This window comes from Melitaea cinxia, chromosome 27, assembly GCF_905220565.1.
Source record: "Melitaea cinxia chromosome 27, ilMelCinx1.1, whole genome shotgun sequence".
Classification (NCBI taxonomy): Eukaryota; Metazoa; Arthropoda; class Insecta; order Lepidoptera; family Nymphalidae; genus Melitaea; species Melitaea cinxia.
Genome location: NC_059420.1, coordinates 4,081,980 through 4,213,286, shown reverse-complemented (window position 1 = coordinate 4,213,286; position 131,307 = coordinate 4,081,980). Strand labels below are relative to the sequence as shown.

The 131,307-nt window shown below is 37.6% G+C and overlaps 5 protein-coding genes and 1 long non-coding RNA gene across 7 annotated transcripts; 5 read left to right on the top strand and 1 right to left on the bottom strand.

Annotated features, from left to right (window-relative positions):
- The first annotated feature begins 18,818 nt into the window (after positions 1-18,818).
- Positions 18,819-19,381, top strand: LOC123666801. Its single transcript, XR_006745341.1, has 2 exons — positions 18,819-19,011; positions 19,100-19,381. It is a non-coding gene; the product is annotated as an uncharacterized LOC123666801 (long non-coding RNA).
- A 158-nt stretch (positions 19,382-19,539) lies between these two features.
- Positions 19,540-21,382, top strand: LOC123666771. The gene is made up of 2 exons (XM_045600825.1): positions 19,540-19,788; positions 20,122-21,382. Exons 1-2 carry the CDS (start codon positions 19,656-19,658, stop codon positions 20,997-20,999), a joined length of 1,011 nt encoding a protein of 336 aa, XP_045456781.1. The 5' UTR covers positions 19,540-19,655; the 3' UTR covers positions 21,000-21,382.
- A 1,903-nt stretch (positions 21,383-23,285) lies between these two features.
- Positions 23,286-25,106, top strand: LOC123667308 (piggyBac transposable element-derived protein 4-like). The gene has a single exon (XM_045601260.1). The coding sequence runs from the start codon at positions 23,286-23,288 to the stop codon at positions 25,104-25,106; it is 1,821 nt and encodes a 606-aa protein (XP_045457216.1).
- A 370-nt stretch (positions 25,107-25,476) lies between these two features.
- LOC123666768 lies at positions 25,477-27,992 on the top strand. Of its 2 annotated transcripts, XM_045600823.1 has the most exons (3): positions 25,477-25,691; positions 27,006-27,584; positions 27,645-27,992. In XM_045600823.1, exons 1-3 carry the CDS (start codon positions 25,541-25,543, stop codon positions 27,893-27,895), a joined length of 981 nt encoding a protein of 326 aa, XP_045456779.1. In that variant the 5' UTR covers positions 25,477-25,540; the 3' UTR covers positions 27,896-27,992. The 2 variants fall into 2 exon arrangements, with proteins under 2 accessions (XP_045456779.1, XP_045456778.1); XM_045600822.1 differs by having other exon boundaries at positions 25,480-25,691; positions 27,006-27,992.
- Positions 27,993-35,080: 7,088 nt separating this feature from the next.
- Positions 35,081-79,234, top strand: LOC123666765 (protein mahjong). Its single transcript, XM_045600818.1, has 33 exons — positions 35,081-35,214; positions 39,604-39,754; positions 41,034-41,171; positions 42,297-42,421; positions 45,073-45,148; positions 48,145-48,253; positions 49,203-49,298; positions 50,300-50,446; positions 52,042-52,127; positions 52,355-52,522; positions 53,476-53,609; positions 54,731-54,842; positions 55,126-55,262; positions 56,596-56,680; positions 57,259-57,419; positions 58,042-58,172; positions 59,549-59,640; positions 59,990-60,112; positions 61,004-61,157; positions 61,380-61,525; positions 61,888-62,088; positions 62,473-62,600; positions 62,892-63,324; positions 65,192-65,311; positions 67,050-67,141; positions 68,309-68,505; positions 69,169-69,266; positions 70,595-70,672; positions 71,729-71,849; positions 72,925-73,082; positions 77,019-77,110; positions 77,860-77,962; positions 79,133-79,234. Exons 1-33 carry the CDS (start codon positions 35,117-35,119, stop codon positions 79,208-79,210), a joined length of 4,368 nt encoding a protein of 1,455 aa, XP_045456774.1. The 5' UTR covers positions 35,081-35,116; the 3' UTR covers positions 79,211-79,234.
- Positions 79,235-86,331: 7,097 nt separating this feature from the next.
- Positions 86,332-126,111, bottom strand: LOC123666766 (ATP-citrate synthase). The gene is made up of 23 exons (XM_045600819.1): positions 126,062-126,111; positions 117,651-117,756; positions 116,637-116,822; positions 116,006-116,119; positions 110,968-111,047; positions 107,157-107,415; positions 106,289-106,501; positions 105,216-105,373; positions 103,578-103,740; positions 102,878-103,042; positions 101,635-101,758; positions 101,259-101,356; positions 100,676-100,774; positions 99,883-99,998; positions 94,195-94,335; positions 93,479-93,618; positions 92,140-92,288; positions 90,654-90,743; positions 90,356-90,498; positions 89,663-89,825; positions 88,727-88,860; positions 87,738-87,944; positions 86,332-87,133 (listed from the first exon to the last, which is right to left on the bottom strand). The coding sequence occupies exons 1-23, from the start codon at positions 126,109-126,111 to the stop codon at positions 86,971-86,973; spliced, it is 3,261 nt and encodes a 1,086-aa protein (XP_045456775.1). The 3' UTR covers positions 86,332-86,970.
- Positions 126,112-131,307: the final 5,196 nt, after the last annotated feature.

Here is a 131,307-nt window from a genome sequence, read left to right as displayed (position 1 = left end):
TCGTAAATAGTTGGGGCTGGATGAGTGCGGATAGTGTAGAAGAATTGTGATCTCTACCTCCTCGAGCGACGGCTGTAAATAATATCGACGTGCTTCAGAATGCAATACTACCGACAATCCGTAATGTTTACCCGGAGACCGAAGTACAACAATTTGATTTTGGGTTGTCGAGTAAACATGTTCTTAATAAAAATAAACAAAAAAAAAAAAATCAATATTTCAAAGTTTTAAGTGAAAAAAGTGAGGTTACTTGCAAATGCCAGTTTGCCCTTGACCTATTTGATATATGATAATCGTAAAAAATTATTTCATGATTTCTGGAATATAGGAAATTATAACGAACAGCAGATTTACCTAAAAAATCTTATACGAATTTGTTTAATAAGCAGAAGGAGATATGGAAATTATAATGATGCAACCAAAAGCAGGCAACAACGTACATTCAACTACTATCTTATAATTGGAGGCATTTCGGAAATTCAGGTGTATAAAAAGACATTTTGCGAAACTTTTGGCATCAGTCAAAGCCGTGTGTAAATAAAAAAATTAATAGTAACGATGGATCTGTAAAAGATGGATGTGGTGGAAAAAAAAACAGACGCGAGCCTCAATGGAAAGAAAAGATTATGGAGTACATAAAGTTAAAATCGGCTCAAGAAAACCATTATAGTCGAAATAACGCCCCTAATAGGATATATCTCCTAACAAAACTTAGTGTGGTCAAATTATACAGTTTTTAGAAAAGCACCGTGACGGATCTACTAAGCCACCAGATGAACCTGATGTAATGAAATATTTTTGACCGAGTTTAATTTTTTGTTCAAGCCTCCGCGAGTTGATACTTGCGCGACATGTGACACTTCTAAAATCGAAATAGATTTTTTTTAATCAATTATTTAACGAAATAATAGCACAATAAATGTATAACAATATACGTCAAACATTTAAATCACTGTTACATACACTTTATGAGGCTAACAATCACTTATCAAAGTTTATAAAAAGTTTACTGTTACTCGTAACAACATAAAATACTAAATATAGACCTGTGAAAAAATATAGACTCAAACATATTTATTACTGTTTTCAGTTATTTACAAATGTATAACGTAAAATGAGCGCGATTGATTTGTGTGCATATGTAGGTTTGTTTATTGCGACCTTAACGCCGGAACGCCGCTCATTGGTCTAGAGCGGGACGGATTAAACTGTGAATATTTATAAACTCAGTCGCATGCAAGACCTTTGAAATGCAAGGTGTGTTTTGTGTATCACTGTTTTCGGAAGCTAAAATCAAGACGTACAATTTAATATTATTGGTCTATCTGTCCAGTTCGTTTTTGTAATTTAATATGCCTCGTGGTAAGACATTGAGTTCATTCGAAAAACAACAGATTATTGACTTGAGAAGCTGCGGCAAAACACAAAGAGAAATAGCAGACAATATCGGTAGATAAAGGGTGTCCAGCGGGAATTTTTCAACTTTAAATCAACGTTACTCATTTGTAAGCGGGGTTAGGGCCGCGGAGGGGGTGGCGTTAGAAGCGACGTTTCTGCGGATTTGTCAGTCGCCATGAGTCATTGGTCGGGCGCGCACCGCGCGTACGCGGTGGAACAATATTTGATGAACGGTAATTCGCCTATTCGAGCGCGTCGTGCTTTTTGTTTGCATTACAACATTCGGCGATTAAGCGATGGTCCGAGTACGCAGCTTATCAGAACGTGGGTGCAAAGATTTCGAGAAGAAGGGACAATGATCAATAGGCCGCCACCAGGACCGTCTACGTCGGCAGCAACACCAGAACGAGTGACACAGGTGCGTCAAGAAATTCTTAGAAATCCAAGGAAATCAGTAAGAAAGATTGCCGCCTCTACAGGCATTAAGAAGTCAACTGTGCACACGATTTTGAAAAAAAAACTAAAGCTTCATCCCTATAAAATGCAAATTGTCCAAAAATTGAATGAGAACGATTATGTTTCAAGGGAAAGGTACGCCAGAACGGCTTTGGAACGATTTCGAACCCCCAGAACACTTGGAAACATATTGTTCAGCGATGAGGCACATTTTCACATCGGGGGTTACGTAAACAAGCAAAATATGCGTTACTGGAATCCCAACAACCCAAAAGAACGTCATCAGAAAAGTTTGCACTGCCCTAAAACCACAGTATGGTGCGCCATCTCAGCTCAAGGAATAATCGGACCGTATTTTTTTAATGAGGGGGAAACTGTGAATTCCTCTGTATACTGCCGCATGATTGATGAGTTTTTGGTGCCGCAATTGCAAGTTTTTCCAGGGCGCAACAATAGGACACATTTTCAGCAAGATGGGGCAACCCCGCACACTTCCAGGGTGTCCATGTCGAAGTTAAGGGACATTTTCCCTGGAAAATTAATAAGCAAGTACGGAGACATAGCCTGGCCACCACGATCGCCTGACTTGACGCCCTGTGATTTTTTCTTGTGGGGATACCTCAAGTCTAAAGTGTACTGTAATAATCCCCGCACCATATCTGCACTGCAAGAAAATATCCGGCGTGAAATTGATGCAATCCCCCAAGCACTGTGTTGGCGCGTATTCGCCAATATGAGGGTTCGCTTACAAGAGTGTGTTGCGAGAAATGGACGTCACTTGGAGGACATTATTTTTAAAAAATAAAATCCGCAGAAACGTGCTTTGTTTTAAAAATATAATAAATATTTTGAGTTTATTAATATGTTTTTTATTTAAGTTTATAAAACAAAATTTTCCGCTGGACACCCTTTATCAGAGTGTAGTAAAATTTTTTTTTAAAGTTAGGAATCGAAAATAATGGCAAAAAGAAGCGTTCAGGACGTCCTTGTCGATTTTCCTCAACCGTAAAACGCGCCGTTTTAAGAGAATTATCGGCTACCGGGGCATCATCATCATTACTGGTACGCAGATATAATTTGAATTGTGATCCAAGCTTAGTAAGGAAGTGGGCAACTGAATCCAAACTCTTTAAATACCAAAAATGTCAGTAAACCAGTCTTGAAAACGCAACATAAAGTAAATCGACTTAAGTTCGCAGAAAAATATGTAACAAAGGGTGACTTTTGGCAACATGTCATATTTAGTGATGAGAAAAAATTTAACCTTGACGGTCCCGATGGATGTAAGTATTATTGGCATGATTTGAGGTTTGATAAAAAAAAATTATGTCTCGACGGGTTAAAGGAGGAGGTTCAGTCATGGTCTGGGCCGGTATATATGGGCACCGAAAGACTAGTTAGCATTTATTGATGGACGTACGACTGCTGTTCGTTATCACGCAATGTTACATGATTACCTTCTACCCTTCATTACGCTGACTGAAGACGAAAACATAATTTTTCAACAGGACAATACACCCATTCACGTAGCTGCAACTACAAAACAGTGGTTTCAGGATTTCGGTATACAGGTATTAGAATGGCCGGCCCTTAGTCCTGACTTAACTCCGATGGAGAATGTCTGGGGATATCAACCCTTATCCACCTACCTCTGGTCTCAGAGACCGCAACGAATTTTAAAATTCAAATATTTTGATGTGTGCGTGTCGCGCGGCGGAGTACGTCCACAAACCTTTTCTAAACATCGAACAGTACCACGCTTGCGATCGGCGAGAGTGCACGTACGCGCGTTTAGCCTAGGTAAGTAAAACATTTTTGCGAGCGTTAGCGAGGTTGCGTGATTATTTAGTATTTGATCATTTTTGTTGTTTTAGTCACAAAATGAATAAAAACGACGACAATATTGTAAAATGGCTAGAACAAGAGATGTCACAGGAAGAAAATTTGCCGGACGAGGACTATAGCGATGTGGAACCCGATGTGACTGAGGAAGATGTGCAGGTACAAAATTGTGAATCTGATTCTGAAATTGAGGGTGGTGAAGATGCCTCATAAAATAGCTCGATTCGACCAGGACCGACCGTCTCTTTAAGATCTCAGTCTCTCTCCAGATCCCCCTCCAAGCAACCGACCGAGCATGACTCTTCCGACGACGATATTCAGCTTTCGCGCTTACACTCTAGAAGCAGGCCCCGAAAAGAGAATTATTTTGGAGCCAATCGTTTTCGCTGGGCATCTGCGCCGAATATCGCTCGTTCGAGGACACCGCAGCATAACATCATATAGCAAACACCAGGTATAAAACCAGCATTTCGTAGTATTCTCAATAATTCTACGACACCACTTGATATTTGGTCTCTTCTGTTTTCTGATGAAATGCTAGATAAAATAGTGCTGCATACTAATGAGAAGATACGAAAAATCAGACCGGAATATAAAAAGCAGACTTGTGTTCAAGATTTGGACCTAACAGAGCTAAAGTCTTTTATTGGATTATTATTTTATACAGCTATATTCAAGGAAAATCACGAACACTATACTTCTTGGTACAGCACTGATGGCACTGGAAGGGAAATATATAGTTGCATCATGACTAAAAATAGGCTGGAAGTTCTACTAAATACTATTCGGTTTGATGATGCTGTTAAAGGGTGTTTTTTTAAGCCCGATAGAACTTGAAATTATAAAAAATAACACAAAAAATTAAATTGTAATCAAAATTTTTTTTTTATTCGAAAGATCAATACGTGACATTAACATTTGAAAATGATTTCGGGCATATGGGCACCGCGGCTGTTCTTGACGAAGCGCATTCTGGACGTCCAATTTTGGGCCACTTTTTCGAGCACTGCTGGCCGTATGTCACGAATAACACGAACAATGCTGGCCTCCAAGGCGTCAATTGTTGCTGGTTTATCAGCATAAACCAGTGACTTCACGTAGCCCCACAGGAAATAATCGAGAGGTGTCAAATCGCACGACCTTGGAGGCCAATTGACAGGTCCATTTCTCGAAATCAACTTATCGCCAAATTTTGATTTCAATAAGTCGATGGTTGCGTTCGCCGTATGGCACGTAGCGCCATCCTGTTGAAACCACATCTCCTCCGGATCAATGTCATCCATATTTTCAAACAAAAAATCATTGATCATGGTGCGGTAACGATCTCCATTGACCGTAACGCGAGCTCCGGCCTCATTTTTGAAGAAATAAGGTCCGATGATGCCACCAGCGTGAAAACCGCACCAAACGGTGCATTTTTCTGGATGTAATGGAGTCTGTAGGGTCTCTTGTGGATTGGTCTCGCTCCATATGTGGCAATTTTGCTTATTAACAAACCCGTTAAGCCAAAAATGCGCCTCATCGCTGAACACAATTTTGCGATAAAACAACGGGTCAGTTGCCAACTGCTCTAGAGCCCAATCGGCGAAAGAACGACGCATATAATGGTCTCGTGGCTTCAATTCCTGCACCAGCTGGATCTTATACGGGTGTAGGCCGAGATCTTTGCGCAAAATTTTCCACGTAGTGGACGGACAGAGCCCCAATTCCTGCGACCGACGACGAATCGATAAATTTGGATCTTCTTCCACACTTTCGTTTACAGCGGCGATATTCTCTTCAGTACGCACATTCCTTCGACGTGTTGGTGTTATTGCATCCTCTAGAGAGTATGTGGTACGAAATCTATCCACAGTTCGACGAATGGCTTGTTCAGATGGACGATTATGTACGCCATAAAAATGACGAAGTCGTCTATAAGTTGCGCGAATCGACGACTGATTTTCAAAGTAAATTTGGATAATTTCGTAGCGTTGTTCAAGCGTGAGTCTATTCATGATGATTTGTCAGAGTATACTGAAACGATAAAAAAAATATTTCATCAAAATTTAATTTTTTGTGTTACTTTTTACAATTTAAAGTTCTATCTAGCTTAAAAAAACACCCGTTACTAGAGAAGAACGACGAGAGCTTGATTTGTCTGCTCCGATTTCAAAACTTTATCAGTCTTATATAAACAACTGTCAAGATGTTTACTCGGTAGGACCTTGTGCTTGTGTTGACGAGATGCTGGTGGCTTTCCGTGGGCGTTGTTAGTTCAAAATGTTTATGCCGAAAAAACCAGCAAAGTACGGTCTAAAAATTATGTGCATTACCGATGCAACTAATAGCTACCTTCTCAATGCTTACATATACCTCGGCAAAGATTCTGACGGACAAACATTGGCTCAAGAACAAAGGCGATTATCTAAACCGACTCAGGCTGTTTTGCGCCTTATTTCCCCAATTGAGAACACCAATAGGAACGTGACGGCTGACAATTGGTTTTCTTCTATAGAACTTGTCAACATTCTAAGAGAAGCGACTTACATATGTAGGTACTTTGAAAAGAACAAACGAGAGATACCACCTGAGTTCCAACCATCAAGAGAGCGGCCAACAGAATCCTCGATATTTGGTTTTACTAAATATATTACCTTATCCTCCTACGTACCAAAGAAAAATAAAGCAGTGGTTATGGTCTCAAGCATGCATCACACTGCAAGTATCGACGAACGTACAAAGAAACCTGAAATAATATTATATTATAACCATACAAAAATAGGAGTTGGTTTACTTGACCAAAGATGCTCAAACTACTCGACAGCTCGTCGTACCCGACGATGGCCTCTTGTCATATTTTATAGACTGCTGGACATCTCTGCGTCGAATGCTTATGTCATCAGCTGCAGCAACCAAGCTCAGAAGACAGAAAGTCGATTCAAATTTATGAAGAAATTGGCAGAACAGCTTACAAGACCGCACATGGAACGTCCCGAGAAGAATGATTTTATTCAAAGGGACATCAAAACCTCTATCCGACGTATTCTGCAGATCAGAGAAGATTTACTGGTCATTTCTGATGAAGAAAAACTTCAAGTTCGCAAAACATGTTTCACTTGTGACCCAAAAAAGAAACGCAAGACAGCTTACTTATGTTTCATGTGTAAGGTACCAATTTGTTTAGAATGTTCTAAAAAAATGTGCTGTCACTGCCGCGAAAAATTGTGAATGTTTAGGCTTTGCGATTTTGTTTAATTTATTGCTTAATTTTTGATTTTTTATTTTATTTTATAGATAGTTCTATTAATTTTTAATAATAAATATAAAGAAGTTGATATTTTATGTTCCTAAAGCTAAAGATCTGATTTACTTAGAATAGTTATTTTTGTGCCTGAATTGTTATGTTTCTAAATGTTTTTCTATTAGATCCTTATGTAAGTTTAATTTTAAATGAGTCTTAAATAAAGCTATAATGTCCAAACATATATTTATTTCAAACAAATCTTCTGTAGCTACCTTAAAAATCAAATTAAACATACTAATCTATGAGAGAGTCTCTGAGACCGCACGTAGGTGGTTAACGGACTGAAATAAGGGGTAGGTGGTAGGGGGTTAACAAGGAAAGTGTATAATCAGGAAAAGCCAATAATAAAAAATGTTAAAGAACTCAAACAAAGATTGAGATCGACATGGGCCGAAATTTCAACTAATATAGATAAAGAGTTGATTGATAGCATGCCTAAAAGATTAATAGAAGTTATAAAAAATAAGAGTACTTGGACAAAATATTGACTCAACAAGAAGTAAATATAGAGACTGGGTTTATAATTAGTCACAGTATAATGTAGAGATGTTAGACTATTTGACATTTTTACCTTTATTATATAAATAATAAAAAAAACAATAACTACATATTGACATTTTTATTTACATAAACTACTAACCTACGTAAACTATATTCAGAAATATCCAACTGGTTTTAAACGAAACCTTTGTATGAGTATGAGTCTATATTTTTTCACAGGTCTGTATGACAAGATAAATACACATATGTTTTATTGCGATCTATTAATAGTAGAATCACTTTTGACAAGAAGGTACATTAAAAATTAAAGAAAATATCAAACAGGTAACTGCATAATAGTAGGCGATCTTATCGACCAGTGTGATTTACGCGACTGCTATTGGATGGCAGAAACAATAAGATATGTGGCAAACGATACGTGCCGTATTTTTCGATATAAGGCAAATCTGATATTTTTGTTTTATATATGTTTGAAATTAATAAATTCTTATGATTCTGAATTTTATGGTAAAACAATGATGCGTCAAGTTGGCCGGTATATCCAATAAAAACAACTTGCCTATGAAATGAAACCTTATATCATACAGCTTCAATTTTTATTATGGACAGAACACGGTAAACTACCGGAGAAAAAAAATATCACACCTGACATCATAGGACTGCCTATGGACTTAAACCACATCAGTACGAACGCTATTCTCAAAAAATGCCTTCGCTGACGTCATAAATCTTTTTGTCCGTACGCCCATTGTTATACAAAAATGATTACATATAAATATACAACTCATGGAAGTGGCCCGCCAAAATGGCCAAAATGTACTTGGTATGCGCTCAGATTTACGCGAAGTACTCCCGGACTACCAAACCGGTTGAACTTTTAATTAAATAACAAGGGGGAGTGTTAGTAGACAACAATGCTCGGTACGACTTTCTGAGAAGGAAACGGAAATTACTACTTGCTTTTATGTCAAATAATTAATTATTAATGTTCGGTTGATTCTTTCTTATTGTGTCAATTCCTGTTGCTTACAAATTATAATAAAATGTTAGTTCATTATTTCTCCATTATTATTTCCATATTAGATACATAACACATTCCAAAAGTAATTTCCGATTATATTGCACATGTCAGCAACATCGTCACTCAGACTGGCATTGAAGTTAAACTCAATCTTCCAGCTCTTGCCATACCTCGAGGTCCAGATGGAGATATACCCTCCGGGTCATACGGTCCTGTGAACGCACAAACACATAATGTGTATGAGGCTTACCCGTGCCCTTTAGTTACTGCGAACCGTGTTATTGCGAGCCAGCAAAACAACGCTAATTACGATCCTCTTCCGGCCGCATTAATTCCTCCGAATCTCGTTCCAACTCAGAATCTCCTAGATTTGGGCCTTAGACGTAACTTTCCTTGGAATTTTGTCGTAGCTAATGTAACCAAAGCAATTATAGGTGTTGATTTTTTAAGACACTATAATTTGATTGTAGATGTGCGCAACCATCGGTTAATAGATAATGTTACTTTCCTTTGTACGGTTGCTGTTGTAGATAATGATGTTAGCTCGCAATTATCGGTCAAAGTCGTGACAGGCGATTCGCGATATCACGAAATTTTAAGTAATTACCCCGACATCACTCGCCCATCTGGTATACCACGCATTATACGACACAACACAGTGCACTACATTCGCACCACTCCAGGTCCCCCTGTCTTTTGTACTCCTCGCAGACTAGCTCAAGAATAATGTCAATGACAATGGAAAATTAACAAACCATACAACTACAAGTCAGGAAATACTAAATAATAATACAAAAGTAACCGAAGAACCTACAATTTTACTAGATAATATAAACGATAGCTTTGAAAAAATAGAACCAAGGGAAAAAAAATGCTTCAGAAGAGCATGAAAAAAATTCAAAAAAATTCTTCAAAAAATGCTTTCTGTGGCATCAACCCAAGAAGCAAATGAAAAACCCCACAAAAAGAAAGCACTCTAAAGAAAATCAAAGAGTCCTTAATAAGAAGAAAAGAATGGAAGGCCAGAAATATGTAGGGTTTCGTAAACCAAGAGGGCAAAAAAATACATTTAATGATACAGAAAGAAGCGAAAGAAAATTATTACCGAGATGTAATTGCAGCAAAAAGACACTAAAGTCACAAATTTGACGAAGAAATGTTATGAGATAACCGAAGCAGATCGACAGGAAATATTTACAAATCTACGGTCTAAAATGAACTGGGATCAAAGAAAAGTTTTCGTGTCTAACACCGTCTTCAACCGTGAAGCTAAACGTAAGACTACTGAAGGAAATAGCAGACGTAGTCATTCTTTAGCTTACCATTTGCAAATAAGGAATAATTTATTAGTTGTTTGTAAAACCATGTACTTAAACCATCTTGTCATCAGTAGTGCGTTAGCATTGGTGCACTGTAGACGTAATAATCGCTGTTTTGGGGTTCATCAGACCCCAGGGTAGGAATAAAGTAATATTTTTTCTATTCTGCTGCTTGTACATTAATTTATGCTGTTGTTTTAGATTAAAAAATAAAAAGGTAAGTTAGATTTAATGATGTTTGTAACTAAAGTAATAGTATTAGTTCACTTTACATACATAGATATAACGCCATTTTGCAGCTTTTTTTGACAGTTTATTTATTAAATTTTTATTATATTATATTGAATTTGATGTTATTGTTTTAGCTAAAACATAAGAATGGATGCTCAGATTACTCGATGGTTGCACGAAGATCACTCTGACGAGGAAGAGGCAGGGGATGTTGTGGTTCCTGACCTTGAAAGTGATGTTGAAGAAGACGGAATTATTGAAGACTTTCTGACAGAACCAGCCTCTGATAGTTCTGATGACTCTTCATCAGAAGATGCCTTCCTTTGTCTAATTTCGCTTCAGGTAATTTTCTTCATGTTTTACCAGTCCCTAAGAATCTGAAGGGTAAGGACGGCTTTAGATGGACAGGTGAAAAACCGTCAAGATCTAGTACTCCTCGGAGAAACATTGTGCTTCATCCTCCTGGGCCTAAAGCTGCAGCTCGAGAAATAAAAACAGAGTTAGAAGCATGGAGTCTTTTCTTCTCTGATGAAAAGCTAGAACAAATTGCCAAAAATACGAATTTTGAGTGAGATTAATAAGCAACGAGAAAAATATAAGAGACAGAGCTGTATCAAACACCGAAGATGAAAACGCAGACGCTTCGAGTTCTATAAAAGTACGCCCAACTTTTGCTAAGGATGTAAATTTGGTGGAATTGAAGGCTTTATTTGGTCTTTACTATTTAGAAGGGGTTTTCAACATGAACCATGTCACTACGAAGGACTTGTTTGATAAAAACTCAGAAGTCGGTTATTTCCGTGCCACTATGACCCAAGCTAGATTTGAGTTCCTGACAAACTGTTTACGCTTTGATGACCGCTCTTCTCGAGAAGAACGACGTCAAAATGACAGATTAACACCAATAAGAGACATTTTTGATAACGTTATCAATGTGTCAAGTAAATTATACAGCCCTTCAGATTGCTGTACGTTAGACGAAATGTTATTGAGTTTTAGGGGTAGATGTATGTTTAATATGTACACTCCTAGCAAACCAGGCAAGTATGGTATCAAAATTTTGATGACCTGCGACCCCAAAACAGTCTATATGTTAGATGCTTATGTATATTTGGGCAAAGGTTCATGTCCTACGAATGTACCCTCTGCTCATTTCTTTACTTTGAAATTGACCGAAACAATTCATGGCACAAACCGTAACCTTACTTGTGGTAATTGGTTCACTTCGATCCCAGTTGCCAAAGAATTGTTGCAAAAGCAAGTTACACTTGTAGGTACCCTACGTAGAAACAAAAGAGAAATACCTCCTTCTTTACTTGAGGTCAAAGACCGCGATCGCAACACTGCAAAGTTTGCCTATTCAGAGGAACTTATCCTTTTATCTTATTGTCCGCCAAAATCCAAACGAAAAAAAAAATAGTCCCCATGTTATCAACTACGCATGCAACAACAGATTGTGATGCAAAAAATCGACTACCGGAGATAGTGGAGTTCTACAATGTAACGTTATACGTACATTATTTATACTAGTAAATTAAAATATGCTTAAAGAACATGGAACAAAACGTACCCACCTTGTAGCAAATTTAAATTGGTACCATTAGAAAGGTCTTTAAAAATATATATATTTGTTGTATGGGGGCAATTTTGTAGCTTGCGGGGGAAAAAAGATATTCAATTTTGAAAATATCGATAATCCTTAGTAAAATCCCCACGCAGATTTGACGTTTGTGTGATTTTATCCGTTAGGTACTTTGATCTAATATGCGCTAGCATCGGTGTGTCCTATTTAGCATTTACTATATAACCGTATAGCCACAATCATCGAATGAGTAGTACAGTAGAGCCGACGTACACATAAGTGCGAGTGAAACAGAAAGCGTGTAGTCGCCGACGCCGCGCCACGCCGCCTCGATAGTTAGTACCTGTTTGGAACTGTCTTTGAGCGCACGCATTTATCATCTTAGTTTATTTTATTCATCTACAACCTCGGCCTTCACAACGGAATTCAGTGTATTGCTTAGCGATTGGATTAAATATTACTAATTATTATATATTACTAATTTACTGGTTGCAAATACGGCGCGTCACTGTTTATTCCGCGGGTGCATCAATCAAGAACTTCATAGAGTGTCCAGGTTTATAAAAGTATTTTTATTGGTTAACCATAGCGTGTATGTTCCTGAAAATGTACGCATTTGTACAACACACATCAACACAAGTGATTGGAGCTCCCTGTATGATAATGGAGAAACAATATTCACACCAGACCATCTCAAAGATATAATCGATACGTTACGAGATGCATATAAAGATAAGAATAATATCGATTTTGACAATATAAACAACATTTCACCTGAGGATCTACATTACCTAACTGGCTTAACACACCAACAATTCGAGATCGTTTTGAATGAAACACCGTCTCTTTTAGATCAATGTAGAAGGCCAAAAACTGCACTGGGGGTCTATTTATTAAAACAAAGGTCTGGTGAACCAAATACACGTATAGCCTCTCAAATAGGTGTATCGCGTAAAACGATCGGTATTTTACTTGAAACTGCAAGAAACTGCTTGGCCCAAGACTTTGTTGTTGACTTTGTTGTTCGCCATTTAGGTTTCAACCATATAAGCCGTGATGAAATTATAGCTCATAGCCTTGCAGTGCCGGCATCAATATATTCCAACCCTACAAACCCCGTAGCTATAGCTATTTGTGATGGTTCGTATATATACGTACAGAAAAGCAAAAACTTTTTATTCCAAAAAAGGACTTACAGCTTACACAAGTATAAAAACTTGTTAAAACCCTTTTTAATTACTTGCCCAGACGGCTATATTATAGATATATGTGGACCATACGCTGCAACAAAAACCGATGCTCAAATCATGAGTGAGATAATCAATGATCAAACGTCCCCAGTGCATATAATATTACAAACAGATGACGTTTTTATATTAGATCGAGGTTTTAGAGACTCTATACCAGATATAGAAAGTGCTGGTTATGTTGCCCATATGCCGCCAAGCAAAGATAGGCACGCCACACAGCTCACAGATATTCAAGCAAATAAATCTCGACAAATCACAATGGTGCGATGGGTCATTGAAGTCATAAACGGATGGTTCAAAAGGGACTACAAGATATTCAGACATACAGTTATTAACAAAACACTCCCTCACATATTTGAAGACTTTCGCATTGCGGGAGCCCTTATAAATGCATTTAGGCAGCGTCTGACAGACAACGAGCATGCCCACGCTTTTATCAATATAATAGCTCAAAGAATTACCGAACCTAATAGACTGGGCAATTATGTAGTCGCAGAAAACATGAATAGACAACGGGCGGTGTTCTCTTCAATGACGGCTACATCAATACCATTTCCACAATTGACAAAAGAAGACATCATTTTATTCAGTTTGGGAACATACCACTTAAAGCTCGCCAGATCATATGTTGCCGAACATTTGCGAGGTCGAGATGGTATATATAATATTGAACTATCTTCTAGCCCTAGCCCTAGTATGTCGCAGTATGGGCTAGTAACTGAAAACTGCTCGTTAGTAAGAGGCCGCATATTATCGAGGCACGTATCGAATAAAATATATTACACGTATATTTTGATCAAATTGAATGTCCAGGGCAGACAAGCCATCGAGGCCTATTATTGCTCTTGCATGACGGGCATGAGAACTCTAGGTGCTTGTGCCCACACTGTTAGTATACTATGGTATTTAGGTGTTGGCAGACACCAAGATAACTTCATAGGTCCGGCAAGTGCCTGGGATGATATAATCATTGAGAGTGACAACACAATTTAAAAATGATGTTGCTGTGTTTTAAAATAAAACTGCTTTTTAAGATTGATGTTTTTTTTATTATTCTTCTGTATCGAAAACGAATGCTAGGAAGGAAGCTAAGTCGGTTTCTCCTTAAACAGAAAAGCCGACCGGTGTTTTATCTGGTCTACAGAACGGAAAAAGGTGCCATTGTTATAACCATTGGAAATTAAAATGTGTATGATAACTTCGGTCTCCCATTCATTCATTCAGTCATTCTTTCATTTTTGAGTTAGTCAATTAAGCTTCTTCTAAATGACACCTAGTCTAAGATGCTACAACGTGGGTACGGGTTCCATACAAAATTACCCATTGTTCTTTAATATTTTAAATACGTGAAATGATTTTTCTTTAAAAAAAACATTAATTTATTATAATTAAATCTTGCATGAAAATCTACAGTAATTTATAAAACACAATTTTATCATAAATTATTTTTTTTTTCTACAAACAAATAATATAAATTCATCAACCGGCATTTATATATTCGCGCGGGCAACATTTTATCTTTTCAAAAATTCAAATGAATCTCTTGTCTCGGGTTATAAAAACGGCAGTACTGGTCGCCGCCGGTCATTCATTTTTTGAATTTTGTCTCGAGAAAGTAGATAACGCACATCACATTTTTTATTACGGTCTCTAATACGGTATCGAATAATATTTATAGCATATATATAAATATATAATATATATTTAAGCATCGTAACCGTACTTTATAAAATTATTGTGATCCTTGCTTAGCGTTGTCTCGATTCAACAAATATATAATTATAGTGTCAGTGTTTATCGCCCCCAAACTGGGTAAGTGGTATTTTTATATCGCAGGCAATTTATGTAGTTGTAATGCAAGTAAATCATGCCTAATGTAAAGTATAATATTTGTATTCAGTAGCATAAATCTCATTTAAATTATGTTCTTAGATTTCATCATCTTTCAAATTCTACCCAGGGTTCGACGTTTGGGTCACCAATTTCGACGTTTGGGTCACCAATTTTGGAAGTTTCCATCTAACCCTTTAACCCCAACGACGAGAGTGCACTCCGCCAGGTTTTGAACTACCCGTTCCTGCCGCCCCCGGTCGATAGCGGAATCTTGCCACGCGACTCCCGGGATTATCACTTGCACGGCGAGACAGGAGAGTACCTGAGCCGGACTGCATTAGAGCTTGTGTGCATTGAGTGCTCGACCCTGCCCATATACATACATTTTTTATCTACCTCACCGGGTTAATTAATATAATAATTTTTTTTTAATTCATGGTACCCTGGTTTCATTTACATCTTTAATAGACCAGGGGAACCATGACAACAATAAGACGAAAATCGGCGTCGATTTGATGGACCAGTTATGTCACAAATAAAGTGCATCTAGGAGGACTAAGAGATGGCCAATGGCACTTTTTTTTGGCCTTATGAATATAGTAGGTGTTAATTCATATGTGCTACTAAAAATGGCCACAAAAAAAGCTAAATAGACGTCTTTTTAAAAAAAAAACTCGCCTTGGACTTGATCACCCTCAAATAGAGGAAAGATTAACATGGCCTTCTTTGCCCACAAAGCTCCAAGACCTCCTAAGAGGAATTTTACAAAAAAAGCGTCCTTTAGTCGACGCAAATCCTGCTCCCATGGCAAAAAAAAGATGTGCTTTCTGCCCAAGGGGTAAGGACCGTAAAACGAAGGTTTTCTGTGGCATGTGCCGTAAACCTGTCTGCGGTGAACATACCGCACCAAGATGTGAGGAATCTGTGACCCAAAAAAAAAATAAACGTTTCGTTATAATGCTAGTTAAGCTTTCTTTTTAAATAAATAGTATTTTCGGTGAATTTGTGTTTAATTTTTTTAGTATTAATGAATTAAATAAATGGGGTCTATGAAACCCCTGGGTCGGATTAATGTTTCTCCTAGGATGGGTAGGGTTTAAGGGTTAAAAATCCTTTTTGAAGATCTTATTATGTGATTACCATCAGAAGCTTTCATAATATTGTTTCCAATGGAAAAGCGTCATTACCCATAAAAAAAGCTCGGAGACGGAGAACAACACTGAAATAATGTTTATATGTAGTTGTAATCCCGGAATCACAAAGACCACGACAAATTGGAAAAAGTAAGACCCCTGTTAGATTATCTCAACAGGACTTTTCAAGAAAATGCCACTAACTCCGAATCCCAATCGGTGGATGAAAGTATGATAAAATTTAAAGGGCGCGACACTAAAAAACAGTAGGGGGGATACACAATGAAACGGACGCGTTATGCAACGGACACTATCGATATCTTTAAAATATCTGAACGAAACCATTTATGTTTTTTGGTTGTTGGCAACACTGGTGTCCATAGATAAACCCACAGTGATGACAGGTTCCGGCGGCCATTACTCTGTCTGCTATTTCACATGTTGCTGAAGAGCACGTATGGAGTAAAAAAACTGTTATTTGCGAACTGATTTACATTTTGATCATATCAAAAGATGCAATTTTGATTGTTGTATATGTTGCTACATAAAGTCAAAAAGATACGGAATGGTGAGTTATAATTTCAACATTACTTGAAGTATTTTGTTTTGGGCATAATACTTGTAGGTTATGTTTGCAATGAATCGGACAAGTAACGACGCGTTGAAACGGACGTCCGATTCAATGCGTCGATGCCTGTCCGATTCATTACTCCTGCATGCTGTAGTTTCTCAAAAGTTGTTTTATTTGTTTTTTTTTTTTTTCATATAGATGCCGCCATTGAAAAGAATTCGTCCAGAAAAAGCTGCAATAGAATCTGCGGTAGAAGAGGTGTTAAAAAAAGGACAGTCTATTCGTTCTGTTGCGACAGCATATAAAATATCAAAATCATATTTAGCAGATATCGATAAGAAAGTTAAAGAGCCTTTAAGTACGTATACTCATGATCCCAATATTGGCAATAGACGAATTTTTAGCCAAGAACAAGAGGCCCAACTTACAGATTATTTAAAAAGATCGTCGAAGATGTGCTACGGACTCACAACAACCCAGGTTAAAGAGCTCGCTTACCAATTTGCAGCTGCGAATCATGTCGCACCTGAAAAGTGGATTGAGCAACAAAAGGCTACAAAGGATTGGTTTCGAGGGTTCATGAAAAGAAATCCATCATTATCGGTACGCAAACCAGAAAATACGTCTTTATCCAGGGCTACATCTTTTAACCAAGAAAATGTTGGTAAGATTTACGAAAATCTAGCAAACGTATTAAATAAAAAGAAAATTGAACCCCATATGATATGGAACCTTGACGAAACTGGATGTTTAACAGTGACTAACCCGCCAAAAGTAATTGCAACTAGAGGGTATAAACAAGTTGGACAGGTGACATCGACAGAGAGAGGACAGTTAGTCACTATGCTTGGATTCATTAATGCTTCTGGTGGCACTGTTCCTCCTGTGTTCGTGTTTCCTAGAGTCCATTTCAAGGAATTCATGCTACAAGGTTGTCCAAAAGGAGCATTAGGTTTAGCCAATCCAAGTGGTTGGATAACTGAAGAGTTTCTACAGGAGCAGGTCATACTTTATGGGCATGCTGAGCTAATTAATGATGAGCGATTAATCATCGTGACCACAGACTATAAACTATCGATATTTTGTATAAAACTTAATTCAAAATTAATTTATCATTTAATTGAAAAAAAATAACATTATTGAATATTTAAACAAAAAATAACATTATTTACAATGGTAAATAAAATCTAAATTCTAACCTACTCGTAATATTCCTTCCGACAACTTTGGGGTTCGAGAGAAGTTTGGTCGCGGCGTCTCTTCTTCAAAAAGATGGCGCCAACGCACCGCCATATTGTTTGATATGACCCATTCGGCCATTCTCCTCAGTACGAGTGCTAACGCCTTGTATACGCAACGTATTTTCCGTTCTCATCACTTTGTTTTTGTTACTATTGCTGTTAATTTGTTAACTTTAGTTATTTTTGTTAGTTTCTTTGTTGTTATTATTTGTTTTGGTGGAGGTTTGTTGGCATAATGCCAAAGAGAACGAAGAAAACTGTTTTGAACAGTCAAAGTCGTGAGCTTGTGATTCGCTTGCGTGAATATTTTGAGCGTGAAAACCAAAATGGTGGACCGCTATTACCCATGGCAAAAGTTTGTGACAGAGTTGCAGATGCTCTTGGCATTGGACTTGCGACAGTAATTCGCATCAGTAAAGAAAAATATGGCGAATCTTCAACCGCAGTATTGATTGAAGACGAGGGAAAAAAGCTTTCAACGCCAAATAAAAAAAGAAGAAAGGCTGCTCCTGTCACAAAAATTGACGACTTTGACGCCGTTGCGATTCGCAATCATGTATATGGTTATTATACACGGGGCGAATTACCTACATTAAAAAAACTGGCGGTGTCCCTAAAAGACGCAGACTTGTTTAAAGGAAGCTTGCCGTCACTATCGAAGATTTTGAAAAATATTGGATTTTCCTGTAAAAAAAGTGACAAAAGAAAAATTATAATGGAACGAACCGACATTGCTCTTGCTCGAGTGAATTTTCTCCGGAAAGTCAAAAAAATTACAAATTGGGACAAAGTTGTCTTTCTAGACGAGACATGGCTAAACGCCAATCAACCGTATTGACCGATACCGCTTGGACCGATGATACGACACAATCGACCACCAAAGTACCCGAAGGCAAAGGTCAAAGACTAATAATAACTCATTCTGGGACGTCATCTAGTTTTGTGCCTAATTGCCTATTGGCATTCAAATCTACGAAGACCAATGAATACCATGAAGAAATGAATTTTGAAAAATTTAGAGAGTGGTTTTTAAAATTATTAGATAATTTGAAGGAGCCACATTATATAATTATGGATAACGCCCCATATCACTCGGTCCAAAAGCACAAACCACCAACTTCGGCAAACAGGAAGTTAGAAATAATTGCATGGCTTCAAGAAAAAGTAATAGAGGCCAATGAAACAATGCTTAAAAACGAATTATTGAGACTCGTTGGTCTGTACAAACCCAGCGCACCAACGTGTGTCTTAGATGACATAGCCCAAGAAAAGGGTCATAACGTCATAAGACTGCCTCCATATCACTGCCAGTACTGCCGATCGAGCTTATCTGGACCCAAGTAAAAGGTTTGTTTGCTCGAATTTCAGTTAGACAGGTTCTATATGTATTAACTCCTGTATAATTTATGATGTTAAAATATGATTTTCTTTTAAGGTTACGCTGCTAGATCTAACACAACACCACCTTTAACGGCAAATAAAATGCTGCAGTTACTAAACACTGCGGTTGAAAATGTATCTGCAGAAGATTGGAAAAAGGTAGTTACCAAATGCAGAAAATTAATGGAAGAAGATTGGGAGCGGGACGTTCGATTTGATAATATTTGCGACCAAGAGTTCATTATAAATTTAAAAGATTGCTCTAGCGATTTTGAAAGTGATTCGGAAATTGATTTGGGATGTACTCCTTTGGAATAAATAAATGTATGTTTTAAAATATTTGTTTCATTTTATTAAGTACCCATTATAATTATGGCATCGATAAGTAAGAAACGCCGAAAATTACTATCGATATTTTTTTCTGTATCATAACAACCCTAGGAATGTCAGTTTAACAAATGTCGCAGAGATCAAGCTATTGTCCGTTCATCGTAACTTGACGCGTGACTAATTGGTAGCACTGTTTCCTCAGTCGCCATCTTACTTTCAGTTTGATAGCTTGCTGTTTGTGTGCTCTTTTGGTTTATAATAAGTTAATCTGAGTGTTAAAAATGCCGAAGGTGGTAAAAAGTGTTAAAAGACAAACTATTCTTCAAGTTTACGCATTTTGTGAGAAAGAAAAGACTGAGAACAAGCTGATTATTCCATTGCAACAAGTTCGTGCCCGAGTTGCCGCCATGACCGGTATGTTTTATAGGGTTACCAGTTAAAAAGATAATTAGCCCATAGTGGCGAGACATTTTTTTTATTAATTTCTTTAATCTCATTTCATAGATGATACTAAAATTAACAATAATATAATAACCTAACCTATTTGTACCTATTTAAGGAAGTAATTTACCAACTTGAATCGAGGCTCATTTAAGTTTGTCGTGATCTGCATTTTAAGCATATTTGATTACTCGTAAGTAATCAAATATGCTTAAAACGTCGCTTTACTAAAATATTCTAATTTTATAAACTAAGTATCTAGTAAAATAAAATTGCATTATTATTTATTTTTTTTGATGATTACAGATGTATCCGAATCTACTGTGACCAGGATTTTGAGACAAGAAAGAGAGTCCAGTTCTGTTTCGGGTGTGCCTGGTCCGTCAAAAGTAACGACACCAGGAAAGACGCGACCAAATCGCGATAAGAAGATCAAGATTGATGACTTCGATGCTAGTGCAATTCGACAAAAAATTATGTCATTTTACGCTGTAAGAAAAGAAATCCCTACATTAAACAAATTACTTGTCGAATTACGAGAGGAAATAAATTTTGAAGGTGGGCGTACTACACTATGGAAAATATTAAAACAACTTGGATATAAATATAAAAAGTGTCAATCAAAACGAAAAATGTTAGTGGAGCGAACAGATATAGCTACCTGGCGATTTAATTATTTAAGTGAAATTAAAAAATACCGAGAAGAGGGGCGGACTATAGTTTATTTAGACGAAACTTTTATACATTCGTCATATAGTGTGCAAAAATGTTGGCAGTCAGAGTCTGAAGAAGGTGCATTGGTCAGAGATTATGGTATGGGTAGGCGATGGATAATTGCACACGCAGGAACTACAGATGGCTTCATTAATAAAGCATTACTGCTATTCAAATCGCAAACAAAATCATCCGACTACCATGACGACATGAATAGCGATAACTTTATAAAATGGCTGGAAAAACAAGTTTTACCAAACCTGCCACCTAAATGTGTGATTGTGATGGACAATGCCCCATATCATACTGTGCAAACAAATAAAAGCCCTAATATGACAAGCCTCAAAGCAGATATGGTAGAGTGGCTTCAAAACAAGGGGCTGTTGTTTTCACCAAATTTGACAAAAAATGTTTTGTATGAATTAATTAAAAAAAATAAACCAGAGCCTATATATAAGCCGACGAATTAATAAAATTACATGGTCATGATGTTTTACGACTGCCCCCATATCATGCAGATTTAAATCCGATCGAATTAGTATGGAGTGTAATGAAGAGACGGTTTGCAGAAAAAAATGTGGGCCAGAGGGATGATCAAGTGGAATCACTTATACGAGAATCATTTGGCTCAATAAGCAATGATATTTGGAAAAAAGAGTGCTCTCATGTAATAAAAATTGAAGATGATTACATACTTAAAGATAAAATAATAGACGAAGGAAGCGATCGCTTTTTATTGTGGGTTGGTAGTGAAGAAAGTGATAGTGACAGTGAGCATTCAAGCAACATTGAAGAAGATATGATTCCTTTACACCTTATTGATCATAATTATTATTAAAGTGGTTATTTTTTACCCTGTTTTGTTTAATTTATCCTGAATGCTCCTAGTGATGTATGAATAATTTTAAAGAGTACACTATCACCGAGTTGTGGGAAAAATCCATAAATTTAAGTAGAGGTTAAACTAATAAAATAGCAAGAATTGTAAATAAGAAATGAAATCTTGTGAATAAATTAGTTTAATCACTACTTAAATTTTTAATTATGTTTCACACACTTAATAAGTCTTGTGTATACTTAAAAGTACGTCAGTAGTAATCGTAGTAACAGTGAATTACGAAATTAATGCCCTTACTTGTAGATATATGTACATGCTATTCCGGTTCTTTAGACTTGTCCCTACATTTCGGGATCGCTTTTCGTATAAACACATGCAACACTGCAAATTTCAGTGCTACCAATCAGATTACGCGTCAAGTTACGATGAACGGATAATATGTTTTATAAGGTATAATGGCCCCATATAAAAAAAAATTGAATTGATTTTTCCTATACCAGATTACCAGAGAGAGAGAAAAGAAAATTAAGCACTTGGAGAACATAGTACAGCCAGAGGAATATATCTATTGAAGTCTATAAAAATTATGGGACTGCTATCCATTTTGATAATGTTATGGACTGGAAATCAGCTTTAAATGATGTAATACGTCCTCCAGCAAATTGGCATTTTCAATTCGTTCAAATAAAAAAGTTTTTCTTGAGGAGAAATAGCAGCAATTCTGTCTTTGTACAAGGTGAACCAAATTATACTGTTGAAAGAGGCTCTTAAAGTCACTTTTAGGAGTCAGACCCAATCAAATAAATAAACGTAATGTATTAGTCAAACAAGCAAAACTGCATGACGTGGATAATTTATTGACAAAACACTATGGTTCAGGTGATGACAAGATCAGTTGAAATAAGAACTGAAGTTATTGAAGAATATGAGGAAGTTAACGTTTTTGCTAACCTTACCACCATAATGACGTCACACTAGTCAAATGCAGAACTGACACTGTCCAAACCTTTAGATGCATACTTACCACAGTCCATTACTATGATGCAAAGTCGCCACTGTCCGAATGATTTAGTTTTGTTTGCGTTGAAATGCTGTGTCTAGGTGTAAATTACATTGCAGGATAAGAAATAAAATACATTAAGTAAAGCAAAATAAGTACAGATATATTGTTAATTTACAAACCCGAAATGCAACTAACAATTCTTTATTTGACCCACTGCTACGCCATGGACAGTTGTGCCTTTGCTTTTATACCCCTCAATTATTAAAAATTAATGTTTAGTTAATATATTTAAATGGTTTCATAAGGCACATCCATGCCATGTACTTGTTATGGTTTAACAATCACTGTTTTTTTTTTGGGGATTATAATAAATACTTGTGCTATTTATTAAAAAATATTATATACCTACTGTTCGTTTCCATGAAAATAAATAAATAAATAACGCCCCCTTTCTGAAAATATAAACATATCTGAAAATATAATAATGGCCCTTTTCTGTAGTCAGATAGATTATGTTTTTTTTTTTTTTTTTTATTCATGTCATGTTTTTCACTTCATTATATTTTATTTATTTATTATTTATTGTCATATAAAATGAACTAAAATATTGAGTATTTTTCGTTTATAACAGTAAATAAATAAAAATAAAATATATTTAATTAACCCTTAACCACTGACGTACGTCTGAGAGACGTGAGTGCGCAATTAAAGCGGTCATATCTTTTTACACCAAACGCGCACGGACTTGTCATTTCCTGTACCTTCCTAAGACCCAGTGACGCGCGCGCAGGGGGTGTGAGCAGTCGTGCGGTGCGCTTTGATTAAGTAAGTATAGCCGTCCTAACGTCTGTGGGACGTAGCGTCAGAGTAAATGTAAGTTTATTCTTTTTTTATTATTTTTGTTTTAGTGTTAAAATGGCTTCAAATAAACGTCATTTGGATACTCAACGCCCGACTTCGAGTAAACAGCCTCGAATCAACGTGACTGATCAACAGTTTGAGAGTTTGGTCATGGAAACCCTTGCCTTTTCGGAGTCTGATGATTCTTCAGCTGATGAGGATGACATCCTGCCACAGGAGGCTGAAGTAGACTCCTCATCGGATAGCGATGACAATATCCCCTTAGCAGAACTACAGAGTGAAACGGGTATAGAAGAAGCCGTTCCTTACTCAGACTCTGATGAACCTACGACATCACAGGAATCCACAAGAAAATATTATTACGGAAAACGAAGATGTATGAAGTGGGCAAAAGACCCTCCGTCTAGAAATCGGCGTACTCCCGCTCATAACATCGTAATACCAATGGCTAGTGTGAACGTCCCGGCAGAAAGTGAACCAGTAAGTTTATTCAATTTGTTTCTTAGTCCAAATATAAAGAACAAAATTATACTCCACACAAACGAAAGACTCGAGATATTGAGGCAGAAATACAAAAGGACAAACAAACCTGAATTGAGAGATATAGATGAGATTGAATTTGATGCTTTTTTAGGTATGTTGTTGTTCAGTGCAGCTTTCAAATCAAATGATGAAGATGTGAATGCCATATTTGCAACTGATGGTACAGGAAGAGACATTTTTAGAGCAGTAATGTCTAAGGATAGATTTCAAATGATTTTGATCGCTCTTCGGTTCGATGACTTTTCAACTAGAGATGAAAGAAAATTGGCTAACGTAGCTGCTGCTGTATCCGAAATATTTGAAATATTCGTTTCCAACTGTCAAAAATATTATAGGTTGGGTGATAATACAACAATTGACGAAATGCTTGTATCATTTAGAGGACGTTGTCGTTGGAAGAAATATATGCCAAACAAACCATGCAAGTACGGGTTAGAGATAAAATGTTTGACTGACGGAAGAACAGGATATTTGTATAATGCTTACTTATATACTGGAATGAACAGTGATGGCTTGGGTCTCTCTGAAACGGAAAAGAAATTGCTTTTACCGAGTCAATGTGTTGTGCGTTTGTCGAAACCGATCCAGAATACCAATCGTAACATTACTGCAGATAACTATTTCTCATCTATTGAGATTTGTTGTGAACTGAAAAAAGTCGGGCTTACTTACGTGGGTACTGTAAAAAAAAACAAACGAGAAATCCCGTTAGAGTTTCTCCAAAAGAATCGCACTGTCAAGTCAACTATGTACGGCTTTACTAAGGACATAACTTTACTGTCGTATGTACCTAAAAGAAATAAAACAGTAATCATGGTGTCTACTATGCATCATGATCAGGCCATGGATGTTCAAAAAGAAATTCCGGAGATCATTTCATTTTACAACACTTCAAAAGGCGGCATAGATTCGTTGGATGAAAAATGCGCTAAATATTCTTGCTCCAGGCGCACCAGACGTTGGCCAATGGTTATTTTCTACAGAATAGTAGACATTGCTGCAGTAAATGCCTTCATTCTGTCAAACTACAAAGCAGAAGACCGACTAATTTTCATGAAAAATGCTGCAAAAAGTTTAGTTCGTGGGCAACTAGAAAGGCGCATAATAATTCCACAACTTTCCTTGGAACTCAAAGGGTTACTCACACGCATTTTGGGTACAGCTGCGATACCTCGAACAGAGGAAGAATCTGAAAATTGTCGGCTGAACGTTCGTAAGAACTGTCATTTATGTTATAAACAAAAACATAGAAAAACCTCGGTCGTATGTCATGTTTGTAAGAAACCCGTATGTTTGCAGTGCTCAAAACCGGCTTGTAACACATGTCGTTAAAAAGTGTTAAGTTCCTAATAATATGCCATTTATTTGTTTTCTAATTATTAAATACTATCTAGATGATAAGATACTATCAGCTCTGTGATCATTTTAAGGCCTATTCAAACCTGAGCGATATTCGCTGCCACTGTGGGTAGAGGTACATACCGCGCGGGTTTCGCTCAGGTATTTAGTATTAAGTACCGCGGCTAGAGCGACCTGAGCGATATTCGCTGCCGCTGTGGGTAGAGGTACATACCGCGCGGGTTTCGCTCAGGATTTGGTATCAAGTACCGCGGCTAGAGCGACCTGAGCGATATTCGCTGCCGCTGTGGGTAGAGGTACATACTGCGCGGGAGTAGCGGCATGCATATCGCCCCTCACTCCGCAAGCGGGGTTAACATGACAACAGTTACGCACGATATTCCTTAGCGAAAGGACGCGTTTGCAACATGGCGTCATCGAAACGAACGAATAACGATTCATTTATTGAGATGGTGAAGTGCAATCCAGTTTTGTATGATATGTCACTTACGGATTATAAAAATATATTTATGAAAAATAAAATATGGGATGAGATAGGAGAAAAATGTAACATAAGTGGTAAGTTTTTATCTTTTATTATATTATTATATTATCTTTCAATTCTGTACTAAATACGACTACCGCCATTAAAGAAGTTGACAAATTGTGTACGTACCCTATCGCCTGAAAGTTGCAAAGTTTCAAAATTTTGATATTCATTGTTCATTGCATTATTTTGTTGAGTAGTAAAATACATATTTTGCAAGTACGGGGTATTGCAAGTTTTAGAGCGTAAATAATTATGGAGTACACATGTTGCTTTTATCACTTTTTTAGCTGAAGACACTTTTAGGTGCATGGGTTTGAAATATATTCGCCATTTTTGAGCCAGTAATCCAAATGCATTTTCAACAACGCGTCTAGCTCGGCATAGGCGCTTATTGTATTCTTCCTTTCTTCTATCAACCCTAGAAACTCTTTGATTGAATGGTTTCATTACATGTGCTTGCAATCGGAATGCCTCATCTCCTATTAACACATGAGGTGTGACGTCATTAGTTCTTGGCAATAGTTTAGGCCTTGGAACATTCATAGTCCCATTATTAAACCTCCTTCCCATGACAGAGTTTTCGAAAATTCCACCGTCGCTATTTTTTCCAAAACCTCCAACATCGATACATAAAAAATTATAGTGTGGTCCTACTATTGCCATAAGGACGACAGAAAATTTTTTGAGGTAGCAAAAATAATTGCTGCCTGAATTAGGCGGACAAACGATAGTGACATGTTTTCCATCAATACTGCCGAGGCAATTGGGGAATTGCCACATATTATAAAACTCTTCAGATGTTAAGTTCCACATTTCTTCTGTAGGAGGCTTCATGTATATGGGTTGTAATGTAGTCCAAATAACATCACAAACTTCATCAACAATTTCTGCGACAGTTGAGCAACCTACTCTATAACTGTTTGCAATACAGCGAAATGAATCTCCACTTGCTAAAAATCTGCAAAAAAAATAATATTTAATAAGCTTTTTTACTCAAGGTCTAAGGGCGTGGACCCGCCATCCATTGCCCCTTTCAGTCGATATTTCGCTGTTGATTCGATCGAATGAGGGGCAATGGACGGCGCACCGTTCGCGGTACCGTGGTGCGGCACGGCGTCGCGCCGTCCGCCGGTGGCGATGCCATACCGTTGCACGGCGAACGGCGCCGCTCCGTAGACATGGGTCCACGCCCTAAGCCATTTTTATTAAAAATTTGGTTTTTAAGATTCCTCAGTATTTATCACCTTACTAACCTAAACAAATTCAGGGTTTTAAACTGGTCTAAGTATAACTAATGAATAAAAGTAATTGAATAGATTATAAATAAACTATATTTTTTACAGGCGATGAAGCCAAAATGAAATGGAAAAATCTACGGGACACTTATGGTAAATATTTAAAAACTACAAAAACCACTACAGGCCAAAGTGCGTTTAAATCTTACAGTCGTTACAGCAAATGGCAGTGGGCATCTTCAATGGAATTTTTAAAAGATCACATAGGATTTGCTCCAACTGATACTAATGTGGCAAGAGAAGAAGAAAGCGTATCTGATACCCAAAATATTACTGAACCCGAATCTTATAATGAAAATTCAACACAACGGTCAAGTTCAGTAGCATCATCCGAACGTTATACTTCACGTTCGGGTTCCAGGAAAAGGACTTCTGTTAACGAACATCCTGTTGATAAAGTGATTACGTACTTGAATACAAAATCAGATAAATTATCGTCGATTGAACATGTTATGCTTGGATATGCAAAAACAATAGACAGGTTTTCTGAGCGACGTAAAATTATAACAAAAATGAAAATAGCTCAAGTTATGATGGAAGCGGAATTGGAAGAAGAGCAAGAACGTAGTCTACAACGAGAAACAACACTGCGATCTTACTACACCACTGAGCCTAACACAAGCCAAAATGATCGTTGTATGTCTCAACAATCATGTTATTCTCGTAGTGAGCCTAACACAAGCCAAAATGATCGTTGTATGTCTCAACAATCATGTTATTCTCGTAGTGAGCCTAACACAAGCCAAAATGATCGTTGTATGTCTCAACAATCATGTTATTCTCGTAGTCCCCAGTCTACTAATGATTCTGAACTGCAGTCTGCTCTGCGTTGTATTCAAGATAATGCTCTATCACCTCTAGCACCTTCACTGACTGGAGAAGGTCTCGATTACGAACACGAAATAGATTACGATCAACAGAAACACTCAGAAATCTAATAAGAAGGTTTTAGGTTAAGATAAAAGTTGTGTTAATATTGTAAAAAATCAAAGTTCCTTCCTAGTTATCTAAAATAAAGATTTTCGTCAATTAATATTCAAATTTGTTTTCCTTACCTCAACGTTATTGCTAAGCGTTCTTCAGGGCATATGGGTTCTCGATATTTAGTGAATGATTTGCTGATATTTTCCTTTATTATATTTAATATTTCATCAAAGTTCTCAGTCGTCATTCTGAATGCATTAAAAAACCGATCTTCATCCAATCTTAATCTTGGATATAAAGTGTGGAATTCCCCATGAATTCGGTGTTGTCTATTGATGTCATGGATCCAAATTCTTTTCTTGACTGGTGAGTCAATTAAGGCTAATAAAAGTAAAACTTCCTCTTCATCACTATCCATCACTAAAATCAGATGCTCTGCAGAAATTACAACGTGACTGACGTGTATATTCTTTGGCGACTCAGAAATGACTAACTGGCGCAAATTTCTTACCTCTCTGAGCGAAACTCGACTACCGCGCGTTATTCTACCCACAAGGATAGCGAAATCCGTTTTCGTGTGAACAGTAATATTACCGCATATTCACTGGGTTTTCTCTGCCGCAGACGGTAGCGAATACCGCTTAGATCTGAACAGTAATATTACCGCATACCCACTGGGTTTTCTCTGCCGCAGACGGTAGCGAATACCGCTTAGGTCTGAACAGGCCTTTAGACTGATAAGTTAAGTTTTTATGCCGTTAAGAAAGAAGGCGTTTTTTGTTTCCGTTGATTTTTCAAAGTTTTGTATTTTGAGTTAAAGTAAATATTTTTATATAAATAATGTGTTTTTTTTTAATTAATTTGGTACCCTTTAAGCTAAAGTAACGATAAATAGAAAAACAAATTAATAAATATTAATATATTAATAATAAAGGCTATTTCAAAAAACCATACGTCAGAGTGACGTACGTCAGTGTTAATGAAAGTAAATAATGGTCAGTGGTTAAGGGTTAAAAAACATAACATGAAACAAGGCTGTATGGTCTTAGGCCTTTACAGTTATTTAAACAAAAACAATGAATTTATGCTTACATTGTTTTGGAGCAAAACGATAAGTAGCCTGTCAATTTTTATTAAAACATCTATTTCTCAGTTGTTAAACATTAGTTGTATCGTTTGTTAAAAAACCGTGTGAAAACAATAACTTAACGTTTGAAATGTTAATATCAAGTGTGAAATATGAATATAACATCTGAAAGCTACGGAACTAAGCATGGTTACCGCAAGTTGTATTGTTTGTTGATCTTGGAGTCGAGATCGTTTTTACGTACTCCTGTTCATAAAATAACTTATAAAGTTGCGAAACGGCGCATGGATTGTACTGCCCACAGCGCCGGAGCTAAGGTGAAGTCAGACACGGAGATCAAAGGTATTATAATTCTTCCTATAATCTTAAAACTTTAACCATGGATATCTCCATAACCATGGGGTTTCGAAGTTTGGCAGAGTTACCTTGTATAGCTTCCCCTACACCCTCCACCCTCCACACCCATAAACCCCATAATTCGGTTTTCAAGTCTAGAGCTTAGCCAAAAAAATTAATGGACAAAATAAATCTTAGAATTTCATTTAGTTATAAGACACACACACAAGGCCAATATCTAACTGTTTCAACGTATACAGTACAGTTGACAAACCATAAATAACAAACAAATTGTTAAAGATTTATAGAGATTATTAAATCAAGATAAATTAAGAGGTTTCTTACAAACGCTGAGTTTTCAAAATTTGAAGGGTTAAAAGCTCTAAACGATTGAACAAAAATTTATGATGGTACAAATTTTATGGTACCTACCAAGAAGCTTATACAAAACTCATAAGTTTCTTAATACCTACTTAAAAATTGGAAATTTATGCTATTACTTTTTGTCCACTTTAAAATTAAAAATTATAAACTGACATTCTTACTTAAGTTATCTTCAATTAATTTCGTACTTGTTTGTTTATTGTATTACTTCCAGACTTTCGGTTTCGCCTCCTTATAGTTGTTTCAACTCTGTATAGGCATTAGGCAAGTTATTGTACAAAATTTTGTACTCTTCGCTCGTACCCATGTTGTACAATTCTAATGGCACGCAGTGTCATAGATAATATCATAATACATTTAAACTTGATTTAAACTAGCACAGTGCTGCCAGCTTTATTTTTACTTCTCAACTAACCAGAAAACCACTAAAGTCACAATTTGGTCACAATACAAGTAAAGTTAACGATCTCTCCATAGAGCAACACGGAGGGGAGTAGCCATGCACAGGCGTTCCCCTCTGTCAAGGTATAAGTTCAAATAGTCCTACACATACAATAAAACTAGTTGCAGCCGCACTGATCACTAGACTATATAAATCTAGTTGCACGATTGAATCAACGTGCTTTAAAATATGCCGAATTGTTCTATTTTTTGCTGTAAAAAGAGATCTGCCACGTCAAATTTACTAAAAGATGGCGCTACCTTTGATATGTAAGTATTTTTTAATCACATTATTACTGTATACTTCTTTTAAACCTTTTTTAAACTTAAAAATTACAAATGTTCGTGTAAATGTACAATCGGTCGTGTTGTTTTGGATTTGCTTACCAACATAGGCCGCTCGCCCTCATACAATATGCGGATCGGTCGAGTGACTGATCCAAGTCTATTTCCGAGAAGTTGCTGTCGCTGAAAGCTAGTGTTGTTATCGGTTTATTTGTAAATAATTATCAATAAAAACAGCAAAGGCAAAAGTTAGGAGACAAACATAGTTGAGATTCGTTTATTTATAATATAATGCGAGCTTAATTTTAATATGCATAGTTTTGTAATAAAATTGCACTAAATTAAATATAATACAATAGTTACGAGTATTAACACATTTTACTAGAATTACTGTGACCTTCGACCATAATATTTTATATTAATTTCTGCAGGTTCGATATAAACATTTAGTTTATTTTTGACATGACATTATAATAACACCTTACTTTTGTATCACTTTAAAAACCTCATTTCCCTAACCGAGTACTTGAATTTATCGATCTCGAATTTATTAAAGTGCTTAAATTTAGCTGTAAGCAACTTGTCAGTGTAGTTGCGGTATGTAATTTTATTGAAAGGACACAAAGTGTATCCATGCATGTGTGTGAAAAATGTAAGTGTGGTTTTAATTTAGTATGTGTTAGTTTCTTAGTGACAGACGATTATTTTTGTGTGGGAATTAGATAAAGTGTGCGTGTGTATGATTCCCCCCCTCCCCCCGCAAAAAATGACAGACAGGTTTGTATCGGTCTAAAACGCTATGGCTACTCCCCTCCGTGCTGGTCTTTGCCGTCTCTCAAACCACTAGAAAACCACTAAAGCGGCGTAAAATAAACCAATATCATGATAAGTCCACGTTCAAAGACATTTATCTTCTAATAAATGTTAAACTTGAACATTTATTTGATAACGTTAACTTTAAAACTTTTAACTTTTTACAAAAAATTTGTATTTAACAGTTACCGACAGTTAGTCTATTGCAGTCCACTGCTGAACATAGGCCTCTTCAAAATCACGACAGACATCCCAATTTTCCGTAATCCTCATCTAGCCTACACAGGCAATTTTACGTAGGTCGTCGGTCCAACGGGCCGGAGGACGGTTATATTATTTTACGTTGACAAAATATTGCAAGTTTCCGAAACGAAATTGTGGGAAATCCCGTATATTTACAAATTTTTATACTTTATAGTGACCGTAAAAACTTTTTGCTATTTACGATAAGTTTATAGCTTACTAACTAATCCGTGCTTTATACGTTGCTAAGAAGTTATTTTTTTTTTACGAAATTTTCAAGTTCATCGACTTTAGTAAAATTTATTTACGTACATTGGTCTTTATTGTGGAGTAATCAAGTAACCTGTTCACTAGTATTAATGCTACATACATAAGTTGAAATTCAGAAAACATTTTACAAATTTTAATAAATTTTTAACACTGATTTTACTGATGATTAATGGAACAATGCCACATTGTGTATACTATGCCTTATATTAGTTACGCAAAAGAATAACATTGTTATAGTATACTATATAGTTCATTATAGTAGTAATGTATAACATACCATACCGCCAGCGTTAGCGGATAAAGCGGAGCAGCACTGCTTTTTTTGCTGACCTGTTTTAATTGCTTTATTCTTTCTAACTGAAAACATATTTTCTGTGTAAATATAAAGTATCTTTCAATGCTCAGAAATAATGTGGCTTTTTACTAGTGAAAGAAATTTTTAATATCGGTTTAGTAGTTCCTGCAAACCTAGACACAAAATTACAAACTTTACCTCTTTAGTATATTAGCAAGTCATAGAGCAACACGGAGGGGAGTGGCCATTGCGTTTGTTACCGATACAAAACTTTCTGTCATTTTTTGCGGGGGGAAATTACACACATGCACACTTTATCTAATTCCCACACAAAAATAATCGTCTGTCACTACGAAACTCACACATACTAAATTAAAATCACACTTACATTTTTCACACACACATAGATACATTCTATGTCATTACAGTATAATGACACGCCGCAACTACACTGAAAAGTTGCTAACAGCCGTGGTTGTAACAACTGTCGATATGCATTATCGATAAATTCAACTACTCGGTTAGGGAAATAATGTTTTTAAAGTGATACAAAGGTAAGATATTATTATAAAAATAGACTTAATTTATTATATACTACAAATCAAACATCTTCATGTAAAATAAACGATTATAAAGAGTAAAGATTTGATTGTTTGTTTGTTAGCATTGAATAGGCTCCGAAACTATTGGACTGATTCAAAAAATTATTTCATCGTTGAGAAGCTACACTATCCTTGAGCGACATAGGTTATACTATATTTTTAAAAATATTTGGGATCTTTACTAAAACTCCAATAATGTAACCCAAGGGATAAAAAAATATCCTAAAAAATTCCTTACATTGCGTGCGCTGCAAAAACTAATGATAATAGAAATACAAAATGTAGTAAGACTTTGTAGAATACATCATTATCTACAATAATTGTATTTGCTCGCAAACGAAAAAAAAACTGACTTCAATTACATCGACAAGTAATACAATATATGTAATATATACGCGTTATCAAAGGTTACTGAAAAAGATGTTATCAGATCTCGATGAAATTTAAGGGCAACCACATGATAAACAGCAGCTTTCTATTAAATTAAAAATTATCAAAATCGGTCCACCCAGTCAAAAGTTCTGAAGTAACATACATAAAAAATACACTCGAATTGAGACCCTCCTCCCTTTTTGGAAGTCGGTTAAAAAGTGTCGCGACAGTATATGTCTAACTATTATAATTATGTCACAATACGTTTGGTGCAACGTTGTTGTGCCAAACAATGCCAGTCTACAATAAACGATTTAAAATTAACCCACATTTTGAGGAGTTGATGATGTACACTGTGATGTCAACGAATCAGGAATAAGGAGCGTAGCACTAATGGCATCATAAGATGATAGCCTGTCATCTGCTAGATTGAATGATTTGTTGATGACCCTGAAAGGATGGATTTAACATTGTTAATTTTCAAAGTTGACAAATCTAAGTTTCGTTTCACTACTATGACAAAGGTGAACCATATCTTGATTACCTTGTACATGAGACAAAAAAAAAAAAACTTACGGGACAAAAACAGTGTGGCGTTAGTGTTGGTTTGGTGCCCTCGACTAATCCTTCTATTGTTCGCCAACACTTGAAAGTTAGTGGTATTAATATGATCTGAACAAATTACACTTTTTTTGTGGGCGTCCAGGTCTGTCTGTTATTACAATTTTTTTCCACGTATCCCTTAAATTTGGATTTTCAGAAAACCTGCCAAATTTTTATATAAAACATTATGGTCGAAGTTTACATTAAGTAATTCTAGTAAAATGTATTAATACTCGTAATACGCGTATTATATTTAATTTAATGCAATTTTATTATATAACTATGTTTATTAAAAAAGCTAGCAATATTATATTATAAATAAATCAAGATCTCAAAAATGTCTGTCACCTCTTTTGCCTTTGCCGTTTTTATCGATAACTATCTACAAACAAACCGGTAACAACACTATCGCTCGGCGACAGTGACTTCTCGGAAATAGACTCCGATCAGTCGCTCGACCGATCCGCATATTGTATGAGGGCGAGCGGCCTATGTTGGTAAACAAATCGAGTCAACACGACCGATAATATTTGTAATTTTTAAGTTTAAAAAAGGTTTAAAAGTAGTATACAAGTAATAATGTGATTAAAAAATACTTACGTATGAAAGGTAACGCCATGTTTTAGTAAATTTGACGTGGCAGATCTTTTTTTGAAGCAAAAAACAGAACAATTTGGCATTTTTTGAAGGACGTTGATTCAATCGCGCAACTAGATTTAGTCTAGTGATCAGTGCCGCTGCAACTAGTTTTATTGTACGCATATGGCCATTTGGCCTTATACCTTGACAGAGGGGAACGCCTGTACATAGCTACTCCCCTCCGTGTTGCTCTTTGTTAGCAAGTATTAAAAGTGTTAGTTTAGTGGAACACACTATGCTAGATAGACAAAATTTAAAAATATTTAGAAGTAATTTTTTATATTGCGGACATAATTAAATAAATAACAACAACTTTTATTATAAATCACTCATTATGATTGAATTACTATTTTATGCAAAATTTGAAATAGGCGAGCTAAACAAAGAGCTTACTCCTGAACCATGGACGTACATATACGTCCACAGTCCATGTCCTGAAGCTTCTTGTCCTGAACACACAGATTAGTTATTATTTATCTGTTGAGCTTGAGATATTCATTAAAAGAATTGTTGAATTAATAACGTATACTGGTAGCCCCATTGTTTCGCAATGTTTCATAAATTAAATAAATTAAATTCCTATTTACAACTGTTTTATATGGTATCACTTTCATAGTTTCACCATTATGAAATTGATGGTGGAAACGAAAAGTGCTCAGCACAAAGACAATACGTTTGCTTTAAATTAAGTTAATAAAATATTTACTATTTGTACGATAATTTATTTTTTTTCTTTTTGATTGTAATATAATTATAATTTACGGTCATATTACTTGTGCATAGTGAAGTGCGTGTGACAGTTTTTGTAATTGTGTTAGGTTAGATGTGCTCAAGAGTTATTCTGCTGAGGTGATATTTTATTGCAATGGATTCGGGACCAGCTCAGGAGGTTACTGAGCTGCTGAGGCAATGGGAGGAGCAGCACACATCTCCCGTATACGATCCTATACCGACTTTGACAAGGTGAGTTCTTGGCTTATCAGTGAAATGTCAGTGTCCACATTGTAAACGCGATGCTCGTACAACCGGCAAGGCAACAAGTGAAAAACTTTTCTTTTAATTTTCATTACTTTTGAATCTTAAGTTATATTAAGTAAACTATAATAAAGGTTTATTGTAATGAAATCTATGTTAAGATTTTCATGTACTTAATCTAGTCTCGAGACAATTCTAGTTATTTTTCGGAAGCTTTTTTACAGAAAAATGTTCCATATGTTATTCTGCAATATATTATTTCATAATTAAAATTAAAATTGTATGATATCAAATATGTCTAGTAGAGACCCCTATTTTACTATAAAAGGTACTAAATTTTAAACAGAACATGTGCTATTTTACAAGCAATGTGTGGCATATATAAAATTACTAGCTTTAATCTTCGGCTTCGCTCGAATTGAATTTTTTTACATAAAAAGTATCCTATGTTACTTGTAATACCTCCAAGAATATGTGTACAAAGTTTCATTATGATCGGTTAAGTAGTTTTCGTGTGAAAGTGTAGCAAACAAACTTACATTCACATTTATAATATTAGTAGGGCTTTATTGATATATGCTAGAAATAAATTATTTTTAGTAAAATTAAATTAATTATCATGTTCGAAGAACCACCTAGAAAACATCCTACCGTGCAGAATCCATAAGAAACTAGTCGAAACAAAACTAGCCTAGTGGTGCACGCTTCATGTACGTACAACAACATCGGCGGTTTGTGGGATTTGATTTGATGTAGATTTGAACTTTTTGTTTTGTTTTTATTATAAATAAATAAATAAATAAATATCATATAAAATACACACACGGTTGTCTGTTCCAATGGTAAGCAACTTAAGCTATGTATTCATTAGCAACATTTGACGCTCAACATGTCGAGCGACGATGCTGACCTTTTGCTTAGCAACGCTACCTGTCTAATGGACGTTCAGTCACCAACAACATGTCGCCTGAGGAGCTAGTGTTGGTCTCAGCTGCGTTTGTTATAATATCATTGCATAAACAAAAGAGGAAAAAGCATTGGTGGGTTAGAAATTAGTTAAGAAAGTTCCGCGTCGTCGCTCGACATGTTGAGATGCATGTTGAGCGTCATGTGTTGCGTGTCAAATGTTGCTAATGAATAGATAGCTTTAATGCGTGTGTTACAGGTAACATCTGACTGTTATAACTATTTTTTTTTATAAACATACATAGAAATAATACATATATAAATATATAATAATATATGTATAAGTAATGTTTTGTTAAAAAATTCTAACAGCGTAAAGTAGAAAAAAAAAAAGATTAGGTTAGGAATAAATATAACACAACGCAGTAGTAACGGAGTAGTAATATTTAATGCAGTCCTATCTTCTTCTTCTTCTTTAAAGACTATAGCTACATCAGCTTTACGCCAATGATTTTGCCAATGACGAGTACTGAAAGTGTATAAGTCCAGAAACGGTCCGTTTTTGACAGTACAATACAGTCCTATCATCATCATCATCATTTCAGCCTATCGCAGTCCACTGCTGGACAAAGGCCTCCACAAGTTCTTCATTTGTTGTCATGCACTCCTATAATATAGAGATTAACCAATGAAGATAAAGAAGAATTTTAAATGAGTCATTCTGAGTGATTTTTAATTTTTAAAATATTCAAAGTAACTCAGTCTGTGTACTTAAATCTCGCGACAAGATTTTACATATGAATTGGGTATTGACTTCACATGTTGATGGTAAAAGTTTGAGCACATTTAAATTAAAGATTTTTTTTTTTTATAAATAAACGCTTCATACTCAACAGCCCCCAGTAGGACTATCTCCTGTGTCAGGGGTCTGGAAACTCACACAATAAATAAGCACAAACGCTCAGGCCACAATAAACATCTGTATGGGGTCACAGCTAAATAACATTGTTCTCAAACAGTGTCGTATTCCTATGGTGAGTAAGGTGGCCACAGCTTCTGGGGAGGGTCGCGGATAGGGTCATTAAGACCCAGAGGACTGCACAACCATCCAGACCACAGCAATCATCGGTATGGCCAACACAAACGTTTGCTATGTGCGGGGATCGAACCCGCGACCGCCGGTGCAACAGTCACAAACCAGTACGGTGATCGTTGCGCCAATGCATCGTCATCATGTTTTTTACTTTTAACTTTTATCAATATCAAACTCTTATCTTTTATTTCCAACTGTTAAATGTTTTTATTATCAAGCTGTTTATAATAATAAACCTATCGATCAATGATGATTAATCCAAAAGTTGCAGTTTAATGATATAATCTGTAACCGCTTGTTTTACTCCTTGTTGATAAAACCTATCAGTAACTTAGGTACAAATTTTTTTTTTTTTAACCGACTTCCAAAAAAGGAGGAGGTTCTCAATTCGACTGTTTTTTTTTTTTTTTTTTTTTTTTTTTTTTTTTTTTTTTTTTTTTTTTTTTATGTATGTTACATCAGAACTTTTGACCAGGTAGACCGATTTCGACAAATTTTGTTTTAATCGAAAGGTGGTGTGTGCCAATTGGTCCCATTTAAATTTATTTGAGATCTAACAACTACTTTTCGAGTTATATCTAATAATGCGTTTTTACTTGACGCTTTTTTCGTCGACCTACGTTGTATTATACCGCATAACTTTCTACTGGATATACCGATTTTGATAATTCTTTTTTTGTTGGAAAGGGGATATCCCTAGTTTGGTACCGTGATAAGGAAACCAGGATCTGATGATGGGATCCCAGAGAAATCGAGGGAAACTCTCGAAAATCCGCAATAACTTTTTACTGGGTGTACCGATTTTGATAATTTTTAATTTAATCGAAAGCTGATGTTTATCATGTGGTCACATATAAATTTTATCGAGATCTGATAACTACTTTTTGAGTAATCTTTGATAACGCGTAGTTGCTTGACTATTTTTTCGTCGATCTACGTTGTATTACTTGTCGATGTAATTGAAGTCGGTTTTTTTTTTCGTTTGCGAGCAAACACAATTATTTTTCAATAACAGGTGAGGCAGGCACAAAATTTTTAAAACAGAAATACCTTTATTTATAACAATACATACTTAAGTGTTGTAGAATAATTTACTGCATGATTTGGAACAATAAACATTGATATTAATTTAAGGTGTTGGCACAATATTATTGTACAATTTTACATGATTGAAGGCGCTAGTCATAGATAACTACATGAAATGAAAATGACAAGCGTTATTCAAAATAAATTTTATATTCATTATTATTCATTCGTTCATATTATTTCTCTTACATTGATCTTTTATTGTTTTTTTTTCTATTTCAACCTTGTCCTAAAGATAATTAATAAATAAATAAATACTCTTTATTGTACACCACAAAAAAAACATTACAAAAAAAAAAGTGATTCATACAAAGATGTACAAAGTAGGTCTTATCGCTAAGAGCGATTTCTTCCAGACAACCTTTAGCCATAGGACATAGCGTAGAAAAAGAGAAGCGGTAGGGAAGTGTACAAACAGTTGATAAAGAATTGGCATATAGTTAACAAGCAATATGATATTAAAAGCACTAAACAATAAAACACAAGGAAAAAACTTTCCAATTTTTTTGTATATTATTATATATAATAGGTAAAGAGCAGCAGCGGTGCAGTAGCAAAATTGCGCATATACAAATTTTGCGATTTAGTTTATATAGACTATTCTTGCAAAGTCATTCTGTATGTCTTACTGTTATCTTGATTCAACATTGTAGTTATTATATGAATTTTTTGGCTTGCAGCCCAGTAGCAACATTTTTAAGTACATAATTGAGCTGAACCGACTGGTGTTATCATGTTTTTTTATATGATCTATAATAATTGTAAACATTACTGAATATTTAAAATTTCTTGCATTTTTTTGAATATTTTTATTCCTTCTACAAAGTATTATATTACAAAATTTTGGAAGAACAATCTCATTTGAGAGAAAAGACAATTAGTAAGACATCTGTGGGTTACAATTTTTATATTAAGATTATTTTTAATGTAAACTAGCAGTGCTCGGGACTTCGTCCACGTGGAATTCAACAAAAAAGTTAATGTTCAGTTCGCAGAGCTATAAAATAAATAAATTTCTAAAACACAAGTCTCCTAAGTTACTCCTTATTACAACAGCTATCAGCCAGTGAAAATCCCGTCAAAATCAGTCCAGCCATTTTAAAAAATAGCCGGAACAAACAGACAGATAGACAGACAAAAATGGTATTTTAGTATATGTACCATGTATAAAACCATACGCCATTTTTTAAAAAGCGGTTCTAGTAATTATTACAAACAGACACTCCAATTTTATTTGTTTGTATAGATTTTATTTTAAACGAAATGCCGATTAATATTTATATCAATTACAGGATAGCAGAAATAATCGAAGCTGAAACTGAGAACTTTATGAAGAAGGATCCGGACCCGTTCGATGAGAGACACCCCTCGCGGACCGACCCCGAGTGCGCGTTGGGGCACGCGCTTAAAGTTATGTTCAAAAAAGACAATTTTATGACTAAGGTAAAATTATTTAATTTTATAGCTAAGGCAATAAAGAATAGATAACACAGTTCCACTACCACCTTGGAACTTATAAAGCCGACCGATGGCGGGATAACCATCCAACTGCTGGCTTTAAAATACACAGGCTGAAGACGAACAGCAGCGACTTCGGTGCGACAAAGCCAGCCCTGCGGTCACCAACCCGCCTGCCCAGCGTGGTGACTATGGGCAACACACATGAGTTCACGCCATTTCTGGCGCGAACTTGTGGGGGCCTATGTCCAGCTGTGGACTGCGATAAGCTGAAGTGATTGATTGTGAAGTGATTTAATTTTATAATTTATCTACTGGTGGACTTAATACCGCCATATTTTTTTATTTCGTACATTTTTTAAATTTTCTCGTATTGTATCTGGCAAATAAGTTACTGCTAGGTGTTGTCAGCCGAGGTGGTGGAATGCTAGCGCGACCCCATCTCGCCCCACCTAGGCGAATGACTATACCTGGTGGTTTTTAGCCAATAGGAGTCTAACCTAGTAGGCATATAGGGTATCCATGATGGATTTTCCCCATGTTAAAAAAAGGTGTTATCAGCGGGGGGGGGGGGGGAACTGGCCTTAGAGGTCTGTTTCCTCTTACCCTATAAAGTTACAAAGGAGAGATAGTTGCAAAGAAAAATATACATAAACTTGTTGATCATAACTTCGTACCTTTTCATGGATGGATACTTTATTTTTATTATTTTTACAATTTATGTCCTGGCAATAAAATTATTATTATTAAAAAAAAAAAATAAAGGATACGAAAAAAAAAGAATTATCCAATATGGCGCCGTCGTTCTGAAGTTACGGTCGTCGTAAGCGATTCATTTTTATTCTTTTTACTTAGACTAGCTGACTTCGTACCCCCATAGTTTTTAATTTTCCAATAAAAATATCGCGGTCATTATCGAAATAAAGTGTAGGCTATATTTTTAGTTGGACAAAGTAACATTTCTTTGCAAAATTTAATGAAAAACAGTCCAATAGATCTCATTCAAAGTTTATTAAAAAAAAAAAGTATAAATAAGGTAACTACTCCTTTTTTAATTCGATTAAAAAATGAACTATCCATTTTGGTGCAGTCGTTAGGCTGTTTGGTTTTTTAATTAATTTTATTTATATTGGCTATATATTTAGCCAGTATTCGGTGCTCGTTATGAACTTTGAGGTTTGTATAAAATGAGAGCAGAAATTAAAAGATGATGCACATATACTTATATTTAATATATAATAAAATAAAATAAATACGTTTTCAGTTAGTAAACGATTACGTCCGCGACACTTACTATTCGAGGCAGAACATAACAGGGAGGGACGTACACAAGCTGAACGTTGCGGCGTGTCGACTCACGCTTGACCTAATGCCGGGCCTCGAAATGAGCGTCGTGTTTCAGGTATGTACATATTAAAATAAAAATTGTACTGTGTGGCTACGGTACTAAAGAATATAGCCACCCCCTCTCTTCCCGTGGGTGTCGTAAGAGGCGGCTAAGGGATAACACAGTTCCACTACCACCTTGGAACTTAAAAAGCCGACCGGTGGCGGGATAACCATCCAACTGCTGGCTTTGAAATACACAGGCCGAAGACGAGCAGCAGCGACTTCGGTGCGACAAAGACAGCCCTGCGGTCACCAACCCGCCTGCCCAGCGTGGTGACTATGGGCAACACACACGAGTTCACGCTATTTTTGGCGTGAACTTGTGGAGGCCTGTGTCCAGCAGTGGACTGTATAGGCTGTAATGATGATGATGATGATGATGATGAAATTAAATAAAAATATTTACCATACACATGGGGTCGTCTGTTCCAAAAGTGTGTTTCTATTAAACCTTACCATGATTGTCATTTTGATAATACTGATAATTTGGTAAACGAGAGTACTGCTCACATGACGGTAAGCGATTAACGAGCTGTAACACCAGAAGCTTCGCAAGCGCGTCGCCGACGGTACCCCCCAATCCCCCCCTTGGTGCACTATGTCTGTGATCTTATGTAAGGTCAAGGTATTTCCCCGGACGAGCTGCTTCACATTTTGAGCAGGATATTTCCTGCTGTGCTAATAGATTCCATTAGAATCAACTGTTCCCAGATACACAGCTTGAAAACTATATATGTATCTATAGCTATATGTATATTAATTAGGAAAATTAATAAATTAATAAACGCTTCACACTCAACGGCCCCCAGTAGGATTTTCTCCTGTGTCGGGGGTCCGGAAACACACAGTACACAAGCACAACGCCCAGTCCACGACAAACATCTATATGGCCGATACAAATGTCTGTCGTAAGCGGGAATCGAACCCGCGACCGCCAGCGCAACAGCCAGTGCTATGACCGCTGCGCCAACGCGTCGTCAAAATATATCCGCCATTGGTGTGAAACCCCATTTTGAATTTAATATTACAAAAAAAATAATATCCCGTCATTGGTGAAAGACCCAAGTTAATTTATTTACATGCAAAATTTTGAGTTATTTTTTTTTAATGCTCAATAATAATACTTTATACATTTCAGGATAACGAAGCCCTAATCCACCGTCTGGTGAACTGGGCGACGAATTCTACTGAACCACTTCAGTGCTATGCCACAGGTCTACTAGCGGCGGCAATGGAAGTACAAGAAATTGCGACTAACTTCAGGTTAGTAGATGTGTGACAATTTTGTTTGGGTTTGATGCTCGCCCTGAATCTAAGGAAAATTAAGGATTAAAGAAAAAATTATCGAAGGAAATGTCTTGCTCAAAATTTCGTAGTAGCCTAATTGGGGAAGTACTAATTGGGGTAATGTTGTGTTCCTGTGGTGAGTAAGGTGGCCAAAACTGCAGGGGAGGGTCTGGGTTTGGGGTTGGCAATGAATTTGCGATGCTCCAGGTGTTGCAGACGTTCATAAGCTATGGTATCTGCTTACTGTCAGGCAAACTATAATCATGTTGTTTGCCACATTTAAGAGCCATTTCACAATTTTACGCTCTGCAAGTTTAGGTAAATTTGGTCGCATCGCGCGAGTCGTACGAGCCGCGCGATCTTTGTGGTAGTACGTATAGTGTGACAACCAAAAGACCATCGTGATCATTTTCTGATGTATAATAAAAATTATAACTATGGTATAAAATGTTTTTTACATAATTAATTTGTTAAAAATTTCAAGTATGTTATATAACAACAGTCAATAAATTTAAAATAAAATAAAAAAAATCAATTTTATGAAACAATTTTTTTAAATTGATTTAGTTTTTTCAGTTTACGAATGAATCTAATATTTACGATATGAATAAAAAAGCATTTAATGACATCGACACCGACAAACATATTAATTAACAAATAACAAGACAAACAGATTGAAATGCCTATTTGTATTGATAGTGTGAGAAAAGAAAATTAAATTATACATTTGTTTACAGAAATTATCATTATATTATTTTACAGTCATTTTCGTAATATGTTTATTTTATTTATATTTTATTATGAAAGTATCAAATGCGTTTTATCCGCTATAACAACAGGCGCTTGGCGCGTGTGAGCGAAAGAGACGGCTGCGCAGAATTTGGCGTGGACCTTACCTCTAAGAGCGCTAGCGCTCGACTGATTTACCGGGCTTGATGCGTGGCAATATATACTATCTTTTTATTATTTAATATAAAATGTATTAAAAATAATTACATCTTTTAAATATTATTTTTTGTATTCCTTAATGATGTAAGTTTACTTTGATGAAGATAGTTCGTTAAAATTTCTTAGTTTTCTAAGAGAAATATCGCATTTAAAATTGTACTTATTTGGAAAATATTCGTAACTTTAAATTTTTTTTATCGTTTAATAGAGATACAAATGGAATAAAAATCTATGATAGTGGACAACAAAATTATATTCCACATATTATGATATTTTTTTAAAATAGTTTCAACGTAGAGGTTATTGAAAAGTAGGACTTCAAAGTATACATTGCGACCGTTTACCCAGGGAGGAGGCTGATGAAAAGGTTAATAATTTTATACACATAATATAAATCAAAATTCTGATCTGACTATCGACTACAACAAAGGTTGCTCTATTATATTTCAAGAATATAAATTACATTATTGCATCCAACACTGAGATTAACGACGTCAAAATATTACAATTTCGCGGATTGTTACCGATTTTTGTGAAATGGCTCTTAAACTATAAAAAAAAAAAATTATTAAATATAGAATGTTTATTTTTGTTATTTGTTACAAAGAAAAATGTGAATTTCAGAGGGCTATTACCTAAAGCACAAGCATTAAGTTGCCTGCCTTAGGAACAGATGAAAATGAGAACATCTTTATAATTAGTCAATATAAATATGCATTATTAGGGGGAATACATATTAATAAGCTAAGGTTAAGATGTTTGCCTCCCTTTTTTAGAAAAACCTCACAATTACTGCACATAAATTATATATCATTTTATACATAATTGCTTGCTTTACCGGCATCCACAATGAAAATATTTATTATTGCTTTTGATTTTGTAAATTATTTAATTATTAAAATTATATATATGACGGCTTTAATTCTGAAACAACGTCAACATGATGGACGCTCGGTATTTTTTTTTTTTCTTATTTAGTGCGAATTATTCGCACAGGTATATCTAGTATAAATTATTACGCTAAGGTTAAGATGTTTGCCACCCCTTTTGAGAAAACACCTTACTATTACTCCACACAAATAACATACAATTTTATACATAATTGCTTGCTCTACCGGCATCCACAACTAAAAAATTCAAACTATGTAAAAAGGGAGGTTAGGCATGCTTTAATACTATATAAGGGAAGTTTGAAAGTAGCACCCGTGACGGAAAAAATTAGGAGCAGTAGGTTACCGTGGTATGGTTATGAGGAGGGATGAATGCTATGTTGGTAAAAGAATGTTAAGGATGAATGTCGAAGGACGAAGAGCGATCGGCAGATCAAAAAAGCGATGGATGGATTGTGTGAGTGAGGATATGAGAAAGAAAGGAGTAAGCGCTGAAGTGACGAATAATAGAGAGGGATGGAAGAGGAAAACATGTTGTGTCGACCCTACATAAGTGGGATAAGGGCAGGAAGATGATGATGATGATGATGAGGCATACTTTAATAAGACGAAAGGCTTATTTCTTTCCTCAAATAGACGCTTGTAACTCATAAACTATTCAGATCTTGATCAAATTTATATTTAAAATCAGATCAGTTTTTAAAAGTTGATTTAAAACCTCAGTTACCGTTTCACTCATATGTTCTACATAAAGCAAGTGTCACTAAATAATCTCCGATAATGTTTCAGAGATCTGAACGCGATGTTGATACCCCTAATGCTGAAGAGGCTTCACGAGCTGAGGAACAAGACTCAGGAGGAGAGAGTGAGTATTGCTTGTAATAAAAGAGATATTTCTAAAAGAAAATATAAAAATACTTTGATAAATGGCTTAATTCTTAGGTTTTTTGCTTTACAAATTAACCATAACACTTCCCACTGCCGGTAATAGGCCTTTATATATAAGGCTTGTAGCTTAATCCTTCGCGGATATGTTCCCTACTATGAGGAACAATCGCTATCAGGCGTACACGATAACAACCGGGAACGACAGCTCAACGTGCTCTCCGAGGCACGGCGAAGAGGACCACAAGGACAGACGAACAAACTGGAAAGAAATATTTGTACAAAAATAAATATGTCCGTATGCGGGAATCGAACCCGCAAACCGTCGCTCGGTGTTTTAGGCGACTACTCGCATTACTACACCAAAGCGGTTGTTAACGTAAGTGTTTAGTGTAAGTAACACTTACATCACTTGTAACATAAATGTAGGATGCTGAATCGTTGTAGACGTTGATATAGGTCTAAGCCTAGTTTACGCGGGTGACTGTTGATGGGGTTTCGGTCCGGGTGGGGACCCAGATGAGGTACCTGGGTCTCACCCTGGACGGGAGGTGGGCTTTTGGGGCTCATTTTGCAGAGCTAGCCCCAAGAGTCGTGAAAGCCGCCGCCTCACTGGGAAGGCTGCTGCCGAACGTGGGTGGTCCGAGTGCCCATTGCCGTCGGCTGTACTCCGGGGTCATCCGGAGTATGGCCATGTACGGGGCACCCATCTGGGCGGACGCCCTCGGTCGCGCCAACAAAATCCAGCTGCGACGACCGCAGCGGGTCATCGCGACGAGGGCGATACGCGGTTACCGGACGGTGTCCTGGACGGCGGCGTGCGTGCTGGCCGGCGATCCCCCCTGGGAACTGCAGGCGGAGATCCTCGCCGAAACATATCATTTTGTGGCGGCGAGGAGATCCCGGGGGGAGTCTCCTACGTGGGAGGAGCTCGCACGCATGCAGAGGCTGGCGCAGGACACCCTGTTGCAGGAAGACGCCTCTGCTGGCCCACTCCGACGCAGACGTACGGGGGCAAGGAGAAGGCGGTTTGCCCACCTCCTTCCCCCCTCGTAATAGTGGGGTCGGCGGCCGATAGTCGGGGGACTTCGGCCGGCCGGACGACACGACCCCATACGTCTGGGGGTGGCCTTGTTGTGAGCGAGGCCACCCCACCATCATGCCGGGGCCCGGAAGCTTTGTCCGGGTCTACCGCTGAGGCGAGGTGGCGAATGCTAGCGCGACCCCTCTCGCCCCACCCAGGCGGATGACTGCTAACACGTGGTGGTTTTTAGTCAGTAGGAGTCTGACATAACCCTCTGGCGCCCCCGCGCTGGAGGGTATCCATGATGGATTTTCCCCACGTAAAAAAAAAAAAAAAAAAAAAAAAGGACACCCTGTTGCGGCGGTGGACGGAGGACTTGGCTTCGCCAGTCCCCGGGCAGTGGACGGTGGACGCAGTGAAGCCGGTCCTCCGGAAGTGGGTGAGGCGGCGGTTCGGGCCGCTGACCTTCCGTCTGGTGCAGGTGCTTTCCGGACATGGGTGCTTCGGTAAGTACCTGCACCAAATCGCGAGACGGGAGGCGACTCCAGCCTGCCACGAGTGTGGAGCGCCAGAAGATACGGCGCTCCACACGCTGGAGGCGTGCGCCACTTGGGAACCGCAGCGGCGCACGCTTTCAGCGGTTATCGGACGGGATCTCTCGCTGCCGAGTGTCGTAAAGGCCATGCTTGACAGCGAGAGATCGTGGCAGGCGGTGGTCTCCTTCTGCGAAGAGGTAATGACGCAGAAGGAGACCGCGGAGCGGGCCAGAGAGGAAGACGCCTCTGCTGGCCCACTCCGGCGCAGACGTACGGGGGCAAGGAGAAGGCGGTTTGCCCACCTCCTCCCCCCCTCGTAATAGTGGGGTCGGCGGCCGATAGTCGGGGGACTTCGGCCGGCCGGACGACACGACCCCATACGTCTGGGGGTGGCCTTGTTGTGAGCGAGGCCACCCCACCATCATTCCGGGGCCCGGAAGCTTTGTCCGGGCCTACCGCTGAGGCGAGGTGGCGAATGCTAGCGCGACCCCTCTCGCCCCACCCAGGCGGATGACTGCTAACACGTGGTGGTTTTTAGTCAGTAGGAGTCTGACATAACCCTCTGGCGCCCCCGCGCTGGAGGGTATCCATGATGGATTTTCCCCACGTAAAAAAAAAAAAAAAAAAAAAAGGTCTAAGCCTAGTTCATTGTGCCGGGACCCGGAAGCTTTGCCCGGGCCTACCGCCGGGGCGAGGGGAAGGGGGAACTTTTGACTGGGTGGAGCGATTTCGGCAAATTTTCTTTTAATCGAAAGGTGTTGTGTGTCATTAGGTCCCATTTAAATTTATTTGAGATCTAACAACTACTTTTCAAGTTATATCTAATAATGCGTTTTTACTTGACGCTTTTTTCGTCGACCTACGTTGTATTATACCGCATAACTTTCTACTGGATGTACCGATTTTGATAATTTTAAATTTAATCGAAAGCTGATGTTGATCATGTGGTAACAGTTAAATTTTATCGAGATCTGATAACTACTTTTTGAGTAATCTTTAATAACGCGTAGTTACTTGACTATTTTTTGTCGATCTAAGTACGTCGATGTAATTGGAGTTGGTTTTTTTTCGTTTTTTAGTCAGTAGGAGTCTGACATAACCCTTTAGCGCCCCCGCGCTTGAGGGTATCCATGATGGATTTACCCCACGTAAAAAGAAAAGGTCTAAGCCTAGTTAAAAAAAATCACAACATTCCTTATTTGATTATATTAGTTAGCAGGAACAATTTTTGAAAATAAAAACCAGGCTTTAATTACTTATATATTAAACATTTCGTCTAATGACAAACATTGTCTGTAAATAGAACACTTTACACTTTTTTTTGATAGAATATTGAAGTAAAATTAATAAATTATAATTGTACATATTAATGTATAAATAATAATAAAGATATTAATATTATTTTTAAATTTTCAGCCAAATCAAAATTTAATAACACCGCCAAACCAGACGAGACACTTTGCACGTTTTGATAAGAAAAGGAGTAATGACATTAAATGTAATGGACCAACACCTGATAAAAAAGGTATATAATTTTTTTATAAATACATACACAGTCATCTGTTCCTTAGGTATCTAATTTAATGTCCAGGGTATAACAGACCGTATCAAAATTCAAAACCATAATAATGGAGCAAAAAGTATAACTACAAGGCAGTAAATGTTTTATTTGTTTATAAATAATAATAAATATCTAATAATAATCCCCTCCACCCCCTCTTTTCCTGTGGCTTTCGTAAGAGGCGACCAAGGGATAACACAGTTCCACTACCATCTTGGAACATAAATAGTCGACTGATGGCGGGATAGCCATCCAACTGCTGGCTTTGAAAATACACAGGCCGTAGACGGGCAGCAGCGTCTTCGATGCGACAAAGCCAGTACTGCGGTCACCAACCCGCCTGCCCAGCGTGGTGACTATGGACAAAACACATTCAGTTCACGCCATTTTTGACTCGAACTTGTAGAGGCGGTGTGTCCAGCAGTGGACAGTGCTTAACAATCTGTGATATAATAAAGGTGTGTGTCAGCTCTGAAACGCGACTTACTCCTTAAGACAAATAAAAAAAAACTTGCGTTGCTCTGAAATTAAAGAAACGACATTTTAAAGTTTATTATTCTATAAGTAGTCTTTCTAATAATTACAAATAACTAAATTTCACAACATCCCTCCTGACATCGTTTCATCTCTCTTAATTGAAACTTTAATGACAGCCAGCCAGCCGTGGCATTATTTAACTAAAGAGATTCTATAGGAATATCTATTTATTTTTACTCCCAAGAAATCTTACACGGTTAAAATGACCCTCGCGGCCGCTCGCATCACTGGTAAGCGGTACTGTTTCACATGATTTTGCTTCATATTCCTCACACCATGGAACTCATAACGTTTCTTAAGGAGCAGACTAAAAATTTATGTCGTCTGGCAATTTTTCAATAAAATATATTTTGATGTGATTTACGTTATGTTATAGATCGCGAGAAAGACGAAGGCGGAGGGGGAGATATGTTGGTCGATGAGACTCCGCCAGTCGTCAAGAATCCTGAGACTCCAGTCAAGAATAACAGCTGTAATTCTTTTTGACATTATATTTATTTATTTATTTTTTAAATATTGTCTTCAACGCACTTGTTAGCTACACACATACTTATAGGTAACAGCCAACTGATGCTATAAATTAATAATATTTTATTTTTTGAAAAATAAAATATTATTAATTTATAGCGTATGGGGCGGGAATCGAATCGATCACGGAGCAGGAAAAGGGTTTTCAGCAAACTGCGCCAACAGGCAAGCAGTTAAATTTCAAATCAGTAAATAGACAATAATGCAATAAATAAATATCTTATACCATACACACACGGTCGTCTGCTCCTATGGTAAGCAACTTAATGATTGTGTTAGAGGTAACAGCCGACTGTTATAACTGTTTTTTTTTTTTTTATATAAATATACATAGAAATAATACATATATAAATACAAATATTACGCCTAGACTCAGGCGGGAATCGAACCCGCAATCCGCAGAACAGAAAGCTGGGCTACTACAAACTGCGCCAATGGGCTAGTCAAGAAACAGGCTAGCCAATGACATGGTTATATAGAATTTTGTTTTATATTTATTATTACCCCTTCGTTGTGTTTAAGTATATCTACTGAAATCTTGTTTATCAATTTCCATCCAAAGCTCGCCCGGAAGAATTAGCTTATCCATACATCTATACAAATAAACAAAATAGTAGTGTCTCTTTGTAATATTAAAATAACTACTTTTTACTAAATGCATGTGGATGTATACACAGTACGTATACCAATATAACATTTCTTACAATTTTTGTTCATCTGTCTGTCTGTTTATTCCGGCTAATCTCTGAAACGCCTGGACCAATTTTGACGGGACTCCACTGGCGGATAGCTGATATAATAAGGGGTAACTTAGGCGATTTTTATTTTAGTAATGTATTTATTTTATTGCAGTGTTCTGCGGACTGAACCATAATTGTTTTTTGTTAATTTCGACGCGGACGTAGTCGTGGGCACAGTTAATTATAATTATGGACATGTTTGCAGCGTGCGTGGCGCCCCTCCACGGGCTGATGTCCCCCCCCGGGATGATGTCCCCCCCCGGGATGATGTCCCCCCCCGCGCGCCCGCCGCCGCTCGCGCACGAGACCTCCTCCAACTCCAGCTGGGCCGAGATGGAGACCTACGTCATCGGTACGTCTGCTACATACTGATTCATTCTACCTGTCACATCCCACTGCTGGGCGTAGACCTTCCACCATAAAGGCCTCATTATAATAAAACAACTTTTTCGGATATTATCGTGGTTTATTAAGTTTTTTATGGTAACGGGAGGACTAGTCCTCCCACCATGGTTACTGTAAAGTATCCGAAACGTCGGGCATTTAAAAAACTTAATAAACCTCAATAAAATTCGAAAAAATTCATTCATTATAATGAGGGAAATTCGCCTAAACATTAGAAAACGATATGTAGCCCTCTTTCTCCATGAAGGAGATGGCTGCTTGGCGGGTTGGTGGATAAAAAAGTTAACATCACTTATTGTGCCACTTCTATGGTTCAGTTTGCCTAGTCGTGCTAGATTATCAATATTTCCTCAATTGAAATGGGTTGTCTGTAAGGACATAGGCCTCCACAACTTCGCGACAAAAATGGCGTGAACTTATGTCTGTTGCAAATAGTCACCACGCTGGGCAGGCGGGTTGGTGACCGCAGGGCTGACTTTGTCGCACCGAAGTCGCTGCTGCCCGTCTTCGTACGACAAAGCCGCCTTTACTTAATCTATATAATCGCTCAAATACAAAATGTGTAATGCGGTACTAAATTAATACATATACGCACGCACGCACGCACGCACGTCACTCAAAAGAACACGCACTTGCACGCATACATACGTACGTACCTACGTTCTTAATTTAATATTTTATGTAATTCACTAAAGATATTCTATGTAGGTACTCGAGAATTATGTGTTTTGTTATATATATGACAAATTTCTCACACTCCCACTTGAATTTAAAACGCATTGATAAAAGCAGATTTGAATAGTTTTTTTCTTTTTTTGTCATCTGTTAAAAAGTAGTTTTATTTTAATTTTTGCTTATTTTTCGTAGTTGCTCAACTGCTTGCTTGCCGACCACTCCCTTTCAAAAAATAAAAATATATATGTATTATTAAAGTTGTCAGTGTCAGACCATCCTACCAATTCTGGACAGTTTTAGAACTGCTGGTATGAAGTTAAACTATTGTAAAAAACGAACGACGATATTAAAAAAAATATATATTATGTATTACAAATGGCATGGCCAACTAAGAGCTGCTGGATATTTTGTTAATATAATAAAATAGTTATCTATCCCCCCACCTACCAGCTGATTACATTTAACCAACATTGAAAATTGGCGGTTGCAGGTTCGATCCCCGCACATAACAAACATTTGTATTGGCCTTCAAGCTCCTTGGTATTGGCCATGCAGATATTTGCCGTGGTCTGGGTCTATGTGCAGTTCTTGTGGGTCTCCCCACCGTGCCTCGGAGAGCACGTTAAGCCTGCGGTCCCGGTTATTATCATGTACACCTAATAGCTATCGTTATTCATAGTAAGAAATACATCCACAAACCCGCATTAGAGCAGCGTGGTGGATTAAGCTCTGATCCTTATGACCAGCAGTGGGATATTACAAGCGTAACATTGAAAATTGAACTATTGTAATTTATTGTAATAATACAGATTACACAATATATCTGTAGAATATGTGTTCTATTGATATTGTTATTATTTGTTTCAGGCAACATACAAATCCACCCACCGACAGACGCTACCAAACAAATGTTAATACTTAGATATTTAACGCCAATGGGCGAGTACCAAGAGGTTAGTACTACGTTTTTTATACAACAACGTCAGCGAACAATCGTACGGCTCTCACCTGATGGTGATCGATTACCGCAGCTTATAGACGCCTGTAACAATACAAGCATTGCAAGCGCGTTGCCGACGCTGACGCGCGCATTTGATCACGTCATGATCTCCCGCAAAGCCCACAAAGGTTTCTGAGTTGGTACAGCTAGTTAATAAATATACTTTAAACTTTTTTCCAGTTCCTGTCGCACGTATTTGAGAAGAACGCCCTAGGTCTCATCCTAGGATACCTGAACGTGCGCGAGTCCAGGGACTCGAGATTAGCCTTCGAGGCGCTCAAGTACCTCGCCGCTCTGCTCTGTCATAAGAAGTTTTCTATCGATTTCATTAATATGGGAGGGTTACAGGTAATTTTTTTTTTTCTTTTTACTCCTTATTTGGGTAAAAAAAAACAACGAATGTGCTTTAGACCGCACGAATGAAGTAAAACTTCTTTAGATGTACAGTAATATACGAAAAGTAACTCTCTCTCTTTCTATCTCCACTAACTCAACTTCGTTTCGCCTCACCCGATCCCACTTTTCGTAACGCTCTCGTCACGCATTCACCAGTTTACCCCCCAAAGTCTGTAAAGAAATTTTATTTCAAAAACAGTATTACAATGGGTATGACATCAGAAGTATATAAAAAATTGTCTAAAATCCGAACCTAAATCGATCTTCACTGACCTGATAATAGAATGAAACATACTTTATAACGAATTTAGTATATACGATAAATATATAAAAATTGCTTTGCCTAAAAAAAATTCCTGGACTGACTATTTTTAATTTTCAGTGAAGATCGACTTGGTTTGGATCTTCTACTATAAAAAATACTAAAAGACACCAACTCTGCTTACCACAGATTAAAAGCATGATGTTATCAAGCAACAACCACAGATTAAAATCATGACGTTATCATAGATTCAGCATGTTTTATATTATTAGGGTTTTTTTTTATTGCCAATTTTATTTTTCTATAATTTTCAAACTTGTAAAAGGTTCTTATGGAATAAATAATTTAAAAAAAAAATGACAATGTAAGGATAATTTTAACTGTATGTACTTCACAGTTATAAAAATCGAACGAAGCCTGTTGGATCAGCTGATAGTATAAAATAATTTTTATATCATATGACGCTATAATAGATCAGATTTTGTATATTATTTAAGTTTTATTGCAGAACCTAAATACCATGTTGCGCAAAAGGCATACAGCCTCGTCTCCCAGTCAACGTCGAGTCAGATATATCGATTATTGGAACCAATCGTCGATTAAGTTAATTTTAATATTTCTTCTCATCTTCATCTTGTTATAGAAGTTCCTTGAAGTCCCTCGGCCTTCAGTGGCGGCGACGGGGGTATCAATCTGCCTCTACTACCTTGCCTACTGTGAGGATGCTATGGAACGCGTGTGCCTCATGCCGCGTCATACTCTCGCTGACCTCGTCAAGTAAGTCTCCCACTTACTGCCCCCTCATCATTACAGCCTATCACAGTCCACTGCTGGACATAGGCCTCCACAAGTTACGCCAAAAATAACGTGAATTCATGTGTTTTGCCCATAGTCACCACGCTGGGCAGGCGGGTTGGTGACCGCAGGGCTGGCTTTGTCGCACCGAAGTCGCTGCTGCCCGTCTTCGGCCTGTGTATTTCAAAGCCAGTAGTTGGATGGTTTTAAGTTCCAAGGTGGTAGCGGAACTGTGTTATCCCTTAGTCGCCTCTTACGACACCTACGGGAAGAGAGGGGGTGGCTAAATTCTTTAGTACTGTAGCCACACAGTACTGCCCCCTACTTACCCCTTATATCCCAATTTAATTAAGACAGGGCACAGCAGGGCAGCAAGATATCTTGTTTAAAATCTGAAGCAGCTCTACTGGAAGTGCCTCAACCTTACAGAACATCACACTCAAGCAATGTTGTGTTCCTGCGTGAGTAAGGTAGAGAGGTACTGTGGGGGGTACGGTCGGCAACGCGATTGGTATGCTTCTGGTGGTGGCAGGTGTCCAGGACTACATCTGCTCACCAACAGATGAACCATTCTTGTGACCTTTGTATTATAGGAAAAAAATAGCTCAAATAAAATATTTTATATATTGACGACGCGTTGGCGCAGCGGTCATAGCACTGGCTGTTGCGCTGGCGGTCGCGGGTTCGATCCCCGCTCACGACAGATATTTGTATCGGCCATATAGATGTTTGTCGTGGACTGGGCGTTATGCTTGTGTAGTGCGTGTTTTTCGGACCCCCGACACAGGAGAGAATCCTACTGGGGGCCGCTGAGTGTGAAAGATATATTTATTATTATTAATAATTATTAATTAAGACTTGGTTATTTCAAATATAGACTTTGATCGTCATTTTATAACATCTTGACGATTCTTCTCTGTATATACATTCCAAATCGAATGTAACTTCACTTTTATTAATAATAAATTCATTAAAAATATATATAATTTTGATATGTAAAATGATGATTCAAAATTGCTTTGGCAACCTACTTGTATGAAATAAATTTAGATTTTTGAACGTATAGAGAAGTAATGTGTTCAGTACATTGCGTGTTGTGTCAGGTACGCTCTGTGGCTCCTCGAGTGCTCCCACGACTCGGGCCGCTGTCATGCGACCATGTTCTTCGGCTTGTCTTTCCAATTTCGCGTCATACTTGAGGAGTTCGACAACCAGGTCAGTTGTTGTTGTTTCTGTAATATAGAATGAATGATTATTTTTTACTTTGTACATTCTATCCGTTGTCTGAATGTATCTTTTATGTGTTTAAATGAAAACTGTACACCTACTCGTACACCATCTACATTTATACTCTCTTTTCTTTACTTTATTACTTTATTCCTCTGCGGAAAGGTTAGGTGGATTACGCTCTGATCCTTCTCCTACATGGAGAAAGAGGCCTATGCCCAGTAGTGGGATATTACAGGCTGAAGCGTATATTATGTCATTATGTACGCAGGACGGTCTCCGCAAGCTGTACAACGTGATCTCTACGCTCCCGATTCTTGGCTCGGAGGAGGAGGAGTCGCGAGTGTCGGACGACGAGACGTGCGCCGCGCGCCAGATCGTGCGCCACGTGTGCGTCGCGCTGCGCAGGTGAGGGGGGGGGTGTTGGTGGGGGGGGGGGGGATTCCGGACGACGAGACGTGCGCCGCGCGCCAGATCGTGCGCCACGTGTGCGTCGCGCTGCGCAGGTGAGGGGGGGGGTGTTGGTGGGGGGGGGGGATTCCGGACGACGAGACGTGCGCCGCGCGCCAGATCGTGCGCCACGTGTGCGTCGCGCTGCGCAGGTGAGGGGGGGGGTGTTGGTGGGGGGGGGGGATTCCGGACGACGAGACGTGCGCCGCGCGCCAGATCGTGCGCCACGTGTGCGTCGCGCTGCGCAGGTGAGGGGGGGGGTGTTGGTGGGGGGGGGGGATTCCGGACGACGAGACGTGCGCCGCGCGCCAGATCGTGCGCCACGTGTGCGTCGCGCTGCGCAGGTGAGGGGGGGGGTGTTGGTGGGGGGGGGGGATTCCGGACGACGAGACGTGCGCCGCGCGCCAGATCGTGCGCCACGTGTGCGTCGCGCTGCGCAGGTGAGGGGGGGGGTGTTGGTGGGGGGGGGGGATTCCGGACGACGAGACGTGCGCCGCGCGCCAGATCGTGCGCCACGTGTGCGCCGCGCTGCGCAGGTGAGGGGGGGGGGGGGGGGGGGGGGGGGGGGATTCCGGACGACGAGACGTGCGCCGCGCGCCAGATCGTGCGCCACGTGTGCGTCGCGCTGCGCAGGTGAGGGGGGGGGGTGGGGGGGGGGGGGGGATTCCGGACGACGAGACGTGCGCCGCGCGCCAGATCGTGCGCCACGTGTGCGTCGCGCTGCGCAGGTGAGGGGGGGGGTGTTGGGTGGGGGGGGGGGGGATTCCGGACGACGAGACGTGCGCCGCGCGCCAGATCGTGCGCCACGTGTGCGTCGCGCTGCGCAGGTGAGGGGGGGGTGTTGGTGGGGGGGGGGGATTCCGGACGACGAGACGTGCGCCGCGCGCCAGATCGTGCGCCACGTGTGCGTCGCGCTGCGCAGTGAAGGGGGGAGGGTGTGTGGGGGGGGGCGTGTCGGACGACGAGACGTGCGCCGCGCGCCAGATCGTGCGCCACGTGTGCGTCGCGCTGCGCAGGTGAGGGGGGAGGGTGTGTGGGGGGGGGCGGGTCGGACGACGAGACGTGCGCCGCGCGCCAGATCGTGCGCCACGTGTGCGTCGCGCTCCGGAGGTGAGGGGGGAGGGTGTGTGGGGGGGGGTCCGGACAATGAGACGTGCACCGCGCACCACATGAGTTGTGGGGGAAAGTAGGGAAGGAATGGCATACATTTAGTAACTTCCTACGGCTCTATATTTAACTACCCTTTAGTTTTTCTGTAAATAGTATGCATAGATTTATCAATATATTTCAGATACTTCGAAGCTCATCTGAGGATACGCGCAGCGCAAGTCGCACGACAGCAGGGAGATAATGTGCCAGAACCACCACCCTACAAAGTGAGACTCTTATATTATTACTAGCAGCACCCGCAACTTATTTACATACAGTGGTTTTTACCACTCGTACATAGTTAAGCATATAATATCTGACGCTACTCAGCATACAATACACTTTAACAACAACTGTTTCGAAACATATATTTTACAATGACAAATTAACTCATCAATAAAATTATAAAAACAAACTATAAAAAACTGTAATTTTATTAACTTTTACTGAATACTTACTATTTCTAAGCTAAATAAAAAATAAAAATATCCTGTAGAGGAAGATGATAGCGTAACGGATTTTTTTCTTATGGAATATTCCCTGTCCCCCCCCCCCCCCCCTCCTTAATGACCCTGTCCACGACTCTCCACAAAAGCTATGGCCTCCTTACTACAGGAACACAACACACACTGTTTGAGAGCAATGTTATTTAGCTGTGATCTCCCCCATACACGTTTGTGGTGATCTGGGCGTTTGTCCTTATATGTTGTATGTGTTTCTAGACCCCCGACACACAAGAGTAATCCCTAGTGGGGGCCGTCGAGTCTGAGTCTTTTATTAATTTAATATTCATTATGTTCCCCAGGCGTCCAAGTCGAGCGCTGAGGAGATACAGGAGCAGATCGAGCTGGTGCAGGGCGCGGCGTGGGCGCGCTGGCCGCCCGTCGACGAGCTCCTGGAGCTGGGCGGCGTGGCGCTGCTGCTGCAGGTCGTGGGCTATGCCTACGACTGGAACTTTAACGGCAGGTCAGCACCGGTGTCTACTGTTATGGCTAGACCTTGGCACAGTGGTTTGTAGCGGCCCTGCTTTCTGCTGCGTGGGTTGTGAATTCGATTCCCGTCTAAGCCTGGGTGTTATATATTTTTATTTATATATGTATTATTTATAAGTATGTTTATCGAAAAAAATATGTAGCTATACCAGTCGACTGTTACTTATAACACAAGCATTAAGTTGCTTACTTTAGGAACAGACGACCGTGTTTGTATTGCGTAGATGTAGATGTATATTTATTTATTTATTATATTAGCTATAATATATGAAAAATTTATTTAAAAAAAAAAAACGTAGCTACGAAAATGAGTTTTCACCTAGAACACAAGCATCAAAATGATTAGCTTAGGAACAGATGACTGTGTGTCTATTTTAAAGATAAAAAAATTAATTATTTAGTGCCCACCGAGCATTTAAAATAACGCATTCTTCCAGGGCGAAGACGGGGCGATCATTAGACATAGTGTCGATATCCTTATTCACGGTTCTTACTCTCTTCCTCTTAGAGAGAGAAAGAGAAAGAGAGAGGTTGCTTTCTCCTTCGATCAGTGTTTGGTACTGTCCCCTTTCTACGTGTGTTTGTCCTGTCCGCAGGGCGGAGACGGTGCGGTCCGCGCTCGACGTGGTGTCCGTGTGCTGCGTGGCGCCGCGCGTGCAGCTGCTGCTGACCGAGAAGATCGACATGCGCGACGCCGACCTCACCACCGGCGTCCACATCGTGCTCGGTACGGACCTCTCACTAGTGGGTCAGCGTTCGGTTCCCCCGGTGGCAAGCGGTTACCGTAGCCTATAGATGTTGCAAACGCTAAACCCTACCCCCGCCACCTTAAAGGTCTTGTAGCGACATCTATCGCGCAGTGCTCGGTACGGTGCCTTCACAAGTGGGTCAGCGTTCGGTTCCCCCGGTGGCAAGCGATTACCGTAGCCTATAGATGTTGCAAACGCTAAACCCTACCCCCGCTACCTTAAAGGTCTTGTAGTGACATCTATCGCGCAGTGCTCGGTACGATGCCTTCACAAGTGGGTCAGCGTTCGGTTCCCCCGGTGGCAAGCGATCACCGTAGCCTATAGATGTTGCAAACTAAATCCTACCCCCGCTACCTTAAAGGTCTTGTAGCGACATCTATCGCGCAACATACAAACTACAGAAAAACTGACGTATCCTACATCGCGCTATCAACGTTATCTACGTATTTAAGTATATATACAAGATCCCGACAACAACCGTTGGGCCAGTAGCCCGCCAGACACAACATCCGTCTGGTCGGAGGATCCTCCCTTTTCGATGGCGGGCGAGGAACTTCACAACCCATATTCCTCCGCATCACCTGATCTGTCTGAAGTCTGATCATCTTACCACAGGAATGCAACACTGCTTAAAAGTAGGATTATTTAGCCGTGTTTTTCTGTAAGGTCGAGACACATAGTTGGGGTCTCTGCTTTAGTAAAAACGTGACCGGCTAGGATGTGTGTCCTCTTGGTCACAATACAGTCTGGCGAAAGACATGCTATAGGTTTATGTAGAAAGAGTGTGAAGAAGTGCAGGGCACTGCAGGAAGTACGTTGATTAAATCTGGAGCTGCCCAATTGTCGAGGTACCTCAACGCTCCAGAAGATGTTATCGAAAAATAATTGCTCTCAAGTAGCGTTCTGTTCCTGTGGTTAGTAATATAGCTAGATCTCCTGAGTATGCGCTGTGTGGACAACGGGAGTAGAGGAATGATTTTTATTTTTAATTTATTTGAGAAACATATAGTATTTACGTCACGTAAAATTAAATTCCTTGCATTACACATTTATCAATAAATTTTCCAATGTCAATAATAAACATGATAGCGCCAGTGCCCTGTGCCCGTGGTGGTTAGGGAAAACGGGTACCTGAATACTGGCTAAACGTATCGTAAATTAATAAAAATATTAGAAAAAAAAATACTAGTCGAATGGACGCTCGGCGTCGTGCAGAAGTCTTATTCGCTGCCTTCCGTCGCCGCGACTCGGTTGCTCGAGCGCGTCCGTGTGCTTGACAGACACACATTCGATAGTCGAGCTTGTCTGTTGCCATACTTGTGGTAGGCCCTTTTATAAATGGCTGTGATTGCAGGCGCGGCAGACGGCGACATTGTGCCCGAGCCTGAGGTGCAGAAAGCGGCGCTCAACGTGCTTGTTAACTGCGTATGCGCACCCGTGCATCGCGTGAGTACCTCTCATATATCACACAGCTATATATCGCATATACGACACTGTTACAGTTGTTGTTTACAGTGTTTGGTTAGTCCTTGTGGACCTCCCCATCGTGCCTCGGAGAACACGTTAAGTCGTCGGTCCCGGTTTTTATCATGTAAACCTGATAGCCTACCACACAGCTACGTGTCCCACAGCTAGTATAGTACACGATCACGGCCTCGGTGCACTATTGCACCACATACTTCAACATTTAACTGAAGTCGGACATCCAAAAATAGAAAATTAAAGAGTACTAAAAATTAATAAATCTTGGCCTATAGTTTTGTTTAGTTTACGTAATATGTAATATTTATTCCAGGCGGGCGCATCAACATCTCGCTTCTCAATAACCGGGTCAGCTAAGAAGAAAACTACCGCCAAATCATATGAAGACGTCATACAGAAGGTGTGGGAGAGCGTGCGGACAAATAATGGGATTATGGTATGATATTTATCTCAATTTTAATGGGATTATGGTATGATATTTATCTCAATTTTAATGGGATTATGGTATGATATTTATCTCAATTTTAATGGGATTATGGTATGATATTTATCTCAATTTTAATGGGATTATGGAATGATATTTATCTCAATTTTAATGGGATTATGGTATGATATTTATCTCAATTTTAATGGGATTATGGTATGATATTTATCTCAATTTTTACCATTTATGGGAAAAACTAGATTTTACAAAGTAATTTTGTTGACAAACATTGATCATGACAGTCGTTGCCCGTTTTGCGAACTGTTGAACGTGTGTTTTGTCAATTGTTATTTTTTTTAAATCATCCAATTTTCAAAGCTTATTGCTTTGGATGAGAAATGTCTACAAAAATTTGCAGACATCACAATAAGTCGTGATTATTTCCGCCAATAAACTATGCAGCATTAGAAGAATATAGTTAATTCTGAATCAGATAGGCAACGGGTTCTCAGGTTTTTTTAGTCACCACTCGAAAACCCAAAGTGTCATAATCGTATAAGTCTGTAGTCGATTTCCTTATTGCTTAAATCTGCACCGCTTATAATTTTATGGCAATTGATTGTGGTTTAATGAAACACTTTTTTCGGATTTTATCGCGGTTTATTATTAACTTTTGATTCCCGACGTTTCGGATACTTTACAGCAACCATGGTCACGGGAGGACTGAGGTGTCAGACGTCCTAACGTTACAAAGTTATTCGAAACTACCCGACATACATCATACATATTTTATTTAGTCCTATCCGAATATAAAATCCGAAAAAAGTGTTTCATTAAATGAGTAAAATTCGCGTAAACATTAGAAAACAATAATTGATTGTGGTATTATGTCGTGGGTACCAGGTGCTGTTATCGCTGATGATGGTGAAGTCCCCCATCACGGACGCGGACCGGCTTCGAGGCCTGGCGTGCCGCGCCCTGGCCGGCCTGGCGCGCTGCCCCACCGTGCGGCAAATTATCTCCAAGCTGCCGCTCTTTACCACCTCACACCTGCAAGGTGAGTGTTCTCTCTCCTTTCTGTCTCATTGTTTCCCGTCCGTTATTTTCTCTTTGTACGTCACGAAGCTAAAGATGGCAGATCGCCAAAATTAATCAGGTTATATTCAACCTTTGTACAAATAGTTCAATTATGGTCGATGTAGAATAGTCAATTTTTCCATTAAACACTAGAAACTTCTAGAACGATCTAGAAATTAAAGTCACATTGTATGCTTTGCAGTTCTGATGCGTGACCCAATTCTGCAGGAGAAGCGACAGGAACACGTAATGTTCCAGAAGTATGCGCTGGAACTGCTGGAGCGAGTTTCCGGCAAGAGTAAACATATGGGTGCCGAGTTCGAGACCTCGTTGGCAAACATACATCGGGTAAACTCGGTTGTTTCTCACAGTTGCTGTTAATTAAGCGTTTCTGTCCTGCTTTATATGTGACCGTATATGACTCCCAACTGAGTTGCATTCACTCAACTTACCAATTGAAAAAAATATAACAAAAAGAAAAATTATTCAACTTAACATTTAAAAGTGATGCATACGCTCAATATCTTTATGGTTTTTTGAGCTGAATGCTAATGAAATGCATAAGTTATAATTAAATACATAGATTTTACAATACAATTCAGATTTAAGCGACACTATTTTATTTTACGATATTTTAGATCTGCAACTAGACTTCTTGTCTACTTGCCTCAATTCGAACAGTTAGTCAGTGACCGATACCGCTCGTGCAGGCGAACGTGGTGGCGCAGACGCGGATCAGCTACAACGAGCGCCAGCTGCTGCAGCTGGTGGCCGAGCACCTGCGCGCGCGCGGCTTCAAGGACAGCGCCGCCGCCCTCGTGCGCGAGGCGCGCCTGCCCGCCCCCGCGCCCGCCCCGCCCGCGCCCACGCCCCCGCCGCCGCCCGTCTACACGCCGGCCACGCCCTCCCGGGTGAGTGCTGCACACACTGACTACTGCACGTTTCGATTGATTCTGCCCGCGCCCGCTTGTACCGCACTGCTCAGTGTTAACTATGAGTTTAATGTATTAATATTTGACTAGCCCGTTGGCGCAGTTTGTAGTGACCCTGCTTTCTGCTCTGAGGGTTGTGGGTTCGATTCCCACCCCGAGTCTGGGTGTTATATAGGTATTTGTTTGTGTATTTATATATGTATTATTTATAAGTATGTTTATCGAAAAAAAAAAATATGTAATTAAATACCAGTCGTCTGTTGTTTATGACACAAGCATTGGATTGTTTACTTTGGGAACAGACGACCGTGTGTGTATTGTGTAGATTTTTATTTATTTATTTATTATTAATATTAACCGCAGCCGCGCCTGTCCGTGTCGCGCACGAGCAGCTGCGGCGCGCTGCACCGCGACAGCGTGGAGCACGCGCACGCGCACGGCGCTTCTAACGCGCACGAGGACAGCCCCGTGCCGGGTGTCATCAAGCTGAGGTAGCCTGGCCGACTGAACATTTGTTACTGTATACATCTGTAGGAAGAATAAAATTTTTTAAATGATTCCATTGGAAAATCGCAGTATTTTGCTCGATTGTTCTTTTCTTTTCGAAGTTTTACAAAATGCCATAAATTATGTATAATTTTGTGTGGAAAATTTCAATTCCGTGTGCCGAAAGTGTATCCTCGAACTCCTATTACTCCGTTATGCCTGCAAAAACGACTAGGTGGCAACTTATCGACACTGAGGTCGCCCAGACCTAACTCACCTGTAACTCCGCCCCGCAGGAAGGTGCAGAGCCCGGCGCTGGCGGCGGCCGCGCCCGGCGAGCACAAGCGCTCGCTGCAGAAGCAGCTGAGCGCGGCGGGCGGCGACCGGCCGCCGTCGCCGCCGCGCGTCAGCCTGCACTCCATCATCACGGAGTACCTGTACAACCAGCACGCGCTGTGCAAGAACCCCGTGGTGACGTGCCCGCAGTTCAACCTGCTGGAGCCGCACGCGTGCCCCGCGCCGGCGGGCGGCGGGCTGGCGTCCGTGGGCGTGCGCGGCGCGGACGCGGCCAGCGTGCTGGCGCGCGTGGTGCGGCGCGAGCTGGGCGCGCCCCCCCACGCCCCGCCCCACACGCGCGCGCACGCCCGCCTGGCGCACGCGCACTTCGCGCACGTGCGCACGCTGCGCCTGCAGGACGACGACGCCTACTTCACGCACACCGTCTTCCACGTACGTCGTTATATCTTCCGTCTCTGTCTCGCTGTCCCGTCTCTGTCATGCCTCGCGCTCGCATAGCACCGCTGTGGTGAGGAGACCAGTACAGGCTTACTCTTGACTTCAATCCCAGTCTCACAAAAACATGAATTCAGTACAGTTCCAGTTCCAATCTGTAATATTTTGATACTCTTGACCGAACCGATACTTTCAATTGACTTGTAATTGGAATCGAATTAATGATCGGTTTCCGGTGTAGCCATTACATTAAAAAATAATAAGAAAATAAAATTTAACTCGTGAAATTTTATGTTTTTTAAATTATAATGTGTCTCCAATAATTAATATTATCTATTATATTGTAATTCCTTAAATTAAACCTAAAACTGATTTTTTTTAAGCATAAAAACGCAAGATATATTATACATTCTGAGATAATGTGTGTTGTTGTTAAAAAAAACACACGACTGACGCAATTTTGTGACTTCTTAATTTCAAATTATCTCAATTACATATTTTCTTACATTATATTTATATAATTTCTGCAATTATACCAGTATTAAGCTTAAATTAATGAATACAAAAGTATATTAATACAGTAATACCCCGGACTTACGCGATAGGTGGGACTGAGCGCTATCCGCGTAAGTCGAATTCGCGTAAGTCGGGGTACAGTTTTGCGGGGTACTTTTCGTAATTGATCTGACTATCGATTCCCAAAAAACACAAAATCGTAACTTATGTACCTACGCGCCGATTCCGCACTACACGTCTGTGCCTGTTGTAAACTGAACGAATAATAATGCGGGTGGGGGGGGTCAAACAAAAAACGAATAGACGAGAAAATTAAATCGCGTAACTCCGAATTCGCGTAAGTCGAGGTAGCGTAAGTCGGGGTATTACTGTATAGTTAAAACAAAAGATATTAGAAACATAAATACTGTGATTTTTATTTAAATATTAGAAACATAAATACTGTGATTTATATTTAAAAATTGCTACCTTAGGTTAAAAGAGGATAAAAGGCTAATTGTGAAAAATTAAGTTCTATTTTAATAAATTCTGTGATTGTGATATTGTTGATAATGTACAAATATACAAAGTTAATATGTTAAATATAAGCACCAGCCGCGCCATTATCTCAATAAAAAAACACTTTAAGACACGCAATCGAACACTAAAAAATTAACTTAACCAAGTCGATAGTCAACGTCAAAATATTGTCAAGAGTGCAAAAAATGTATAAGATCGAGAAATCCCAATTTCTATTAGTTAAATAAAATTCCACTGTAATTGAGTCAAAAGTGTTCAAGAGTACCGATTGACAAGTTCTCGATCCCAATCCTAAATTTCAAATATGAGTTTCAAGAGTAAGCCTGCTGAGCCCTGGAATCGGGACCAGTATTGGCGACGCGCTTGCGATGCTTCTGGTGTTTCAAGCGTCTGTAAGCTCCGGTAATCGCTTACCATCGAGTGAACAGTACGACAGTAGTTGCCGACCTTGTTTTAAAAAAAAAAATGTGAGCCGTCACGTGACCGCCAGTAGATTTGAAACATCAAAACTATTTTGTACAAGTAAAAGGCATATTTTTAATTCAATTTTTTTTTAAATCGCAACAACTCATTTATTATACAATATAAGTATAGAACACGTATTCCATCATATAACGTGGCGATACATCGTCACTGTGTATCGCCACGCCAACTATCAGGTTTACCCTCGCCTATAGATGTTTCACATCAAAAAAATCGATTTGACCATTTTTAAGATTAATGCCATTGCAAGCGTATGTATGTTCGAGTGCGTGCTAGCGTGTGTACACAAGTATAGTTAAAATTTTATGTCCCCCGTACTAAACGACGTATTCCGTAACTTCCCCAGCCAACGCAACAACAGCTGCTGACGGCGACGTCCTCCGGAGACATTCGGATATTCAACTTGTTCACGGGCGTCGAGGAAAACTCCTACCAGGTTCACGAGTCCTACATATACCACATGCAGGTGCGTTCCACTAGTAACAGTGTAAACTTATATACGAAAGAATCACAGGCAAATAATACAGCTCTCAAATAAATAAATAAAGGATATTATGTACAATCGAGGACTGTAATTTATGGATAGGTTAGGGTTTTTTTTTTTTTTTTTTTTTTTTAACGAAATTGTCGTTAAACGTTGTACTTTTTAAGTTAGATAGGTTAGGGTTAAATTACACTCCTCGATTGTACATAATTACCTAAATAAATAAATAAGAAATTCCTTATTTGACCAAATACTGTACAATTTATCGGCGGAATTAATGCTTGTCAACATCTAATTATTATACAATGTTCAATTTTTAATTTATTTATTTTTTATTTATATATTATTTGTTTTTTTTTTTACTATATATTTATCATAAAATAATTTATATAAATTAATTAATTCTATATCTATCATGAATTAATCTAACATCTTTAACATAATAAAACAATTTTAAAAAGAAAACTTACAATCTCACAGTATTTACCTTCAGTGGTGTTGTCACGTATTTCTGCGTGAGTAAAGTGACCAGAGCTCTTGGGTGGGATTGGGGGTAGAGTCGGCAAGGCGCTTGCGATGCTTCTGGTGTTGCAGGTGTCTAGGCTACGGTAGTCGCTTACCATCAAGTGGACCATGTGCGTGTAGCCGATCTACTTGTATGAAATACAAATGTAACAGTTTGAAAGTACTTTCAATATAATTGTATTTATTCTAAAAAAAAAAAAAGAACTTAAAACATACATCGTTAGGAATAACTCAAACACTCCTCGTCAAGTCTCGCTTAAATTTAGGCCCGCTTGACAAGCGCTACTGCTTTCGAATTCGAAGAATCGTAAAAATCGTTACACCCAATAAAAAATTGTAGAAATACACATTAAAAAATACAATTAAATTGAGGACCTTACTCTTTTTGTATTGAAGTTTTTTTTTTAATTTAAAATTGAAAATTTGACTTCTTATCAATTGTGAGTATACAAGATTATTTGGTGCGTCTTGCCCCGAATTTGACGAAATTGAAGCGTCTTTGGTTTGACAAAGCTAGCCAGCCCTGCGGTCACCAACCCGCCTGCCCAGCGTGGTGACTATGGGCAAAACACATGAGTCCACTCCATTGTTGTGCGAACTTGTGGAGGCCTATGTCCAGCAGTGGACTGTATTAGGCTGAACTAAAAACAAGATTATTTGCCTACTGTCGTGCGAGTACAACTTAAAAACTTGCGTACGTGCTCTGAAATTAAAGAAACGACATTTAAAGTTTCTTATTCTATAAGTACTCTTCTTCACAAATTCTTATAATTCAGTCAGTCAGCTCAGCCTATTGCAGTCCACTGCTGGACATAGGCCTCCCCAAGTTCGCGCCAAACGTGCCGGTTTTCCGCAATCCTCATCCAGCCTACACCGGCAATCTTACGTAGATCGTCGGTCCAACGGGCCGGAGGACGTCCCACACTGCGTTTGCCAAGACGCGGTCTCCACTCTAGGACCCGTCTACTCCAACGGCCATCGGTCCTGCGACACAGATGACCAGCCCACTGCCACTTCAACTTGCTATAATTATAAATAACTAAATAAACTTTACAACATCCCTTCCGACATCGTTTCATCCCTCTTAATTGAAACTTTAATGACAGCCAGCCAGCCTTGGCATTATTTAACTAAAGAGATTCTATGGGAATGTCTGTAAAAATATTTGTTTAATAATTGAATTGTAATGTTCCAGGCGAGTAGAGACGGCGGTTTACTGCTGGCTTCCTCGACAACCTCCTGGCGAACGTTGTCCGCGCTCTGGAACATGAAGGAGTTCGAACAGTTGTGAGTGACTTTTCTTGACTTTTTTTTTTTAGAAAGTAAGAAAGAAAGACATTTACTTGAGACGCATACACTGCTTACAGACACAACAAACACAATGAGAGCACAAATACATTAAAAAAATAAAAAGTCAAAATTAAGTAAAAATGTAAGTAAAAACAAAAAACATTTTACAGACTGAAGCGTTGAAATTACAGACAAAAATTTAAATCTTATTCTATATATATATACAAAGTCATAAAACTGAATATGTATTTATAATAATAAAATAACACATTTTTAACAGTCATAAACTCATAATATTCAGTACATTTTTTGAAAATCATTACTGTTTGCTAACTTTTGAAGTAAAACTTCTTTAAGCACGCTTGAGTTGGGAAGTAAGCTGGTGAATGCGTGACGAAAGCGTTACGAAAAGTGGGATCGGGTGAGGCTAATGGATCAATAGAGAGGTGTGAGAACACATTTTCTTTCTCTCTTTCTCTCATAGCCAGTTACGTTTCGTATATCTAAGAGACTACACGGCCTATAAATTGTTATTTTTTTTTATTTAAATATCTTTCACATATAAGTCTGTTGAACTTTGCAACGTAAAAGCTGACTATTAACTGTGACAGACCTACATATAATTATAAAATAAACATTTTTTTGTCTTTAATAAATATACCGTTGAATAAATACATATAAGGCGTTTAGCAGTAAGCATGGATATAATGTACAATAAAAGGAATTCATTCAGAACTAACCTTATTAATTTACCTTGCCAGAGTAGTTTGTATATCAAGACGAAATAAAATTTAAAAAAGTGCTATGGTTTTTGTTATACGTGAAAAGTGATCGACAAGTCCTACAGGATATTTAAAATTGAGTATTTACCATTTGAACGACCGTTACATACAGCATTCGACGTCTTATATGTTACACTCACAGACAGGTTGGAGTCGAACTCTCGACCTTGACACTAGACTGAAGGTTACTGCAGACGCACCAATCGAATAGTTTAGCAGAATAATAGGGATATATATGTAGGGCTAATAAATATATTTACTTCAATAAAAGGTTCCGAATGTCTTTGCTCTTAAAACTTTCTATTTAAATCTTGAATATAAAGCAAGCTAAGCTTAAGCAAGGAGATAGATGACAATGTCCATATCGCCGTCTTGTTTCCAGATTCCAGTTGGACAACGAAGAGTACGTGGAGTTCTCGAAAATGTCAGACGAGCGTATCATCGGCACGAAGGGCGAGACGGCGAGCATCTTCGACACGCGCACCGGCCAGGAGCTCATGACCCTCACGCCGGCCATCAGCAACCAGTACGCCAAGAACCGCGCCACCTTCAACCCCACGGACGAGCTGGTCCTCTCAGGTAACCATCGAACCCTTTGACCTGATGACCCTCCACCGTAACTGACTATGAAGTCAACTACCGACCCTCAATCTCAACATTAATTTTAAAATTTAACTGAGGTAGGGCACAGCAGGAATTTCCTGCTCAAAATATGGAGCAGCCCGACTGGGTTAGTACCTCGACCTTACAGAAGACCACAGCTAAATAATACTGTTTTCAAGCAGTATTGTGTTCCTGTTGGTGAATAAGGTGACCAGAGCTCCTGGGGGGATTGGGGATTGGGTCGGCAACGCGCTTGCGATGCTTCTGGTGTTGCAGGCGTCTATAAGCTACGGTAATCGCTTACCATCAGGTGAGCCGTACGCTTGTTTGCCGACCTAGTGACATTAAAAAAAACATGTATTTGACATTTAGCAAATTGCAGAATAACTGCGCGATTATTGTGTGTACGTTTGAGATTAAAATCCGGTCCTAATGCTTTGCTATGGCTTATAATTTCTTTTTATAGATATATATATTTTTATTTTCTTATTTTACCGACTCATCATATTTATACAAATTGGCTATACCCCGCGCGCGTTGCTACGCTTTTTTTGGTCTTCTTCTAGTCTAAGCTTCTAATAGTAAGCTCCTATACTATATAAAATATAAAAAAATCAATTAGAAATTAATAAATTACAGATGGAGTTCTCTGGGACGTGAACACGGGGAAAGAAATACACAAGTTCGACAAACTCAACCAGACACACAGCGGGGTCTTTCACCCTAATGGATTAGAGGTGAGAAGAACAACACATTCATGTATTAAGCATTATTAGGACCACACTCGACGACCGTTCTGGTGTAATGGTGCGTGTGCCGTGGCGACAGCGCCGAAACACCGACGATCGCGTGTTCGATTCCCGCTCGGTGTGAATACTTATGTTTATATAAATATTTATTTCCGTTCTGGTTGTTAGTCCTTGTGGCTCTCCCTACCGTGCCTCGGAGAACACGTTAAACTGTCGATCCAGCTGTTATCATGGACATGGGAATATATTCGCCAACTCGCAGTAAAGCAGCATTGTGGATTAAGCTCTGGTATTCTACATAGGGAAAGTGACCTATGCCTAGCAGTGGGTGCAGTAATATTACAGGCTGAAGAGTGTAGCGAAGCGTAGGATCATATTTCCTCCTTCTCCTCGTTCCCTCAATGATGAGGATCGCGACCACGAATGATATGTCTTAACTCAGGTAGGGCACAACAGGAATTTCCTGCTCAAAATATGGAGCAGCCCGACTGGGGTAGTACCTCGACCTTACAGAAGATCACAGCTAAATAATACCAAGCAGTATCGTGTTCCTGTTGGTGAGTAAGGTGACCAGAGCTCCTGGGGGGATTGGGGATAGGGTCGGCAACGCGCTTGCGATGCTTCTGGTGTTGCTGGCGTCTATAAGCTACGGTAATCGCTTACCATCAGGTGAGCCGTACGCTTGTTTGTCGAGCTAGTGGTATAAAAAAAAATGTCCCCATTGAAGGCGATCGTAAGCAGCTGTTTTGCACGGTGCAAGCTGCCTCCCACTGTGTGGATCATACTTAGGACTATACTAAAACAATATTCAGGTGAAATAAATATCTGGCCCCAAATCTGGACACTTATAAACCTAGAAGATAGTTCAACAACACGTCTCTCGTGCAGTGTTGTGGTTCTGTGTGAGTAAGGTTGTGCGCTCCTCAAGTCCTTTAAGTCTACGGAAACCGTTTAATAGACACACGTGTACACTAATTTGTCGATATTCACTATACTATATTGATATCATTTATTTATGTTTTTTGTATTAGACTTGTAGGGGTTCTGTCCCTAACTAAGTAAGTAAGTCGCGAGTGAATAGGTTACTTCTAGGTAAGCGTGCTCCATCTTAGACCGCATTTTCACTTATCATCAGGTGAAGTCAAAACAATATTTAAAATTTGGTTGTCAAAAGAGGTTGCTTACTTCTCCACACGTAACGAGATCGTATGTAATCATATACATATATAATGTAGGTAAACCCTACACACTCTATTCAAAAGGAATTAGTTTTAAATTTTAAATTCGTGTATTCTATATTTTTTAAACATTTTCAGGTAATTTCAAACACGGAGGTATGGGACCTAAGAACGTTTCACCTGCTGAGGACAGTGCCTTCTCTCGACAAGTCTGAGGTGAGTCATGACTGGATTTTTACTGCGGTTTCACATATGTGGGATATGGATGTGGGCGTTCTGATTTTTATTACATACAATATACTTATTTTTAAAGTGCAACTTATTCTATAATAATAATAAATTTATTTGTGAAAACACACTGCATCAGGTTAAAATTATATAAAAAGAAAACACATAGTACATAATTTCCAACAAGGACTAAATACAAAGAGGATGCAAACGTAAAACAAAACAAAAAAAGAGATCAATATAAACTTGTCGATTAAAAATATTTAACTAAATACATTGTTTATATAAGTTCGCAGCATGCCTCACAAAAAGGTGTGACCTCAGTTTACGTTAGGACTGTTAGTCCTAACACTGGTTTTCAGGACCACCCTAAGTTTTGTAATTAATTTTCATTTTGGCGGCACTCTGATAGAAATACACATACACATGAATACATACATAAACATAGATGCCTATCGCCCTATAATGTTTCGTTCATCTATCGCATGTCGCATGTCGCAAGTGTTCCGCGATATTTGTGTGTTTTGATCTGTGTATTAATGTAAATGTTTTTTTTTTTTTTCATTTGCATCGTGGTTGCATAAAACTACACATTTTTTTTACTACTAACTATATTACAAACAAAGCTTAAAGATGGTCACAGATTATGAAATACAATGGGCCCCGATTAATCTCTTCCGTTTCACTAAAATAGGGTAGTTTTTAATTCTCAATCTCTCTCTCTCTCAGTCTCAATTTCGGAACAAGTGTTATATAATTGCGGATTAAAGGAGGGATAAGTCAAAAAGTTCAAAACAATATGATTTGAAAAGTATGTTTATATGTAAAATGGAATATTTACCACGTTTGTTACTTATGGCACTCAAGACCTGTGTCACCGGTTGTGGGTAACGCTATTTGGCGGATGATGAACATCCAACAGAATTATGCGTATTTACTTGATCAATTTTTCGGCTAATTACGTTGTATTTTTTGTTGATGGAATAGAGGTCGGTTTTTTTTCTTTTTCGAGAATTATTATGGCATAAATAAACGTGATTGCAGGTGATCTTCAACCCCACATGTAGTGCAATTTACGCTGTCTGTTCCGACCAAGATTCAGAGGAGAGAAGCCAGTTCGACACCAGCTTCAAGACCCTCGACCCCTACGACTACTCCAGCATCGGTAACTAACTTTTTATTTCGTAGCTAACTCCTTAAAAAAAAAACGAGTGTGCTTTAGACTACACGATTGTAGGGAAACTTCTTTAGGTCCAATCTAACTTATATCTTCTTCTCAATTTCCGTTCGCCTCGCCTGATCACACTTTTCGTAACGCTCTCGTCACGCATTCACCATTTTACTCCCCTAGTCAAGAGTCCATAAAGAAGTTTTACTTCGAAAATTTTGGGGGGTTAATTTATATGAAACAACGAAACAGCTTTGTCGCACCGAAGACGCTGCTGCCCGTCTTCGGCCTGTGTATTTCAAAGCCAGCAGTTGGATGGTTATTCCGCCATCGGTCGGCTTCTTAAGTTCCAAGGTGGTTGTGGAACCTTGTTATCCCTTAGTCGCCTCTTACGACACCCACGGGAAGAGAGGGGGTGGCTATATTCTTTAGTGCCGTAGCCAGACAGCACGACTGCGACAAAGCCAGTACTGCGGTCACCAACCCGCCTGCCCAGCGTGGTGACTATGGGCAAAACACATGAGTTCACGTTATTTTTGGCGTAAACTTGTGGAGGCTTATGTCCAGCAGTGGACTGTATAGGCTGTAATGATGAACGAAACAGCAGTGACGCTGAGACTTGACCTGGGAGTGACGTTGACGCGACTAGGGTGCTAAATGAGCGTACGGCGTACGTGATGGTAGGCGGTTACCGGAGTCTGTACACACCTGCCACACCAGTAGCATAACAAGCGCGTTGCCGACCCTATCCCCGACCCTGGCTAGGAGCTCTACCTCACTCACACAGGAACGTAACACTACCTGAACAGTGTTACTTGGCTGTAATCTCACTGCAGGCCATTAGGTAATTACCGCTTTACAAAACTAGTAGTATATTCATTTTTGAATATCATATCAAAAATCGACCGTTCCAGCGGGGATCGAACCCGCGTCTCCGACTGACCGTGTCGGCGCTCTGCCAATTAAGCTATGGAACGATGTACCCGCTAGAGCGAAAATTTATATATATATAAATTAATTTAAATTTATAGTAGTCTATTATTATTTCCGTATGTCTGTCATCGTTTTCCAGCGACCATCGACGTGAAACGCAACATCTACTCGCTGGGCGTGTCGCGGTTCGGGACTCAGATCTCTCTCGTGGAGAACCTCGGGGACTTCGAGCAGGTCCAGGAGTCCTGCGTCAAGCTCTACGACGTGGGGCGCAAGAGGGACCACGACGACGACGCGGTGCGTGACAGACAGACATACAGGCACACGAGTGGCATACAGGCACAAGAGGCTTAATACACACGCGTATTTCTTACACACATTTACGGGAAATCGTCTAATTTTTTTTAAGTATTTAAAAATTTAAAAAAAAATCTGTAAAGTTGGTTTACAGACGATAGTTTAACGCGACAACGTCATAACAAATCATTTCCTCGGAGGCATTGGCCAGTAGAGTAGAAGACAGATAGATGCGACGCAAGCGTATAATGGGCGTAACGGGACAATGAGTGATCCATTTTCGTGCATGCAGCCGACGTGCCTTATCTGCATTAGCTGATTCTATGTTACAAAACGAATATACGTCACAACTGTTCAAATTCGTCGTAACATTCTGATCTTATGAAGCCTCTCACAATTCACATTCACAATTGACACGCTTTCAAATGCAAATATATACAGTTTCCCGTGTAACTTTCTGATGTTACTATCAATTGATTAAATTACTATTTTGTAATCTTAGCAGCTCGCGCCGCTCTGGTGTAATGGTGAGAGATTAGTCGCCTAAAAAACCGACAATTTGGGGGTTGGGTTCCCGCTCGAAATTAATATTTGCATTTGTACAAAATTAGAATCAAAAGTAACTGTTCAAATAGGTCCCAAGAGCACTTTCGAATCGTCATTTTACAAATTAAAACTGTAGATTGATTATTTTTTTAACCGACTTCCAAAAAAGAAGGAGGTTCTCAATTCGATTGTATTTTCTTTTTTTTTTATGTATGTTACATCAGAACTTTTGACTGGGTGGAGCGATTTCGACAAATTTTCCTTTAATCGAAAGGTGGTGTGTGCCAATTGGTCCCATTTAAATTTATTTGAGATCTAACAACTACTTTTCGAGCTATATCTAATAATGCGTTTTTACTTGACGCTTTTTTCGTCGACCTACGTTGTATTATACCGCATAACTTTCTACGGGATGTACCGATTTTGATAAATCTTTTTTTGTTGGAAAGGAGATATCCCTAGTTTACTACCATGATAAGGAAACCAGGATCTGATGATGGGATCCCAGAGAAATTGATGGAAATTCTTGAAAATCCGCAATAACTTTTTACTGGGTGTACCGATTTTAATAATTCTTTTTTTTGTTGGAAAGGGGATATCTCTAGTTTAGTACGATGATAAGGAAACCAGGATCTGATGATGGGATCCCAGAGAAATTGATGGAAATTCTTGAAAATCCGCAATAACTTTTTACTGGGTGTACCGATTTTAATAATTTTTAATTTAATCGAAAGCTGATGTTTGTCATGTGGTCACATATAAATTTTATTGAGATCTGATAACTACTTTTTGAGCAATCTTTGATAACGCGCAGTTACTTGACTATTTTTTCGTCGATCTACGTTATATTACTCGTCGATGTAATTGAAGTCGGTTTTTTTTTTTCGTTTGCGAGCAAACACAATTATTTGTAAAAGTGAAGCTACCACCGATTCGGAATGTAGATTCTGCAGAGAAGAATCGGCAAGAAACTTCGCAGTTATTCTTTTGAAAATAAATATAAACTGTGTTTTAGTACAAAATTAGTAATATCTTGTATGAAATACAGCGTCACTAAGTCCACACATCTTCATCGACTATGTATACAATTATTTCTTTCGGGTTGGATGTCTCTCCACCGTAAGTCGGAGAGGACGTTAAACCGTTGGTCTCGCTTGTTATCATAGATACCTGATGGCGATCGTGACTCTTAGTCGTGAATGTATCCGCCATGCATTGGAGCAGCTTAATCGCTCTGATCCATCTCCTACATGGGGAAAGAGGCCTATGCCCTGGGAGCTGAGCTGTGGGATGTTACAAGCTGAAGCGTAATTTTAGTTGCTGTATCTTGAATTACACTGGTTAACAATTGTTTTGTTCATGAATGATGAAATACAAAAATAGGCAGTACTTGATAAATACTAATCATCCATTATAATATTATGCTAGCTCTGCACTCTTGTCGAAGTCAGGCGAGGCGAGGTTTGACGAAGTTAAGCGAGGCGAGACAACACGAGGTTGTATTCATCTTCACTCTCGCCTTTATTCAATTCTCTCTGTGTTGCGTGCATAATGGATGTGCTCGAACTAGCGAGTGCCGCAACTTTATGCGTCTTTGCGTATATGAATTTTGTTAACGTATATCACACTTATAAAGTTAAAAAGCATTAGAGAAGAAGGCGATGGTGGATAACATCTATACACCGTAACATACTGACATGCATACTGACTGAATGAACGCGAGAATGTGGACGCCGGGCCTTACCTCGTCTACCGCCGGACCTCGCGTCCTTTGACTCGCGCCCAAAAAACCGACTCCAGACGGGGACCAACGAGGCGAGGCGAGGCGCGGCGATGTGACGCGAGGGCTCCGACTACACTCTCGTGCTCGCGTTCCCTCGCCTTACCTCGACGAGAGTGAAGAGCTAGCTTTACAAGTGTCTTAGCTCGAGTTATCGAGCTATGCAAGTTTAAACTTGTATTGCGTTCGCCGCACTCTTGCAAGTTTCGCCTTGTTCGTTATTATAACACGGCTTTACTTTACTAGATTTAATACATCATAAAGAACGTTAAGATTGCGCTGGCGTTCGCTATCAAACACCGTGAAAATACAATTAGTTTATGACGTAGTAATAGCACTGTAACATACAGCAACAACAAAAATTACCGTTTTTCGAAACCGACACGATGATCTTGTAGCTTTTTTTTAGTATGGACGATAAGAATCATCTTGTTTACTGCAACGATATTGATGCGCTGTTCGAAGCTTTCGGAATGGAGCATGAACCAAATGCTTGGAGACTATTCATAGACTCGTCTAAAACCAGTTTAAAAGCTGTATTATTGCACAACGGTAACACGTATCCTTCTATTCCTGTCGGTTATGCTGTATCTTTAAAAGAAACCTATGAAAATATTAAACATCTATTACAAACGATAAAATATGAAAGATATTCTTGGAAAATATGTGCAGTCTTTGAAGTGATTGCAATCATTTTAGACATGCAACAGGGTTACACAAAGTATTGCTGTTTCTTGTGTCTTTGGGACAGTCGCGACAGGGAAAACCATTACATAAAAAAAAGTGTGACCGTTACGAAAAGCTTTTACACCAGGAACTGAAAATGTTTTTTATCCACCTTTAGTGCAAAAAGAAAACATTATTATACCACCTCTGCGTATAAAATTAGGATTGATGAAAAACTTCGTAAAAACACTGAATCGCGAAGGTCAAGCTTTTCAATATTTAAAAAAAAAAAGTTTACAAAAATGACAGATGCCAAGTAGGAATTTTCATAGGACCTCAAATCAAAGAATTAATGAATGACAAGACTTTTGAAAGCACATTGAATAGCAAGGAAAAACAGGCTTGGACATCCATGATAAACGTTTTTCAAAATTTTTTGTGTAAAAAAAATCTGAAGACTGAAAACCTGGTTAAGAATATGATCCAAGCATTGTACGCTCTCAGTTGCAAAATGTCCCTCAAAATACACTCGACTCACATTTGGATTTTTGTCCTGAAAATATGGGAGATGTTAGCGACGAACATGGTGAACGTTTTCACTAGGATATTTCAGGCATGGAACAGCGATATCAGGGCAAATGGAGTCCTGCTAAGTTAGCAGACTACTGCTGAACGTTGAAGAGAGAGGCTGTAGATATTATTTATAAACGGAAAAGCAAAGTATTAACTCATTTTTAAATTTTATAATGTGTGATTTATGAATGTAACGTTATCTTAAGTCACAAGATTTTTATTTGATTCCACAAAAAACGCGAGCTAACTCGACCTCTTAAAACTTACATCAAAATGTATCTTTAGAGGTATTCTTTCGCAATTAGCACAACTCATTTCATGGATTAACAAAACCTTAAAATTTGTTAACCAGTGTTGTTAAACTATTGCAGGAGGAGGAGGAAGAGGAGGAGCTGGCGGGAGGCTCCGACAACGACGATGGTTCCGACTCCGGCTCCGACAACGACGACGACGACGACGGTGAGTGACGCCGCGGTTGCGTAAATCATACTTGAGACAAATTGCTCTACACGCATATCTGTTGTCCCAGTTTGTGTAATGAAATAGTTTAAAAATTATGTTTTAGTAAAAGTTGACAGCTGAAAAAATTAATTAATTCTTGATATATTTCGAGTGTGTGAAAAATGAGTATTCTTTAGACCACACGACTAGAGTAAAACAAAACTTAATTCTCTCTTTCTATCTTTATCAACTTATATCTTCCTCTCAACTTCAGTTCGCCTTCCTCGATCACACTTTTTGTAACGCTCTCGTTACGCATTCACCAGCTTACTACCCAAGTTATGCGTACGTAAAGAAGTTTTACTTTAAAAATATAGATTGAAACTATCGGTTACTTTAGTTAATGATAAATAAGTATGAGAGAGCTAATAAGTATGAGACCTTGGCTGAATGTTACGCGTAAATGTTTTACATTTTATGTGAACTATGTTTGCATTTGGACATGTCGTAACTTTAAATATTCAAGTTTTTGGTTAGTGTGCTTAGAAAATAGTTCCATCTTTATTTTGAACGCAGGACCGCATACAAGTGTTTTGCCAAACTGGGTACGTTACCTAAATTTGTAATTTACCTAATGGTGATTTGAAGTAATTTTGAAATAGTTGGTTGATTTGCTATTTTTATGTATATTTTTTGGCATTCGTTAAGTGTTTAATGAGTTTATGGCGAAATATAATGCGATCGTAATGCCGTTCCTCCCGCAGCGTCGAGCCTGCTGCGCAACGCGGTGCTGGGGCTGGCGGACGGCTCGGCCTCCGGCGACTCCTCGGGCGAGCAGGAGCCCGCGCGCCGCCGCGTGCGCACGCGCAGGCGGGTGCGTACACACGCGCACACACGCGCACACACACATACACGCGCCCACACACGCGCACACACACACACACGCACACACGCGCGCTCACATGCGCACACACGCGCGTACACACACGCACACTCACACGCACACACACGCGCGCGCACACAAACGCACACACGCGCGCGCACACACACACGCGCGCACCCACACACACGCGCGCACCCACACACACGCATACACACGCACACACGCGCGCACACACACGCACACACACGCACACACACACGCACACACACACGCACACACACACACGCACACACACACGCTCACTGCGCCGCTACACTCAGGCACGCGCGTGGACACACGCGCAAGCGAGCGATCACACGCATACACGCACTTAACCACATACACACATTGACTAGCTCGTTGTTGCACTTTGTACTTACTGCGCTCTCTGCTCCGCGTGCTGTGGGTCCGATTCCCACTTAAGTTAGGTTTTATTTCTATCATATGTATGTTTGTATGTCGACGACGCGTTGGCGCAACGGTCACGGCACTCGTTTGTGGCTGTTGCTCTGGCGGTTGCGGGTTCGATCCCCGCACATGACAAACATTCGTATTGGCCATACTTCTATATGTATGTATGTAGATGTTTGCCGTGGTCTGGGTGTGTGGTCCCCTTGTGGGTCTCCCCACTGTGTCTCGGAGAGCACGTTAAGCCGTCGGTCCCGGTTGTTATCATGTTCCTGATAGCGATCGTTACTCATAGTAGGCAATATATCCGCCAACCCGCATTGGAGCAGAATAATAAATAAAATATTTATTTGTTTTTCTCTCACACACAAAATAAACACAAAATACAAACTTCAAGAATGGTTTCAGAATGGTTGATTAAGCTCTGATTCTTCTCCTTCATGCAGTATGTCCAGCAGTGAAATAGGCTGCATCGATTGTATCGTTATTAAATTAAACGCCACTGAGTCATATAAATGTCACAAATGCGTTAGTCCAATGAGGCAGTCTTTTTTCATGCATCACATATAACTTGATTTTTCAGGCTAAAGTTATACTTACTTGACTGAATGATTGTGTTATTATTTTAATGCTATGATGAGTTTTTTCCTGATTCTCTTGAAAATAATATATAAATAAGAGAATTTAATAAATTTGATTTTGTTTTACTTGTAGGCGGCGGCGGAGGGCCGCAGCAGTGACAGCGACGCGGACATAGACTTCGACAATATCATCGAGTTTGAGCTTAACTAACACAGGAATAAACGTTATGAACGATCCCATGTTTTATTTATACTTACGTACCATCACTACACAGTATGAAACAAAGTCGCTTCCCGCTGTCTATATGCTTAGATCTATAAAACTACGCAACGGATTTTGATGCGGTTTTCATTAGTAAATATAGTGATTCCAGAGGAAGGTTTATATGTATAATACATGCATATAATAGAGGAACACTGATAGTTTTTGCAACCGAGCGAAGCCGGGGCGGGTCGCAAGTTTATGTATATAACTAAAATGATGCGCCGGAATTTACTTATGTACGCGATTAACTTTAATACTGCACCAAATTAAATTATATTAAGTACTAGCTGTGCACCGCGGTTTCACCCGCGTTAATTTGAGGAAAGTAGTTTTCTATAACCTTCATCACTATATCTCTATATCTTCTAATGATTGTCCCATAAAAATTCAACACATCTAAAAAAAAAAGAATTTGATCGCAAAAAATTGTCATATTTAATAAAAAATGTTTGGGTATTTCATATCTATCTGGGCGTTAGGTACTCGGACACTGTAAACATGATTTTTCCCGCGTAAAACCCCGATTTAGCAGAAACTTCGGGATAAAAAGGAGCCTATGCTTTGCCCCAACCTTTTTTGTCTTCTAATGACTATCCCATAAAGATCGGTTCAGCCGCTCCGAAGATAAGCGAACAGAAAGACAGACAGACAAAAATTAGAGACTACGGTACGGTACGTGAAATGATGATTATAATAATAATAGTAACTACGAAAATGAAAAGAACCGATCGTCAGAGAATGTGTCGCAGTGTGGCATGCAAAACGTGCATTTCAAATACAGCTCGACATTTCGAAATAGATAATATCGTGGCTCTGCGCTTTGCCAAATCAAAGGGTTTGACGGTGCACACAATTTTTCATGTAAAGCTAGAACGCCAAGTTTGAATTTACCATCTAATGACCAGGAAATACAGGCACCGCGCGTGCCCAAAGAAATTTGTTCGTATACTGGAGCTAGTAAAAACCTGTATTCTTTAAGTAATTCCAAACACCTGTGTCTAATTTTTTTTATTTGGTATAGCTTCTGCGCGCGGCTTCGTCCGCGTGGAACAGAGGCGCGCGCAATACTTTATCATTATTTTGCTGCGATGTTATTTTAAAACTGCGATATCTCCTGAGATACTCATTGAAATCGAATTATGTTAAAGGCTATTATATTTTAAATGAAATACTTGTGATAAACTTGGTTAGCATAAAAAAGGTTATAGTGAGTCAACCTTAAAAGATAGATATAATTATGCTGTCGCGGACTTTTTTTAGAACTTTTAAAAAGGATCATTTCTGTCATACATGATTTTTGCGAAACTTTAATTGTTTTCACAGCGCACGCAGCGGAAGCTCTCAAAAGGAAAAAAAGAACCCCCGATTTTGAAACATTCTTCATTGGTGCTCCGCTCCTATTGGTCTTAGCGTGATGATATATAGCCTATAACCTTCCTCGATAAATGGGCTATCTAACACAAAAATAATTTTTCAAATCGGCCCAGTAGTTTCTGAGATTAGCGCGTTCAAACAAACTCTTCAGCTTTATAATATTAGTATAGATGTTACTGTCAGAATTGTTTGTGTGAACGAAGATTTTAAAAATCTCATACATGGATTTACATAGGTAACGTTCCGTGATATATCTTGCAAATGTACTGGATCATTACCATCAAACACCTGAGGGTATATATTTCTTAAGCTGTATCTTAAATTTTTTTTTTTTTATGTCACTAGGTCGGCAAACAAGCGTACGGCTCACCTGATGGTAAGCGATTACCGTAGCTTATAGACGCCTGCAACACCAGAAGCATCGCAAGCGCGTTACCGACCCAATCCCCAATCCCCCCAGGAGCTCTGGTCACCTTACTCACCAACAGGAACACAATACTGCTTGAAAACAGTATTATTTAGCTGTGGTCTTCTGTAAGGTCGAGATACCCCAGTCGGGCTGCTCCATATTTTGAGCACGAAATTCCTGCTGTGCCCTACCTCAGTTTAGATTACCAGTTTTGACCCAATTCATACCAGTTTGGTCCCATCTAAGCCTATTCCAGACCTGTAGCTCAACCATTTCGCTCCCATTTTCTTAATATAAGAAATTTTTTCCAGAGCGTTGAAATTGTGCAGCGAAATTTTCTATTACTTATGAATAATAATATGTATGTTCTCAAGAAAAAATCGATTTTAATTTACATCGACATATTGATATTACAATACTCATTATTATGTATAACTCAAAAACTACTCGTCCGCTCAAATTCACTTCACAACAAGTACCAGATTTCGAATACAATACAATACAATAGAAAGAATCATCAAAATCGGTACAGACTAACTAAAAAGTTTTCTCATTATCTCTTTTCTTTTTCTGGAGTCTGTTAAAAGACCGTTAGAACCGGACCATTTTTTTTACGTGGGGAAAATCCTTCATGGATACCCGGGTTCAGCGCGGGGGCGCCAGAGGGTTATGTCAGACTCCTACTGACTAAAAACCACCACGTGTTAGCAGTCATCCGCCTGGGTGGGGCAAGAGGGGTCGCGCTAGCATTCGCCACCTCGCCCCGTTAGGACCATGTCCTAACTTTTCTAGGTAGTTTTGAGACGGCTGGTCTACTGCCAATAAAATAAAACCGATAAAAACAAACATTGTGCAGAAGAGCGGCACGAGCAACTAAGAATCAGTGGATGGTGTATAACTAAGTTAAAAAAAAGTATATTATGATGTTATTTAGTAGTTAACTTTATTAACCAGCAGTCTTCTTTGGCTCAAGTAAATAAGCGACAAAAGGACAAATTTCTTTTATTTATTTTTTTGGATTTGGCTGACTGGGTTTGAATGTTATGATTATAGTAAATGTTTTAAACATCATCCACGTTCATAACAAAAGGTGTAATTTTTTTTTTTTTGGCAGTAGGTTAGCAAACGAGCGTACGTCTTGATGGTAAGCGATTACCGTAGCCTCACGCAAGCCAAACGCAACACTGCGAAAAACAATATCAAAGAAATAATTTTCAGAACACCAGAAGCAAGCGCGTTGCTGACCATATTTCCCCGAAGAAACTACATTTTGTTTTACTAAGTATGAATAATAATTCTCAAATTATTATTTTCTCTTAGAAACTCTGAAGTCTCAAAAAGTATTATTAAACCTTTTGAACGCCAAAGTTGCGCCAAACCTATACTTGACAAGGGCTCGCGAGTCCTGTGCGCCAACAACGTCTATAGCCGACAAAAAACCCGGACCACAAAAATAATAAATAAAATTATTTAAAAAATATTTCTAGTATTTTAATTCAACATTTCTGAAAATAGAATATCCCTGCAACATTTGAGTATAAAAAAACAAGTCTTTTAGAGCTACTCGTACTGAGAAACAATAAAAAAAAACATGCATTCTTATTCCACGTAAATGATATGTCCAGAACGCCGAAGTCGTCTATAGTTGACCGCTAGGAATGTGACGCAAGAGGTATAAATAAATAAATAATAAAAAAATAAATATTTACAACATACACACACGGTCATCTATTCCTAAGGTACGCAACATAATGCTTGTGTTATAGCTACCTAACAGCCGACTGGTATAGCTACATTTTTTTTGATAAACACATAAATAATACATATATAAATAAAATATATATTACACCGAGACTCAGGGTGGAATTCGATCCACAACCCCCGGAGCAGAAAGCAGGGTCACTACAAACTGCCCCAACTGGCTAGTCAAGATGGTATAGATATTATTTAAGCTATTCAAAATTCAACTAAAACGTGTTGTATTTTCTATAAATAATTTGATATTTGAATAAAACAAAAGGTGAAAAACATAAAACTATCATCAGCTCACACAACAACACATATGTACATAACAAATGAATAAAAAAATCAAATCAACTAAAATCAATCAAATCGCCATAATAAATCTGATATCGTCTGATATCTCAAATCTGGCGCGTTACCAATAATCTGTTCACTACACGCCGTTGTCAAGCGTAGACGACACCCTGATGACGTCATAGCGATACCTTAGAACATCGTTGCATTTTGGAAGGCGTAGATGGTAATAATATATAATTACAAATAAAAAAAAATCTTTCATTTTTTTATTTAAGGTTAAGAAGTGAAGATTACGATTTTCTTTCTCATTCTCAAAATCATGGCAGCATCAACATCATCTCTAACCCCAACTCTCATAAAAGCTTTTTTCCTGTGCTTAAGTTAGCAAACGCTTGTGTGCGACAGACCCACGACTTTGGTATCGTGGAATCAAATGGCGGGATCTATTACACAGGACTGTTTTAGTACTATTTGCTAACTAAGCGAAAACAAAGTACTTCAGTACTTAGTTTAAAAGAAATATTTACATGCGTTAAATATTAAGGCTGGCACCGACCTCTAAATAAATACATAGTAGACGATTTAGGTAAGTACTTGGGATTTTTTTAATATTAAACTTTTATTACTACCTTTTTAGTTACTATCTAATAAGAAAAATTATAAATTTGAATTCGGTTAATTTTTTAAAATTACTATAATCTAATATATATCGATTCGATTCGAAATCGACATATAGCGTGCGGCTTCTTTGAGTGCGGCACAGCACGTCTCTTTAGTTTCAAAATCGTACGTCAGCTGCGCCCATGCCATGGAGCACGTATATTTTTGTTATGTTTGTTTTTTATTTATGTCATTGTAAGTATATATAACGAGTGCAAGATAACACAAGAAAAATATTGAAAAAATAAACCTTCCTAGACTATAAAAGTAGTAATTTATTGCATAAAAACCAACAAAAACAAGTCGCTATGTGGTACTCGATAACGACTCTTGGCAACACTATTTTTTTTCGTAGGTATTATTTCGTATTTTTGTTTATTTTATGCCTATTCCTTGGCGTTCAGGGCCCCGGAATGGGTTTGAGGCTTCTCCGTTCGACTGTATTTTTTTTTTCATATTTATAAATTTTTCATGCTTTGTTCTGTGTGCACAGATTTTTATTTTTATTCGGAAGCTGGTGCTTATTATGATTTTCCATTTATTTATTCCAAAATAACTTATTATTTAAGTTTGTTTTTCCAAAGTAACTGATTATTACTTTATTCGATCCCCGCTTACAGCAGACATTTATATCGGTCATATAGATGTTTGTCGTGGTCTGCACGTTTGTGCTTGTGTATTGTGTGTTTCCGGACCCCCAACACAGAAGAAAATCCTACTGGGGGCCGTTAAGTGTGAATTTATTATTATTAATATTATTACCACCCACATTTTAAGTGAAGATAAGAAAATCCAGTAGGGCTGCTTTATTCATTTACCTACATTCGTAATTAAAACCGTTTACTTGTATAGTGCAATATATTTCAATGAAGTTTCGGGTGTTAAAATAAAAGACAAAAAATAAAGTAAATAAAAAAAAATTATATTCAGATAAGTTGACAAATTCCAATATTTACAGATACCTACCGACCAGTCACATATATACCAATAAATTAGAGATTAAAATATCGCTTACAACTACATCGAGGCCTCGCCTTGACTCGCGACTCTGGCTGGTATTACTTTTTTTCTTACACAACCGGGTCGGCGAACTAGCGTACGGCTCACCTGATGGTAAGCAATTACCGTAGATTATCGACGTCTACGACACCAGAATAATCGCAAGCGCGTTGCCGACCCTATCCCTGCCCCTGTCCAGAAGCTCTGGTCACCTTACTCACACAGGAACACGACACTGTTTGAGAGCACTATTTATCTGTGATCTTCTGTAAGGTCGAGGTGCTTCCCCAGTCGGACTGCTCCAGATTTTGAACAGGACATTCCAGCATTACTAATCTCCCACTAATTCCCTTACAAATTTAATATATTTGCCAAACTAAAGTTACACAAATACAAAAAATATTTACACGAGTTAATTTTATTGTATTTATTAACGATAATTGTAAAAAAAAGTAGATTACTAATTAAATTAAAAATATTCGAGTAGTCTCTGTAACGCAGTACAAGCGAGGCGTCGATATCTTTACAGTTCATTTCAACAGAAACTAAAAGTATTATCAATCCTTTTATCCATTGAAATGAACCATTATTATGCATTTGTCAAACATAAACAATTAAAAAAAATATCGAGTCTGATTCAAATGCTGTATTACTGGATTTAATTCTTAAAATTACCTTATAACATAAAACAACAACAAAAAAAAAATTAAAAGTCGTCGAGACGGATTTTCTTTTTACATATTTCGAGTCAAATAAATCTATATTAAATAAGAAAAGGCATCGCCGAAATGTATGTACCATGGAGCTTGGAGAAAAGGAGAATTGAATAAGTAAAATTATTATTTGCTTTATTATTTTTTTTTTTTTATAAATTAATCTTTATTGAGAGATGAAATTATCATCCCTCGCGAAAGATGGACTTTTTTGAATGACAATGTCATTCCAATAAACCTTCAGGATTTTGAAAAGGACATTTCTGAAGAGGTTTGTGGACTAAACGTTGACAGATCATTTCAAATTAGCGCACAACAGCCCGCGCTTTTATTGACACAACTTAGCGATCGCAGCGCTGCGCTAGTTCGTCGATATTTCCGGGACACTATTCTACAGCGATCGTTCTCTTTTTCTCCAAGCTCCATGGCATGTACGTTCAGTATTCTCAAGGACATGGTTTGACATAAGAGAAAATAAATAAAACTGGCGGTACGAAATTCGCCGTGTCAGCTAATATTAAATTTAAATTGTTCAAGTTTGTTTTGTGCTTTATTTTATTAATCAAATAATATAACTTTCTTATTATATACGCTAATATATTCGATGTGTACCGCTTTATCAATTAAAATATATAAATTGATGGATAACACATTTCAATCAAATTTCAATAAATTAAGTAAATTTCTTTATATTAATTTTATTTAAATTTTCTTAACAAAATCAATTTATATATTAGAACTTTTTCTATCTATTTTTTGTGACCTTAAATTAACATTAATTTATATTATAAAAAACATTTTAAAATCTGCATCCGATGTCACAGAATATTATGGAATGCGATAAATAATTAAAAAAAAATGTTTTTAACAGATTTTGGTATACCACACAAGTGTAATTGTCAGACATATTAATAGAACACAACTACATCAAATTATCCCACTAAAATTATTATCTACTTATTGCTAAGACGGTTTTTAAGCTACGAAGTCTGTCGATAGATGGCGCTGTTTTAATTTTATTTCTATTTACATTAGGAATTCCCTGTAGTCATTTGATATTTAGGCTTTATAATGATATAGACATTTGAGATGTTACATCAACATAAATCGTAAATTATGTGAAATAATAAATTTGTAAGTAGAAACAAGAAACAGAAGGTTATTGATTATGTTCTAAAATGAACATACCCATATGTTTCAGGATATGTGTAGAAAAAAAAAACAGGTCATTTTAAGATAAATAAGTAACGAAAAAGTAATTTATTACATAGAAAAAAAGTCTTGCGTTAATTTCGTTAGTTTATAGCACCACTATTTTAATTCACTGAAAAATAAGATACACAACGGTATCTATCGACGACGTACAGTTACTGGTACCTAATAATATATAATTATTGTTATATGTAAAACAGCGCCATCTATCGACGGAGTGCGATAATTCACTGTATTCACTAATAATTTGCTCAGCGTAGTGAAACGAGAGTCACCTAGCGGCGAGTGGCAGTAGCGCTTTAGTTGAGAGGCGACATGTAGGTGATGTCGTCCCAGGGGTGGCGGTAGAGGGGTTGCTTGAGGCGCTTCTGGTCCAGGAAGTGGCCCACCAGGCCGATTGTACGGCCCAGCACGAACAGGGCGTTTATTGAGCCCATTGCGATGTAGTTGTTGCCTTCCTCCCTGGGAGTTACATGAAAATAATTATTGCATATATATTGTTGTATATGTTCATAAAATAGATGTATAGGCCCTGTAGAGGAATGACAAGTGAAATGCTAGCTTAATTATATTTCTCTTTAAAAAATTCTTTCACCTTATAACAACTTTTAAGTATCAAAAGTGTTAGGGCATCGATAAGTTTTATCTAATACTTAAGTAACGGATAAACTAAGCATGAGGTAAATCAGACCCTATAGGATAGAGACCTAATAGGACAAAATTAACCACTATTATTGAACATTACATATTAAAATCAGTTACTTAATTTGTTGAAAATTTTTAAGCTCAACGATACGAATAGATTAAAAGATTGTCCGAGCGACATCTAGCGAGCACTTCCTGTGGCTCGTATCAGTCAAAGTTGTCACTCATCGGCCAATGACAGGGCGATGGGCAGAAGGAGCTCGTCTGGCCTTCATTCTTTGTATTATTCGATTATTTATTCTGATTTTGTAATTCCTATACAGTCTTAAATTTCAAAAGTAAAAGTAAACGTTAATTATATTTTAATTTCGATTAAACTAGACGACGTTGCGAGCAAAGACAATTAGCGTGTTATACTGACTTCGTGAAGAGCTGGCAGTGCCTGAAGAGGTCCACCATGGCGGCGGCCACGATGCCGTCCACGTTGAGGATGAGGTTGGGCTTCTTGCGCGTGGTGATGGCCTCGACGTCCAGCGCGTAGCGCGTGACGGGCCAGGCGGGCCAGCGCGACGTCACGTAGGCCTTCAGCTCGCGCACGCGGGAGTCCGGGTTGTTGATGGACTTCACTCTGCAGGGGCGGCGTTGGTACTGAGTGGCGGCGTAGAGTAGCGAGTGGCGGCGTTGAGTACCGAGTGGCGGCGTTGAGTGCCGAGTGGCGGCGTTGAGTACCGAGTGGCGGCGTTGATACTGAGTGGCGGCGTTGAGCACCGAGTGGCAGCGTTGAGTACCGAGTGGCGGCATTGAGTACCGAGTGGCAGCGTTGAGTACCGAGTGGCGGCATTGAGTACCGAGTGGCAGCGTTGAGTACCGAGTGGCGGCATTGAGTACCGAGTGGCGGCGTTGAGTACCGAGTGGCAGCGTTGAGTACCGAGTGGCGGCATTGAGTACCGAGTGGCGGCATTGAGTACCGAGTGGCGGCGTTGAGTACCGAGTGGCGGCATTGAGTACCGAGTGGCGGCATTGAGTACCGAGTGGCGGCGTTGAGTACCGAGTGGCGGCATTGAGTACCGAGTGGCAGCGTTGAGTACCGAGTGGCGGCATTGAGTACCGAGTGGCAGCGTTGAGTACCGAGTGGCGGCATTGAGTACCGAGTGGCGGCGTTGAGTACCGAGTGGCGGCATTTAGTACCGAGTGGCAGCGTTGAGTACCGAGTGGCGGCATTGAGTACCGAGTGGCGACATTGGCCCGTATTAAGCAATTCAATCCGTTTTGGTGGGAAATCGAATCGTTTTTTGGATATAGAAACCAGGTTAATACAATTAGACATATTGAATGTGTAATGTGTATAGTGTGATTAATAAAGCTGTTTGATTTAAGCGAAATCCTCTCCTGTGAGGGTACCACTCTCACCTGTGTCCAATGCCCATGATGAGTTCCCCTTTGGCCCTCTTTTCGTTGACGAACTCCTGCGGATGCTGTCCGCGATCATACGCAGCGCAGAAATCTTGAGCCGCTCGGTCTAGAGCTCCTCCAAAACGGTCGCCCTGACACACACACACACACACAATTTAATATTTATTTACTTATTTTACACTGAAAGTACACACACATCAGTACATATTTGTAACAACTCATGACTGAATACAGATAGATATACAAGAACACTATTCAATAAAAAATTAAAAAGCAAACGCAAATAGTGTATCACTGAAGTCAGTGTTGGGTTTTTGAAAGTCAACTCCAAGCTGAGTGATATTTCTTTACGTTTCCAGACAGAATAGCTTTTTTTATTATAGCATTTAATTTCTAATGTCTTTTATCTTGTTTGATTTTTTTTTGGTATCAATTTTTTGTTGGCTAATTGTTTATTAAGTATCTTATGTTTATTTCGTCGATCATTGTGTGTAAAAAATGTCTGTGATTTGTGTAATTTCCCATATAAATGGGTTTCTTTCCATGTTTCAAAATAAAAAATAATTTAATTTTATACCGAAATTAACACACATTAACAACGCAAACAACTTCGTCATACAGACATACGAAATAACTGTTCAGTTAAAAAAATATAAAACACCCTACGCAAATATAATCATATGAATATAAAGCTGATAGTCTTCTAACTTATCTAAGAACTACAGCAAACAAATTGGCATTCACCTAAAAAAAAAAACGCAAAATCGGTCCATCGGTTCAAGAGCTATGACGAGCTACTCCTTTTTTGTGTTGGGGGATTATAAACACTACAAATACATATTTGAATATAGGAAGCTTTAAGCTTTTGACGTTCAGTCAAGATCTCCCCGCCCTCAATATCAGTGTAAGCACAGTAGAGCACGCGGCACTCACGATGGTCAGCAGACCGCTGACGACGGACGAGATTAAGTCCTTGCCCGCGCGCGCCGTCACCATGGTGTTGTGGGCGCCCGACACGGCGGGCCCGTGGTCGGCCGTGACGATCAGCACCAGCTCGAAGAACTTGCAGGCCCAGTCCGGCAGCTCGCGCTGGAACCTGGCCACGAGAACCACTATTGAGGATTTCCTTCGTCGCTATATAAAAATCTCGTGTCACGGTGTTTGTCCGGACTAATCTCCGAAAGTTGGACTGATTGCAATGAAATCTTGCACCGATATGTAACTCTGTCCAACTTGATAATATTTTATTTCGATAAATATTTAATGTACGCGATATTTTTATTGCATAATTTATAACAAATATGACGGTACGAAGTTTGTTTGATGGTGGATGCTAAGAAATATGGCTCACCAATGCAGGCTGGTGGTTATGTTATTTTAGGATGTGACGTTTACCAAAGTAGGATGATAGTATTTATTTATTTAGACGCCTTTCTGACTTTACCCCCAATCCTTCCCCAGGAGCTCTGGTCACCTTACTCACCAACAGGAACACGACACTGCTTAAAAGCAGTATTATATAGCTGTGATCTTCTGTAAGGTCGAGGAAATTTCCTGCTCCAGATTTTGAGCAGGAAATTTCCTGCTGTGCCCTATTTCAGTTACAGGTAGATTAGGTAAGCTCACCACAGCAAGCTAATGGTGCCTCCGACTCCCAGCTGCCTCTCCAGTACGGCGCTGATGGGCACCCCGCAGTAGCTCAACTCCTGGCCACGCTCGTCACAGATGGTACTGATGAAGGCTGCCGGTTTCCGGATTATACCCAGCTTCTGTTAAAAGATATGATAGGTACATTAATATTTAAGCCCGCTTTTGGGTAGTTTGCTAAATAGTTTGGGCGTGACAACGTAACAGACAGACAGAGTTATTTATGGATTATGTCACTAACTGTTTTTTATGCCTTATAAAAATCAATAAATATTACCCTCGCCCAGTCGTAGTCCATCGGCACTTTGGGAGGCTCGACTTCCTCTTTCACGATGATCTTACCCTCCGACACCAACTTTTTGTACACCTGTAAAAAATTTAAAACATCTATAAATTACTAATGACAAAAAGTGATAATATTTTTTATTTTTTATTTATATTCATTAAACTAAAATTTTATTTTATATAAAACCTTATCCTAATAATAACGAACACAAATAATTGTATTTGCTCGCAAACTAAAAAAACCGACTACAATTACATCGACAAGTAATACAACGTAAATAAGTATAAAAATTAACAAACGCACTAGTCGTCACTACGGTTTTCGAAGGTTTCCCTCGATTTCTCTGGGATGCCATCTTGGTGGTACCTCTCTTGGGGTAACTCCATTCCAACAAAAAAAAGATATTATAATATACGATCGAATTGAGAACCCACCTCCTTTTTTGAAGTCGGTTATAGTTCGCGTCATGTAAAAAGAACGCTGGCCTTGAAGCTGCGCAGAAGCGATTTATCGGTCTATTTGGTGGTACGGGGTAGGGGACGGCAGTGTTTATCACGTGTCGCATGCTTGCCGGTGTGCTATTGGTTGACAGCGGTTGACAGTTCGACGTCGACTCAAATTATTATCGCGCACAAAAGTTTTAAATTACGACATAGTTTTAAATAGAGAAGTGAGAAAAATTATTTATAATATATAATTCGCGTCATGTAAAAAGAACGCTGGTTGTCAAAATGCGCAAAAGGCGATTTACAGTGCTGCCAACTCTTGAAAAAACTTTTTCGTACTGTCCATTTTTTGAAACAATCTTATTTGGTAAACAAACCACTGTCAATCGTAATTCACGTTTTTTCCGCATTTATCACTTACTTTCACAACACATTAGCATACGGACATTTGTAAAGCTCCATTTACTATTTATATAACTAAAAAAATATCAATTTATCATTTTAAATACATAAAAACTATTAAGATACGAATATCGAGAGTACAGATAATTAATATTTTTGAATACGACATTTTAATAACGACTTTTGTTTGAAAAAAAAATGTAATTTTGTAAAGTGATAATTATTATACTTATTTAGTTCGAAGTATTCGCACCGGTATTTTTATTATTTTTAATGTATCTACAAAAGCCTAAAGAAGCCTAAGAAAGCCTAATTAAAAAATAAAACAATAGTACTTTTGTGCGCGAGTATACGCATGCACAAACGCACCCCCTTCATTTTCCTTCAGCGTTCTTTTTACATGACGCGAACTATAAGTAGATAATTATTCATTTTGGTGAATTTTTTGGAAGTTGTGCGCGCTACATTTGACGATTCATCTTTTGACCCACCACACTATAATGTAATTGTAATCGGTAAATATGTACGTCGGTGCGTGTGTGCTTGTTATGCATGTGCGTGCGTGTGTGCTTGTTATGCATGTGTGTGCGTGTGTGCTTGTTATGCATGTGTGTACGTGTGTGTGTTACCTTGTTGACGGCGGCTCCCAGCGTGTCAAAGGAATCAGGAACGACGGCCCCATAGGCGGCCAGCGCCTTGTTCTTAGCGGCCGCCTTCTCTAGAGCCGAGCCCGCCAGCGAGCCCGCGTGCCCGAACTGCACTTCCGATGTGAACATGTCTGTAATAAAACACGCATCTTTATTTAATAGCCGCTATCTAATGGGGTCTAATGTACCCCAGGTAAAATAAATTAGGTATTTTAGCTCGTTAATTAATTGAGGTCTAATATACCCCAGGTACGATAACTTTGTACAATGTCTACGTTGTTTTTACCGACTTCAAAAGGAGGATGTTTTTCAATTCAACCGTATATAATTATATATATATATTTATGTGTTCGCGGATAACTTCGTCGTTTATGAACCGATTTTGAATGATTCGTTTTTGTTGGAAAGGACCAAGTCCTAAGGGTGGCACCATGATAAGGAAAACAGGATCTGATAATGGCATCTTAAAGAAATCGAGGGGAACTTTCAAAAATCGTAGTGACGACTAGTGCGTTTGTTAATTTTTTTCGTCTACATACCTTGTATTACTTGTCGATGTAATTGAAGTTGTTTTTTTTCGTTTGCGAGCAAACACAATTACATATATATAATTGCACACGAAGCCCACAACCGAGTCAGAGCCAATTATGTCAATAGACCAGTCAGAGGTAGCAGTTGTTAGAAATTCGAACGCGAGTTCGATTCCCGCTCGAGCTAATATTTATTTTCGTACAAATATTTGTTTCCAGTTTATGTGACTGTTCTCGTGGTTCTCACTGTCTCACGGAGAGCATGTCAAGCTGTCGGTCTCGGTTGTTATCGTAAACATTTGACAGATATCGTTGGTCATAGCATAGTGGTGCATTGCAGCAGCGTGGCATCACACAACTTCTTTCTCCTACACGTAAAAAGAAGCCTATACCCAGCAGTAGATAACATTTTAGACTGAATCATGCTGAGTTGCACGAAACAAAATTAAAATTTAAGTCGAGATTAAACTAATTTAATCACAAGAATATCATACAATTCTTGCAATTAAATTAGTTTAATCACGACTTAAATTTTAATTTCTTATCGTGCAACTCGGCGTTAGTCAATCAGTTATTTGAATGTTATTTTGAAATAGCTGCCTAGACAGACTTCGTTCTGTCAAAAGTTAATTGTAAATATTATTAAATTTTTTTTTTTGAATTTTTGTTTTAGTATTAAAATCTTTCGAGAGCCTTAAGGAACATATAAAAAAATAAATTAGCCGAATCGGTCGAGCCGTTTTCAAGTTATGCGCTTAGCAACATTCATTTTTATTTGTATAGATAATTACCCGAGCAGGTTCCTATACACCAGGCGACCAAGGGTTTAGTGAGACGACCGTCGCGTATAGCACGACAGACGTGGTACTCCTCAACCCCCCCTACTTCCCCCAGCAACACCAGCATCTTTACGTTGGGATCTGCTTCATATCTAAAGAAACAGAAAATATAATACTTGTAAGTAAATAAATGCGAGATACTACATAGAGGCCTATGCCCAGCGGTGGGATGTTAAAGGCTGAATCGTCATCCTCAATCGTCGAGATAGAATAGATAGTTCATTAGAATAGTAAGTAAAATGATGTGGTTTCGGTAGAATTGTAGAAAGTTTAACATAAGCAATATTTCTTTACTTTTTAAAGCCACCCCCCTCTTCCCATGGTTGTCATAAGTGGCGACTAAGAGATAAGACAGTTCCACTACCACCTTGGAACTTAAAAAGCCGACCGATGGTGGGATATGATGGGCGGACAGATGTTTTTTTTAAATTTGGTAATTTAAACAATATAATTTCAATATTATATTTTAATATGACGTTTAAGAATGGATGATTATATCAAAACGTGTATATTGAGAAAAGATCACTGTTATTAACTAAAATCTAATCTAGGTTTGGCAGGTTGTAGCTTAACTTTAATTATAATATCCTTTAAGTATTAATTAGGACTTTGAGGACTACTTGAACGAAGTAAGAAGTTATTTTTTGATTTTGATAATAATACGGTACCTGAATAGATGGTCGATGAAGGTAGTCCCAGGATATCGGTCCCCACCGATGGCCACCCCCTCGCAGACCCCATCGGCCTCCTTGGACAGGATATTGTTAAGTTCGTTGCTCATACCGCCCGAACGGGATACGTACGCCACACTGGAAAGACATTAATTGTTTGCTCTGGAATGATACTCTCCGTGACTAACATGGGATCCTTGGCAGATCAGGGGACGTGACAAAACGAGATCCGTCCACATAGAACTCTATTGGTAAGTCATTGAAAAAAAACTACTCTAAATAATAATAATCTTTAATTTCATGCGGTGGACATTTATTTCTGTTCCGATGCGTTGTCAATTTTTAATTTAAGTGGACAGAATGTATAATTAACTTTTTTATAGCAACTTAGGGCAATGCGCCGAGTGCGAGTGATTTAGGTACTGACAGATGCGTTTGCGTTTTAGGATCGGCCCAAATATGACAAAGTTAAGACAACCAGTGGTCGCCCAGTGGTCGCCCAGTGGTCAAAACTCGACCATAATATATATTTGTAATAAATGAATCTATTATGGTTATGTTTGATATTCAGTAAAGACAAACAATATTAATCTACAATCTATTCTAAATTTAACCACAGACTGACAATGAAAAAAAGAGTATACTTGCATGTGTGTGTCAAATATTGTGTGTTATATATATACAGGGTTACAGGAAAAGTCGACCTAGATCCGTTAAGGGCGTGTAATACACACCATTTCTGAATGATTTCACTATGAAACCCCCCATCCTAAACTTAACCGTTTTCGAGATATTCGAGTTTTAATTTTTTTAATGAAAATGCCCAATTTTTCGCCTATTGAATTGAATATTTTGAATTTTTTTGACTCTTATGATTATTTTTTTGGTTTTTTACATGAAGAATGAAATGCTTAATGACTTCAATGGCTAAAATTGCACGTAAGTTAACTAAATAGGTCGTTGTAAACGATCGAAACTTAAGAAAATAAGTACAAATTATAAAAAAATATTTTTCTTTTCTGGATATCTCAAAAAATTATTATGGCACTTGCTCTGCAGATGTGCTTAAAAACATCTAAATTTTATCAGCTATCCAACGAGGTATAACACTCTAGGATATTTATTACCCTCAAAGGTGAAACTTAGTTTCTAAGGCTACATGGCAGTCAGAATAAATAGCGCTTATTTAATTAATTTGACTTATGTTCAGCATCATCATCATTACAAGATCGTCAGTGATTGTAGTAAGCTAAATGAAACAATAAATCAGTTCAAAATAACATTTATTCACCTAATGTTTTTGAAGTTCATGTTCCACGTGTCCACCTCTATTTCGCACACATTTTCTCATTTTTTCACGTAATCCACTTTTCACTACACCAGTGGTTATAATGTTCTTCTTATGTCGTCTTATGAGAACTTCCACTGACGATAGGGGGTTGGGCTCACTGTAAACGAGGCTCTTCATGTGCCCCCATACATAAAAATCCATGGGGGTCAGGTCGGGACATCTGGCTGGCCAGGGTAAAGGCCCACCTCGTCCAATCCATTTGTTAGGATAGTTAGTGTCCAACCATCCCCTAACGCTTCTTCTGAAATGAGCAGGGCAGCCATCATGTTGAAACCACATGTCCCGCAGTAATTTTAATGGGAGATCATCTAGAAGGTCATCTAAGTCACCTCTTAAGAAATTTTCATAAGTATCACAATTCAGATCTTGTTTTTGCACATTATTTTTCTCACTCTCACCTGCATACATCTTAAGTTATCTCGCTCACACGCACCGGATTAACTTGAAGGACAATAGCCGACCCGTTAGACCTATTACCTGAACCTTTTCAACTATGTTTTTTTCTATGAGTTTAAATACAACCCTAGGTTGTTATACCTCATTGGATAGCTGATAAAATGTAGATGTTCTTAAGCACATCTGCAGAGCAAGTGCCATAATAATTTTTTGAGATATCCAGAAAAGAAAAATATGTTTTTATAATTTGTACTTATTTTCTTAAGTTTCGATCGTTTACAACGACCTATTTAGTTAACCTACGTGCAATTTTAGTCATTAAGGTCATTAAGCATCTCACTCTTCATGTAAAAAACCAAAAAAATAATCATAAGAGTCAAAAAAATTCAAAATATTTAATTCAATAGCCGAAAAATTGGGCATTTTCATAAAAAAAATTAAAACTCGAATATCTCGAAAACGGTTAAGTTTAGGATGGGGGGTTCCATAGTGAAATCATTCAGAAATGGTGTGTACTATACGCCCTTAACGGATCTAGGTCGACTTTTCCTGTAACCCTGTATATATATATATATATATATAAGTTTAAGTTTAAAGAACTTTATTTTTCAAGAACATTACAGTTCACTTATGAGTATTGTACATGTAGATACTTTATTAAATATGTAACAAACAGTTCGACCGTATTTGTTTAAATAGGTAATGACTCAAAAAAGGGAAAGGTAGCGATAAAGAATCATTTATTTATTTCTTTACTACGAGTTTTTTAATTAATTTAATGTATTTTTATGCACAATTTAAAAAAAAAAATATTAGCATTCTGCACTCCTTCTCTATACAGGGTGTCCCAGAAATCAACGTCAAGCCGGCAATGGGCGATAGGCCAATTGATGGTGGTTATCAGAAAAATAAGAAAAAAAAATATTTATGAATAATTTAAAAAAATAATGGCTTTTTAAAAAAAATCGAGAAATTGACACCCTGTGACAGTCTTTCAAGCTTTGTGACTAGAAACCTTGACTATGCTTTGTTTTTTTTTGTGTAACGGGTCCCTGAATAACTGTTTTATTAATTGTAATCTAAAATTAATACTAAAATGCCTCAGCTTTAGAAAAACATCATTTTATTGCGCAACCATTACGCAAAAAAGATAACAACATCTATCTTTATGTGACTGTCTTGTAAAAAAAATGTACTACGCTCTTTTGGCAAGTAGCTTTAAAAGATGACGCATTTAGTCTGGATTCTAAAATGGTACTACATTTAGTAGTTTACACCTAAGATTCGGTAGAAAAAAAATGTAAACCAAATGAAAGTTAATTATTTTTATCACTCAAATGGCTATGGACCGCGTTTGAGTACGAATGCTATAATATAGTGACCCTATTGTGTCGTGTGTGAGCGAGACAGACAGTCATAGTATTGTAAAAAGATGGCGCATTTAGTCTGGATTCTAAAATGGTAGTACACTTAGAAGACTACACCTAACATTCGGTAGAAAAAAAAATGTAAACCAAAAGAAAGTTAATTATTTTTATCACTCAAATTGCTATGGACCGCGTTTGAGTACGAATGCTATAATATAGTGACCCTATTGTGCCGTGTGTGAGCGAGACAGACAGTCATAGTATTGTGTCTTGTGTGAGCGAGACAGATAGTGACGCCACCATGATGCATCTGCCATTTTGTGTTATACTTTAGTACGTTACGCTTCTTCGTTTACTACGCATCTTTCTGTATTCGTGTTGATTTCGTACTTACAATTTTGGATTGTTTATTGGACTTGTTTGTGTTGTGATCTGGATTTGTTGTATAAACGTTTCTTTTGACAGTGAGTGTCCGTGATGCCGCATCTGTACACGACGGAGGAATATGCCAACATGCACCTCATTTATGGGGAATGCAGATGCAATGCTACTGCTGCGGCTAGACTCTATCGTGAGAGATATCCAAATCGTGAACGTTATCCGGATCATCGAGTTTTTATAAATGTGCACCGGTTACTCTCAGAGGGTCGATTCCCCAACCAAGTGACTAGTGAGGGAAGACCAAATACTTCTAATGAAGACATGGTCTTGCAAGAAGTCAGTTACGACCCGAGTACCTCAGTCCGTTTAATTGAAGCAAGGACGGGGGTGTCAAAAACTAATCTGGATTTTATAGAAAACCATTTACCAAATTTACTGGAAGACGTCTCACTTGACATTTACCGAAGCATTTGGTTTCAACAAGATGACTGCCCAGCACATTATACTCGCTCAGTCAGAGAATTTCTCGATCTAGAATACCGAGGTAGATGGATAGGACGGTCTGGTCCAATTTCGTGGCCAGCCCGTTCACCGGACTTAAATCCAGTCGACTTCTTTTACTGGGGAACGTTAAAAGAAAAAGTATATTCTAAACCCGACTGGGGTAGTACCTCGACCTTACAGAAGATCACAGCAAAATAATACTGTTTTCAAGCAGTATTGTGTTCCTGTTGGTGAGTAAGGTGACCAGAGCTCCTGGGGGGATTGGGGATTGGGTCGGCAACGCGCTTGCGATGCTTCTGGTGTTGCAGGTGTCTATAAGCTACGGTAATCGCTTACCATCAGGTGAGCCGTACGCTTGTTTGCCGACCTAGTGACATAAAAAAAAAAAAAAAAAAAAAAAAACCACTTCAAAATTTAAACGAATTACGAGAAAAAATTGCGGCAGCTGTTGAAGAGATCAACTCGAAAAGGTACGCTCGTCTTGTAAACCGCTCTTTTTTAAGAAGATGTAGGGCTTGCATTTCGGCCGAAGGCAAACAATTTGAAAATTTGTTATGAATGAATAAACTTTGATTCCAATAACTGAATTTTATTTCAACCGTATTTTTTTTTGTCCAAATTTAAGTAACAGTCTTCTAAGTCTAGTGTCACTGTTTCGCTCACACACGGCACAATAGGGTCACTATATTATAGCATTCGTATTCAAACGCGGTCCATAGCAATTTGAGTGATATAAAAATAATTAACTTTCATTTGGTTTACATTTTTTTTTCTACCGAATGTTAGGTGTAGTCTTCTAAGTGTACTACCATTTTAGAATCCAGACTAAATGCGCCATCTTTTTACAATACTATGACTGTCTGTCTCGCTCACACACGACACAATAGGGTCACTATATTATAGCATTCGTACTCAAACGCGGTCCATAGCCATTTGAGTGATAAAATTAATTAACTTTCATTTGGTTTACATTTTTTTTCTACCGAATCTTAGGTGTAAACTACTAAATGTAGTACCATTTTAGAATCCAGACTAAATGCGCCATCTTTTAAAGCTACTTGCCAAAAGAGCGTAGTACATTTTTTTTACAAGACAGTCACATAAAGATAGATGTTGTTATCTTTTTTGCGTAATGGTTGCGCAATAAAATGATGTTTTTCTAAAGCTGAGGCATTTTAGTATTAATTTTAGATTACAATTAATAAAACAGTTATTCAGGGACCCGTTACACAAAAAAAAAACAAAGCATAGTCAAGGTTTCTAGTCACAAAGCTTGAAAGACTGTCACAGGGTGTCAATTTCTCGATTTTTTTTAAAAAGCCATTATTTTTTTAAATTATTCATAAATATTTTTTTTCTTATTTTTCTGATAACCACCATCAATTGGCCTATCGCCCATTGCCGGCTTGACGTTGATTTCTGGGACACCCTGTATAAACTACAAGTGTGCGAAATTTCACACTTCTCCGTCTGCGCATTTTTAGTAAAAGTGATACAAAGTTTTTACTCCAAATATTAATATATAGATATTCTTAGCGACTATACGCTAACAAGTCATCAATTTTCTTCTTAGTACATTACTTATTGTAATCTAAAACTGTGTCAATATTATTTCATCTACAAAATCAATATTGAAAGAATTATTCCCTTATATATGGAAGCCGGGTCATCCATTACAGTACGTACCTGCCAGGGCGGTACAGCTTACTGTCCACGATATTGTCGATCATACCCGCCGTGTTGCCGATCTTGAAACACCCCGGCTTAATACCGCCTACCGTCGCCGGCCCTATTATGTTCACCTGTGGAAACGACCGAGCACGTAATTAGTCAAACATCAAATCCATTTGTAACAGCTTTACGAAGTTTATTGTGAATAGAAAAAGTTTTTTCCTTTTCCAGGATATTTTTAGGATGTTATAACAAAGTTAAAAAAAAAGAAGATGCATGTCTTTTCTAATAATGTGTTACCTCATAATTTTTTACCTTTTTTACCGATTTTGATTACTCCTTCTCTATCCGAAAGCCGGTTCATGTCGTGTGGTGCCTTTTAATTTGAGCGAGATCTGATTACTACTTTTCGAGTAATCTTTGATTATACATATTTACTTGACTATTTCTTACTTAAGTAACGTTGTATTACTTGTCAATGTAATTGAGGTCGGTTTTTTTTTCGTTTGCAAGCTAACGATTATATATGCGTGTTACCTCATAAGTTTTACTGGGTGTATGGAACCATCCATTTAAATTTGAGCGAGATCTAACGATTAGTTTTATAGTGACCCCTAATAATGCGTATTAATTGTATATAACAATTTTTTCAACTACCTACGTTGACATTCCCTTTATTAATTATCGATTTAAATTGAAATCGGTTTTTTCTTTGGTTCGAAAACAAATACCATTATATTAAGTCTCATCACAAATATATTTAAACAAAAAATGAATAATCAATAGCCATAAAAGTTTTAAAACTGACCCCTCTGGCGTCCGCTAGCTTGATGATCTTGCGCGTCATATTCTCGGGGATTCCCTCCGCTATGATCACGATTGTGTTGATTTGTGGATGCTGCATCGCCTGGAAAACATTTTAAGATAATTAGCATCATTATGTTCTAGCGTACGCTGTGATGATGAATAGCTGCATATTTAGCATTGTAGCATATTTAGGAAGAGACAGCAGCTAATATCCTGCTCAAAATTTGAAGTAGTTCGACTGGGGAAGTACCTCGACCTTACAGACGACCACAGCTAAATAATACTGTTCTCAAGTAGAGTTGTGGTCTTGTGGTAGGGTAGTCGCTGTATGCCAGAGTTTGGGAGCTCGGTGTGCGGTGGTGGCAACGCATTCAATATGCTTCTGGTATTGAAGGCATCCATAGTCTACGGTAACGCTTACCATCGGACGGACCGTAGGTTTGTTTGCCACCTCTGTAGTACTATAAAAATATTACAGACAGAATGCGTAATTGCTTTGATATAATTGTTTGATTAAATCCAGTTAGTTCCAGTGTGTCTCTGTCTGTGTGTGTAAGTGTCCGTCTGTGTGCGTGTGTACGTACCTGCATGGTGCTGTCATAAGCGGAGCGCAGGGACGCGAAGTTGACAAGCACGGTCGCCTCTTGGTGTTTCCGCATCGCTACATCCATGTCGCTGAACACTGCGAAGCAAAGGTGATCGTTTGTGTCTCTGCTCTTGTAACGAATCAAATGACAGATTTAGTTTCAACTGAATTGACAGCCTTTTTTAAAAATAGCAAACGTGGAGTTTCTTATTGATTGTTCTCTGCAGGACTACAGTTAACTATAATTAAATTCTTGAAAATAAACATAAATTTATTTTCCAAAATGACATATCAAAAGTGCGAAACCTCCTCGAATAAAGTTATAATTTTGATTTTGAATTAAATTGCAATAACATTAAAATAAAATATTGTACCTGGTATAAAGACCTCCTTGTTACCGAAGTAGTACTTCTGCTTGTGGTCAGCTGTGAAGGGATACACAATCGCCACTACAGACGGCTCCGCGCGCCGGCATATATAGTCGAAATCTAACATGCCCTGGAAATTAAAAATTAAATTAAATAAACACTTTAATGACTTAACAGTTTCCACTAAAACAACAACAGATTATAATAAATATGTACATATTATAATTATGTAATTCTATTTTAAACAACTACCCCCCCCCCCCCCCTACTTAGAACAGCCCCCCCGTGGGAATAAATGGAAAACACGCTATACCAAAAATAATACGAACGAATTCGGATTCGGATGTAGGCTGTAACACACATTTTACTGGGTGTAGTAATATTAATGACTCTTTTATTCGACACCACCCCGCCTGCCGGTCACCTACCCGCCTGCCCAGCGTGGTGACTATGGGCAAAACACATGAGTTTACGCCATTTTTGGCACGAACTTGTGGAGGCCTGTGTCCAGCAGTGGACTGTATAGGCTGTAATGATTATTCGAAAACTGGCGCTTGTCATGCTGTGCTCCTATTAAACTTGAATGAGATCTGAGGAGTAGCTTTTGAATTATACCTACATTCAGCTTGTAACATCCCACTGCTGGGCATAGATCTCTTGCTCCATGTAGAAGGATTAGAGCAATGCTACCATGCTGCTCCACTGTGTGTTGGCGGATATATTATTCCCTACTATGTGTAACGATTGCTATCGTGTGTTATCATGTGTGTAATAGATTTCCATTGTGGGGATTGAACCCGCAACCCGCTGTCTAATAAATTGTATTCTGTACGTACGTACGTAGTTTTAGATGTAAGTAAGTAATAAATAAATAATAAATGTTTAGAAGCAGTGCTACATCTATATAGATATTCATTTTATGGCAAATCTGAAGGCATTCTATGGTATTAGCACAAAATTCAATTGTAATTTATTTCAGGCATCTCCCATAAAAAGTTTATGCACATTTTTTATTAATTTTAATACTCTTTGGCCAATTTACAAATTACTAGCAACAAAAATTTATTATACACAGTATACACAAAATGAAAAATGAATGATATACACGTATTTCGGTGGCTAATCACAGCACCCTTAGCGTGACACGCTTTTGTCCGTAACATCCCACGGCTGGGCATAGGCCTCTTTTTCCATGTAGGAGAAGGATCTTACTCCAGTGGACGACAGAGCATTATATAATAAAGCCTACCTGTATCGCGCGGTTCTGCATGCCCCAGACGATGGCCTTGGTGCGGTCAGTGAACAGAGGTCTTGAAGATACTTGCTGACCCAATTCCAGACGTGAAGGAGCTGATTGACAGGCCAGGTCTAGTAGCTTGTCTGTTAGTTCTGGAAGGTCTATTTGTGGCGCCGGCTGTGGGGAGAGGTTTATAATTATGACAGTTACTGATAAGAATATAAGTTGGTCTTTGTGTTTTAACAAATGAACAATTTGTTTTAAATTAGAACACAAATAAATGGTATAATGGGGCTGCTATGCATTTGTTTGTTAGTGACTACAGTTAATTAACAAAAACAATTGTGTGCTTAAATCCTTCGCATTGCTTACGTTAAGAGACTATTTTACATTATTATTCAGCACAGCTGATTGTGTCTGACGTAGCGGAGAAGTGTTCAGGTGTGATAGGCCGCATTCATTTGACAATGAATGGGGCATGACATTTCAAGATGACAATTTTTTTGTATGCTTTAATATAAACTATATTAAATACTTTGGTGATTTCGCAAAGCTGGTCTGAGTTATTGGTGCAGATAGTTTAATGTCGACATTGTTGTCTCAACAGGTTTTAAAGACACTTGTACATCAGTACACCCTACAAAATAGTTTGTGTGTACATTCCGTGACCGGTATAAAATGTGTCGTGTAGGTAGGGGTAGTGTATTCATACCCCAGGTTCCGGTTTGGGTAGCTGCTTGGGCGCGTAGTCTAGCTGATGGTCGGGGGGTATGGGTGCGTGGCCCAGCGCCAGGCGGACCACGGCTGTCATGTCACTTTCCGGTCCGAACACGTACATGGGGATACGGAGTCGGTGACCCACTTCGCGAATTTGTCTGGAACACATGGAATTTTCATTTGATAACTATTTCGCTAAAGTTACTGCCATTATTGGCAAACGTTCAGGAGGTCGATTACGCTAGGCACGTGGCGAGACTTTCCGTGATAGCTTAAAAAGTGGATTGAATTTTTTCATTTAGATTATTATTAGTACAAAATTACTATGCTACACAAGCTATGGAATTTTTAAAATGGCAAAATGGAAGTTTATTTATTTATTTACTAGCGGACCCGGCAGGCGTTGTCCAGCCCGGAAAACCACCTACCAAACCTACCAAATTTGATAGCTTACATACCGATAGCAGCGCCACCTAACGGGTCCAATTGAGATAAAAACTAACATATCTTCCAAATTAGACAAAATTACAGATGCTTACAAAATTTGATAAAAATTGGTTCAGTAGTTTCGGAGTTACATACTGATAGCAGCGCCACCTACCTAGTCCAACTGAGATAAAACTACCATATCTTCCAAGTCAGACAAAATTACAGATGCGTACAAAATTTGATAAAAATTGGTTCAGTAGTTTCGGAGTTACAAACCAATAGCAGCGCCACCTATCGGGTCCAATTGAGATAAAAACTACCCTATCTCCCAAGTTGGACCAAATTACAAATGCTTAAAAAAGTTGATAAAAATTGGTTCAGTAGTTTCGGAGTTACATACATTTAAAATTTTCATTGTTAACGCCCACCCCCGTAATCCTTATTGGGCATGAGTTATCCTAAACTCCGCTCATCGATCATTTTCTACATCACATATAGGAGATTCGTACCAAATTTGGAGTCGATAGTTTAAAAAATTATTATTAACGCCCCCGCAACAATATAATAGGTAATGTGAAATAGCTAGTTAATACCATGTTTACTGTATGTAAATTAAATTAAAATGCGGTCTACGAATAAGGTCAATTTAATCATTAATAACTTACGTAAAACGCGCCCTAATATAATATATTATTTAACAAGAACTTTATTGAATAGCAATAAAGTTCCAATTCACTCTACATTTTTAGTAAAAAAAAAGTTTGTATGGGAAAAAGAAAAGGGCTGTTTTTAGGGATTTCACGGAAATTATTCGAACCGTAAAGACTATCCTTGGACTTCAACGAACATTTTAAGAAAAGAATTGGTAAAATTGTTCCAGGCGTTGTTGAGTTATACGCTTTCGAACAGTACTAAGGGCGGTAAGAGATCTAGAAAAAAAAAATGGTGCCGTTATGTAGAGGCTTGAGGGCGATTTGTCATTTAATCTATAAGGACTCTCGACTTCAAATTGTGAATATCAATTAATATTCATTAAAAGATTGCTCAAAGGGGGCACTATAAAATAATTTATTCTCTTCGTGGGCAGTAGACAAAATAAGTTTGGGAACACATGTCCTAGACGGAAAAAGAGCCCTATGTCCAGCAGTTGGATATTACAGGATGCTACCTTATTTTTATTGATATAGAAAATGAAGATTCTCACCTGAGCCCCTCCTGGTAGTTGGGCCCCCCGCGGCGCACGAAGATAGTGACGTTGTACTGCAGCAGCGCGTCCTTGTATGTCTCGATGGCGGTAATGATGCCTCGGAAAGTATCCGCCACGTTTGTGAAATTGGCAATTCCGCCCCCGATTATCAGAACCTGCATACACGGATAAATATATTTAACACACCATCGGTCGTCTGTTACTAAGAAAAAGTAACAAAACGCTTGTATACCTATAGTTAATGGAACATACCCAAACTATTTAATACTTGCGGGGGGGGGGGGGGGGGGATTTCAAAAATACTTCGCTTGGGCATTAGAGGTTCGTATGTTTTCGTTGCGTACTTAATATCGTTATAATTATATTTTCGAGCTATATTGAAATATAGTGCGTGGTGCACAGGAGATTTTTTTTTCAAATAAATATTTAACATCATATTTCTGAATCGCCGAAGACGGGCAGCGTCTTCGGTGCAACAAAGCCAGCCCTGCGGTCACCAACCCGCCTGCCCAGCGTGGTGACTATGGGCAAAACACATGAGTTCACCTTATTTTTGGCGTGAACTTGTGGAGGTTTATGTCCAGCAGTGGACTGTATAGACTGTAATGATTTCTGAATTAATACGTGAAAACTCGAGGAGATGGGGGAGGTCTCATGAAATGCTCCGGATGATCCTTTCATTGTGATTGGACGCTTTATGCCGAACTAACTCACTTTCATAATTTATGCATATAATATCTGTCCGTGATTTCATCAGGCAACCAATCAGATACATATAAATGTCCATATATGTATTATTTTGCAAATAAATGGAATCAGTTTCATTAAACATACGAGGGTGTATATTCTTAAGCCTGGATCTTAGACCACAAAAGAAATATAGCTGCTAGTATATCAGTCAGCTGTTATCTATAACAAAGGCATTAAGATGTCTACTTTAGAAACAAACGATTATGTGTATAAGAGCATTTGTGTTTCTTAATGTTACCACAACGGTAGCTTTAATCTTCAAAGGAACAAAATATAACAAAAATAAAAGATCTTTGTTTGGGGTTCATGGGAATACTCACCTTGCCCTTGGGGTGCTTGTCGCGGCACATGAGGCTGAAGATGGTCTTCGCGTAGTCGGCGGTCTGGCTCTCTGTGGGCGCGCCCGAGTACTCGCCGTAGTTGGCGAGCTCGTGGGCGCCGCCCAGCGCGCACACCGTGTCCGTGTACACCACGGACGCGCCGCCGCCCGCCACCATCGTCCACACGCGCCCCGCCTTGTTCAGCACCGTGAGCTGCGGGCAGGGTCAGTGCTGTCGCTCTACACACACGCACACGTGTCCGTGTACACCACGGACGCACACCAATTCGCACACCGTGTCTGTGGACACGCACGCACCTATATACACCCACGTCTGTGCTCACACACACGCTTTGTTTTACTCCATCATCGTAAGCAGTCAGACACAAGGCAATCAAACAAGGGAAGTTGAAATCATTCATTAAACATTCATAAGTCAAGAGGCAGAAAATTAAATCACAAGCTATATACACGATATTTACAGCTTATAAGTGGTATGTAGTGTATATGGTTTAATTTAATGCCTGTATCAACACAATCGACGCGAAACTACACGTGTGTGTGTAGTTTTAAAAAGACAGCTTTGATATGTGTGTCAGTAATGCAGCGGACTTCATGTGAGCAAGATATGTGCAGCGTCACATTGTATTACTGGTACACTTATCATCGTACATACTTTGATAAATATATCTAATAGCGTTTTAAATATGAAACTACTGCAGAATTGATATATTAAATATTTATTTTTAAATATAAGAAACTCATTTGGCTGGATTCTTCACACACACACACACACACACGCGCGCGTGTATATGCAATTTTTACGCACACAGAAACACCCGTAATTATTATTACAACTTTCCATTTACCTTCAAACTAGCACCGCTCTTGGCGTCCAAATCAGCGATATGTGCCTCTTCGGGGTACGCGTCCCTTCCGAAGGGCGGGGGGAATGTTATTTCGCCCCAGTTCTTGGCGCAAATGAAATCAGCTGTTTGATCCAACTTGGCGGCCAAGTCTAGGAGGTATACTCTTTCGTTGGTGACCACGATCGGGTTAATCTCCATGTATGTGAAATATAAGTCCACGAACACTCGGTATAGGGATAGGATGAAGGTTGTCAATATCCTGAAATAAAAGAGATTATTATGGTAATGGCACTATTATTTTTAGACTAGTTCATTGGGGCAGTTAGCATGACCCTAATTTTTACAGCAAGGTTTGGATTCGCTTTTGGTTTCGAGTTTTGAGTACAACCCAACAAACATTTACGACGTTGAGTAGACGTTTTGGTGACAACTTAATGTTATTTAGTATAATCGTATAAACGACATTAGAACGTTTACTCGACGGCATTAGGGCCCATTTTATTCAACTTAAGGCGATAAGAGTTTCGTGTAAGTCATATAAATACCTATATAGTCGCATAGGAGTCATATACACGTTGGCGATTTGACTACATGTCATGTAATGGCACACAATATGACGTTTATCTAACGTATTCGTTGTATTATTGTCATTTAAAGATGATACTTTTATATTGAACGAATGAAAAATTGTAACAGATTATAAACATAATACACACTAATTAAATACGGCAGTTTTTTTGACAGCTGAGTTAAAATATTGTATTTTTTACTTTGTTGAGGTGATAAAACCATTTCATCAGTTACAAACCATTGTGCAATCAAATTTACTGATTAATGTGAGGTAACTTTGTAACAAATTTTTCATGCGCTTTTAAATTTTTAATGTTTTCGTATATTTTTATTAATAATTTATTAAGTGACTGCGTTATATGACTACTATATAACTTCCCGACGAATATACCGCGTACATATTGTAAATGTGTACGCCATGACAGTTGATTTAGGGATCAATAATAAAATAATAAAACGCCTAGCTAACTTATTTCAAATAATTTATATTTTCAGAACAGAAGAATTTACGAGACATATAACTTAGTTAAGTCTGAATAATACTTTGTTTTAGGTAAACCCCACAATTATGATCCATATTTAGGCGGATGTTGATAAGTTTTTATCGAAGATGGACTTCATCGAAATGATATGCGCACATTTGAAATGGCCGTGGTCATTAACTCATTTTATATATTGTTCTCGTTGTTATGGATGTGGTTTCCATCGTGCCCGTGGAAATAGACCGTTACATTTTGTTTTAACAGACAAAAATTTAAATAATTTATTACGTTATGGTTTATTTTGGTGCCCCGACTGCAAGTATTTTGCTATCTATAATCATTTTCCAGAAGACGAATGCGAATATTGTAATTAGTCAATAATGTGGTAAGTGGGTAGGTGTGATACCTAAACCTTCCACTTGTAAATTATATAATTATTTAGCAAGCAAAAAGATTACAAATTTGAATTTTATTATTTGTTATGTTGCGATTTTGTACCTATGTTCTTTTTGTGACATTTTATTTTTTGTAATTTTTGATGATGTTATTAGATAATTAAGATAATGTAAAAGAAAAGTACTAAAGAGAATATAAAAAATATATATAAAAGAAGGTTAGTAACGATTAACGCACATTAACGGGTTTAAGCGTGATTAAAACTTTTACTAAAGTCTTATTAATAGTTTTCAAGAAATATTTATAAGTTGCCTGTTGTATAGTAATTTTGTATAATCTATTGTGAGATTATTAGATACATAAGATGTTTCAATATGGCAAACCAAATGAAGGTATTAGTTTGTTAATTTACATTTATGGATCAAAAGGCGATTTCAGTTTTTCCAAATCTAGCAATATTTCAAAGCTTCGCTTAATTTTGATTTCAAATAAGTGTTACATTTTGACTAACTTGAAATATTAATAACGTTCTTGAGGATAAATAAAAAATTAAACAATTTTTACTACCTTTTTTATTACCTATTTCTTAAATGTATGAATAAGCGGAAAATAATATATATTTGAGTTGTATGAAACACTAACCAATTTACACTTTATATCAGTAATATAATATTTGGCTTCAGTTTTCGAAATTTCATTCTCATATATCATAAATATATTAAGATATGAAGATTTCAAAGGCGTTTCATAAACATTGTTCCTTAAGTTTAAAATTAGATTTCCATTTATTTGAATACATCCCTCGTTGCAGGTAGCAGAACGCAATTCAACAAGGTGGTTGTTGTTAGCCAAAAACCACTTATTTCCATTATCAGTTGAGAGGATAAAGGTTTCAAGTTGAATCACTGTCTTGAATTTACTTCCATATTTGTAACTTTTCATCGAAGGATAGTTCATAACTATCCTTCGTAGTATCGTTTCTTAAGTTTTCTACTTCAATATTATATCTCTCTATTAATCTATTAGCAATTTTCTGAAGTGGCCGATTTCCATTTCTGATCATTCTCTTTATTTAACTTAATTTATTTTCAAAAAGGATAAGCATTGTCTTCATTTTCGGACGCTGAATAACTGTCTTCAACTTCAGAATATGAACAAGAGTCCTGAACTTCGGCAAATGAACTGCGGGGTATACTCGTAGTATTTTGGTTAAATTTGCATTTACCTGTGATACGGAACCCTTCTCATTTGCCTCACTCACAGCTTGAGCTTGAGTTCTATTAGTTTGTATGAAAGTACGTGCTTGAAGCGAATGATAGTTGTTTTTTTTTCTTTTGAATGCACCACTTCTTTTAATACTTTTCCAATTTTTTCGATTCATGTTGTACGAAACAAGTAAATAAATTTTAATATGACTTTGATTTCAAAATAGTGGAAGTTGTTTACAAGGTTATTATAACCCTTTAATATGAGTATTAATTAAATAGCGGTTGTACTATCATTTTTGTAATACTTTAGGATGTATACAAGTTACACTAGTACACTTATTCGACTTATATATAATGGTTACAAGTACTACGTGTAAACAATTACTATTCGTTTAGCAGATGTTTAAAAGGTAATTATATGACAAAATTAATAGTATTATGACGTTTACACTACGAAAACGTTTACACGACGAAAAGTTGTATATGCAAGATTTATAGATGTCTTCATAGACGCTATTATATGACGATTGTAAAGAAATGTCGAAATAACGTCTATACGACAATGTTATACGACAAAAAATCTATACGTCTATTTGGACACATAATGCACCATTACATGACGTAGAGTTACAAAAAATACTGTAATATAACTTTAATAAGACTCAAAGTCATATAATTGTTTGATTATATGACAAAAATGTTTGTTGGGAATATACATATGATGTACATTTATTGCAATAAAACCAGTCATGTAAGTACAACAAAAACCACAGATATATAATTTTTTTTTGAGGGGCTCATTAGAAAATAGTTTGATCAAAATCTGGAACAGTTCGACTAAAGGTGTACCTCTACTTTACAAAACGATACCAGCAATTTATACTAAGCTAACTCATAAAAGCAAACTTTACAATAGAGGCTTATAAAAGGGAAAAACGTGATACCTCCTATATTAAGCAACTCAACAGTACTCCTCTTAAATAGTGTTGTGTCTTGTGATGAGTAGGGTAGAGTTGCCGGTGTTGGGTTTTGTTGATAAGTAGGGCAAATTCCTGGTTTCGTTGGCACCCATATTATACGGTAATCGCTTACCATCAATAGGACCGTATTTAGGACCGACTTGATTGCCATTTGAATAGTTTCAAAATTATATACCGTTTCGTTGTGGTCGATTTGACGTTCTTCAACAGAACGCGGTCAATCTCCTCGCCAGTTGGGAATGTGTCGACTGGAACCTAAAACAAAAACGCTATTTTTTAAATTTCAAATTGACATTTCTATATTATAATGGCATCTACCAAAGACTGTTACTACTAGTACAGTTGTATAGTCATCTAATATTAATGCTAGCATTATATATAAATTCATAGCTCTAGAGCTATGAACATCTCCCGTTAAAATAATAATCAAAAAACACAACTAAATTGTACTCCAACTAACGATGGAAGTAAGACCAACTTGATATAATAACTATCGACCCGTCCTAGCTTCACATGGGTATATTATTATATAAGATAATTATCTTAGTGATTCATCACTGTGAGAATAATGCGTGGATGTGAAAACTCCGATGACACTTATATATAAATCTATACTAATATCAGAAAGCTAGAGTTTGTTTGTTTAGGAGCGCTAATCTAGGAAAGTGCTGGTTCGAAATGAAAAATTATTTTTGTGTTGGATAGCCCAAGTTCAATCCAAGGAAGAATTATAGGCTATATATAACAGTTTAGTACGGTCTTCACATTAACATAAGTGAAGCCGCGGCGCACAGCTAGTGTATATATTGTTAGAATATTATATATGTGGTTGTTAATCTGTGTAACTAGTTTTTATAGTCTGTGCTATTACACTGAATATTCTACTCTGTACTAACAATGCAAGATGTCGGTTCTTAAGTTCTAAGGTGTTGTTTTAAATATAATGTAACAAAGAAAATAAAAATGTTTTAATTAAGTGAGTTGCGTGGGGGCCTAACAACCTAAATATGCAGACCTATTAGATAAATCATATAAATTCTCACATCCACGGACCTCTGTTCATTGCTCTGTTGTTTTCGTACCGTATAAAGAAGAAATTAAAATTTATCAAAATGGACGCCATGAACTAGCACTCGTCGGCCCTGAGAAAACAGAAGTTATTTTTCAATGTTTGAATTCATTCCGAAAGTATTATATTAAACTAATATTAAAAATGTCGAGTATAGAGGTTTATCCGCAACTTTGTGAAAGGAGTAAGTTTAGTAATTGGAAATTTAGATTAAATATTTTATTTGAAGAAAAAGGTATTGAGTACTTATTAAAAGGAAAGAAAGAAGATAATTTAAAAAAGGACACTTATAAAAAGGATGATGCTAAGGGAAGATTGATAATTATAAACTGCTTAAATGATAAATTTTTGGAAGTAGTAAAACCAGCAACCAGTGCATTAGAAATGTTAAAACTATTAAGTGGAGTATTTGAAAGAAGAAGCACATTTAACAAAGTATTACTCAAAAAGAAACTCATTACTTTGAAACATCAATTCTCAAATAAACTTCAGGATCATTTAATTACCTTTGAAAATATAATTAATGAATTAGAAGGTGGAGGTGCAAGGATAGAGGAATTAGATAAGGTGGAGCACCTGTTTATAACATTACCTAAGGAGTATGATACCATAATAAATACACTGGAATCCCTCGACAAGGAATTAAATTATGAATTTGTAAAGTGTAGATTACTCGATTTAGAAAATAAATTAAAAGAAAATAGTATCAAGGAGAAAACTGAAAATATGTTTATTACAAACACAGCCATTATTTGCTTTAAATGTAAACGTAGAAGACACAAATCTTTTCAGTGTGATTTAAATAATAATCTTACTAACAATGATATCAAGCAAGGAACCGCTCATAATAATAGTAAAATGAATAGGGGAAGAGTACTCAACAATAATTTTTTTAATAGAGGGTATAATAACAATAATAGAGGAAGAGGTTACAATAGTCAGATTTATCAAGGAAGAGGTTATAATAATAATTATATGAATCGTGGTCACAGATATAATAATAACTACATAAATCAAGTTAGAGGTTACAATAATAATTATATAAACAAAGGAAGAGGATGGCACCATAATTTTTCTAGACAAGCAAACACCACAGAAGAATCTAATTTACAGGAGGAAAATAAAAGTACATTTGTTGCATTAACTTTGGAAAAAGAATTTAAAGAAAGCAATGACATCTTATTTATAATAGACTCTGGGGCATCGCATCATTTTATACAAGAAAAATATGAGAAGTACATGTATGACATACAATTATTAGATGAGCCGATGAAGATTAAAATAGCTAATGGTCAATTTTTAATTGCTAACAAAAAAGGGAAATTAGAAGGAATTTACATGAATAAAATTATAGTTATCAATGGAATAATAGTACCAGAAATTTCACATAATTTGATATCAGTTTCTAAATTAATGGAAAAAGGTATGACAATAATAATTAAACAAGAACAAATGAAAATATATACTAATGATACATATAATAATACACATCATATTTATAAAGAAGGAAAATTATTTACTATGAGGATAAAATATAAAATTGTAAGAAATGAAGAAGATCCGGATGTACAGTATGAAAACTCACAAAAAATAATACCAGAGCAAAAAGAAACAGATATAGTAGAGCCAGTGACAACTACTAGAAGTGGGAGACAAATTAAAGTTCCGAACCATAGATTACCATCGACCGAAGATTACCATCTTAATTTTCAGGCATATTGTTTTTACAGCGAAGATGACCCAGTTACGTATGATGAAGCTATAGAAAAGGGTTGGTCAACATCAATTAACATGGAATTAGATGCATTGAAAGGAATGAATACGTGGACAGAAACTAAATTACCAAACGGAAAACAAGCAATTGAAGCTAAATGGATATTTAAAACAAAAGAAAATGGGATAAAAAAGGCAAGATTAGTTGCAAAAGGATTTCAGATAAAAGAAAATGATGAATTTGGAAACAATAACTATACACCAGTAGCAAGAACATCAACAGTGAGATTTACCTTAGCACAAGCAGTACAAAATTCTTGGCCAATAATACAATTAGATGTACCAACAGCATACTTAAATGGAATATTAGAATCAGAAATATACTTGAGACCACCGGAAGGAGTAGAAGTTACTAATGGAAATGTTTTAAAGCTTAACAGAGGATTATATGGACTGAGAGAAAGTGGAAAATGTTGGAACAAGAGATTAAATAATTATCTAGAGGAAGAAGGGTTTGAAAGATCGAGAAATGATTTTTGTTTATATAAAAATACAATGAAAAACATTTGGCTAGTACTCTATGTAGATGACATATTAATTACCGGTGATAAAAATAATTTGTTAGAAACTATAAGAGATTTGAAACAGGAGTTTAAGGCAAAAGATATGGGTGAAGTTGAATTATTCTTAGGAATGGAAATAACAAGGACAATCGACACACTAAAAATCACACAGACTAGACAGATAGATAAAATGCTTAAAAAATTTGGAATGGAACATTGCAATGCTACAGAAACACCTATGACAAAAGGTTATCAAGTAAATAAAGATGATGAAATAATACAGGACATACCTTTTAGGCAATTGATTGGAGGACTTATGTTCATATCTACAATTTCCCGACCTGATATATCTTATGCAACATCTTTTCTATCACAATATTTAGAAAAACCCACTAAAAACTTATGGAAACAAGGAAAAAGAATACTACGATATTTAAAAGGTACTAGGACACACGGACTAATATATTATAAAAATGATAATAAATGTATTGAAACATATTCAGACGCAGACTGGGCTGGAAATAAAGACGACAGGAAGAGTGTAAGTGGATCAGTAACAATGTACAATGGAAACATTATATCATGGCTATCAAGAAAACAAAATTGTGTTGCGCTATCGACAGCTGAAGCTGAATACATAGCTGCTACAGTGAGTGTATGTGACTTAATCAATGTAAAAGGACTGTTTATGAACTTTAATAGTGTACAAAACAGTGATGTGAAAAGTATTTTATATATGGACAATATAGGTGCTATAGAACTATCTAAATCTTATGAAAACAGTAAACGTGCAAAACATATTGACATTAAATTACATTTTATAAAAGACCTTCATAATAAGGGAGAATTTGAGATAAAATATGTATCATCAAAAAATAATTATGCAGATTTATTTACTAAAAGTTTAACCAAGGAACATTTCATATGTTTGCGTTCAGCACTAAGCATAAACTAAATTGTATTTGTCAAATTAAGTTTAAATGTAATGTAATAAATATCTTAACTAAAAGTAATATTATTGTAAACTTCATTAAAATTTAAAATTAAGATAATTGTGTTAAGTTAAAGATTTTGGGTTAAATTGAGATATAGGTGTACGAATAATAATTATTGTTAATTTACTTATTCAGAATTACTGATTAAAATTTTGTTGTTAAGAACTGAATATATCATACAGAATGTATAATATTTTATTGTTAAGAAGTTTTGTTGTTAACTTAAGATATTGTTTGTATAACTTGTAACAGGACAATCCATTTTAGTGTTGTAATTATTCAATAGTTTAAAAATAAGTTTGTTGCGATTTTCACTAATTTCATTACATAAAATTACTAAAAATCGAGGGAGAATGTTAGAATATTATATATGTGGTTGTTAATCTGTGTAACTAGTTTTTATAGTCTGTGCTATTACACTGAATATTCTACTCTGTACTAACAATGCAAGATGTCGGTTCTTAAGTTCTAAGGTGTTGTTTTAAATATAATGTAACAAAGAAAATAAAAATGTTTTAATTAAGTGAGTTGCGTGGGGGCCTAACAACCTAAATATGCAGACCTATTAGATAAATCATATAAATTCTCACATATATATATATATATATATATATATATATATATATATATTAAACTCAGTCGATTATTCCTAGTCTATTTGAGTTAAGAAAATCACGATTTTCTTAATATCGCTGTCACTTAACTAAACAACAACTCTTCTTGATCAATTATTTAATTGGTAATCAATCGTGCTAAATTAGAAGACCTGTTTGTCGGATGCCTTACTTTAACTGGTCACTTTGAACACGATATTCTAGTCAATTACGATACAGCTGGTCAAAGGGCGGATAAATTCTGATATTGGCTACTCACGTCAAGTCTAATAGCGAGAGCGTCCACATCTCCAACGTCCACTCCGCCCTGGTGGTGGAACATGATGGTGTCCGCTCGCCTGCCAGACTGTATGCAGAGGTACATCTCCTCGTTCTGGAAGACAAGTATACAATGAAATAGTAACGCTCTTTCAAGGTATGATAGTCACAAAAAATACTAATTAAGTATGAAATTTTTATAAGAATTAAAAAATAGAATCTGTTAGCTAGGAAAACGGAACTTTTTCCAGTTGAGCTTGTGAAATGCAGTACAATAACATTCTTTTTTGTGTTTGTTATTGTCAAAACAAAGATTGTATGGCAAACCAGCGCACAGTCTGCCTGGTGGTAAACGGTTACCTTAGCTTACAGATGCTTTCGACACCTGGAACATTACCAATGTTATGCTGAACTGCCCAGTTCACCCTAGTCACTCTGGCCATCTTATTCACCATAGGAATACAACACTATTTGAGAGAAGTACTATTTGTCTGTGATCTTCTGTAAGGTTGAGGTATTTTTCAGACGGCCTGCTACAGATTTTGAGCAAGATACTTCCTGCCTACTACAGCATATAAGGCGTACAGTATTTGACCTGTAACAGTTTTTATAAGTACATTTATGGTACTCACGGCCTCATGTTTGATGAAGGGCTCCACAACAAATCTCCTCAGCTTCCCAGACGCAACTCCGACCTTTTGTTCCTTGCCACTGTGTTCGGAGAGCCAGCGTCTGACCTCCGCTGCGGTCTTGTTGACACCGACCAGGCCTAGCTTACCCCGTCTCTTGATCAGCTGGTCTGGTTTTACTACTAATTGCTGAAATTTTTAAGGATTTAATTTTAGTAGGGTATTAAGTAGCAGATCCGATGAACATTGTCCTGCCCGGAACAGCAGCTACCAAATTTGACAGCTGATATACCGACAGCAGCCTCACCTACCGAGTTTAAATGTATTTTCAAACCATCCATGAACCCTTTGAACTGTACACAAATCAATTTCAACCAAATCAGTTTAGCCACTTAGGAGAAGTTAGGTGACAAACACAGCTATAGAAGAATTAAATATATAAGATATTTGTCACTAAAACTCCCATATAATGAATATGTTTATCCCTAGAAGAGATTTTTTCCAGTATTCTAAATGGAACAGTTACATTCAGAAATTAGTAGATTGGAGGAGGACATACAGAAGAGTTTCGTGATATTTTCTGAGATATTAAAGAAGATAAGTGGTTTCATTATACTTTAAAAGAAGAATGTTTCTACGCGTTCTAAACATTGATTTTAACAAGCTATTTTTTACAAACAGATTTTTCTGATTTATTATACTAGACCCTATGATTGATTTCACATAGGAACCAAACCCACGACCAACAGAGCAGAAAGCAGGGTAACTGCAAACAGAGCCAACAGACTGATCGATTATACAAACTCTTTATACTAAATCTATACTAATATTATAAAGGTCAAGAGTTTGTTGCTTTATTTCATGGACTCAGAAACAACTGGATAGTCCCTTGACAGATAAAGTAGAAACGCCTACATAATATTTTAGTATTATTTACGCGAGTAAAACCGTATGGCATCGCTAGTAAGATAATAATAATTGTCTACCCAAAGTCTTGATAACAAAATAAATAAATACCTCTTTGGTCAACCATGGGTTCTTGCCGAGCTCGTCCTCCCAGACGGTATCCTGTTCGAAGATCGCAAACCTGCACGGCACCAGGGCCGTTCCTGGTGCTATGTGCCTGGAATTGAACCAAACGTTACATTTTGAACCACGAGCTTCTCTAAACGCCTTCGACTATAAGTGTAAATATAATAAAAATAATTAGTATATAAGAATATAAAAAAGCAATATGTAGAATAGTCTTGGACAGTGACTCGCGTCGACTTTTAGAAATTTGAAATTTTAAGACTAGTTATTAAGGCTTCTAGAATCTAAGTTGCGGTGAAGTACCGATGCATGTTAAAAAAAAATAATAATAATATATGGAATAACAAAAGCACGGGCATAATAAGCCTGTGGATATATCACATAATTAAAAAAAAAAAAACGCCTTCGACTTCGATGATTCTTTTTTTTTTAATCGAAAGGTGGTGCGTGTCTTGTTGTCGTCCCCATTTTGGTCGAGATCTGATGACTACTTTTTGAGATTCCTATGATAACGCATATTTACTTGACAAAATTTTCGTCTACCTGCATTGTATTACTTGTCGATGTAATTGAAGTCGGCTTTTTTTTCAGACTGGCGCTTATGAATCACGCGCGTACATACATTTTGGCAATTACTTTTTTATTTATATAAATTTTGCTTAGCGACAATTCATTCACAATAAACTAAGATAACTAACGCGAGACAGATAGCTTGAGTCACTCTGATAGGTAAAGATATATTTTGTAACATTGCGATTAGATAAAAGACAATTGTGTTTATTATGCACAAAATTCTTGAAGACGTGTGACAACCCTAACAAAATAAAACTTCTGCCGTGTGTCAGGTACGGAAAAAGTGAGAATTCTGAAAAGCGTAGCGGTCGAGGGATATTTTTTCACCGAGAATATAAAATATATACTCATCGTCATCATTATTTCAGCCTATCACAATCCACTGCTGGACATAGGCCTTCACAAGTTCACGCCAAAAATGGCGTGAACTATGTGTTTAGCCCATAGTCACCACGTTGGGCAGGCGGGTTGGTAACCGCAGGGCTGGCTTTGTTGCACCGAAGACGCAGCTGCTCGTCTTCGGCCTGTGTATTTCAAATCCAGCAGTTGGATGGTTATCCCGCCACCGGTCGGCTTTTTAAGTTCGAAGGTGGTAGTGGAACTGTGTTATCCCTTAGTCGCCTCTAACGACACCCACGGGAAGAGAGGGGGTGGCTATATTCTAACTACCGTAACCACTCAGCAAACACATAAAACATACTTATCTAAATCGATTTTTTTGCTATTATGTACGTATTTTGTACACCAAATAGACCGATAAATCGACTCTGCGCAGCTTGAAGGCCAGCGTTCTTTTTACATGACGCGAACTATACCTTCCATCGGTCGGCACTTCAAAATGATATTAAATTATTAATTTTCTTTAATAAAACTGTTTTTGTATATAATAAAATGATGTCAATTTAGTTGCCCGTCACCGTCCGCACGGAATAACGATGTATCTTAATCTTAATATATATAAATCTCGTGTCACAATGTTTGTCCTCAATGGACTCCTAAACTACTTAACCGATTTTAGTCAAATTTGCACACCGTGTGCAGTTTGATCCAACTTAAAAGATAGGCTATATTTTATTTTGATATATTATGTTATTATTATATTTCAGAAAAAAATAAGGTGATAAGAAGTTCGCCAGGTCAGCTAGTATATTATAGAAATTACGCTTCACGTTGTTTGTCCGCGATGGACTCCTAAAGCACTTAACCGATTTTAATCAAATTCGTACACCGTGTGCAGTTTGATCCAACTGGAAAGATAGGCTATATTTTATTTTGATATATTATGTTATTATTATATTTCAGAAAAAAATAAGGTGATACGAAGTTCGCCAGGTCAGCTAGTATATTATAGAAATTACGCTTCACGTTGTTTGTCTGCGATGGACTCCTAAAGCACTTAACCGATTTTAATCAAATTCGTACACCGTGTGCAGTTTGATCCAACTGGAAAGATAGGCTATATTTTATTTTGATATATGTATTATATCGGTCACCAACCCGCCTGCTCAGCGTGGTGACTATGGGCAAAACACATGAGTTCACGTTATTTTTGACGTAAACTTGTGGAGGCCTATGTCCAGCAGTGGACTGTATAGGCTGTGATGATATGTAATTATTATATTTAAGAAAAAAAAAATAAGTCGATATGAAGTTCGCCAAGTCAAGTTTTATATATTTTAAACAAAAAAATTGTTTCAGCCCAACTGACAAATCTCAAGTGAGTTACAATATCAAGATAAGGGTCTGTTTCACCGCTTACTGATAAGTTTTTATTTAATACTACTATTAATAATAATAATAATAATATATTCTTTATTTAGACCAAACATTTAACAATTTCTTAACCCGCCAAACTGCGTGACAGGTTATCGGCGGAATTACGCTTGTCAACATAATATACTATATTATACAATATCCATTTTTTCTCGTTACTACGTCGTAATATACTATATCATATTATCTAATATAACTATCATTTATTTAAAATAATTAAACAATTTATAAAATGAAAACTTAAAACTTATAACTAAATACCTTCGACAAACTCGGTAAGTTATGTCTACATGTCTACAATTTTATTTTTAATTTTATTTTATCAGCGGGAGGTAAAAATAAATCTCATATAACAAAAAAAAAAACACATATTAATTGAATAATTATTTCAATTTAATTTTTTTATTTACATATTATTACGAGTACTGTATATAATATGTAGGAAGTTTAAATAAATATTTTTTTTTTACTTAATTATTAATTTTATATAATATATATATTTTTTGTTATTTTGCATAATATGTAATGCTAACTGTGTAATAAATTTGTTAAATAAATATACTAAACAAACACATTTAGGTTAACAGGTCGCGAATATAAATATCTGACATACAAATTAAACTTTCATTCAGAAAAAGCAATATTGAATATTAACTTCAATATTAATACGTCCATCCATCAAGTTTTATCAGCAACAAGTGAATCACAAACTGATATTTTTTTTTTTTGTTTACTGGATATCGTCAACAAAGCTTTCCTCAAGATATAAAGATTACGATATGGGGCAATGTGTCAACTTTTTAAATAGACATTATTCATTATTTATAATCTGTGTTATCTCTTTATAATCTGTTGTTTTCTAACGACTTCAAAAAACGGAGGAGGTTCTCAATGCGACTGTATTCTTTTTTAAGTGTTACTTCATAACTTTTTACTGGGTGGCACCTATTTTGATTATTTTTTTTTTTTTAATCAAAATCTTGTGAATCTCGTGTGGTCCCAATTAAATTTGATCGAGATCTGGTGATTACTTTTTTAAGTTATTCGTAATAATGCGCATTTTATTGACTATTTTTCCGTCTACTCACTTTGTATTTTTTTCGTTTTGTAGACGCCGCGTTGGCGCAACGTTCACAGCCATGAATTGTATCTGTTGCGCTGGTGATTGCGGGTTCGATCCCCGCATATGACAAACATTTGTATTGGCCATACAGGTGTTTGCCGTGGTCTGGATGTTTATGCAGTCCTTGTGGGTCTCCCCACCGTGCGTCGGAAAGCACGTTAAGCCGTCGGTCCCGGTTGTTATCATGTACACCTGATAGCTATCGTTACTCATAGTAGGAAATATATCAGCCAACCCGCATTGGAGCAGCGTGGTGGATTAAGCTCTGATCCTTCTCCTACATGGGGAAAGAGGCCTATGGCCAATAGTAGGATATTACAGGCTGAAGCGCAAAGCGTAGCACTTTGTATTACTTGTCAATATGATTTGAAGTCGGCTTTTTTTCGTTTGCGAGCAAAGACAACTATTTACAATGAGAAATTATCACAGATAACACAAAACTGAAAATGATACATGAAATAAAAGGTATATAAATATTATTCGCCGAAATGTATGTATGCCCGTAATTTCCGAACTAATTGCACGCACCGATTTGGATAATTCATTTTTTTTTTTGTTTTTACTAGGACAAGGTTTGTACGAAAAAAAAATTACTCTATGTATTCACGAAAAAGATAAATTACGATCATTTCTAAGAAATTATCAAAATATTTTTCTTCATGATATTTTTGTTAGTCATAATCTAAAATAATATTGTTTTGAATTCAATCAAAATCTTGAATCGGATTAGAATATATCTAAAATGTTCAAAGATAGTTATGTCAATCTTACAATACACACGGGATTCGTTTCATATCTATTTGTATTGGACATTTTTATGCCTTCTTCCTCTATCACGGAATCTTTACAATTAAATGTATTAAGAACTTTGTAAATTCAAAATATCTTGTAAATAACTTAATAACAGTTCGTGCTATTGTAGATTAAAAATAAATAATAAAACGCACCAGCCACTGTACGCACTAAGCAAGTCGCTAGAACATTCTTAATGCGTACGGTCAAAGAATGGAACTGTCTACCAGCGTCTGTGTTTCCGGAAAACTACAACCTGGGGATCTTTAAGTCGCGAGTGAATAGGTTACTTCTATAGGTAAGCGTGCTCCATCTTAGACCATATTTTCACTTATCATCAGGTGAAATAGTGGTCAAACGCAAGCCTATCACTACATAGTATAAAAAAAAGTCGCTTTCTCTGTCCCTATGTCCCCATGTATGCTTAAATCTTTAAAACTACGCAATGGATTTTGATGCGTTTTTTTTTTAATAGATAGAGTGATTGAAGACGAAGGTTTATATTTATAATAACATCCATTAAATAGTGGAGAAATACTGTTATTTTTGAGGTTTCTAGTGTGATGTCGTAAATAATTACATTTTTTTCGCTTACATTGCAAACGCAGCCTGAACCCTACGAGATTGATCAAAATAATGTACTAAGTATTGTACACATTAAAAAGGTCCACAGAAAACTCTATGGTATATGTCTGTCTCTTATGGATATCGCACAATAATTTTTTTTTTTGTCATTTAATTTTTACGACAAATAATGGCTAGTTTTCAAAGCGATTTTAACTAATACAGCATTAATCCTTATCTAATTAAATACCTCAAATACATTGTTGATTTAATATAGATCTATATGGCTCTTTACAGCATATGATTTAAATAAATATTTTCGAAGATATTACAGATATAAAAATTGCGGGACGTAGCGTTTGCGGCGGTTCCGGCCAGCTTTTACTCTAAAGCTAACGCGTGCAGGCCACGGGCAGTAATGAATAAAACAAAACTACTGAATCGATTTTAATTTTTTTCTCAGTGAATGACATAGGCTATAATTATATTTTATACCCGTGCAAAGCCGGAGCGGGTCGCTAGTCATTGTATAAAACAAAAACACTACTAAAAACGTCCAACGTCCGTTCCAAGCGAGAATCGACACACACGGACATCTTTTCCTAAGATTAGCAACTAAATGCCTGTTGGTAGCAGCTGACTGATTTAGTTAAATATTAAAATCAATATATTTTTATACTACACCCAGACTTGGGAACAGAAACAACAATCACCGGAGCAGAAAGCTGTCAACGGGCCATATTATATTCATTTAGAGCAGTTTATCTTGCACATAATTTACGAATAGACTTTCACAGCAGAAGGTAATACAGGCAATTAGAGCCTGTTTGTTATCAATTAATAAATAATAAATAAATAAAAAGTAATAATTTGGAGTTACAGAGGAGTACTTGTATATAATATATTTTTAACTACAAACCACGTCTGTCGTACAGTCGAACATAAAACTGATCAAGTTACTAGTTGAAACATTAATTACCATACAATGTAGCGTTAAAGAATTTCGTATTAATTACTTTTTAATTCCTTCGATCTGACCCAGTAAGTATAACACGTGGAGTATTTTAGGGGGGGTTCTTGGCAACTAACGCACGTATTAATTTAATCCACTCCACTAATATTATAAATACAATAATGAGAAGGGATCTTTGTTACTCTCTCCCGTTAAAACTACCGAACTGACCATAATAAAACTTGGTACGTAAACTTTGTACCTTATTTATTAAATAATTCAAAAAGATATTTTAACCGTATCTTATGTTACAAATAAGAAACCAAAAGTGACAATTCTTGTTGGACTAGTGATACATACTTGTTTTCTTGTAGGACATTGTTTCATTTGGGCAGAGAACACACTAATTATGTAATATATTTGTCACAAGTTAGTAATGAGAATAATTGTGTTCGCAGGCAAACGAAGAACAACCGACTTAAATTATATCGACAATACAACGTAGGTAGAAGAAAAAATTGTAAGTACGCATAAGTAAATACGCATTATCAAAGATTACTCCAAAAGTTGTAATCAGATCTCGATGAAATTTAAATGTGACCACATGATAAACATCGGCTTCGATTAAAATTAAAAATCATTAAAATCGGTACACCCAGTAAAAAGTTACGCGGATTTTCGAGAGTTTTCCTCGATTTCTCTGGGGTCCCATCATCAGATACTGGTTTCCTTAACATGGTACCAAACTAGGGATATCTTCTTTACAACAAAAAAAGAATTATCAAAATCGGTTCATAAACGACGGAGTTATCCCCGAATATACATTAAATTATATATATACGGTCGAATTGAGTAACCTTCTCCTTTTTTGAAGTCGGTTAAAAATGGTCTTGATCTATTAACGATTTCTGAGCGTAAGACCGGGATAACGTATCACGCAGTTTGTGCTTGTGTATTTTGTATGTTTCCGGACCCCCGACACAGGAGAAAATCCTACTGGGGGCCGTTGGGCGTGAAGCGTTTATTTATTTATGTACTGTGTGGCTACGGTACTAAAGAATACAGCCACCCCCTTTCTTCCCGTGGGTGCCGTAAGAGGCGACTAAGGGATAACACAGTTCCGCTACCACCTTGGAACTTAAAAAGCCGACCGGTGGCGGGATAACGATCCAACTGCTGGCTTTGAAATACACAGGCCGAAGACGGGCAGCAGCGTCTTCGGTGCGACAAAGCCAGCCCTGCGGTCACCCACCCGCCTGCCCAGCGTGGTGACTATGGGCAAAACACATGAATTCACATTATTTTTGGCGTAAACTTGTGGTGGCCTATGTCCAGCAGTGGACTGTATAGGCTGTAATGATTTATTTATCTACCACAATCGAGAGTTTTCGTACAGGAAATTGTTGGGCGTCTCATCAATTTGAAGCTACTCACGGAAAATGAGCTTGATAGTAGTCAAATGCAAATATGGGTAAAGCTTTAGATTAGGAAAAACCGAATTTCGGGACCGTGGGGGAAGGAGGGTGGGAGGGTGGTGAACGCTACCCCTGGTACCATTGTCACACTTCGAAACCCCATGGTTATGGAGATATCCATGGTTAAAGTTTTGAGGTTAGAAGAAGAATTTCGCAGCTTTCACACATTATTTTCACATTTCACGCGCGGTTTTTTTCACATTTCACACGCTATTTTCATATTTCACACGTTATTTTCACGTTTCATAAGTTATTTTCAAAATAAAAACGATCTCGACTTCAAGATCAACCAACTTACGTTACTCAAGCTCCGTTCCATAGTTTTCACTGTTATTTTCACATTTCGCACTTGATTTTAACATTTCACACGTTAATTTAACGTTTTCACACGGTTTTTTAACAAACGATACAACTAATGTTTAACAACTGAGAAATAGATGTTTTAATAAAAAATGACAGGCCACTTATCGTTTCGCTCCAAAACAATGTAAGCATAAATTCATTGTTTTTGTTTCAATAACTGTAAAAGCAAAGGTCTAAGACCATACAGCCTTGTTTCATGTTATGTTTTTTACTTAAATATATTTTATTTTTATTTAGTGTTATAAAATTACGTCGATAAACGGTGTAATTTTTAAATAAGATAGGTTAGGGTTATTTTTTTTTTTTTTGTAACAAAACTATGTCTATAAACGGTGAATGGTATATGGGTAAATGTGAATATAACATCTCAAAGCTAAGGAGCTAAGCTTGGTTACCGCAAGTTGTATCGTTTGTTGATCTTGGAGTCGAGATCGTTTTTACGTACTCCTGTTCGAAAATAACTTATAAAGATGCGAAACGGCACATGGATTGCACTGCCCGCAGCGCCGGAGCTAAGGTGAAGTCAGACGCGGAGTTCAAAGGTATTTAATTTATAATAGCTTTAAATTCTTCCTCTAATCCCAAAACTTTAACCATGGATATCTCCATAACCATGGGGTTTCGAAGTGTGGCAGTGTTACCTTGTATAGCTTCCCCTACACCCTACGCCCTCCACACCCAAAAACCCCCATAATTCGGTTTTTCTTAGTCTAGAGCTTAGCCCAAAAATGGAGCCAGGATCCTGGACTAATGCATATATAAAAAAAGCAGTGCTCCTCACCTGTTTATGAGGTCCTTGCCGGTGGCTTCATGAATCGCCTTCGAAGACATATTGTGTGTTTGTATGAGTTAATTAGTCTCGCTGGCCTCGCGTCATAGATACTGCAACTTTATTTTCTGTGAACAACATACAATATATTATAATTATAACAATACGCTAGCTGACCTGGCGGACTTCATATCGCCTTTTTTAATTTTGGCATATAAATATCGAGGTCATTAATCGAAATAAAATATAGCCTATATTTTAAGTTCAAACATCGTGACACAAGACTTGTATTTATGTATATAGTAAGTAGACAGTTTAAAATAAAAAAAGAGGTTCTCAATACAAGTGTACTTTTTGTGCGATGAAAAAAATTTGTATTTTTTTTTAATTCGGAGATCTTCAACATTTTACGAAAGATATCATGATTAGATTAAATCATATATGTGTCAAGTTTTATCAGTATTTGTTATTCACTTTTATCTGTGTTGTTTGTGTAGTCTGTTGTATACCAGCAGCCGCCGAATGTCTTTTTCGCTGATTAATTAACGGTCGTTTTCCTAGCCCTAGCTATAATCAAACATTCGGCTGCTGGGCTACAAGCATAATAATAAGAAATTCTTGTTTTCTTACACGGCTGTTCGAGAATTTCGTCAAATAATATTTTGTCAAAAATAAAAATAAAAAGAAATAAAAACAAAATACGAATATAAATAAGTGTGATCTACAAGTGTGACACAAGCTTAAATGTAAAATTTGAGTGGATGAATTAAGAGTATGTCTACAATACCACTTTTTTTACCGACTTCAAAAAGGAGGAGGTTTCTCAATTCGGCCTTGTATATATATATTATATTATTTACTTTTGTGTACAACAAAGAATATTATATTTATTTTAGCTATTAGGTATATGGCTTAACTTCAGCAATCGTTTTCATACTAATCTCTAGCTTTGAAGCAGAATCAAGCTTGAAATATTGCCAACATTTATTTAATAGTCGAATTAAGTATAAGATTTTATTTATCGCCACTCTTCATTTAAATGTCACAGTCTGTCACTGCGGCTAGATTAGAAAAATTCTCGTGACTACAACTATCTGTCCCGGTGACTTAAGTATCTATTGGTGTTTTTATCATAATTATTAAAAATATTAGTTTTATTTCACTTGTTCTTAAGCGAATACACAAAAAGGAAGTGAGACAAACGTAGTATTTTTAATATGTGAATATACAGCGCCATCTGGTTCCCATGACAACAAGGAACGCTAGTTTTTAGAAATTATCATCTCCATCTCGCTCGTGCTTGAGCGTTTACACCAAGAGAATGTGAGATAAACGTAGAAATTTAGATTATCAATATCCAATAGTCGCGTATATGAATTCTGTCACGGATATCTGTCACTGATATTTTAAAATCACAGCCGCTATAACATTTAGTATTGGTACATAGGAAGTGCCCTAACCTGTAGGTAATGGATAATATACATAAATAAATAATTATCTAATATATAAAATTCTCGTGTCGCGGTGTTTGTAGTTAAACTCCTCCGAAACGGCTAGATTGATTCTCATGAAATTTCGTATGCATATTGGGTAGGTCTGAATATCTAACAATATCTATTTTTCATACCCCCAATACATAAGGAGGGGGATTAAGGGGGTTAATAGGATATATGGCAAAACAACGTTTGCGGGGTCAGCTAGTATATTATATAAATGTGTATTTTCTAAGTATGTGGGTACGTCTGTGTGCATGTGTGAGTGTGTGTGTGTGTGTGTACATAAAAAAAATATTCAGCGTCGGACCACGTCCTAGCTTTACTAAGCACAGGACTGTCGATTTATAGTTTGAATAATAAATCGCCTGTGGTATTATAATGCTTGATGTTCAACAAAAGGTATAGGCATTGTAGAGTCCGTGAATGTAAATTAAAAAAAAATCAGTATTGCCATATACTTATAGTACGATACAACCCTAAAAATTAGCATTAGCGCTCAAGTCCGCTCGCCTTCATGCGTTAACTACGAAGTGCGACTGACTGGGTTAGTGGGTTTTCTATTTTTCTAAAGAACGGTCAAACAGTTTCCTTCAAAGTATATTCATAAGTAACTTCATAGTAAAATAGTAAACAAACAACAACATTAAATATACATAATATTCATAGCTTCTTTAAAATACAAAAAAAAACTTTAACTTACTTGTACTTTAAATTTTATAAGAATGTGTATGTATTAAAAATTACTGAAATGTAATTCGAGTTTAAAAATTACATTTGTTTTTCTTTATTTTTGTGTATTTATATTTTTTTGGCAAAAATTATCATTTCAAACAGGTATTGTTAAAGCAATTTTATTCAAAAAGATTAATACTGAGGTGCTTATCAATAATGTTCACAAAGCATTTTATACAAATTTTATTATATTACTAGCTTTTACCCGAGGCTTCGCTCGCATTGAATTTTTTTTTTAAGTAACCTATGTTACTTCTAATACCTCCAAGAATATGTGTACAAAGTCTCATGGTAATCGGTTAATTAGTTTTCGCGAACATACGTACAGACACCAGGCGATTTAATTTTCTAAGGTTCTAGCTGAGCAGTGACGTTGGCTGTTTTCCGAACCGTCAAACATGATAAGTTAAAATAAATTATCTATACAATCAAATAAAATTGGAGTGTCTGTTTGTAATATTAAAATAACCGGTTTTCACTAAATGCATATGGATGTTTGTTTACACGGTAAATGTGCCAAAACAACATTTTTGTCAATTTTCGTCTGTCGGTCTGTTTGTTCCGGTTAATCTCTGAAACGGCTGGACCGATTTTGACGTAGCTTTCACTGGTCGATAGCTGATGTAGTAAGGTGTAACTTAGGCTAATTTAATTTCAGATTTTTTTATTTTAGATTAGAACAGCGAACGAAATAATCACTTTTTTGTTAAATTCCAAGACGTTTGTTAAATTCCGGACGAAGTCACGGGCATAGCTAGTAATTATATATATTTAACATAAGACGCTGCTGTCCGTCTTCGGTCTGTGTATTTCAAAGCCAACAGATGGATGGTTATCCCGCCATCGGTTTGCTTTTTAAGTTCCAAGGTGGTAAGTAGAGCTGTGTTATCCCTTAGTCGCCTCTTACAACACCCACGGGACGAGAGAGGGTGCCTATATTTTTTACTGCCGTAGCCACACAGCATATTCATAGCTTATTTATAGGATAAATTTTATCCTCAACCGATGAATGCGGCCGTTAGATAGTAAATAAGTACATGTTAGTATGTAGAGCGATTCATTTTTATTCCTACATATAGATATGAAGATAATTGTATAGATTAGCTTTAAAAATTAGGTTATACTTATACACTAAAAAATAAATAACTCACATGTTGTAAATCATCGAGGACTTATTAAAAAAAAATACGATTGTGCTTTAGATTTTAGACACGACTGAAGTAAAACTTCCTCAGTTGCCTCGTATATACGAAACTTAACTCTCTCTTTCTATCTTCACTAACTTGTATCTGCCTCTCAACTTGCGTTCGTCTTGCCCGATCACACTTTTCGTAACGCTCTCGTCACGCATTCACAAGCATACTCCCCAAGTCAAGCGCGCGTAAAGAAGTTTTACTTCGAGCGCTGTGATTGGTGGACGCGCGTGGTGTGGCATCGCGTGATCCGTGCACCGGTCTCAGGCGCGTCATCGCGGACTTAACTCTTTTACCGTTTTAACCGACTATTGAGAACGAGGGGTAATGTACATTTTAATCTATATAAAAATAATGAACCGCCGTAATGTATGTACGTTATTCACTTCCAAATGACTGCAGCAAAGTTAATAATTATTTTTTTGTGCTAGTTAATTTCATTAAATTTTTTACCGAGTTAAAAAAAGAAGATTCTCAATTCGAATGTTTTTATTATGTGTGTTTCCTCATAAGAGTTTACTGGGTGGACCGATTTCCGAAAGGTGGTGGTGTCATATTTTAAATTCGATAAATTTGATTTGTCGAGTAATTTTTGAGTTATCTTTCATAATGCCTATTTAATGGAATATTTTTTCATCTACCTACCTCTATGGTCCATGTATCTGAAGTCTGTTTTTTTTTCATATAAACACAAATATATTTATGAAGATATTTTGCCAGCTTTTTTAACTTTGCGTGTGCATCAAGTATGATTCGTCTCTTGTGATTGGTCGGAAGTAATGATGTGATATCGCGTGAGCTTATTACCATAACACAACACTAAGGAAAATTTCACACCTTCGATAATTTCTGCTTTATATATGTGATAAAAAAATCAAATTTTTCTCTACACACACGGTCGTTTGTTCCTAAGGTAAGTAACGTAATGCTTGTGTTATAGATAACACCCGACTGAATAAATACATACATATTATATTTATAATTTTTTTAATAGATACACAGACTCGGGGCGGGAATAGGACCCACAGCCGCTTCCTGATTTCTGGTCTGCTGCCCGGAGCAGACCAGAAATCAGGCTTATATTCGTTTTTAATCTATTCGTTTGTAAATTAAATTATACATTTCCTCCAATATAATAAATTAGATCATAGGTGTCACGATTTTCGGCAAACTCTTCCGATGCGGGTCGACCAATTTCGAACCAACTTCAAAAAAAAGGAGAACGGTTTCCACTCAACTGTATTTTTTGTTTCATGTGTGTTACCTCATAACTTTTTAGTGGGTACCGATTGTGATTAATCTTTTTGTTATCGAAAGGAGTTGCTTACCATTTAAATTTAAACGAGATCTGACGAATACTTCTTAAGTGATCCCTAATAATGTTAATTGACAATTTTTTCGACTATCTACATTGTATTACTTGTCGGAGTAACTTGAAGCAGTTTTTATATATTTTTATAATAGTTTTTGTGTCTGTGTGTGTGTTTATTAAAAATATTTACACTTATTTATATTAAATACATAACAATGTGTAACGCTGTCCTGTCACAACAAGATCTCAACCCGTTTCACTTTACAAAGAACACAGTCAATATATTTACTGTTATTTATAAATTTGCCGAATGCACACATACTCATAAGCACTCGTGCTTAAAACCCGAGACTAGACACATTAATTTAGGGATTACGGTAATCTTTTGACAAATGAAATTGGCTTTAAAAATCTATACGAATAAATAAAATTGGAGTGTCTGTATGTAATATTAAAATAACCGCTTTCTACTAAATGCATACGGATGTATACACGGTACATATATCAAAATAACATTTTTTACCA

Bases quoted from the DNA above. Each gene is read 5' to 3' on its own strand.
- LOC123666771 (XM_045600825.1), top strand. From the start codon at position 19,656: ATGCCGAAGGTGGTAAAAAGTGTTAAAAGACAAACTATTCTTCAAGTT. The intron at 19,789-20,121 runs GTATGTTTTATA...TGATGATTACAG, and splicing joins CCGAGTTGCCGCCATGACCG to ATGTATCCGAATCTACTGTG.
- LOC123667308 (XM_045601260.1), top strand. From the start codon at position 23,286: ATGGCTTCAAATAAACGTCATTTGGATACTCAACGCCCGACTTCGAGT.
- LOC123666768 (XM_045600822.1), top strand. From the start codon at position 25,541: ATGGCGTCATCGAAACGAACGAATAACGATTCATTTATTGAGATGGTG. The intron at 25,692-27,005 runs GTAAGTTTTTAT...TATTTTTTACAG, and splicing joins AGAAAAATGTAACATAAGTG to GCGATGAAGCCAAAATGAAA.
- LOC123666765 (XM_045600818.1), top strand. From the start codon at position 35,117: ATGGATTCGGGACCAGCTCAGGAGGTTACTGAGCTGCTGAGGCAATGG. The intron at 61,526-61,887 runs GTAAACTCGGTT...CCGCTCGTGCAG, and splicing joins CGTTGGCAAACATACATCGG to GCGAACGTGGTGGCGCAGAC. The intron at 73,083-77,018 runs GTGCGTGACAGA...AAACTATTGCAG, and splicing joins GGGACCACGACGACGACGCG to GAGGAGGAGGAAGAGGAGGA.
- LOC123666766 (XM_045600819.1), bottom strand. From the start codon at position 126,111: ATGTCTTCGAAGGCGATTCATGAAGCCACCGGCAAGGACCTCATAAAC. The intron at 107,416-110,967 runs GTATATAATTTT...CTTTTATTTCAG, and splicing joins AAATCGACCACAACGAAACG to GATATTGACAACCTTCATCC. The intron at 90,499-90,653 runs GTAATATTTATT...ATCTTTTAACAG, and splicing joins TGGACTACGACTGGGCGAGG to AAGCTGGGTATAATCCGGAA.